This window comes from Aplidium turbinatum, chromosome 7 (assembly GCF_918807975.1).
Source record: "Aplidium turbinatum chromosome 7, kaAplTurb1.1, whole genome shotgun sequence".
Lineage (NCBI taxonomy): Eukaryota > Metazoa > Chordata > Ascidiacea > Aplousobranchia > Polyclinidae > Aplidium > Aplidium turbinatum.
This window is the reverse complement of record NC_137478.1, coordinates 7,153,109-7,297,287: the sequence shown is the minus strand read 5'-3', so window position 1 is coordinate 7,297,287 and position 144,179 is coordinate 7,153,109. Positions and strand designations below refer to the sequence as shown.

The window sequence follows — 144,179 nt, the reverse complement described above, 5'->3', positions numbered from 1 at the left end:
ATCTAAGTAAGAGCTGAGATGAGTAGGCTACTGCTCGCAAGCTAAAGTTGCAGTGGCAATTATAAATTTAAATAAAAATGATTTTCTTTTCCTCAGGACAGAACGCTTTTATAACTCCACTTAACTAGCTAAATCATTCGAAGGAAATGTATTCTACCGTACATTGCAAAGAATTCGATAGTAGTTGGAATTGACAAATGTATCAACAAACTCAAACATATCGTCGATGAGTTTGAAGTTCCATGAAAATCTCATCGTATGTCTGTTGTGCAGTTGCGGGCATGTGGGACAAATTTAAACCATTTGTAGGCTACAACACTGACATTTTGGATGAGTTGGTACTTTTGACAGAAAGCCGCACAGCAAACTTCAGCTGCAAACCAGAACGAACCACCCCATAATCTCTACACAAGGAATCATTGATTGCAACTTTCGAAAGGTTTTTCCAAATAGTTTTGTTATGATTTTTTTTTGTTCCGGTAGCTACCTCCAACGGTTGCGCTTTGAGAACGTGGTTTTAGCAATTACTGAATTTTGTAAAGAATTGTTTGCGCTCCAGTAGGCCTTTGACTCAAAACCGATTGAAAAGCCTAACTATAGGCCTACATGTTGTGCATCAATTCAGACGTCGCAAAATTTTATCATTTGATGCTGTGATCCGTAACTTTGCATTGCAAAATGTCCAGAAAGGGTTGAATTAAATCAGGGATGTCCAAAGTCCGGCCCCCGGGCCAACTCCAGCCCAAGAGACGTTTTTGTATGGCCCGCGCCTGTTTTTGTACAATGTGTTATTTCTGGCCTGCAGACACACAAAAATCATATAAATTCAACTTGCAGTTTTCAGAAAAATTATTGTGGCTGTTGGCCGCGAACACTTATTATCAAATCTTGCTCGCGTGGGAAAAAGTTTGGACACTCCTGAATTAAATGCTTGGTTGAACTATTTTCGTTGCCTGTAAGCCTATTGTGTGTTTACAAAGCTTTCTAGACAAAATAGTTTGCCTCAATGGCATTTTTGCTGCAAGTGTAATCCAGTAAATAATTATTGATGATTTTTACATTGAACGAAGTTCTTTTCATGCTGAGGAAAGTAGGCTAATTTCAGCTTAACACGAACATGCAACGCAAGATACAAATTAGTTGTATATTTGCTAAAAATATTATGGGGCCCATTTTTCGTATTGTTTCCCGACCAGTGCTGATTTCTCTCGGAGGCCCTGACCGCAAGTGACAGTTGTCTATAATAGAGGAAAGACGGTTTTATTGACTCTCACAAAAAAGATGAAAAACCAACTCATTGCTTTTTTAGAGGGAAGACTTTTCATGAATTACGATAGAATTACGATTTTTCGGTGATTTCCACAAGCGTTTGTTTCATAGTGCCTGGTTATTTTCCCTGTTATTAGAGCCTATTTTTCGCTGATATGTTTGCAGGTCACTATTGTTGCCTGTATTGCGATGTGTCAAACATTTCCTTGTTTACTGAAATTGTTAATTGCAAGATATCTTATGTGAAGCGAAGTGACAACATCACTTTTGCTTTGCGATGAATAATCTGATGAAACCGCTCGCCTCGCTATAAGTGCGTAAAACAAGTGACCTCGTTTATTCATCATCATCATCAACAGTATCATAGCCGATGCGGCCTTTGATGAACTAGATGCTCAGTTCGTAAATTTTTCCAGTGTTCCCTTTGTCGCGCAGTGTCCCAAAGTGTTCTTGGTTGGCTGATTGATGTATTGAAATTGGATATAAATGTTGTTCGTTGTCTGCCACGAGCACGTTTCCCGAGAAGGCGGCCGCTTAGACAGAGATTTTCGAAATCTTCTTTTCTGATAATGTGACCGAGAAATTTGAGTTGCCTTTGAGTTATGTTGTTCAATAGTTCCTTGTCTTGATGTACCTGGTTTAAAACTTCTGCATTTGTGATGTGATCAGTATATGAAATCCTGAGCATTCTCCTGTAAAACCACATTTCAGCTGCTTCAATGTTACGCCTATAGTTTCTGTGTTGAAGGTCCATGTTTCACAACCATACTGGAGAACAGACCACACTAACACTTTGAGAAGTCGCACCTTCAGAAGAATAGAAAGCTTGCGATCCAATAGAATAGGTCGTAGTCTATTAAAAGCGTCTTTAGCTAGGCCTATTCTTCTTCGTATCTCTCTCTTACATCGTGCGTCCGCTGTCAAGAGAGAACCAAGGTAGTTGAAAGAAGACACTTGTTCAATTGTGTTGCCTCCCTGGTGAAGTACAAAGTGGGGTTCAGGACTTTGTTTGGAGATAGTCATGCATTTTGTTTTTTTGTCATTAATTTCAATTCCATATTTTGCACTGATGTCTGAAGTTTTGTTAATTAGTGTTTGTAAACCGTCCGGGGATGTCGCTATGAGCACAGTGTCATCAGCATAGCGAATATTGTTTAATGAGATGCCGTTCACTAAAACTCCCTCATCAATACCTTCTATTTCTCTGAGAATTATTTCACTATACAAGTTAAACAGATCTGGTGACATCACACAGCCTTGTCTGACCCCACGTTGAATTTCAAAATATCTAGACAGACCTTCTGGTAGGCGAACTGCAGCTTGTTGTTGGTAATACAACAATGTTAAAAAATGTAACAATGCAATGTTAAAAAAGTCAAAAGTGTTGTAAAAGGAGCTTGGCCTGGCAGTAGCGTTGTTCGATTAATTCTGTTGATGCGGTATTCTAACATAAATATGAACAACATGTAACGCTGGATACTGGGTACGAAATGCGTTCTTTTCTAGCATAAGAGTCACCCTACCTAAAATTTTATTAGTGTGGCCCGCCACAGCTCTCCTTAGTGCCAAAGTGGCCCGCATGCAAAAAAGGTTGGTGACCCCTGAACTACATAGGCTAAATAGCTACAAAAAATTTGCACCACAGAGAACATGATACATTCAGGCCCGGATTTAGGGGAGGACAGAGGATGCAGGTACCCTTGGCCCCCTTTTGAAGGGCCCTTCGACATGGAAAAAATGTGATTTTGTGTTATTATTTTTTTCTTTCAGTTTTTGAAGTTTCTGCAAAATGCTGTGCAATGCTGGATTAATGCTACTGTAGACGTAGAGATGGTTTTTCGCGCCATCGGCGGGAAATTTTTTTTGCAGGGGCCTCCGATCTAAAAGTGCCCCGGGCCCCCCATAAGCTAAATCCGGCCCTGGATAGATTAAGTAAATGTTGAGCATAATGGACGCGCCTCCAGAAAATAATTGTATGTATAAATTTGGGTTGTAGCGTTTGATTAGCAGTGCTTCCTGAACTTTGCTGTCAAATTGGGATTTGCCTTTGCGCAAAATTTTAAATGAGTCAGCAGAGAATTTTCGATCTGTGCAAAAAGAACACTCCATGATATGGTCTTTGGTGGCACTTTTCTTTAACTCCCTAAAGGTCAAATGTTCCCGTACTCTCGTGGTCAAATGTTCCCGTACTCTCGTGGTCAAATGTCTGGTGGACATACCGTATGTCAATGCCGAATCACACGGACATGTAAAACTGTATTCGACATTTGAGTAGAGAGACAATATGGCGTCTGGGACTTTAGTTGAAAATACGAACTACTTTGAATGTTTTGTAAGTAGGAACAATACAATTTTGGTGGAGAGGTGACTTTCTTCAACCATAGACAGATAAAACCAAGCAACCACACGGCATTTAACATCATAGTCTACATTAGAGTGAACATAAACTATAAACTACGAACGTTTTCGGACATACTCAAGTTCGCCCTTCTCAAGTAACAAAAATAGCTGATTTTACATCTACATTTAAAATAAATAACTGATCTACACAATGAATTGAAAAACGAAATGCACAAGAATGAAACGGCAAACCAGAAGAGAAAAGCACATCACATGGCAGTTAATTACGCGAGACAAAAAGCGCATCTTACAACGAATTAAGAAAAAAAGCTTAGGAGATAGGAAGCGCCTGCGGCAAACAACTGCGTATTGAAGCGAGGATTGCACGATTTTATGAGCAAAGCCTCGTGGATTTTCGTATCAAATTCGGTGGAACATAAAATCCTGTGGAACAATATTCATCATTAAAGCCATAGCCTACATAACAGCCAAAATGATCGTGAGTTAGATTAAATCTAAAGATTCAATGCTTGTTCAACGTCGAACTTCATTCACGAGGCAAAAACGAGCTTCGATAATGGCGTGGGCAGGGGTTACGTCCACACTCCACAGGTCTAAAACCCCTTTGATTTTCATTGAGGCTGGTGTCAAGATCAACCAACATGTTTATATGAAAATGTTAAAAGATGAAGTTGTTCCTTGGGTGAGAAAAGTCACTGGAAATGAAGGAATTACATTTTAGCAGGATGGAGTAACTTCTCACACAACCAAGATTGGTCCAGGACTGGTGCAAAGACAATTTCAAGTCGTTTTGGCCCAAAGAACTATCGTCTCCATCGTCTGATTTAAATCCAATGGACTTTGGGATATGGTCTATTTTAAAGCAGAATTCCTGAGCTGTAGCCTATTCTATTCAAGTGTCGAGGTTCTGATTCTAAAACTGAGCAAATCATGGGCAGAAGTGAAAGCTGAAACTGTGTGTGCCACGTGTGATCAGGTGATCTTCTCGTCTCCTCCAGGTTATCAAATTGAAAGGTGGATATGTTGAATAATTATATTGGATGTTATTATTAAAAACATTAGGCTACATTTCTCTTTTATTTGATATATGACTTGTTTTTATCAGCTTGTTTTTATTGAAAAAAAAACTAACTTATATTTGTCCACATTTTGCTGGGCCATCCTGAACAAGGTGTCCTACTTTGATAAAATCCAAAACGAACCAAGCAGATATCAACATAACTGTCAATATCTGGTTGAGATTTCCTCAGGTGGCCTATGCCTAGGCTACTTTACTAGTGCTATTTTAAACCATAGTTATGTTGGTGGAATTGGTGAACGCAATTTCGTCAACTAAAGTTGTGATTTTTCAGGGAGCGATTTGAGCCGAAGTCCTCATGTGACGCTACACTGGAAGTTCATGGAAGCAATTTTCGAATCCACAAAACCATTGTTGCAAAAGCTTCACCTTTTTTCAAAAAGTTATTTACTCGTCAGGTATTGTGTTTATATACTGCATTACTGCAGTAGTTATTAGCCTAGCTAATCTTACATAACCAACTTCGCGTTATCAGACCACACTGCTGAGGCCAAGTCAAATTGCTCTGATTATGCAGCATGCTATCTCATTAGGGATGTAAGCAAGTGACATTGATCTGATGGAGTGCCGGTTCAGTGTGTTAATGATAGGCTAGAACTGCAACTAAATGCTAGAAAATATCTACAAAATGTTGCCTCGTGTGAAAACGCCAAAATAAAATGAAAAAATGAAAACATGCTACAAAATAAACTTTAGCTTACAGCAACAAATATCCTGGGTTTTAGCTTTAGTGATAGGCTATTTTGGAAAAGTTCTGGGCTCCATAAATCATCCTGGGTCGGGCCCAAAAGTACCCGCTTGACTACCTTGTCCACACTACTGGGTATTATCTATTTGCAGGTTATATAGCTTAGGTACGGTATATTAACCTTGTTTCTGTATTGCAGATGAAAGAGAAATATTCAACTTCTGTCATCACAAGCCTGAGTGCCGATATAATGGAATGCATTCTTACATATATCTACACAGGGCTCATTGTAACCAAGGAAACTGAGCTAGAAGATTTATTTTTGATTTCCAATATCCTTGAAATGGATGGTACTAAACCTTAACACTTACGCCACGTGACTTAAAGTTATACTGAATGTATATAATGATAATGTCACATAGCCTAAGCCTGCAGTGAAATATGTCATTTTACATTTTGAAAACTTTCACTTTTTTGCAAATAAAATAAGGTTTATAGTAGGGGGGAGGGGGTAATCAGCTTTTTCTTTCAAATCCAACTTTATCCCTGGTTTGAGCCAGACTTGGACAACTAGATAATTCTAGTTGTCTAATTTCATGAATTAGAGCAAAACGTTAGTAATTCTAATCCAATTTAGTAAAAACTTGTTTACTCTAATTCTAGTTCTAATCTAATCTCCAGTTTTGCTAAAAAATTCTAGTTTTTCCAACAGTGTTTTTTAGCAAATGAAAGGAAAATTCATGCATGGGAAATGCAATAAAACGATCAAGATCAAATTGCCATATAATACTGTTATTTCATCGCTTAAGTAGCGAAGTCATTAAAAACTCGATTAACTCATCAATTCACTTACATCACAGTAATGTCTATTATGACATAAGTGGTTTTGGTGCAGTGATGGGGAATGACACTTTGATCTTAAATTGCCCATGAGTTGCCATATTAGCGTTTTTATTCAAATAGACAAAAGATATGTGGCGACTGCGTCAAACTAATTTTAATGCAGTTTTAATTCTACTCTAGTTTGCGAAAAACTTAGCTAGCTCTAATTTTAAATATAGTCTAATTTGTAAAAACTAGAATAGCTGTAATTCTAATTCTAATCTAATTTCAAAAAGTTAAGAAGATTCTAGTTGTCCAAGTCTAGTTTAAGGATACAGCAGGACATTCTACGACTTCTGAAAAATGATTTGAAATTTCCATCCAAACCCTCTCGGCCCTCTCTTGAAAATTACTTTTCGCGTTTAATTGCCTAACACTGTATAGACGTCACTTTTTGTTTATGGCATTTAAAGTTCAAATATTATTTGCTACTGTACACTGTACTAAAACACATTAAATATGTTGCAAGAATGCCGTAAATATTTTTTTGGTCATGGTTTCTTCGTAAAGCACGGAATGCGGTCATTTCGATTTGTGCGCAAGACTATGCGCATGCGTAGAAGCGTGACATTAATGCAAACGAGTTGAGCTGCCTTAAATTGACCAATACTTATCTCCAAACACTACTTTTCAAAAAATATAGTCGCTTTTAGCTTGTTATGATAACTGATCTGATAAAACGTCCTTGCCTTCTGTCTGCAAAAAGTTACTTTGCATTTTTGATTCAAGCCTTCATTCTGAGATTCTCCGCTCAATCCCTCTACATCTACTGGTCTATGTTATCTTCTGGTTTCAGTTTAATCACGTGGATTGACTTGCCTTTTGTAGGCTATGCTTCTGCTGCAACAACCAACTGAAATCTTCTGGATGACAATTGACAACTGCTGCTCAAGATGCTTCTTAACAGCAAGTTGTTGTAATGGATGTTTGTCAAAGCGAGGTGGTTGTTGATATGCTCTATCAAAAGGACACTACACAATGCGCTGATCCTATAAAGTGAACATTCAGCAAGCCTTTTTGAAATTTTCCTTACAATGCACGACATTGCACTTCAGGCAAGAAAAGGCAACATCAATGAATGAACTGTTTTGTTCTTGAAACCTACCTTGTTCCCCCGATTGTTTTTTGATGAACAAGCCAAATATGGAGAGCTTTGGCACCACGGTTTTGGTTAACATGTGCACTGGTGTAAGCCCAACCAGTTTGATCCTATATCAATAACTTAGCCAGCCATGGATATTGACTACCTTGATCCTATACCCATAGATGCACATTTGACTTGTTTCATAATGACAAGTAGGCGATTGCTACCACTATGTATTCTAACAATAGTAGCAACCATCAACAATTTACATACTGAACTAAACATTAGGCCTACTCCTGGACATGACCGAGGCTACAACGGATCCTGTCATTAAACTTTTCACAGCGTCTAAAAAGTAATTTTTTGATCCAGATAAATATTTCCGTGGAAAATCCGACGTTGTTGTACGAAAAATTATTTCCGGCCCCAAAGTAAGCTATTTCTATTGTTGGAAAAAAGGTTTCATAAGCTAGACCAGTTGTAAACATGTTACCGTCAAGAACTTTAATCTAGAGTAGATTTGGACGAAAATTTCAAATATTTTTTTCTAAAGGTTTTAGAATGTACTGTTGCATCCTAAAATCAGGGCTAAAGTTGAAATTAAAATTACCTCCTTACCCTATTTATAGGCTATAGAGTTAGAGATGCTATTATTACATAATTGATGGAAGTTTAGCAAAACCAATAAATTTTCTAACTTTTTGAAAAAGTATTTAACACAATCTACCTTTGATCGACAGTTGAGCACTTTTTGCTTTTAAAAAAAGTTTAATATACCAATCGACATCCTTAAACCTTCCCAGTTTAAACATATGTCGTCATTTTCCTCTTGTTCTTTAGAGTTAAAGGGTATCTGTGCAAACTTTCTTTGCAAAACACTCACCGAGTCGACCTGTCTGGGCCTCTACTTCACGGCACAAGAAATGAATTGCCTGCTGATTTACAACAAAGCAAAGATCGTCTTGCAAGATAACATTGCTGCAATTATCCGGCTAGACGAGTTCAAGATGCTTCGTTTTGGTGATTTGATGTCTATCCTGCAATCGATAGATCAAAGACCGTCGGTAACGCCAGTTGATGTTCATCATTTTCGATTTCGTTCAAAGGCATAGGCTACAAGGCTTTCACTCTAGCTTATAAAACTCATGTTTGTTAAGTTTAAAGGTACAGTTTTCTTAACTTGTTGCTCTGTATTCATATGACAAGTGAAAAACAATTTCGAGAAAATTTGAGTGTGAAAAGAAACTGCATAATCGAAACAAAAACTCATAATTTAATATTTGAAAACATCATGTTCGGAAAGAATTAATTCTATAAAACATTTTCGTAATGACAACTTATGGTGTGCAAAATAGTTTTGACACAGATGACGTAATTCCAAGCTTTTGGTGGACTTCTAAACCAATTTTATTAATTTTGTCACTAAGTGTATGCGTAAAGAGTAGAGTCATAAAGAGTGGCTAGTCGTCATCCCTTTGTCCTTTGAGATGCATGGTCTATCATTTCACCTTCCCCCCATGTAGAAGCATGACGGTTTGTTTCACTGGTGCCAAATATTCAGGTGTTCAAAGTCAAAGCTGTGTATGACGGAGCAATTACGTGGGTGAAGCATGACCTTCCAACCAGGGAAAAGGATCTTCTAAAGTTAATGAAAATTGTGATGTTTCAACTGTTACCTTATCATTACTTCAGTATCATAAAAACAGATGAATTGTTTGAGAGATCTCCTGAGTGTCAAACAATTTTGAACAATCATATATTTTGGAAGAAGACATGGAATAAGTATAGTAAGTTGCTGTTTTACAGCGTAGTAATTTAATGATTGAATAGCACAAAGAAAATACATCAAACTGATTTGTGCTACAGATGGATTTTTACGACGTATTTTGCATTTTTATTTTTCCTATAAGTTGTTTCATATCTGCAGTTTTTCCATTTAATCATAGCAAAATAACAAAATAATATGGCACCGATGAGTTGATCCTATTCCTCGGTACGCTGTCTATTATTTGTAATTTACAAAAACGAATTAAATGAAGAAAATTTAAAACTCTGTCTGATTGAAAGAAATCCTTTCTACATTTTCATCCAAAAAGCATTGAAAAAAAAATCCAAAAAGCGTTGAATATATATTTTACTACAAAGCAGGATAGGCCAACTAAGTGCTAGATATTCTACAAAAAAACATAACTTGAATTTGTAAAATTAAAATACCTAACATGTGGTTATTTTGTTGCATCAAATAGATTCTACTCCACGAAAACAGTTCATAGTCATCACGAAAACAGAGATTCGGTTGTTTGATGTGCTCAGCCAAGAATGGAAACATCTTCCGGTATGAAAAAAAATCTAGAGCACAAAATAAAGAATGAAATAAAAGTTTTGTTTTTTGTAAGTTTCTAATAAGAAATGTAGTTACAGCTGTAAGGAATATAGCAACCCTTGTTAATCTTAAACAAATAAAAAAAAGAGTCAAAAGTCATGTAAATTTCACTCTGTGTGGAGCTAGCCTACATGCCTACTTGAGAGGTTAACTGTTATTTCTTTATTCACTTGTTGATTTATGCATATCCGTTTGTATCCTCTGTGGATACTTCTCTTGTATCATAGGCCAATCCTATAGATGTTTGCTGGTACACCTCTTCATTTTTTTAATCTTGTTAATTTTGTTGATGATTAGGCAATTATATCAATGCACTAGAGTCCTGTTTATAACTAACATTTATACAAAATTGAAACAATTATTAAGTATAATCTTAAGTTATTTTTGATTAATTGATATGTGTTTTGACTAGTTATCATGTCCTGCTAGACTTAGAGGTAGGCCTACAATGTCCTGTTACTACAAAACTTAGCAGGCTGTAGTCTGTGAAGTTAGTCTTCATCATGAAAGTGGTCGTAAATTTTGTTATACGAAAGTTTTTAAGAATGGTTCTTTATTGAAGTTCTGATTGGTAGGCTGACTCTTGTATTGTTGTGGACGGTTCAGTCGTAACTTAGCCTAATTTTTCTTCAGAACGTTGCTCAAGATGTATCAAGCTCATGTATTGTGACGTACAAAGATCATTTGTACTTGATTGGTGGCAAAGGAGATCCACGATTGATTCAACGTCTAAATTTGGAGGAAGAGGATGCAGAATGGGAAGAAGTTGGTCGGACTTTACATGATCGAATTGATTCTAAAGCAATCTTAAGAGGCGGTAAAGGATTACACTTTGTGACTATTTTTTTTTGCTTTTTTGACTTCCAGTCCACAATGTTGCTTGTAATGACTTCGATATTCCATAATTATTTTGAATACCATCAATGAATACAGTAACCAGGAATTTAAAAAAAGGATAAAGATAAATTAGTGATGTCATACAAAAAAAAATTATGAAGTAGCTGAAAATGGCAAGGATATTACATGTGCTGCTGTAGCATTCTCACAGAAATTATAGTAGGCTACATTCCAAAAAACTTGCTATTTTGATGGGTTAACTGCAGTTTGCCCCCACTTTCCCCTACATTAATTTTAAAGCGGAACGCGAGGCAAAATGGAATTTCTCACGAACTAGTACAAATACCGCTACAATTATTGGTCACGTTTAAGATAATCATGTGACTAGAGATGTAAATGCAAAAAAAACGAACCGTTTTTTTTTAAAAAAAACGTGTTTTTTTTCAAAAAAAACTTGAGCCAAAAAAAACACTCGTTTTTTGGTTTTTTTTGGTTTTTTTCATATTTTTCTGAAAAAGTTGCAATTTTTTTGCAATTTACAGCTTAGTTTCATTATAGTGCTCTTGAAAAACATTAAATTACTAAAAATAGTTTTATTGGTGTACTGAAATTCCTAAGTGTTTGTGTTTGGCAGCATATGTTCTTGCATAGTCCTATGAGGACCTATGTTGTTTCGCTTTCTTCTTCATTCTCTGGCATGTTTTGTGGCAGTAGACCTGACAAACATTGAATTAATGAAATTTGATACATGACATAATGTAGATGAGTTAATTTCTTTTTCCTTTTATGGAAGTTAGCCTATGATGTTAGTATACTGTGGTACTGGTTATTCTTGTACACACTCAATGGGTTGACGAAATTTTGACAAAACAAGGTGGCAGTATTCAGTACACACATATACCTTGTTTGTGGACGTGATAATTTACTAATGCAAGCTATTGCCAATAGCTTGTTTAAACATGTTTTGTAACTGATAGCTTGCCAACGATGTATATGCTTTATAAATGTTGAAACAGAAGTATTCTTTTCGTGTGTTGTAAGATCTTGGATTGGACACTTCGTCATTGATGCTTCTTGCAGATTATTCGGGACATATAATGCAAGAGACCTTATCACTGATATTTTTAGCTGTCAAAAGTTAGTGCATTTGTCAGAAAAGGTTTAGGTTAATGTTCCTTTCAAATGCCCACCACCCATGTTGACTATTGCTAGTAACTACCATTCTACCAACCTTGAATGAAGAAGTTTTTCCTTTAAAGCGGAGTTTTTCAGCACTGCTCAGTGCTCAGTGTTCACATAGTGAATAAATGCTTTATAATGCTTTTCCTGACAAGAATAAAGTTTTACCCATATTCCCACAATGCAGGATAAAGATACAAAACAAACATCAAAGATGAAAACTTATTTTATTTGAGAACTAGGCCTACTGTTTTTTGAGATAAAAAGAAATTGACCTCTTGTCGTTACGCACCAATAAAACCATGATGCAAACTTTAATTTTTTTTATTGGGCAGAGGAAAGATTGACGAAAAGTTAGGCAAAAACAAAAAAAGTGCTAAAGTCTCAAAGTTCTGCAAACTAGTTCAAATTGGATGGATTAAGTGCAACCAATAACCATACTTCTTTTAAACATGTCTATGACAGCACAATGGTGTGATTAAGGGAAAACAAACATGACTATGACGTCACAAAGGATTATTGAATCTCTTCAGGGAAAATAAAAAAACATCAAAACGTTTCCATCTTTCACTACATTTAAATGTGATTTGGGCTAAAAGTTGGGACTTTAGCGCTACACTGTTTTTGCCAAACTTGTCATCAATCTTTCTTCTACCCAATTATTTTTTTTTTTAATTTACGCACCATGGTTTTATTGGTGCGTAACGACAAGAGGTTAATTTCTTTTTAGCTCAAAAAGTAGTAGCCAAAACTTGTTTTAATATTCATAAACAGATAGCCCACCCCATAAAACATGGGGGTAGAGCTAAAACTTATGTAAATATGTTGAGCGGTTCTTGAGATATGGCCGTTTTTCTATTGCTCCTTATCTATAAAGCCACTTAGTGGCTAAGGTTATTTCACTTATAACTCGAGAACCGCTTGTGTGATTTTCATCACGTTTGCACCAAATGCACATCAACTGGAACAATCTCTTGACGTTGTACTGGTAATGGTGTGGTGTGCTGGTGAAAAGTGCTTTTGTGAAGTAGAGAAACAGGACCCTGACCACCTGGTCTTAACGTAACATGCCCATTAACCAAAATCCCAGGTGGCTTCGAAACTGTACACGAGTGTGGTACTGCATTTAACAACTGGCTGAACCAAATTACAGACAATACTGGAGATGTGCCAACCATAGGACACTGTGCTACTATTTGAGACGATGAGAAACCTTTATGGCTCGTGTGTTGAGACTTGAGAGACATATTGTCTCATTTGAAAGATGTTATACGAGTTATGAGACTATTTTTGTTGTTGAAAGAGACGCTATTGCAATGAGTTTACCCTAATTGCTGCATATTGTGACATTTAATAAAAAAATAGGTAAAAAAAACAAAAAAAACAAAAAAAACGAAAAAAAAACAAAAAAAAAACGATAAAAAACAAAAAAAACGAGCTCGTTTTTTTTAAAAACAAAAAAAACGTTTTTTTACATCTCTACATGTGACACATTTCCGCCACCAAAATTTCTTAAGCGGCTGGTTGGGTGTGCTGAGTTCAGTAGAAATTTTAGTTTTGTCTTCTGCTCTCTAAGGAGATCTCTTCGAAAATGCGTCAGTGTGTTTTTAACCGGGTAGTTGAGCTATTAAAACTTGAATTGAATTTGAAGTGATTTTAAGGAGCACCTGAACGCAGATTTGGAACAAGTTTTGTATCTTAAGAATTTGTTTTCACTTTTTTTCAAAATCACACTTTAGGGCAAAACGGAATATTGCTGATAGGGTAAAGAGGAACACTGTTCCGCTATTCCGCGCAGATGGTTTCACTGTAATTAACACCACTTTAATGGAGTAGCACAAAATCGAATCCAATTAAGCAATTTTATGGTGATATTTTCAATAAAAATGACTAGACTTCATTTATGTATGTGTTACTGATAAGCTATACTTCATGATACATTGTAGAAAAATACATAGTTTTATGTTATCAGCGTAAAAATGCAAATGTTAAGTGGTTAGGAAATGAATTGCATGCTGCTATGCAAGCTATAAACTTATAACATGTACTTCTTTCCAGCAGCCGAAGTTTATCCCTTACCGGTACCAGAAACATACGTTCTGCTTTTCCCCAAATTGTGGGCAAAGTAAAACAAAGATTTTGAATTGTGCTGCAAAATTAATTATATGGAAACAAGAAATGTGAGATAATATGTGAAGATACTAGATTTAGAGTGTAACGAACGCCACTTTAAACAATGTCTGCATCATTCATATAGCGAAGTTATATGAGATTTTGAAAAGTTGTTCTGCTTTGACCCTCTTCCCCATAGTTTTACGAACTATCAGGTTATTATTGACCAAAGGTTATCGAAAATGGATGTTAGTGATGGCTATATGGCTATAAACCAATGGCTATAATCAATGGCATCAATGGCTATAAATCACTGGTTTTTCAAAAAAATTTTTAGCGAATGCAAGAAATTGAATTTTGTAGGCACTGGAAAGTGTGTTCGCCTGCAAAGACGTGTTTTAGTAAGAACAAAAATATTCATAACTTTGCTATGTCTAGATGCCAGCTACAAAAGCTCTCACGAGGCATTGATGGTGTCACGTCTTTGTCTTGCAGCTACAACTATTTTCATTAACTTTGTAACCATTTCGAAACTTTCTGTTGCAGACGAAATTGTGATAACTGGTGGGAGAACGGAACAGCTTTTTTCTCCAGCGGTAGAGACGTTTAACATTCAAGTTTGTAAGCAAAGAGATCTTACTCAATTGCTTCATCCCCGTTGTCGTCATTCAATGGTCTTGTTTAATGGTAAGTTGCTTGTGTAACACATTGTCAGTGGCAGTAGCGTTGAGAGGGAGTCCAGGGGGATACTTTAGACCCCGGCCCGGCTATTTTAGACCCCGGCCCGGCCTTTTAGACCCATTTTTGCCCAAATTACCCTGTTAAGCATTGATCATGACAGTGGAACTCTTTGTTTTGACTAAAAACACTTTCATTCAATGCCTTACTGATAACTCACCAGTGAAAATCAACTTTTGGATGTTTGGCATGATTTTGATAAGTGTGGAGGGATTTAGAAAATTGAGAAGCACGTAGCGTCACTAGTGGTGGAAATGTGTTTTGGTTATGTCAGGCAACCTATACACATGCTTTGAAATTTCTCAATGGGTCTAGCCTGACAGAAAGAGACCTCAAATTAATTTCTGACAATGATGTCAATATGACGTCATAACAATCATGATGACGTCATCCATATTGACGTCATTGTCAGAAATAAATCTAAAGTCTCTTTCTGTCAGACTAGACCCATTGAGAAATTTCAAAACATGTGTATAGGTTGCCTAAAATAAGCAAAATGAATTTTCATCACTAGTGGAGCTAAGTGCTGCTTAATCTTCTAAATCCCTCCACACTTATCAAAATCATGCCAAACACCCAAAAGTGGATTTTCACTTGTGAGCTCGTCGTCGTCGTGTGAGCTTCTGGGGCCGAGGGTCTCTCCTTTTACCACTCCAGATTCACGATGTTCCCGGACTACACTGGAAGGCTACTAGAGAGCAGTCAGTCTTTGGTTTCATCATCCATCCATCCATGACACGCAGAACTTTCACTCCGTTAGGTGGCTTGAAGATGGTACAGTCATTGATGATGTGGTCTGCGGTCTGTTCCTCGGCACCACATTCACAGGAGGAGGAAGAGGCCATTCTCCACTGGTGCATGGTTGAGCAGAAAAGCCCGACCTCTGTATAGAGACGGTTGAGGCGCACCTATGCCTGTCTTAGTAGTGTCAGGCCAATGGGGCATGTGTCGGCGTCGGGAATGAACGAATAGAGTCTGGTGGCGGTTGAATTCCATTCAGAACTCCATTTATGGTCCGCCCAAGCAGCCGCAGAGATGTTTTGTACATCAGCTTCGTTGATCAGAAGTTGAGCGGCTGGCACGAAAAGGTGTCTTTATTTCAGTCGACGAGGGTGCTCGTTTGGGAAAGCAGAGATCTTGTGGTGGAGAAGGTGGTTAGGCTCCAGTGCCCGTCGACCGAGGGACAGAGTGGCTTCTTCGCAACGAAGCTCAGCGTGTTGGATGCCAGCGAGAATGGGGATATTGTCCAATGGTGTGGGACTCAGGTATCCGGTCACTGCGCTCAGGGCGCTGTTGATAGCATATCAATGTTATGACAATGAGCACTGCGGCATCAAACAAGTGTAGCCTACAGCACTCTGCTGAAGAGTAGATAAGGGCTAAGGCTGCTATACGCAAAGTATCAGCCCTCACCCCCCAGCTAGAGCCTGCCAGGCGCTTGAGTAGCGCAGCGCGGGATAGATGTCAGTTTCTTGCGCAGTGACACCAAATGGTGGCTATATGTGAGTGATGATCTGTCCAGTGTCACCCTAAGATACCTTGGTTCGGGCAGAACGACAGAGATTTTTCGTTGTTCTGGACGTGTAGCTCATGATCAGCTTCCGATTGTGGAGGTGGAAAGCTGCTGCCACAGTTTTGGTTTCACTAAGTTTCAGTCGCCAGTTATGAAAATAAGCTGAGAGAGTTTTCATTTCCTGGCTAGATTCATCGAAGATGATGGTTTTTTATAGTTACCTCACGGTTCATCATGAAACTTGCAGCAAAGTGACTGATGTAGGCTACTACATAACAATTTAGATCATGAGCTATACTTGTTTCGTGGCATGTCGGAAACCGGGAAGACTCTCTTGCCGGAGATATTAAACATGGACGACCAATCAAAAGTTGCATTTGATGAAGACAATGAAGATCAGAGATGTTTTCTCACAACTGCTGTTGCAACCAGTGCAGGAATATATATTTTTGGTAAGTTATGCACATATTTCAAAATTTTAATAGGCTACAAGCATTATATAATACATTAGCCTAAACGTCAGTCAAGGTTGTCGTCTGCTAAAAAGGATTTACAGCTTTAGTAAAGAAGTGATTTTCTTGGACCTAACAACCACATGGTATTTAATATGCTATAATAAAGTGAAAATAAACTAAATTACAAAGCCACTCCCATCATCGTCAGCAAACATTAAAACAACCTAGTTCACATTGTAATCTTGTATTGTTTTTTCCACATGTGCTGTTGATGCAAATAAAAGAACTTCTCTCTCTCTACCATACACAATACACATGTTACTATTTATCAAGTAACAAAAGGTCTTGTCTTATACTTAAATTCATATGATACTTTTAAACAATAAATGCTATTAATGCTGCAAAAAGTGCTCAATGCCAAGCGAAAAGCCAGGCAGAGCGATTTACATCAAAATTAGTTATGGTTCAGTAAAAACCCAGCCTGTTTTACCTTAGTAGGATTATCAGAAGGAGCTTATTCAAATGGATTCTATTTGAATAAGCTCCTTCTGATGATCCTATTAAAATGAAACGGGCTGTTAAGGTTTTTATTAAATTAATAACTAAGTTTGATATACTAGTCATTTTAACGGATAACAGGTGCATGGCCGAAAAAGTTCATAATTTGTAGTTTATTTTCACTATCGTTTATGTAAATAGCATGTGGTTGCTAGGTTTTATTTCTCTAAAATAGATTTTAACGTGAGCTATCATGCTCTGTCTTGAAGAGTTTACGTACGTAACACATTAAGAAGAAAAGTAATTTATTAACTTAGCAATGTAAGATGGACTAGAGCAGGGATGTCCAACCTTTTATTACTGTATAGTGGGCCGCATTGTCACTTGAAATAAATCAATGGGCCGCAGGACCTATTAAACTTCAAGAAAACTAGGTACATAAAGAAACAATTAAAAACCATTAATTTCATCTTTGAAAATAGGAACAAATAACACACACATAGGCTACTGTAGAAAGAAACAAAAATTTCTTTCTACAATACAAAGTCAATGAGATTTTTGACATTGTTTTCCAGCTAAGAGGTTATCAACATTTGCGTTAAAGGACGTTGTGTTGATTCTTAGGATGTTTGCTAAGTGTTTGTCGGTCAGTCTGTTTCTTTCTGCAGTTTTGATGTTTTTCATGGATAAAAGTAACTGCTCGCAACAATATGTGCTGCCCCACATAAACAATAATTTTCTGGACAAATTAACTAATTTAATAAATTCATTACATGAATGTAACTCTTTATAAAATACTGTAAAGGAAGAGTGTGTTCTCTGTGGAAAGTTTTCAAACTTTCTCGACTTTACAGTTCAATCAGTTCAAGTTGGAATTCGGGTGGGGCTTTATCACACTGAAATGAAATTGGGTCACTGAATAATTTTAATTCAATTTCAATCTTTTTGAAGTCAGAAAATCTGACTGTAAATTCTTCAAGCAAATCTTCACATAACTTAGCATACTTTCCATAGTTTACAGACCTGTCTTGAGCTCTTTCAGATAGACCACGAAAATATACAATTTCTCCAGCTTTCAATTGTGCTATGAAAAGTTTTAATTTCCTGGTAAAACTGCTTATTCGCTCGAACATTGAACTTCACAACTGACCTTTCCCTTGTAAATGCAAATTGAGCTCAGCTAACATTTCTATGATGTCAACTAAGAACGACAAATCATTCAACCATTCTTCATTTTCTATAAATTTCAATTTTTCTTTTTCTTCATGAAGTTCAAAATACTACTTGGAGTGAAAATGACTAGCGGGCCGCACAAAAATCTTAGTTGGGCCGCAGTGCGGGCCGCAGGTTGGACATCCCTGGACTAGAGTGTAAATCTACTTGGATATTGTTGCAAAAAATTGAATTAACTTGTTTGTAACTGTTGCAACACACTGTACTTTTGAAGTTTTAGCACGAACCAATCGTAAAGCTCTGAAAGGATTTATCAGTAATCGTAATTTCCATTTCTTGTGATATAGGCTGTAGGTCTATAAAGCGTTAAAGACAAATTTTTGATTGTTTAGATAGCGGTTTTGGAAACTGGGATTTGTAAAACACTCCAGTATCGTGTGCAATGATAAAACGTTCCTATTGCGTAATGCTGCAGTAAAACAGTTAACCTTCAACAAAAAATCGCAGTACGAGAGATCATAAAGATCAGATGCAGTTGGTACAAAGGAGTACCTTCACTGAGTAGCTATTGGGGACTTGGGGAGAGCACAATCGTTTCACGTTGAACCGTTAGTCAAACAAACAAACAGTCAAACACAAAAAGTGAACTCCAGAATCAATCAATCATTTTAATTTTCATCATTAACGCGTTAAGAACAAAAAAGATGCTACTAGCTACAATTATCGTTTCTGGCACTAGTTGCTACGTTCATCCAGGGGCGCCGGAAGCGGGGGGCAGGGGGGGCGGATGCCCCCCTGCCCTCAATTTTTCTGCAGATGGAGGGCAGGGGGGGCAATGGTGCCCTTTTAAAGTCATGTAAGCTACTGCACATTTTACAATATAACAATTTCTGCTATTCGCTTTTAGCCTAATTATAATCTTTCATTTTTGCTTCAAAATAATATTTACGACACAAAATTTTGCAACACAGTACAGGCCTTACAACTCTTTTTTTTTCGGCAGCCCTCGTGGCCTACCGGGAGCTCCTTCTCGGCGGCTAAATCTGCGTGCTTGGAGGCCAAAATACAAAATAAAAATAACGATAGCACAAGTAAATAGAATTAAACTCGCAACAATGCTAAAATGATCACTTAGCGTTGTTGAAGTCTGGGCCTGGGCGACGTCCTACGATAGAATCGTTGCACCACGCAATAACTGCTTTATCGGGGTTGTAATCCAGTTGCTACTGCGGGACCATCTAACGACACTCGCACGAGTATCTCCAATGTGGCTGATTTTAAAGAAGTTCGCCACTCCCCTAGAATTCTTTTTAGCAACGAAAAACAACGTTCGACATGTGTTGACGATGACGGCAAGGTAATAAAATAAGTATTTCAATAATGTGAAGAACATTACTAAAAGAAGCATGATTTTTTGCAAAATATGATCAAAAAATGTTTTCCCCTCGGATGTCAACTAACCTAGTTCTCCTTTTTAACAACGATTTAATGTCCGACAACATCGAATCGACATAAAAACGACAATATTGCCAGCCGATGTAAATTAGCACTTCGGATTAAGACTCTGTTAAAATAAACGTCGGGAATTACAAACAAGACTTACAGCGCTGGTGATCGCAGATGGATATATTCCATCAATAACAATTATTCCTGCATAATGCAACAGTGGCGATTATGACGCGCTGACCTAATTTTGGGTCACTCTTTATTGATACTAGCCTACATATTTTCGACAGTTAATCCACGATCATTCTATTGCGAAATTAAATAATTGGCTAGAAGAGACCGGCGGCCAAACTTGGCCGATTGAGGAGGTAGCACCGGCGGTCATTCAAGCACTACTTAGCGGCCATGGCCGCAGGTTGCTTTAAGGCTTGACAGTAGGTTACATCATTATAACCATGATCAGGGCCCACAAGAGGGGGGGACAACCGGTGCATTGCACCGGGGCCCGGTGAGTTCAAGGGGGCCCGACAAAATGTCTAAATTCACGCGTTAAAGTTGATTTGAACGATTTTGCATAAAATATTGTTTTTATATTAGTTCCGTATGTTGATTGGGCCCCTCATGGGTATGCCCTTTTTTAAAACTACAGAATTCTTAATGTTTTGAGTTCAGGGGGCCCGACAAAATGTTAAAACTTGCAGGCTCAGGTTGATTTTGCATAATATATTGTTTTTTATGTTAGTTTCGTATTTCGATTGGGCCCCCCTGATGGGTAGCATATGTCCTTTTTCAAAACTACAAAATTTTCAATTTTTTTAGTTCATGGGGCCCGACAAAATGTTTAAATTTGCATGCTCAGGTTGATTTTGCATAAAAGATTGTTTTTTATGTTAGTTTTGTATTTCGATTGGGCCCCCCTCATGGGTAGCATATGTCCTTTTTCAAAACTACAAAATTTTCAATTTTTTGAGTTCATGGGGCCCGATAAAATGTTTAAATTTGCATGCTCAGGTCGATTTTGCATAAAATAATGTTTTTTTTATATTAGTTTTGTGTTTCGTTTGGGCCCCTCATGGGTATGCCCTTTTTCAAAACTACAGAATTTTCAATTTTTTTGAGTTCACAGGGCCCGACAAAATGTTTAAATTTGCGTGCTCAGGTCAATTTTGCATAAATTATTGTTTTTTATATTACCGGTTGTAGTTTCATATTTTAATTGGGCCCCCCCTCATGGGTATGCCCATTTTCAAAACTACAGAATTTTCAATTTTCTTAGTTCAGAGGGCCCAACAAAATGTTTAAATTTGCGTGCTCAGGTCAATTTTGCATAAAATATTGTTTTTTATATTACCGGTAGTTTCATATTTCAATTGGGCCCCTCATGGGTATGCCCTTTTTCAAATCTACAAAATTTTCAATTTTTTTAGTTTAAAGGGCTCGACAAAATGTTTAAATTTGCATGCTTAGGTCGATTTTGCATAATCTTTGTTTTTTATATTACCGGTAGTTTCATATTTCGATTGGACTTTGGGCCCCCTCATGGGTATGCCCATTTTCAAAACTACAGAATTTTCAATTTTTTTAGTTCAAGGGGCCCGACAAAATGTTAAATTTTGCGTGCTCAGGTCGATAATATATTGTTTTTACTGTATATAGGCCTACATTATATTAGTTTCGTATTTTGATTGATCCCCCTCATGGGTATGCTCTTTTTTATGACTACAGAATTTTCAATTTTTTACTTTCAGGGGGGCCTGACAAAATGTTTAAATTTGCGTGCTAAGGTCGATTTTGCATGAAATATTATTTTTTATGTTAGTTTCGTATTTCAATTGGGCCCACCATGGGCATTCTTTTTTAAAAAACTACAGAAAACACATATTGCAGTGTGAATGAATATTTCAGTTTATTTCAATGTTTTAATTTCAGTGTTGGTCTGGGTGTTTTAATGTGAATATTTGGGTGTGTACGGTATGTTTTAATAAACAATTGATTGATCAGGTTAGGTTACAGTCATTACACAGAAGGTATTTCATGCATTTTTCTGACATCTTGTCAATTTATGACACAAGCAAGCAGTGACAGTTATGTGTAATCATGTCGAACTGGTACAATTTTAGTTGTATAGGTATAATCTTGTTTAGTGTGATATTTTAAGAGTTCAGAAAATAGTAAAAAGTATTGAAATATTGTTAGAATTGCTTAGCAAGAAGTCGTTATTGTCACTTTTTCAGTACAAAAATGCTCAAGTGTTTTTTGTTTTGGATATGATACTAATTAGTAATTACTAATTACATGTACTGAAATCATGGAACTTCTCTAATATAGCCTGAGACAGTTACAGTATTTTTGATTTTTTAGGACTTGTTGAATGATTTTGCTGTATTGGAATGCAAGCAAGTTTCGTGGAAGCAGTGCTGGAAAATAATTTTGTCCTTGTAGCAGGGCCAAATGTCATAACAGTCTGACAAAATTCGAAAAAAAGTTAAAAGATTAGTGAAAGTATGATTTTCTGAGTAAAAATCATAGATCTTTACTTCTGTTGAAGTACAGTTTCTTTCAACTACAGACAGAATCAGAAGTGTCCTAATTGCAATGCAACTTCCTTTTTCAGCACTGCAGAAAGGTGTTGATTTTCAAAAATATGCTTAGTATATAAACAAATATTTGTTTTGTTGAAGTTTTCGTTTTCGTTTGTTTTCTCTATTTATTTTTTAGCAGTCTTCTCCAGCCAGGCCAATCCAATCTTACTCTTGAATTTCAGGAACAGTGTAAATATTGGCTCAAAACAGCCATTCTGTCGTTATGCAGGGTATTTGTAAAGGTATCGATACATAGTATAGTGATAGATGTAGGTAGGTGCATTTACATTGATAGGACTTGAAAATATAAATACATTCAACTTTGGTTTCTACTGACCACTTGCTGTAGAAATGAAGAGAAAGTGACCCTCAATCGTGCGTGAATGCAGTTTCACTCAAACAAGCAAAGAAAACTAAAGGAGTAAAAATAAGAAGCTGCCTATTGATCCTGAAATAAAGTTGGTTTTTCTTAATGTCATGAACAATAGCAATGCATTCATCCAAGTTTAGTCTCCTAGTCTCTGCTGATTTTAAGGTCAGAAATGATATTGTAGGGTATGTTAATGTAAAGCTGTATGCAGTATGCACAGTTGCACACATATGTATGTCAGCCATGCCGGATAGTGTTGCCATTTTTATCTTCAAAGTGGCTATTTTTACCCACTTTTTGCCATTGTTACAATCAGGTGTTGCCAGAGTTAGGATTAAAGTTAGGAAGGGGTAAGGGTTAGAGTTAGGAATAAGGTCAGGGTTTTGATCTTTGCAAATGACTAAAAAAAAATTCCAAAATACAAGTTTTTGTTTTCAACAGCTATAAACTTTTCCTCAAATTAGAGCAGAATTCCTTATCTGGCAACGCTATTGAGGTTATATTTACACTACATAGTGTAACTATAGCCACAGCCTTTTATCTTTGTGTATAACTAGTGTGTATCTGTGAATTTAAAGTCATAAACACCACTACAATACTGCATTCTTTGTGAAATAGTGGAGTGTTAATACTTTAACCTAATGTATTCTTTGTATTATTATTTAAATAGATCTGGTTTTAAAATAAAAACACTGTGCGGAACACCATGTATGCATTGGCCTTGTGGATTAACACGCACCGCAAATTTTGCTTGTGATTTGTGAGATATCACGCGACATGTCGCGCTGGGGGGCCCGGCAGCAACATCTGCACCGGGGCCCGGCAGGGCTCTTGGAGGCCCTGACCATGATTATAACGTAGCATGATGCCCTTCCTGTATACCGGACATTTGTAGGCTATCATTACTCAATACATAGTGAGCTGATAGATTAGCATTATCGCTATATCTTATCTTAAAACTTTAAAAAAAATTGGCCTTTTAGAAACAAAAGTGCCCTTTTTTCGTAATCTTGTCCCCCCAGTCAAAAATCGTTCCAGCGTCCCTGCGTTCATCTGATGAAATTGAAAGCAAAATTAACAACAAACAAGATGGTTTATTGCTTCACTGACGTTTCGCGCATCATGACAATGCGCATCCTCAGAGCGAATAACATACAAAATAAAATTTCACCAGGTTATATAATTGTCATGATGTCATGTCATTGTTATGTCATTGTCATGTCATGTTATGTCATTGTCATGATGCGCGAAACGTCAGTGAAGCAATAAACCATCTTGTTTTTTGTTAATTTTACTTTCAATTTCATCAGATGGACGTAGCAACTAGTGCTAGAAACGATAATTGTCCTGATGAACACCCAAACTTTTCAGTATTCACTAGCTACAATTGTCAAAATACCAGCACGAAAATCTATGAACAGGAAGAGGTGGCAAAACGTTTAAAACATGCCTAAATAGTAGTTTGTTAGTAGGTTGACTATGTACAGCTAACACGGCCACAAACCCACCCCCCTCCAAAAAAAAAATGCAAAATATATAACGAAAAAATAAACGAAGCACGAACAGGTTTCACATTACGCAATGTTAAACAACAGCCCAATGGAAAGCGTTATAGATTGCATTTGTCAGTTTTGCCAATTTGACAGAAAGATACAATTTTAACACAAAAGTATTTTCATATAAGTTTTCAACTCTTTCAGGAATTGTATTAAAACCCTAAAGCCTTAGAGCATTGGTTCTTAACCTTTTTTCCGCAACCCAAAATCTTATCTGTGGCAGTGGTGACCTTAAGTAGAGGATCTAAAACAAATGTTGGAGGGCTCCAAAGTTTCAACGAAATAACATTTCAAAATAGGCAAAAAATTAGCAAATTTAAAATGTGGAAATATCCACTTTCAGTGCCATAGCCAGGACCCAGTCGCGACCCATTATCGAAGTCTTCGCGACCCATGTTTGGGTCACAACCCAGGAGTTAAGAATCACTGCCTTAGAGTCTTAAACAAAACTGTAACTTTGCAGAATGATTAGGGATTTCTTGCTGGATTTGACGTTGCTTCTCTTTTTAAATACAGAATACAGGGGAAAAAATGTACTCTTCTGCAATGGGCGTGCAAAAGAGATAGTGAGAACTACAATGAAGGTTGATTCAATCTACGACGTGAACTCTTTTGACGCCATTTCACTTGGAGGAACGATTTATACCTTTGGCAGGTTTGTTCTTAAATGTAGGCTATAGACAATTTCGATGACTATGACACTTCAAATGTGCACTGGATGCCGAAAGTTCACTTATCCAAAGAAGTCATCTTTCATTTATCGATGAGTATAAGTAAAAATCTTTAATATAAATAGCAACTTATTTCTAGATCTCAGTTATGTTCAGAAATAGGCACGATCACCAGTTTTGGTCGATCTTGAATATTAAGAAGATCACTTTCAAGACCACGTTTTCTAAACTTGAAAAAATTAAGTTTTTGATCAATGAAGTTGCAACAAAAAAGCAAGTTTTACTACAAGCAACCTGGTTAAAGGTAGTTGGTATTAGCTTGTTGCTTTTAGCCTAACTACTCGATCGCTGGCCTAAGAATAATAAGTTAGTGACTGTTGCTATTAGGCCTATCAATCGTTGTCGTAGTTTGCGTAGAATCGCAACGTCTCACCCAAAGCCGAGGATATTTAAAGTAGGTTACTGTTATATAATAACAAAATGTGCAATTAGTTTTATGCTTTTTGTTTTAAAAAAACGCCTTTGAACTGCATCATTTTTAACCAAATTTTTGTCTGATTCAATATGGAACACTTTTAATCGTGTTACTGAGTATTTTCAGCTTTCACTGGATCATATCAATGTGGATTGCACCATCTACCCATCTGGCAACCTTGATATTGTTGTCTGCTGTCAAAGAAGTTTAGAAGTTTGCGTTCAGATAAACCGCTTCAAACAAAAATACAAAAGCTATACAAAAAAGCGGCAGCATATGTTTTCATATTCAATACATTTGTTTACATACAGACCCTAAACAATTATTGGTTAGGTTCAGGGGTGTACAACCTTTTAGATGTCGTCGGCCCCAATGTATTAATTTCTTAAGTAAAGTCGCCAGTGACTTTTTGTTTTTTTTATAAGTTTACGTTCGTAAACTTTGTTTAGTTTTGTTGGTGTCAAATTTGCATGTTTACTTTGCCGTTCTGTACATGGTGGCGCCAACAGCAAAAATGAAATTGAATTTAATTAAATTGAAGTACAGTATAAGAGGTCAAACTGAAACATCATTGTACATCGAGGGCTGTATCAGCTATATGATACTTACAGAGAGAGATAGGAGAAGGATTTATTCAACTAATGACTCTCTTAGTCTTGCATGTTAGCAGATAAACTTGCAAATTTAGGTATCTCGCTAGATACTATCAGTCTTAGTTGAGACTCCAGATTGCCGTCTAACAATCTAGTTCACTACTGGTTGTTAAGGTTACCGGTACTTGATTTTTGAAATCGCTGCTTCATACACGTGAGAGCTTCCAAAAATAACGAGAGTTTTTCTTGCCAGTTCTTTTTGTATGGGATATATACTCGATTGCACGTTTCCGTGTGTCAAGCAGACCTTCTTCGTCTTTGAACCGCTTCACTAACTGCTCGTTATCTTTCAACTCCACCAGTTCCATTTGAATATTAAATCGACAACTCTCTATACTTTTATCGACCAACATTTTGGCCAATTTAATTGTTCTACACAAGTTGCAATCATCTTCATGCGATTAAATGAAACCATAACTCGAGAGTTTTGGCAGCATACACATTTCCAGAATGCTAAGTTAGTGTTTAGGGTTAACGTACTTTCATCAGTTAATTCGCATAATAACCCAACAAACCAGGCCACTGTGGGATTGCAGTAGTAGCCTAACTGCTGTTGGCAGAGACGTTCAGTGAAAGCGTCTTGTCTGTTGGGAGTGAAAAGTTAACGCGGCCTGATCTATGGAGTCGTATAGTCTTCGGAGTGTTAGTTGAATTTATGGGACAAAATGCCAAGCACCATAACTTTTTGATCTAATAATATATTAGGTAATACACTTACTGTATTTACCTGAGCTTACTTGCTTTTGTTGTGTGCAGGAAACGGGATGAAAAGTGCTACACTCTAATGGAGTACGACATGGCGTCTTGTTTGAGTAGGAGTATTTGGGCTGACAATGTGGATTTCAAATCATCGGTTATCGCAGCCATTTGAAATGAATGTGTGCATAACATTTTTAGTGGTTAAGAAATAAGGTAATTCAGTTTCAGCATCGTTATCTATTTCATTATATGTCAATGTAGCCTACGATTTTTTTCTATGATGCAAGCACGAAGCTCATGATCAATCGCCATCTTTGCTTGCAGCAGGTTGAGCATTTCGACTCAGATTTAGTAATTTTGTATTGAGTGGGTGAGGATCCCTATTCTAATTTTATGGTTAGATTTGATTGCTTGTTTAGTTTGTTGCGACATCCAGTTTGGTAGATCTTGTTGCTTTGTTCTTGGAAAAACGGCTTCTGACACCGCCCCTAATCCTGCGGATATACCTTCTTGTATTGATTCTGGGTCTGTTATTTTCTGTAAAGTGACATTTGTTTTTTAATTTGCTTGGAAGTGTTCAACGACTTGTTTTCATTGATTAGGTGAGGTGTCGGAACTGGTTTCCGCTTCTGAGGCCATGAGAAGCTTATTCTGAATTTTGTACGTATCATTCTGTGGTCTGATATGTCGGGAATGTTCAAGTTAAAGTTGTCCAAGGCGTTTATTCTGGAGGGCGAGATCCGGGATAAGACAAAGGCTATCTGGTTTTTTGTCTTACCGTCAGGAGAAGTCCAAGTAAAAGGCATTTTATACTTCTTTTGGAACCACGTGTTGATAACTTGGAGATTATTTTTTACGCAGAACTGGTCTGGTAATTCGGCTCTGGTATTTCTGGTTGCTAGAGTGTATTTCATTTGATGACGGGAATATGTTATGTAGTTGACCTAGTTTGCAGTTGAAGTCTCATTAAAAGGTGATCTCTTTTTGGTCCATTGTCAATGATAGCTTGGATTTTGTCATAGTTCTTGGACTTCCTCATAGCGGTGGGATGAGGCAGGGAAATAGCACTGTATGAGAACCAGTTTTGAGTATTTTCCTTGAAGACGTAGTACAGCAAGTCTGTCAGATATAGGTTGGTATCCTTTTACTAAGGGAACATAGGATTTGTGTATCAGGAAGCCGACTCCATTAGATCGAGGGGGTTCGTTGCTTGATAGGTACAGTTTGTGATTATAGGTGCCACGAATTGTAATTTGGCTTTTCATCACTTTGATTTCGGCTAGACCGACCACATCCCAATTCACATTTTCGAATTCATGAATCATTGTTTTAAGTCAGTAATTGTCCTTGGATTGTATGTGCATATGTTGAAGATTTGTTTATTTTTCTTATTACCTCTGTTCATTTGTCTCACATTAGTCCGAGGCTGCTGATGTAAACCCCTGGTCGTACTGTCACGTCAGACCGGGGCTGCTAATGTAAACCCCTGGTCGTACTGTCACGTCAGTCCGAGGCTGCTAATGTGTCTTTCTGGTCAAGGTACGCGGATCCGGAGGTAGCCTCCTCTTTGCAGCGATGTTGTTAGTTGACATATTGATACCATGAGATTTCATAAGCACATCACGTTGATAACATTGTATCCGGCTGAATATCAATTGGCCATAGATACCAGTTAATATGCAGGCATCATTTCATCGTTAATGTGCCAACTAACAACAATTAGTTTGTAAGTTGATTTGGATCTTTATTTTTCAGGATTTCTGTTTGCTGCTGTGACGTCTTGATGGAAATCAAAGGCATCTTTTCTGTGTTTATATTTTGTTTGAGTAAATGTTTTCGGAGTGTTGCAATTCCAAACTAATCAGTCCATAGAATGTTGCGTTGTGATTTTTCGTTACAATTCTAATTTATTGCAAACACCCGGAGTAAATGTTTTTTGTGCTTTTTGTATTCATTCTTCTTCTTCTTGCTTATGAGGCTGCAATTCAGGTAACATCTCCCAATTGTTGCAACCAGAGCAGTGTCTTCATATCAGGGTCTATGAGATTCACATGTTCTTTGTTCATGTTCATTACATGTACATGTTCATTTTGCCAAACACTTACTACGGTGTCACAGAAATACAATATACAGTGCAATAGACAACTAAGTTCCATGATAGTTCTTTCAGACAGTCCATCTTTACAAATTTAACGTGTGAAGCATTTTCTGTTACTGTTGTATCATGCGTTTCAACATAGGCTACAACAAAGCAACCTTAACAGTGTTTCAATATGTTTCAATAAGTTCTTACAATATGAAAAGACTGATTAGCTGACAGGAATACGGCAGTCTTCAATCTTTATGCACACAGAAGCTTGGTGTTCAATTAAAGTTTCACACGCACTTTTATCTAAAATCTTGCGTAAACGAAAGCACCGTAATCTAACATGTTAAGTTCAAGTGACTATTTTATGTTTCAAACACATTCTTAATTTGCACAGTGACTATGGTTGGTTGGTTTTGAATCTTTGTCCTCGGACTGACAAAGCCTTGATAGGTTATTCCTGGTAGTTTCGCATACTTGTAGAGGCTCTTGAGAGTCGTGACGCAGGGCTGGTTACCGAGATTGGCAGAGTGAAGTTTTCCAATTGTTGAAGTGTTGTTGCCGGGGAATTATTCCATTCACTAGGTGCCGCTGAATGGAGAGCAATCTTGAAATGCGTTGCTGAAGGGCACACTCCGAGAGTCGAACCAGCGCCGCGTGATCTTGAGCCGGGCGAGTAACCACTATTTATATCGCGCGACTATTTATATCACCACATTTGATCAGCTCCAGCTGAAAATTATCAAGGGGCGGTGGCTGCGTCAATTGCCATACCTGTTGTAAATATTTTTATCAGAAGCAGGAAAGAATTGGTACTGTTAATGGACTTCAGTGAAAACAACGATATTTTCTTGGTGTAAATGCCTTGGTGCCACATCACATGGGTAAAATTATCCTCTTCATGTCTTCTGTGAACGAGTCCATGAAGACCTTGATCCTTCCTTAACGTGGAAGGACACTCGTCTATTGCAACTGAAGACAAATTTGACCGCTCAAAATATGCTTCTGGAAAACTTGAACGACATTTACAAAACATATATACTTTATATAGGCGTAAGGGAAAGTTAGTTTTTGCGGGTGCAAAAAATTTTTGCCGGAATATAATTAAATGCGCCTAAATGTTTTTTTTGCGACAGAGCATCGACCAACTGATTAAAAATTCCACACTGCTCCCAGTAGTCTGGTATGTACTGTAAATTTAATTTGTCAACTACCAGTAATCGCCCAAATTGATGATGATCGCCCAAACAATGCGAAAGCACCATGACGATACAAATAACTCAATACGGTACAGAAAAAACACTTCACATCAATAAGATAATAATCGGCCTTCATCTAATTCAAATTGTCATAATGAACTAAAATCTTAAGTTAAAAGTTATTTCTAAAATTTTATGAATTAAATTTGTAGACTACATTTTCAGCTAAGCATTTTGATATTGTAAGTTACGTGTTGAAAGCATCACTTTCAAAGTCAATATTATTTTTCATAAAATTTGCAAGCATCTGGATATTTTCAGATGTTGAAAATAAGTGGAAAGTTATTTCAAATCTTATGAACTAAACTTACAAGCTACAATTTCAGCTGAGCATGTTGATATTATAAGTTATACGTTTGAAGCATTACTTTCAATATTGGAGCACATTGGATTGGAATATACTTTTCATAAAATTTGTAAACATCTGGATATTTTCTGCTCTAATTTTTCGAACTCTCAATAAATTACACATTTATTTCTAAACTCTCACAACTTCAGTCATGCTCAATTTCAGTGGATTTCTAAAATTTTACATGTATTAAATCAAACATAAAAATATAATTTTAAATACTTGAGAAAAAAATTAAAAGTAAGTTTTATCTGAATAAAATTTTTGAAACATGCTGAGTTTTCTGTTCTTGTTCGAGCTGTTACTTTACATAAAATAAAGCAATTTTATAACTTTACATATAAGTTGTGTTCACGTCAAATAATTTTTATAAAAGTTAATAAGTCGATGTTTTTATTGCATAAATATCTTATTATTCAGGAGCAAAATGGTTGGAACGCCTGGTTAATCTAATCAAAAAATAAAGAGCCCAAAATGTAGATACCAAACTCATGTTCAGCAAACAAACGTTTCGAAAACTATACTGTCTTCATCTTCAGTGGTATATACTGACTTCAGAGTTATTCATACCACTGAAGATGAAGACAGTATAGTTTTCGAAGCGTTTGTTTGCTGAACATGAGTTTGGTATCTACATTTTGGGCTCTTTATTTTTTGATTATCATATTATTCTTTTATTATTTTCTTACATTTTTTTTCTGTTTGAATTAACATGTACTCTAAAAGGTCGTCGTTAATATTATAGTATTCATATTTTCTCAAATATCTTACATTGAACTCTTTGTTGTTGATGGACCTACTGTGCGTGTTAATGTCATCGCAATCCACTAGTCTACCGAGGCATATCGTGTTTGTTGGATGATCTTAATGGCTGGAGTGGAGGCTACATCGGTAGCGTAAACCTAACCCTCTTGGCCTCTCTGGCGACGTCGAAACGTAGATTTAATTTCCTTTCTAAAGTGTATGACTCGCATGACTGCAATCAGCTAATTTATAATCTTGCCTTCTGATTAGTTAATAAATCTCATCTGCTGCAGTGATCTGCTGATTACAAATACGCACACCTGTATGGTGTGTGAAACGCAGTGCAAGTATGAGTACTCGGCTTTATGCTGGGACCTGTAACGTTTATTTGAGATTAAATTTGGGATTGAATCCAGTAAATCTATATTTTGGTAGTCTTGTGTTTGTTCTAATGCTTTAAAATAGAGTAGACAATAGCCTACTTGTTTTTTTGCAAGCTTTCGAATCGCAACATAGCGTATTTACCAGAAAGCTAGCTTTGTTGTGCCATGACGACACATATCCAAAGCAAATTATTCCTTTTTCATATTTATTCAACGTGTGTAAAAGTTGAATCATCCTGACTTGCTGGCTAGGAAAACATTAAAATGTTGCAACATGCAACTTCAAGAATAGGTTCTGTTTTATTTATAACTTTCTATGGTATGCTGATACCTGACAGAATGGAAATAAAAAATATTTACAGGGGATACTCAATTTTACTGTAACTTATAAATCGATTACATTATATTTTGGTAATTAAGTTTTTAGCAGAATAAATCTATACAACAGAAGCACATTAGTCCTACTTGCTATAACATAAAGTCTTATCAAAAAAGGCGTTTGTTTTAGATTTCACAATAGGCTGCAATAAATCAAAATGTAACACTCTATTAATCAGTTGGCAATTGCAAAACTAAAAAGCATTTACTTAAGCAAAAAACTTCACAAAAAAACAAAACTAATTTTAAACGAAAAGACGCCTTTTGATTTCTATACTGATGTCGCAGCAGCAGAAAGCAGAACTCCTGTAAAATAAAGCTCCAATTTAATTTTCAACTCTGTTTAGTGAAACAAGTGAAGTTGAAATTATCTCGTGGGAATTGTGTATTCTCAACAAAATTGAATGAAGTTGGGAACACAACTTCGTCACAATTTTGTTAATGATTTCTAGCATCAATTTTACCATATAAAAACTTAAATTAGTTCAAGTTGGGCTTGCCAACATCCAAGTGTGAATTCACTGTAGGAGCCTGTTTATATTTACTTTATTTGCTCTTAATTGTACTGTATTGCTTGCGTGACACAATCTTTTATAAAATTCAAGTGATAAAAACAACTCTTCAAATTTATTGATAAAGAATCTAATCGTGACTTCACAAAGTATTTTAATTTTTTTTTCTTGAAACTAAATTGAGCGTAATGTTGATAGATTACATTTGACATATAATTTTGCAAACTATAAACATCGCATAAAAATAATTGAATGCGTGAATATGTGAATTTAAGAAGGGCCCAATTTCCACAAAGTTGTTTAAGTTTTATAAATGCGTTTTAAATATGTGGTAATTTACTTTTGTGGTATAGGACTTCGATAATGATTATATGCTGAGATATAGGCTACTGATAAGTAGCCTATTATGCCTGAAATTTCACTCGGTGATGATTCTGCGGAAAAACTATAGGGAAGTTAATCCCTCAAAATTGGACCCTTTTACAACTCAGCGGGAATACATGTGCTGCAAAATTTTTGCATCTGATTTTAATATTGAGAAAATAGCCACAGCTTCATAATTTGTAAAATTTGGCTATGCAAAAAATAAATTGATGAATATTGCTTTGTTTCACAAAGCTTAAAACCTTTTTCTTTATTGTTCTGCAAATAGAAGAGAATGTTGATTAAAACGAAAATTGATGTAAAGTCTTCCAAAAACTGATTTAGTACAAAACCTAAATCTTTAATCACCGTCCGAAATCTTGAATACGACATCGGCATGTAAAATGGTTTTGGTCACTTATTAATTATTTCAATAAATTTCTTGTGTTTGTGTCACTTGAAAATTCTTTCTACTGATAAACCTCTGTGAAAGATGAGTGTGAAAGATGTAAGAAAATTAAAGAATGGTTGGTCTTGTCGAAAGCTGAATGACGACGTTAAATCGGTGAGTGCCTTTTGTTATCTATTCTAGAAGATCATTTGGATGCCAGTGATAGTTGTGAAGCGGCAATGGCTGTAAGAGTAAGATTCGTTGAGTCAAATTCAGGAAGTGTCGAGTTGTTGTGTGGTAGAGAATTTTCGTTAAAAACGAGAATTTACACTACTTGCGTGAGATCTACAATGCTGTACGGAAGTGAGACATGGTGTTTACTGGAAAACAAATTGGTGATTTTAAGAACTAAGCGAGCGATTGCTGCTTACATGATAGGCTATTTGATAAATCCTTAGTAGCTTATAATTTCATGCTAGGAGCGATGTACATCGACATATAACGGGAAATATAGCAAAACCTCATCACCTTTATCTTTAATCATGAAAATAAACAAATTCAAATAGCTGTGATGAGCGATGATCGGAATTCATAGTTGAAAGAACAAATCTGCTTCCAAGAGCAAGACGCCATGTCGTACTCCACTAGACTGTAGCGTTTATCACCCTTTTTCCTGCACACAACGAAAGCAGAAAAGTTTACATAAGACTGCACTACTTGATGATAATGTTTTGAAACAAACAAAAAGCTAAAAATTTTGATGTTTGGCATTTGTTTTAACTTTTAAGGTTGTTGATGTAGCTTATGTCTCCGGGAATCAGGCTCAAACACGAACTTGTGAGTACTTATACAAGTACCTTTAATTCAGTGTCGCTACGAGCGGCAATTGCTATCAAAATCCCACAGTAGATTGTTGTTTTGTGAGAAAATCAACTAGTGTAAGTAGGCTATTTCAACCCTTAACTCCATCGCAGCAATCTGGAAAAGTGCGTCTAGTACTAACACTTTCCACTAAGATAGGATTCAACAGAAAAAAATCTTAGCGTTACTTCAGCAGATGCCGCGCATATTGTATGTTGGGTTAAGGTTACAGAAGTGTTAATTTGGATGATTGCGTCTTGTGTAGAACAAGTAGCTTGGGCAAGGTGTTGGTAGGCTAAACAAAAGTAGCCTACAGAGCAGCTTCCTCATGAAAAAGCTTTATGGTTGGAAACAAGCAAGAAAAGAATGAGGTACGGTATCCAATGGTATGACATTTAGGTTCTCGGTCATGGCCACGGTTCCAAAACCTTCTTGATGGCACTACCAGCATTACGATTGTTAGCACTAAGAGACTATCACTAAACAAATGCATAGCAATAGAAGACATAAAACTGGATAGTCCACAGTGTCAACGAATTTTAGTTAAGCTAAAAGTTAATAGACTACTTCCTAACATGATACAAATTCGAGCCTGTTTTTGGCCGGTCGGCAAAGGTCGAGCTTGCTTTTGTTTGAGCTTCACCAGATATGTTAGTCAGGTGTACGTCGGAAGGCGTACACCGATGCATAGCGCTCAAGTCCGCTTTCTCGCAATGCAGGATAAAAATATGAAAAACAAACAAACAAACATGTGGCATCCAGCGCACATTTGGAGTAGGCCTACAATAGTCATCGAAATCAAATATAGCCTACAGTAGACATTTCAGCACAAACCTGCCAAAGGTACAAATCGTTCTTCCAGTTGAAATGACGTCAAAACAGTTCAATTCGTAGATTGACTCTACCTTCATTGTGGTTTTCACTATCTCATTGGTTCTTGTATTGCAAAATGACACGTGTTCTCCTGTATATTCTGCATTCAAAAAAACAAGCACTGCCAATTCTGGAAAACCAGCTTTTATCATTTGCAAAGTTTCAATTTTTCAATAAGATTTAGGTCTGACAATTTTAAGAGGCCTACAGTTTCTGAAAAAGTTGGAGTTTTATGATAATGACATTCTTCTGAAGTAGATTTTTTGTGTTCGATTAAAATTTGTTTCATTGCGTGAAGGTAGTCTTTTGTTCTTCTTCAGCTCTTATTTTTGTGACCTTTCATAGAACGGTCATTTTCTGCTTCGACAGTCAGACATTTTACTACAGCATGACACAATAGCTAAATTATCCATGCACACCGCATCTTTAAGAGTTTTATGAAACCCGGTATGGAGAACCACTAACCAAAAAAGTAAAAACTAGTCTTTGACGCTTTGTAGATCTATATCACAAAAACAATCATAAATCATATGACCATCTTTCCTAGTAAACTGGTAAGTTTAATAATTGGTTTGTTATAATACTTCAAAAGTACCTTATATTGCAATGGTTAATCACATACAATTAAGTTCAATTTTTCACAGTAATGCAAGCAAGAAGGTCTCCACCTTACAACTATTACAAAAGTAATTCGCTTCTTTATCTTTTACACACGCAAGCACTTTGAAAACACATTTACAACTTTTACTTAAAATTTATAATTTATAATTGCACTTTTATAACTCATCTCTTAAAGTCTATTAATTCCTTGTAGGCTGCAATTTCGAGGCAGAAATTTAATGCACATGTATGTGAAACCTTGAAGCTTGAGCATAACTTACCAAAAACAAATATTCCTGCATTTGTTGCAACAGAAGCAGTGAGAAAAGATTTATCAGTTTTGTTGTTACCGAATTCAACTCTTGCTTGGCTGTCTATGTTTAATATCTCTGGTAAGCGAAGTAGTCCGTCTTCAGGGCGTTCTACAGAAAGGCCACCGAACAAGTATAGCTCATAACCTGAATTTGTGAATTATGACGTCATAGCACATAATATAATCAATCACTTTGTTTACATTTACAATAGTGGTGTAACGTGACGGCTGTAGAAAAGCAGAACAATGTGACGACTTATATCATTTAATATTGCAAGTCACATAGTAGGCTATTGTAGATACCCCACTTCTACATGAATTAACCTAGAGTAGGCTAACATAGGCCTATTTCACTCGTGAATAACATTTAGTGTAAAGATGGCGTTTATCGCTACTTCTAGTGGCACATTTCGGTAGTTGTCATGGATTTTTAAACTCTGGGTCTCGGGAACTCTGGTCTCTGGTCTTGATCACACACCAAGCTAACAAGTGCTTCCACGTCTCACCTCACGGGCAACAGCTTCGAGTGGCTGGCTAAAACTTGTTAGACATCCTACTGCTTGCAGGAAATACCCAATATATTTACTACCGTGGTTGATGTTGTGACTGAAGGCGTAAAGGAGGGGTTTCAGAGCGAAATTTTGTATGCGGATGACCTGGTCTTGACCAGTGATAGCATGGAGGGACTAGACAAAAAGTTTGCAAAATAGAAAGAATCATTTGGGACAAAGTTTATGAAAGTAAGTCTAGAAAAAACGAAAGTGATGGTGAGTGGAGTAGAAGTTAGTTTTACAGAGCATAGTCGACCCATGCCTCAATGTGTGGAAAGAGAGTGATGAGAAATTCGAGTGGGTACATGCAATACGGTATGTATCAATACGAGGAGCTACAGCAAGACTGGCAAATTGCTTCATTTGTGGGAAATGTGATAAAGGACAAGATTTAGTAGAAGATTGCAAAAAAAGTTTTATTTTAGAATTGAAACAGTGAGTAACTTCTGTTATTTGAGTAATCAAATAAATGGAAGTGATGGATGCGAAGCAGCTGTGACAAAAGCAAGACTGGGTTGGGAAAAGTTCAGGGAATGTAGGGAAATGTTGTATTGAAAAAGTTTTCGTTAAAAATGAAAGAGAAAGTCTATCAGAGTTGTGTGAGAAAAACTCATGACAAAATTTGAGGTTCGTAACAACTTGTCTTTAGCCTTTTCATGGGGCTCAAACATCAAAAAATGGGGTCAAAAACGCAATTTTACCAAAAATATTTTTAGTTTGGGTAGATACAATATTGTTTAGATATATCTAATTAACCTAAAAAAAATTGAAGTCATTTGAACTATTCCTTCAGCTTCCTCATAGCTTCTGAAACTTTCCATTTTGCTGAAAATTTCGCATTTTTGTTTGTGGTTGCATAACCACAAACTTCGTCAGTGACGTAAATTCAAATAAAAGACGTTACTTTTTCCTACCAAATTAACCCAATTACATTAAAAAATGACGCAACAGCTCAGGGAAGGTCTATAAAGAGAAATGCAATGACGTTTTATAGTTGGCAAAATGTCTAACGCAATTATGTATTATGTAACCACACAAAAATGCAAAATTTTCAGCAAAATGGAAATTTTCAGAAGCTGTGAGGAAGCTGAAGGAATAGTTCAGGTGTGCGGCCCGCGAAGAAAAATTGTACGGCCCGCGAAGATGTGCCAATTTTGAATTGTGTGCGGCCCGCGAAACGTGTTTATAATTTATTTTTGTCTGGTACGTGTGAACAATTTATTGTGGAGTGGATTATTGTAGACTTCGCACCTTCTGTTAACCATTTTAGAAATCTCCCACCGGCCACCGCTAATCCATTGAATTTAATTATTTAGAACGTAAAATTGTATGGTCACATAAAAGGCATTATGAACAGATTACGACTTTGGAAAGCTCCCGTACAGACAGGGGTCAAAAACGTCTTTTCACTTTCCAACTTTGAGAGACTATGGAATGCATCCTGAGAAGAAAACTGAATTTGCAGACCAACTTGAAAAATTGTTGTATGAATCTTTGGCTCATTTCAAAGACTTCAAATCATATGAACATTTGTTTGGTATATTCGCTTCGCCATTCAACACAGACATTGACAAAGCACCAGCAGATATCATTGGAACTGATTGATCTTCAAGAGAAAACGGATTTGAAATCAAATTATTTAGAAATGAATCTTAGCGATTTTTATCGAAAACATCTTAACCAAGATGACTTTCCACATTTGAAAAAATCCATGGCTTTAAAAGTGGCTCTTTTTGGCTCAACGTATTTGTGCGAACAATTTTTTTCTAAAAGGGCGTCATGAAATCTCACTATGGATTGGTTCTGACAGACGAACACTTGGAAAATAGACTTCGAATTGCGAGCACTTCCATTAAAGTAAATTTGGAAAAAGTCGTAGGGAAAAGAAGCCAGCTGCAAACTTCTCACTGAACTCGTTTAAAGTCGGTGTGACAATAAATTTGAATAGCAGTTTTCTTCAGAAATTTATGCGTCTCAACTTATTATTTCTGCAAGGAGATAGCCCCTAATAATGCCATAAGAATAACATGAATAACAAAAAAAAAAAAAATTTTCGTACCTGCAACTACTAGAAATCATATGTTAAGCGGCCCGCGGTTTCACCAAGTTATTTATATCTGGCCCTCCTGTAATAAAGGTTGTACACCCCTGGTTTAAATGACTCCAATTTTTTTTTCTTAGGTTAATTAGAAATATCTAAACAATATTGTATCTACCCAAACTGAAAATATTTTTGGAAAAAATTGCGTTTTTGACCCCATTTTTCGATTTTTGAGCCCCATGAGGAGGCTTAAGACAATTTGTTACGAATCTCAAATTTTGTCATGAGTTTTTTCTCACTCATTGGCACCATTTCCCCACTACCCGGAGAGAATTTTAAAATAAAGTTCAAAAACGAGCTACCCTACTATGCAGCATCACAGTGCACCGACACGTTGAACATGTCTAGAAGATGTTATCGGGGAAAATATGCTGGTTTGAAACATATTGTATAACGCAGTCTACGACGACGTCGTTTGCTGAAAGGCAGCATGAATTGCGCGAGCAACTTACCTTCAAACAAAGCCATTGAATGGAAACAACGAGGATGCTGCATTGGAGCAAGATCTTTTTGTTCAGACACACGAACGTTAAACGTTTCCACTGCTGTAGAAGAACAAATTTCCGTTTCGCCCCCAGTTATCACAATTTCCTCTGCATACAACATAAAGTTTCATCATGCATAATATTACTATCCAGTAAAAATGTTTACAATCGAATTAAACTAAAATTGAGGCAAGGTGTTGACAAGCTGACAAGAGTGGTTTGGAAAAGAGGACAAAATATCAAGTATTTTTGTATCTGCAGTAGCCTACGTTGCAAACAGTGTACTTTTGGAACCACAACATCCGCACAGCTTCATCCTTTTGTTTTTTTACGCATGATAGGATTTGCAGGACAAACTGCTGAGGCATGGCTACTATAGCAACATTGTTATAAAAACCATGGGTGTTGTAAATGGATCAAATATCACTGCGTCATGTTCAATATTAAATTATTATATATATATATCACTATTATACTGTGCTGCTCTAGTATTTTCTTATGCAAAATCAAAAAAGACTTCATGTTTTGACAATTTTTGATGAAAGGGCATATTACCAAGTACGTGCTCCCTTCGACGATTTACTGCTGGTCACTACAAGCAAGATTGTGCAGCGAAAGTTGGAACAGCTGAGAGAAAACAATCACATCAAATTATTATTCTTTACCATCTACCAGGATTGCTGTAGAATAGATCCGATCGTGCAAAGTCCGACCAACATCTATCCATTTTGCATCCTCTTCCTCCAAATCAAGACGTTGAATCAATCGTGGATGTTTTGCGCCACCAATCAAGTACAAATAATCTTTGAAGGCCACAATACATGATCCTGATACATCTTGAGCAACGTTCTGAAGAAAAGTTAGATGAATTATTCACAGCTGAACGTTTAAAGCGTCCAAAACAATACAAAAGTCACCTTCTCAATCACAAGAGCTCTATTTAAAAAAACGAAATATTCTAAAAATATTAAGCCTATCCCTGCGTTAAGAGCCTCTACAAGAATGCGAAACTACCAGGAATAACCTATCAAGGCTTTGTCAGTCTGAGGATAAAGATTCAAAACCAACCAACCTTCACATTGAAGACCATGAAACGTTTGAAACATGGCTCATGATAGAGAAAAATCATGGTCTTTTTGGTCTCTTTAGAAGATTACTTGAAGAAAATAATCTTACCCTTGTGATGTGGTAGGCCTACCATTACATTTTACACCAAGAAAATGTTGTTGTTGTCAATGAAGATACATAATGAGGTAGAAACCATTTCAGAGAAAATTGTTTTAAAATGAAAGATATGGAATCTTAGGTAAAAACAAAATATTTTGAAATTTAAAACACTTTTCAAAATATGTTTGCTTCAAAACAGCCCCATAATATTTTCGAAAAAATATAAAAAATTCTCATACCGGAAGTTGTTTCCATGTCAGGCTGAGCACATCAAACAATCTAATCTCTCTTTTGTTGATGGCTACGAACTGTATTCGTGATGTGGAGTCTATTCAATAAAACAAAGGAACCACATGTTAGGTATTTTAATTTCATAACTTCAAGTTAGTCTTTTGAAGAAAATCAATTGCTAATCACTTACTATAACTATTCCATGTCTTCTTCCAAAATGTATGGTTGTTTAAAATTGATTGAAACTTGGGAGATCTTTCAAACAATTCATCTGTTTTTAAGATGCTGAAGTAATGATAAGGTAATAGTTGAAGCCTCACAATTTTCATTAACAGCGGAAGAACCTTTTCCCTGGCTGGAAGGAAATGCTTCACCCACGTAACTGCTCCGTCATACACAGCTTTGACTTTGAACACCTGAATATTTGGCACCAGTGAAAACAGACCGTCATGCTTCTACAATTTCAATCTTTTCAGCCAAAGCTGCAACAAATAATGCGCTATTTCGCCAACTTAGTATAAAAAATTTGTAGTCTCAAACTGATCTAGATTTAAAAATACTATCTGAAATAAAACACAATTTTTTTATTTGAAAAATACGTAAGTGCTAAATAAAGTGTGAAATTGAACACTGAGCAATAAGTAAAGATAACTTTACTTTTTCATTGAGATCTGCAGAGGTGGGCATCGGCTTTGAAAGTAGCGTGCTAACGTTCGGCTACAATTTGCCAAAAAAAGCAGCGCTCCCGCTACCAGTCGATGAAAAGTAACGCGCTACTGCTACCGCTCCCGCTACTCAAATGAAAAGTAGGCACGCTTTTGCTACTTTTGTCTTAAGCTGCCACTGGAAAACTATTCAAGTACCTTGTGAAGTCAAAATAATCTTAGAAACGAATGGTATCACATTTTTCAGTACCACATTCGCTTACTACACTGCCATTTCAACGTAGTTACGGAAACACGTTTTAGGTAAAACTTTATTGTTATGTAGGTCTATGTGTTTCTACTAATATCTCAAGACAATTTTTTTCCACATTAAATTGGAAGTAGCAGGTAGCGGAAGTACGACTAAAGTAAATGTAGCGCCTATACGCTACATTGGAAAAAAAAGTAGTGTCGCTACTGACATGACCAGTGGCGTAGCCAGCACAATTTTTTGTGGGGAGTCAAATAAGTATTTTTGTACATGTGAGTGAGCCCGGCAACGAGTCACGGAAGGCGGAACATCCACAAGAGGTCTGGGAGGCGTCCACCAAAAAATTTAAAAATATTTTAAATTTGCGCATTCTCAGAGTACTTTCAGCCTAAACCAATAGTAAAACTTAGTCAAATGATGCAGTAACAGAGAGTAATATTTCGGGAGATAGGCAGTTGCCCCCCTTTTCTCCCCTGGACATGACCTACATTATAATTGTATTAACCAATAAGCTCATTCACTTAGCGTAGGCTTTATTGAACTTAGAATGTTATTGCCTCGCTAATTGCAAAACAAGGTATGAAGAATATTAACAAAAAATAATCAATAACAAAACAAACAATACGTTATTATCACGTTAGCTACCCATTGTACTGCAACACCAAACACTAAAATATCAAATAAACCAATTAGAAACAAACACTTATCAAGCAAACTCAAAGCAATCGGCAAACCCACACTGTGCTGTCGGCAACAAAGATGGTGATGCGTGACACGCTACAACACAGCTAACATAGCCGCTGCTCCACCAAAAAGTAGCGCTCCTCCCTTTTGGTGGAGCAGCGCTACAAAGTAGTAGAGATACAAAGTAGCAGCACTAGAAAAGGTAGAGGAGCTACAAAAGTAGCGCACTGCCGCCCATCTCTGCAAATCTGTTTTTGAATCTTCGAACTAAATCAAAAATTGTTTTGTCAGACATTACCGAATGTCTTTGATCAATCGATTGGAGGATTTCCTGCACATTATCAAAAGAAAGCATCTTGAATTCATGTCTCTGAATTACTTTAGCAATGTTATTTTGCACCACGATCGTTGCCTTGCTGGAAATCAGCTGACAATTCATTTCTTTTGCCGAAGTGTAGAAGTCCAAACAGGTTGACACAGCGAGTCCTTTGCAGAGATAGTTTGCACAAACTCCTTTCAACTCTAATAACAATAAGTGAAATGATGACTCATGATTGAAATTAGAAAGTTTTTATTACGGTCGAGATTGTGTTGTCCATTGGTATACCAAGATTTTTAAAAGCAAAAGGTGCGCAATTGTCGGTGAAGACCGGTGTGTTTGTATGTTAACAGATGTGATGTCACCCATTCATCAAACTACCAACCTAAAACCTGAAAGTGATGATAAACCAAGGATTACTCGTTAAAACTGGTCCCGAAACATTCTGAAAGTTGCACAACACAAAATCAATCCAAAACTACTTGTCAAATCCTTAAAGCAACGGGTGCTTACAAATTGATGTAGCTACTTAACTTAAAACTAGAATACATCAAAAATATAAAGAGCCCACAATTTAGATACTAAACTCATGTTCAGCAAACGTTTCGAAAACTAAACCGTCTTCCTCTTCAGTAGCTATGTGTGCGTTTAGGCTGTACAGTAGGCTATATATAATATTGTGCTATACACTTATAGCACTGAAGATGAAGATAGTTTAGTTTTCGAAACGTTTGTTGAACATGAGTTCAATATTTACACTTTGATCTCTTTATTTTTGATTAGATTAACCAGACGTTCCGAACATTTTGCGCCAAAGAAATACAAGTTTGTAGAGATCCATCCTGATAAGTCAAACGAGTTTTCCCGTAAGTTAAACCTTCTAACTCACCAACCAAATCGATTGATAGGCTACACCAAACCTGCTCAGAAAATAAATAGAAAAAGGGAGCAAACCATAAAAAAGTTCGCATTTGGCTTTTGGAAAAAAAATAGATCGTACATTTGTGGATAACACTTTAGGCAACTTCTAAAATGTATCAATTTGAAATACTGTTTTACTATTCTGTAATGTTTAAATTCATTTCGTTATATTTACAAAAATATGAACACTTTTTGATAAACTAAAAAATATATTTAGAACAACCATAAGGTAACCCATATTCTCCTGAATCCGAGTTTTTTATTTATTTGTTCAAGGTAGCTTTAGATAGGTGTAAACTTATAGGAAACGAATGTGTTTTTTTTTTCGAGAAAAGTTATTTTTGTTTTGAAGTATGGACTGTCAGTTTAAACTGACGCTATAGGAGCAGGAGGGTACAGTTAAAGCAATGTTAGATCGCTTTACTTTAATTGCTTTATGTTCAAATACAAACTCTTTTTTGCAACAAATAAGCCAACAAACAGAAATATCACTAGTTTAGATTCAAATAAGCAAACAAAGCTATCATCAACAAAAAAGTGACGTTAGTTCAACATTTACACCAAAAGATTATTTAAATATTAGCCTAAGCCTAGCCTATATAACTAAAGAAAATTCATGTCAAACTAAGTAACTTTGTCGATTGCAAATGATAACTGTATTTGAAATTAGCAATATTTTTCTTAGATGTATTTTAAAGTTCTTCTAAATTCCTTCACTAGCAAGCACTTAGTGAGGATGTGCGGTCAGAGAAAGCAATTAAAGAATATCATTACCATCTAAAATCTGGTGCAACAAAACAGTGATAATCATTACATTTTTGTAACAAAGTAGTAAAATCATGCACTTTGTTTTATTTTAATCAGTTACATAGTTATCTCTTATTACGCTTTAACATTACTTTACAGGCAAGAAGGTGTAAAGTTTCAAAATTTGAATTAACATATTTTTCTATATGTCTGTATTAAATCCCATAATTATAAACAATTAAATTCAGTAAGATTTGTTAGTATAATTTGAAAGTGGATAGCGCATGTGTTAAGGTTAAATTTCAGTACCATCCATTTCAAAGATATATGAGATCATAAACAAATCTTCCAGGAGACTTTCCTCGGTTAATATAAGACCTGTGTAGATGTATGTAAGAATGCATTCCATCAAATCGGCACTCAGGTTACCAATGCCAGGCAAAGGATATTTTTCTTTCACCTGCGATACAAAAGCAATGTTAGAATACTTAAGTTATATCGCTTTACCAAATAAATAAACGTACGCAGCAGCTACGTACGTGTAGTAGGCTACGCGAGTCTGGTGGGTACCTTTTGGACCTTTACCGGAAATGATTTTAGGCGCCAACAACTTTTCCAAAGGGCCAAAAAAGTTTAGAAAAACGCAGCATAGTTTTGCTACATAGTTTACGTTTACAGTTTCTTGTTTTTAGGGTCCGAGAATGTCAATGCAGACTCATATTAGCCTTTTAACCACCCTAAACGTAACTTAGTAAAAAAGCTACTGCACAAGTTAAAAACAAAAATGCTTAATGCCCGCAGCTCTATTCATCTATCTAATAGATTCTGGCTGTCCCTTTATGAACCTCCAGTTAGGCAAATTAGAGCCAGTGACTCTTTGTAACGTTCTTCTCCCCAACCGCAAAATCTCAACAGGTGAGTTAGTAACCTACCCCCAAAGGGATAACAACACATTTTTCAAAAAGTAAATTATAGTATCATTTATTTTGTTGCATTAAAATATTTTCAATATTTTTAGTTAAAATGCAGACAAGATTTTCGTGTACGTTTATAATATGTTGTTTCGTTTCACTTAATACCATTCCATCTGGGCTGAATTCTTTGACATCTACAAAGCACTAAATAAAATGCATGGCATAACTAAACCGCCTTGACCTGGCTTTCCGCCATCTGCCCTAAAATGTGAACAATCTGTTTGGTATCTTTGAGTCTTCTTTATGGTGAATTATAATCTTGGACCAGTACTGCAATTTTGCTATGCTGCTACATTCGAATGAGATCGCTATCAAAGCAAAAAATTATGACAGAGAGTAATAAGTCAGCATGAAATTATTTTAAATCAGGAACATGTTTACAAGTAATTTAGATTTTAATCACTTATGCTTCTAACTTTGCCCTTTTGAATTGACACTCTGTACTTGAATAAGTTTTTTGACGATTCTTTTTAGTGCTTTTTATTTCCAGAGCAGGCTGCTTGATAAAGACGCCTTCACGGCGGCGAAAGCTTTACAAACAATGTTTATTTCGTTACCAAACCTAATTGTTTATCTTTACTGATTTTATTCGTTTGGTTGTATTCTTATACATTCAGCGGTTTTCAACCTTTTTTGTACCGCGACCCTTAGGAGCAATCAATGCAGCTTCGCGACCCCCCAAACCTTCAATAAAAGCAATTAAGCGTAAATTTAACCAAATTAGATTTATGCCGAATCCAGTCTATGTTGTGTTTTGCTGTTGTAATGTAAACTTCTAACAGCAAAAAAGTATTTTCTCGATGTTGTTACTGCTTGTATTACTTTTTTCCCAAGTAGTTCCATTTCCTATTGTGTTTGCCTGGATTATAGAACATAGGCTAAAATAATGCACAAAACATTTACTGGTTGAATTTATAGAAATCTTTTATGCAGTTATGGGTTTATTGAAATCAGTTTCAGCGAGGGGGTGGATGTTGAATCTTTTTTACAAGCTTGTCAATGCGTGAAACTGTTACTGAAACAACTTTTAAACAAAGTAGGCCTACTCATCAAGGTTTTTCGATGCCATTGTAAACAAAGCTGACAAATCTATAGTTGATACAAAATTTCAAACAACCTTGCTTTTTTGCCATAGCGTGGTCGCTAGTTAAGCTTGATCTGCACAAAGCAACGTATAGTCTATACCAGAACTAGGTGAAAAATATCGAAAGCTTTCCTATTGCTAAAGCCTTCGCGATGTCTGGAAGAAAAATAGAGTAGGCTACCCCAAGCCAAGGAATGATCAATTACGAAAAAATACAGTTTTTATTCTTTTCTTGAAAAAAGGATGGAAACAAATACGCTGGATTTTCACATGTCTTGCGACCCCCAAGAGGTCAAGACCCCCAGTAAAATACCGCTGTTATACATGGATCTTACTAAGATGTATGATTTTTAATTCGAACATCGAAAAGCCAGAAAGGAAGTTAAGAAACAACAGAATCATTTCATTACAGTTACATTTATTTAGAAGACTCGGTAGAAGACTTACTAATATTACTATACCTGACATTTAAATAACCTTTTGAAGAAACGTGAAGCTTTTCCAACAATGGTTTTGTGAATTCGAAAATCGTTTCCATCAACTTGTAGTGTTGCATCACATGAGGATTCCGACTGTAATCGCTCTCTGGAAAATCACAACTTCATTTGACTAAATAGTATCCACCAATGTCACCAACACAAGCATGCTTTAAAATAGCACAAGTAGGGCATACCTAGGCTACCTTTAGCCAATCTCAACCAGATACTGTTAGTTGCGTTGACACCTAAGCTATTTAGCTTGTTTTGGACTGTATAAAAATAGGACACCTTGTATCAGTCATTTGTTGAGTTTGACGTTGTTCATCCTCCCAGAGTTGTGCTTGTCATATTCAATTTTATTCTATAAAGTAAGTTAGGTGTGCAGCAGTGTCTTGCCATTGCAACACGCACGGTTTGTAAGAGTGACGTACAGTCGATGTAAAAGGAAGTAGTGTGGGATGTCATGGCTTTCATACTGCTCGCCCAAAAACGTAACCAGACGATTCGTGCAAACAACATAAAATAACGCGTCAAAAATAACCAGGGAAGAATGTGCATAGACTAATTGACACTGTAATCGACTGATTGGCAAAAAAGACGGAGGTTATTGGTTTGTGGCGGGCTACCACATGCTGGAAATGATAATGATGGTGTTACATCAAAGAGCACTATAATTATTATTATTTATCACACTTATATAAGCTACGGTAACAGAAGTTTTTGAAAATTTCATATATCCTAAAATAAGTGCTAAAGTTGAAGTTAAAATTAACACCCTTTTTGCAACATCATTGATCAAAAACTGCAATTTTTCAAGTAACCTACATAAAGAGCGATCTTGATCTTCAAAACAAGATCACATTTGTTTGGTAATCTGATTTTGAAGATTACCAAAACTGGTAGCCTACTTGCGGTAATCTCGATTTTCAAGTTCACCAAAACTGGTAATCTTGCCCATCTTTGTGTAGAATATAGGTGTTAGTGTCAATAAATTCATTGTTTCTTCTTGTGCTTGACAATTTTCTAACAATTATTATTATTTTCGTTAGGTGTGCCGCCGTGTCTTGCCATTACAACACGCACGGTTTGTAAGGGTGACGTACAGTCCATGTAAGAGGAAGTAGTGTGGGATGTCATGGCTTCAAATTGTTTATTTGACAAGCTAGGCTACTTCTATCTACATACTTGCTATATTTTGAATTGGAACAAGTAAATGAAACGTAGTTTCATTTCAATGTTTTGTAAAGTTAGCGTTGCTTTCACTGCAATGCTTTTTTTTAAATATCTATACTTATAAATATCCATATTTTATGCAATATTATTTGGTAAATACAAGGGGGGGAACAAGAAATCCATTTCTGGTTTTTGTGATGGGTGGTAGCCTAAGCCTTCTGAAATAATTTTGATTGTTTGACTTGTAGAATTTCTAGGTAATGCAAGTATAGTAGACTATACAGGTCGCAAAAGTCTAGTTACCCAGTGGACTTACCTGTTTAGGTCAGACACGAGTTGCTCTGCATAGTCTTCAATCTTCACACAAAAAGCAAGTTCCATTACAAATTTTTGTATCTTCGTCCAAACACTGAAACAGCCAACTTGACATGAGCTGAAAAACTGTTACATCAGTAGACGACCTGCCAGAGCCATTGCAATTGTTTGCATCGCAGTTACGTTGATCCATTGCACAACCAGGCAAGTACTTATTATTGGCTGCGAATTCTCAAGGCACAAGCTTTTGTTCTTTTCTTATCCTGAAAAGGTGAAGGTGAAATGCTGAAGGATAACTTGTTTTTACGCAAAGAATTTCGAAAGTGCCTGTGAGCATTTAACTCGTTGCGATTTTACATAACGTGGCCTATTCAATTCAGTGACGAAGTAATTACGGGACCAACTCGGTGGCCGAGTAGTTTTGTCTTCGGCTCTGATGCTGGTAGATGTTAGATCGATTCCAGGTCGGGTCAAGCCGAAGATTTTAAAAAAGGTACAGATTGTGTTATTTTTTGCATAACACAGTGAGAATAAGTCGGGTAGCCTAATAATATAATGACATCGTAAACCTTATATAAAAAAATGAATTAAGCCCTTCGCTAAAAGACTTTTGCTCGTGTATTGTAGAGCGACAATAAATAAACCATAACATTATTAGCAGCTACAGTGCCTTCACCTCATTTAGGCTACTGATAGGCTTGGTTCGATTCCAGGTAGACGCGTAGCTAAGGGGAGGGAAAAGGAGACATCTATCCCCAGATTCAGCAGTCTATCGTTGGAAACCAAATTTATTGCACAACAAGGCTGTTTAAAAGAACGCATTTCGTTTACAAGTGAAAATGCTTGTTTAACTTTTGTTGCGAAATAAGTTTTATATTGATAACATTTGTTCCGTTTTTTGTTTGAAACGAACACTCTTCTCAATTTTATCGTACGGAAAGCTATGAAACTAAGCAAAGACCACTACGTCCGCAGCATATCGTCAGCAAAAACACCAGTGACTGTACACCAGCGTTTCTTAACCGGGGGTGCTGGAATAGACTGTAGGAGATGGTAAATGCATGCAGTATATCAAAAAAATGCCATTTTACTTTTTTTGCATTTTTTCGTTTTTCTGCCAGTGTCAGCAGTTGTCATATCAATGATTGCTGTTTCGAAGTAGCCTACATGGTTTGTTGTTATTGTAGTCATCTCTCAGGCCAGTAGGCTACGCAAATTAACCTGAGTAGTTTGTGCGAACTTGCTGGTGGGTGCTTTTTTGTAATATTGTTGCTCTCCTCTCGCTTCTAAAAACCACAATGGCAAAATACTTTCCCACGAATCACTCCTATCCAGAGTGGATAACAACAGCTCTTCTTGGCAGACATCTGAGACATGAGTGATGATAATAGACTAAAGGAGGAGCTGATTGATAGGCTATGCAAGTGAATCCAAGTTGTCAGAAAAAATTTCGTCAACTTCCGCTTGCTGATTTCTGGTGTAAACAGTTGACAGCATATGCTGCGGCAGCATTGGCACAGCATATTGGCACGGCAGCATTGGAATTGATCGGTCCATTTCCGACAAATCAAAACAATAGGCCGAAACCGCCTTCAACATGGGTTGCTCCACGATATGAGAGTGGCTTTGACTAACACGAAGCCTCAAATTGAGAAATTGGTCACCCATAGGCCTTAAGCAACAATAAAAATCACATTGATACATGTGTAACTAGTTACCCAGCTGGGTAGCGGGTATGCTTAAGTTTGTCCATGTTCTTTCACTATTGTCGGGTTTTCCTATTTCTTTTATCACCAATGATGACAGTAGTTTTAAAGAATACGTAAACAAAAAGATCAATTTTTACATCGTTTTCCTTCAATAGTGCAGGCCAAATTTTAATGGCGGGGTCCGAAATTTTTACATGCTTTGTGATCGCTGGCGGTATATTATGTGGTGAAATTTCTTGTCGCCTGACACATTGTGGTGTTGTTTTAAGAGAGTTGATTCACTTACATGGTTACAATTGAATTTCTGTTGGTGAGTAAAAGTCAAACACCAAATCCTGAATCAACTTCGTTAAAACAACTGCATAGTTTGTTAGACAATTTCGACTCTACTAAACTCTTGGTCGGCACTGTAGTAGCCGTACGTCAACGATACCTGTTTACAGGGGTGCTAGAGTCAGAAAAGGTTAAGAAACGCTGCTGTACACACAATCGTTTTCAGTCAGCAGTGTAGCTGAATGATAATTGGCAATAGTTAGCCTTTTTCGAAACATGCAGTGAAGTTACGTCACGATAAGTTAAAGAAAGAACTTGTTAAACTAAAGTAGCCTGCACTTCAGTAGCCTACTAATTTTATGAAAGTTCTCTTAAAGGAGGCTGCTTTTTGCAAGGGTAAGAGTAAGGGGCAAATGCCTCCCCCGAAACATATTTGTAGGTATGCAACCGACTAACAGGCTTGTAAGCTATTGAAATGCTGTAGGAGAGTTTATCAAAAGAAGAAATATAGGCTATTTCCTTGATCAAATTTATGCGACATTTAGCCATGCAAGTTTCTCTGCAAACAGTAGGCTAGTCAGAGATATGCAATTTTGTTGTTTAACGCTTTCTTACCGGTAGCCTACTGTAATTTCAAATATTTGTTTCGACGTAAGGAGTAGGCTAAGCTACACACCTCATGTCTAATAAGATTAATATGAACATTAGATAAGTGTGAAGAAGGGCGCCAATGGGCTGCCAAGAAACATTAGATAAGTAGCCTAACTGTGTTGTATTTTGTGCGAAAGGTGTTTTCCAAACAGAATCCGTCATTTTTACTTTGTCACGTTGAATCATGTAAAAAGGACGGATTTTGCTGTATGGGCAATTGACAAAGTGATAGTCCAGTCGTTGAAGGGTTTTACCTTGACTTAATTGGTGTAAAGCTGAAATTTTGCACATTGGTTCTGTTCATTATGTACAATGACCAAAAAAAAATCCCCGTCAAAATTTTTTGGTGAAAAAAAGTTATCCGCTATTTTCGAAATTCCGCCATTTTTTTCAAAATGGCGGATATACAATTACTGAATCATTCAATTTTTATGAAATTATAGTTAGTGTTGGTGCTCATTTAAAAGTAAATTTTATACTGCAATTATTTCACACTGGCAAAGTTTTGGTCCACCGTGATTGCCGGAGGAAGTTTACGGATACACGGAAAAAGAGTTCAGAAAAAATGCCTGCAAAGAAATTACCGTCTGTGACAAGGAAATTCAAGCTTCTGGAGCCTCCAGTAGGCTATACTGCGTCAAAAAGGTGCTGATAGAATTAATGCTGCTAGTACTAATAGAGGGGACAATACTGTTGCGACAGCTGGTCGAAAAGTACACATAGACTGTCGTAAACGTTATACCAACCCAATCGATATACACTGCAGCTTAAGACGAACAGAGAGGAAAGTGGGTCCTGCCTCACGGGGAAACAAAGTGTTCGAATTTTTGATGGCAATTTCCACAGTAAGACTCATTGTTTGTTTTGTGGGACTGGAGTTCTCACGGACAGACCTGGCTTTAGTTTTGTTAAAACAGATGTTTTTGCAAGGACTATATTAGAGTGTTGTGAGAGACGTTCTGACAATTGGTCATGCGCCATGAAAGGTCGTATTGAATATTACGGTAGCGATTTGCATGCTGCAGACTGTTTATACCATCATTCTTGTAGTGTTAATTTTATATGTGGATTTAACGTACCCTTGCAATGCGGCAGAGTACCTGAGGCAAAACGTCTAAAATCTGGGCGACCTAAGGATGAGGAACAGGACCAGGCATTTCTAAAGATGTGTTCCCATCTTGAACGGAATGATGAAGAACAGTTAACGATATCAGACCTCAGATCTAAAATGAAGGAGTTTTTAGCAAATGATGATTGCCTTCCTTAAGGATCAAAATATCTGAAGACCCAATTATAGAAACAGTGTGGTGAATCTATTTATATAGCTGAAGGTCAGGGCCTTCATTGCATTGTCACTATGAGAGAGAAGACATCCGAAATCCTCCGATCTCATTACCTAAAAACAAGACATGAGGATGATGAAAAGTCACAAAAGAGAGAAATAGTTAAAACTGCGGCAAGGCTCATCAATAATGGTGTTCCAACTGTTAATGATCACTATCCAAGCACAGACGCACTCCTAAATAATAATAATAATCGTGTTTCATTTGCGCCCAAGGCGATACATAACATACAATGACACTGCGATCACAGATGTGATAGCCTACAACAGACGACAGGAGGCAGCGAAGTGACATATAGGCTTAGTCTTCGAGTCAGCTTCTCTCCTTATTTTGGGTTGCCATTAAGTGTCTGTGTCTAGACACAGTCGCGTGCTCTGGAGCGGTGTCGAACCCACATCCTTTCGAACGTCGCGCATACGTTCTCACCACTTCGCTACGCAACCGACACTCAATCTCGGTCCTGAAGACGCAGAAGACATCCTGAAGCGCAGAAGGCATCCTGAAGCGCAGAATACATCACTGGCTGGTTATGTACCTTTTTCTCAGGATCAAACCCTGAGGAATATTGTGAATGGTGTTGTGGCCGAGAATGACGTTAATGTAGGCATAAACAAACGAAAAATGATCGACTTGATCAGTAAAACACTTCGGGGTAGTCAAAAGGCTGCAAAGTGATCAATGTCCCAGGGGATGCTGATGTTCCGATTGTGAAGGCTACTGTTGTTAATGTAATGTCATACTCGACAACGTTGATTGAAGAAGACACAGATCTGTTGGTCCTGCTTCTTCATTATGCGCAACAAGCAAACAAAGATCTATATTTCCGTTCCGACAAGGAAAATGCTGACAAAGTGTATCAAATAAACGAACTGAAAATGGTGATGGGTGAAGAATTATGTTCCCAATTACTTTTTCTACATGCCTACACTGGATGTGACACAGCATCAAGAATCTTTGGTGTTGATAAGCAATTTGTCTTTCACAAGCTGGTAAAGGGTGCTGCTACTCTGAAAGACTGTGCCAATTACTTCCTTCTTCCAAAGCAGACAGCAGCATCCATTGTGAACAAAGATTGTCAAGCAATGGTTGTGATTTTTGGGGGCACGCGGACGGATTCCCTCTCGTCATTGCTACAGATTACTAATAAAAAAGTAGTCTCTTCCCAATCATTTGTGACGCCTACCAGAACGCCCAGAACGCCTACCACCTACTGAGTTATCGACAAAATTTCACTGTCTAAGGGTTTACTACCAAATAATGGTCTGGCTAGGACAGGAGGTGATATGGAAACTTACGGGTGGGGTTGGAAACTGGAAGGCAGTCAGTTTGTGACAACAGAGTCGGACATGGATGCTGACCCAGATTCCCTCTTATAGAACCTACAGCAACTGTACAACTGGCTGTAGCACTGCCAGGTGGAGCTGTAGGCAGAATAATCTACCCTGTACCGCATCATGTGGACAGTGCAACTTGATGCCTGTAACAATACGTACAATCAGTCATTACTGGATGAAGATGATGACCAGGACTAATTGATGGAGGTTTTTACGTAATTTAACGTGGAAAGTAACCGCTCACACATCATTGGCCAGTTGTTCAATTTTAAGTTATCTGTTATTTTTTCTTGCCTTCAACCGCACTACAGTATATAACCTTGTGAAGTTTTATTTTGAATGTTATTCGCTCTGAGGATGCGCGTTCTCATGGTGCGCGAAACGTCAGTAAAGCAATAAACCATCCTGTTTGTTGTAGCTTTTACTTTCAATTTCATCAGATGAACGTTGCAACTAGTACTAGAAGCGATAATTGTCCTAATGAACACCCAAACTTTTCAGTATTCAACTGAATGTAAATAACTTAATAAGTGGTCTGCCATTCCTGTACAGCCAATGTTTCACGTTATTGGTTTTGTTTCATATAAGTCTTTCCATTAAACTAATGAGTTAATTTCATTTTCAATTGTTTTAATGAATTCTTTACCACCTTAAGCTTAGGGATAGACGCCGGAATTAAAGCTCTAGCATGAATATTAAGTGAATTATTGTCATTACACTGTTTTGTCGGCCATCTTGAAAATGACAACTTTCCGGTGCTCTGATTCTCCTAGATTTTTAATATATTATTCTTGATGATAGCCTAAATAGGCCTACTAGAAAAAACCTTTTGGAAAACCTTTTGTAGAAAATTTTTTTTGTTTTTAAATTTTTGTTTGAAAAGTTTGTTTATCCGCCAGTTTGAGAAAAAAATTGGCGGATTTTCAAAAAAAGCGGATAACTTTTTTTTACCAAAAGATTTTCACGGGGATTTTTTTTTGGTCAATGTACATAATCAACAGAAGCAATGTGCAAAGTTTCAGCTTTACACCAATTAAGTCAAGGTTCGACCCTTTTTTTCGCTTCAACGACTGGACTATGAAGCCTACCATTGAACCAATTGTAGCGGACGTTGTATAAAATGAGCAATGCAATTTAAATGCGTCTGGTATAGGCTATCACCCAACAGTGCATCGAACCCAAGCCTACCGATTCAGAGACAGACACATTAACCCGGATAGTAAGTTTAATCTGATAGAAATTTCGGCATCAGATTCTTCAAGTCCCTTTCGTTTATCAAAGCTAACTAGGTTAGAAAATACCATAGCGGCTTACCGCCCTACATACACAATTAAGCTTTGCTAACATGCCAACCTATAATAATAACTGGAGACTAACATGATTTAGATTTCGAACTCCAGGCTAAAGTTTTTTGGAATGATGGTTATAAAAAACTAAATTGGGAAAAGTGTGATCGCTAAATCTCAAATCACTGCAAAACTCCTAGTTTGGCTTTTAAAAAAATTATACAAACGTTTCATCTTATCAAATTCTGCACAAGTGCCAAAATCCAGTTCAATACTTACATGGTAACAGTTGCACAAAACTAGGCCAAAATCGTACAAAAATACGACATAGGATAGCCTATATTTTTCAACTAGCCTACTAGACTGGAAACTGAATGGCTATTATCGATTTTGACAGCTATCAAATGGAGCAGATTAGCTTCAAGTTAAATATTATGAAACTTACACGTTGGCATGGCCTGTGTTAGTGTGTATATAAGTCTCCATGAAAAACATAAGCTGACAATCTGCCTTGCAAAACATAACCGACACAAGTGTTTTGTGTACAAAAGATATTAGATAAACCCTGGAAAGCTGCCACCGCACAAAGATCAACATTTATTGTTTGATAACGTTAAATTTTACTGGTTGGTTGCTTGAACAAATTGAACTTGTAATATCACTTCAAATACTTTTGAGCCGCTGCTGATTGTATACAACTGCAGGCTATGTCTTTTATTTTTTGTTATTCAAATATGGACATTCTTGTTTGATGCGAACAACCTAATATTTCGATAACAGATAAAATGAAACCTGTTGGTAAAAAGAAAATTTTCGCTCTCTTTTTCGCTTGAGTTTCATTTCTACTATGAGGTTTCAAGTGCTTGACAATATTATACCTACATAATGACAGCACAGTTCAAATGTTAAAACTTCATTGGAAAAATGCAGCCAAGCATTCAAACCATTTTCACAATGACTTTTCATTGTAGCGTAACCACGAAAGAGTTCCGTTGCACAAGTTTTACATGAGATTTTCAATTCAGTTTACTTTTTATTACCACCGTAGCCTTCAACGCAAATACTATCCACATGATGTAGCATTTAAACAGGTGAAATATGAAATTAACCAAATAAAAAAATTCAACAGAATGACTTAACACGAGATTATTAGGGGTGCGTAAGTTCCACGAATATAAAACAAACTTGACAACCGGTAGGCCTACTAAGCTATTTCAGTGGCATGCGATAAAAGCAATTAGGCTACACACAACAAGGAAAATGATAAGCTACACAGGATAAAAAATATTTACAAAATTTGAGCACAAAATCAAATTTTGTTGGTAGTCACACCACAACAAAAAGAAAAGATTACTCGACCAACACATGTAAGTAATCGGATGCTTTCTGCATATAAGTGAAATAAAAAGACGTTAATTTCTAAAATTGTAAATGAACCACAATCACAAAAGGAAATAAGAGAATATATGGTAAAGAGCACAACCTTCTTTTCAAAATATTTGAGTCAAAACCGCAACACAAAACGAAATTCAATGACACAAACACTTTTCAGTAAAGAAATAGGCCTACTAGCGGACTATATGAAATAACATAAAGAGAATTGGAATTGTTAAAAAAATAAAACATCAAATTTTTTTTTAATGGAATTGTTTTGACACATAAGAAAAATGAAATGAAAGCAAACTACAAAAATATTTGTTAATAAACATTAGAACATAATATGCGGCTATCTAGAGTTAAGCAACGTTTGCAAAATACTTCGTGGTTAAAATGTAAAGAAAATACAGTAAAATTCAAAAGACAAGACCTCTGCTTGTACATTGTCTGCAGGCAGAACAAGCATAGTATTGTAAACTAATGTTATTGAAGTCATAACTTCTGTTGTGATCTACTATGATCCACGTTGAGTGTTGCATCCAACTCAAATAGCTGTGATAACAGACGATTGGAATTCACAATCATCCGTCCAAATTTGTTTTTGAGAGCCAGACGACATATCATATTCTATAAGGCTGTAACAATTTTTTTTTGATTTCCTAAAATAATACGAAGTGGTATCAACCGAAAAATGATGTCTGAGTATAATATAATGACTAAATTGTCTAAGTAGTAATATATAATGTGCACCATACGTACACGCCGCTTGCAAGTGGATCAAATCAAGTCGCTTGCAACAGCGTTTAAATTTAGTTTTAAAAAAGGAGATTTCTAATCAATTAGTATAAAATTTGTTACAAACCAAAAAGTGCCATTCAATTGGTTGGTTTTAGATCTTTATTCTCGGACTGACAAAGCCTTGATAGGTTATTCCTGGTAGTTTCGCTGCAAAACTTTTGCATACTTGTAGAGGCTCTTGACACAGGGGCGGTTACCGTGATTGGCAGAGTGAAGTTTTCCGATTGTTGAAGTGTTGTTGCCGGTGAATTATTCCATTCACTAGGTGCCGCTGAATGGAGAGCAGTCCTGAAATGCGTTGCTCAAGCGCACACCCCGAGAGTCGAACCAGCGCCGCGTGATCTTGAGCCGGACGCGTAACCACTGAGCTAACTGTTCATGACGTCGTATCATTGTGCAACACAGTACCTGTCCAGAGAGCGGATTGCCAAGCCGGCACGCTTTCAGTACGGCTACCATTTCTTATTAAAGTACAGTTGTATTCCAGAATACCGGATTTGTTCTAAAAGTCACACGCATTTATCAACAACAAAATACAAATTTCAGTACAGACCAGCCAAAAGTAAAAATCTTTTCTTCAATTGAAATGGCATCAAAAGAGTTGTTTACGTAGTAGGAATCAACATTTACACCAGTTCTTTGGAGCTGTTCAGCACGAACGTTGTAGAACAGTATTTCCTGGTTCTGGCATTCTGCGTTTACAAAAAGAAACATCACAAACACACATTTACATTTTTGTTGCATGACATTTTGAACTGATTCATGAGAGTTTTGGTGCAACTTCAAACTACGAATTCAGTTTTTGCCTGCATGCCCTAGTTGTCATGTCATTGTAAGTCTTATTTTTGTACACCCCAACACGGCTACACGTAATTAGCGTAACCGTGTTCTCGAAATTACGAGTACCACGGGGTGCCATCTCACAGTCACAAACGCTCAACTAATTTATGTCTTCTTTATAAATTTGCAAGATCTTAGATACGATTACGTTAACATGCAACTGTTGCGAGCGTACGTCATTAAAAATTGTCATGGCTTTGCAAGAATCCCTACATCGAATTGGTGACTGCCGCAGTAGCGCACCCAGAAAAAAAAATTAGGGGGGGGGGCTAATTCAGAAATGTCGGCCGAGTGATTTGTGACAATAGTGACAGTGACAATAGGCCTATGCCCATTACTTTAATTAATATCTAAAGGCACTCACGGCCCTCAACCAGACTTGGACAACTAGAATTTTTGTACTTTTTCGAAATTAGATTAGAATTATAATTTAAGCTTTTACAAATTAGAGTAGGATTAGAATTAGAGCTACCCAAGTTTTCACAAATTAGAGTAGAATTTAAACCAGATTAAAATTAGTTGGACGCAGTTGTCATATATCTATTTTTAGCTGGATAAAAAGCCCAATATGGCAACTCGGGATCAAAGTGTCATTCCACCATCAGTGGCCGAGTGGTTAGCGCGTTGGGCTCGCAGTCGAGAGCCTGCATGTTCGACTCCAGCCACCCGCACTTGCTGTTGTTTCTCTGGGTAAGAAACTTTACGATAATTGCCTCTACCCAGTGATCGATTTCGAGTAATGGGTAGTACCAAATTTAAGTCATAACTAGAGTAGACAACCGGAAACAGACATTGCCGTCGGCTGCAGCGTGGGTCAGATGTACGTCGGAAGGCGTACACCGATGCATAGCGCTCAAGTCCGCTTTCTCGCAATGCAGGATAAAGATATAACAAACAAACAAACAAACTTACGTCATAAATAATTAATATACATTGTAACGTCAGTGAATTGATGAATTAATCGAATTTTTCATGACTTTGCTGCTCAAGAGATGGAATGACACTTTGATCTTGATCGTTTTATTGCATTTTCTTTGCATAACGTTGATAAAAGCGCAGTATCCTTCCATTTGCCAAAAACTACTGTTGTATAAACTTAAATTTTTAGCAAAACTGGAGATTGGATAAGAACTACAATTAGAGCAAACAATTTTTACCGAATTAGATTAGAATTACCGACATTTCGCTCTAATTTATCGAATTAGACAACTAAAATTATCTAGTTGTCCAAGTCTGCCTCAACCCACCGGTTGCCGATACATGTGCCAGAGTTCCAGCGGAGCGTTCAAGCTCCCTTGGAAAAATATTTGATTTTAGCAATGAAAATACACCCTTCAGGCTCCTAATAAGGGCCGATACACATTACTTTGCTAAATTGCGCGTTTTCATTCTCCTGAATTTCTAATGGAATAAACCAAAACTTTTTATCCATTATATGCTTTTTATCCCCCATCATTATATTATACATTTATACAATGCCTTGTGTAAACATTAAATTAGGTGTAAAAATGCAAAATCAAAAAAAGTTTTTAGTCAAAGAAGGTTCTTAAACAGAGGAAAAGAAACAGGTTGTAACGTAACTCCAGAACGAAAACAAAATTCACCAGCCAACGAGCTACAATTTGATGTCAAGCCGTCTTTGATGTTTCTGAAGTTCATTTAAAATTTCTGTTGGTGAAATTGGAATTTCCCAATGAATGTTCAACATTGCCAATCCATTTAGCCTTTCTACTCCCATGCTACTTCGCAGATAGCTTTTGATCCTCTTCAGTGTTGAAAACGAGCGTTCGCTTGTACAATTAGTGGTAACTGGCAAGGTTACAAGTATTTTTAACAATTTGTAAATATTGCAATAGGTTTCTGAATCGCATAGCAATATTGCTTCAATTGCCCAATGTCGGTGGAGGCACGTCATTAGCATTACTGCAAAACGGTTCGTTCCAAACCGTCAATTCATTTAGCAACAAAGAATCAAAATCCAACTCCAAATCTTCGCAGTAAAATTCACACAAATTTGAGAAAAGTTGCCTATCTAGGTTTGTCAACTGACATCCAGTGGGAAGTAACAGAAAAAACGCCTCAAGTATGTTGCCATGCTTTAAAAAACGGGTGTAAGTTGGGAGATGAAATCGTCGATGAATGGAATGAATAATAATTGAATATAGATCTTCGGTAACAATCTTCAGGCGTTTCTGCAACAAAATTGCTCCGATGAATTTGATGTTCAGCAATTCTTCTCAGTGCAACGCTGTCTTGAAACAAATCAGAAATAATTTTGCACCTTTCGTGTAAATTGCGTTGAACTTTTCGACAGTATCCAGCCTCACGTCATAACTTTCTCAAGGGCTTTCTCGTGTGTAATTGCACTTGCCAATGTCCAATTGTTTACTTTGTAGTTGCTTACTAAGTGGCAAGCTGAACGAAAATATTTCGTTCGATATCAGGAGAGAAAATACGAAGTCCGGTTTAGATATTCTGCAGAACATACAAAAACTTTATTTTTGGTGGCGGGTTTGGGGGGGGGGCTCGAGGCCCCTTAGCCCCATGCTGGGTGCGTTACAGACTGGCTTTTTGCAGAGTCCATCAGGAGTTGCCAAAAAATCGATAAGAAATTTTCTAATCGGTGTCTTGATTATTTCGGAACAAATATTTCAGAGAGGCAAAAGTGCATATTTTGTTCTAGCATTTAAATTTTAAACAGCCAGGTGCGAAATAGCAAACTGAATCGGCGCGGGAATTTAGAAACAAAAGCGGCTCACTTTCACCAAACCAAAGTTTGTAGCCTATACATATACAAGCTACAAAGCTCATTTCACAATTTTTAGAAGCCTACAGGTTAATCATCATTGATGATGATGGCGTATCAGCGATCTTCCAGGCTAGATTGGAGGGCAGGAAATCTTCAGCCACTCAGCAGTCTCGTCGTCCAGGACCCTCAGACCATGCGCACCGTGTGGAGGCCGGTGGGTTAGGCAGTGGTGGATGACATGGTCTGCGGTCTGTTCAGTGGCACCACACTCGCATTCTGATGAAGGAGCCAGGTCCCACTTGTGCATGTCCGAACGAAAGCGGCCGACGCCAGTTCGCAGGAGGTTAAGCCTGACCCACGCAAGCCTTGCGAGGGACATCCCTGGTGGATGGGGATCGGCGTCGGGTATGAAGTCACGGAGCGTGGAGGTGTGACTTTGCCACTCCGTGTTCCACATATGGTTCGTCCAGTGTGCCGCACTTAAACCAAGTTCTTCTGCGTTCTTTAGTAGTTGTTGTGCGGCAGGCACAAAGGGGCGTCTTGATTTCAGCCGCTGCTTTATAGGTGGTGGTCTCTTGAATGTTGCATGGAGGAGATGGTCGGGGTCCAAAGCGCGGCGAGCGAGAGAAATCGTAGCTCCTTTACGGCGTAGCTCAGCGGGTTGGATGCCTGCTAGGATGGGTAGGCAGTCCGTTGGAGTGGGACGCAGGCATCCAGTCACAGTACGCAGTGCGTCGTTGATGGCATTATCAATCTGGTGGGTGTGAGAACTACGACACCAGACCGGCGCGCAGTACTCAGCGGTGGAATGAACAAGGGCTAGGGTAGCTGTGCGAAGAGTTTTAGTACCAGCTCCCCAGCCGGAACCCGCCAATCGCCTCAAAAGTGCGACGCGTGTAGATAGTTTTTTGCGCAGTGACTTCAAGTGCCGGCGGTACGTGAGTGACCTGTCCAGGGTTATGCCGAGGTATGTTGGTTCGGCACAGTAGGGCAGGCGTTCCCCATCAATGTTGATGTTTATCTCACGCTGTGCCTCCCGATTGTTAAGGTGGAAGGCCGCCGACACTGTCTTTAACTTGCTGAGCTGTAGCTTCCATTTCTGGAGGTATGCTGATAGTGTTTGCATGTCTTGGCTGAGGTTCCTCTCCACTGGCTGCCAGTTTCCTGCTGAGTGCAGGAGTGCCAGGTCGTCTGCGTAAGCATATTTCCTGGAGATGGTGGGGGGCAAGTCGTAGGTGTATATGTTGAACAGGAGAGGAGCCAAGACTGAGCCCTGTGGGACGCCGTTTTTAAGTCGGCGTAGTCTGCTTTGATGACCGCTACCGGTTGTGAGGGTAAAACTGCGGTTTTGCACAAGTTCCATCATCATATGGACCATGTGTCTGTCAGGGAGCAGACGGAATAACTTGCAGGTAAGGCCGCTATGCCATACGGTATCATTTAGGCAGCCGTGAGATCAACAAACACGGCGCCAGCCTTCTTCTTAGCCGAGAAGCTGTCCTCAATGTCTTGGGTCATAAGTGTGACCTGATCTACGGTTGATCGTCCGTGTCGGAAACCAGCTTGTTCACAGGGGAGCTGCGGATCTATTATTGGTTCGACACGGGCGTAGATGAGTCTCTCGAGGATCTTGAAGGGGATGCAGAGCAGTGAGATTGGACGGTAGCTCTTCGGGTCCCCTGGGGGCTTATTCGGCTTAGAAACTGCAACCACAAGGGCTCTTCTCCAGATTCTGGGAATTCTCAGGTGGCGCAAACAGCAGGAAAGGAAGTCTTTTAACCAGGACTTTACCTTAACATGCAACTGTTGCGAGCGTACGCCATTAAAAATTGTCATGGCTTTGCAAGAATCCCTACATCGAATTGGTGACTGCCGCAGTAGCGCACCCAGAAAAAAAAATTAGGGGGGGAGGGCTAATTCAGAAATGTCGGCCGAGTGATTTGTGACAATAAGGGCTAGAGCATTGATAAAGAGGCAGCAGCATGGAGTATCAGCTCCGGGCAAAGGTGGTCAGGGCCCGGGGCTTTACCTGGCTATATGTGCTAGAGGGCGGCGGAAAATTCTTCCGGGGTGAACTCACCCGAGGTGTTGTCCCCGTCTGGGGTTGTTACCCTCCAGAGGTCCGTCATTTCTTGCAAGACGGATCTATCTGATTCACGGTCTCTCGATTTGTATTTCCCGTTCTCCACAAGTTGTGAGGCGATGGAATTTGCTGAAACGGGACATTGTTGACGAGAGGCACGTGATCTGCCAGTTAGGTTGTTCAGTGTACTCCATGCTATGCGGCTGGAGTGCGTGAAGTCGATTGATTCAACGGCTTCTGTCCAGCGCTCCTTCCTCTTTGAGTCCAGCCTTGCCAGCAGAGCTGTGGCTGAGCTGTTGGTGTCATTGCCCTGAGGGGCGTGGAGGAAGTCGGAGTAGAGGCTTTCGCACTCCTTATCCCAGCACGGTATGTAGGTCTTTCGTCGGCCGCGGGGGATGGATTGTTTTGCCGCTGATGTTATTGCATCACAAAAGTCGTGGTAGGCTTTTTCCACGTTGTTGGTGTGAGGGGATGGGAGATACTGTGTGGCTTCATTTGTGAGGAGGCTATAGCACTCCCAGTTAGCCATTCTGAAGTTCCATCGCTTAACAGGCTTGCTCGGGACAGGCATTATGAGCGTTGGAGCCGTGATAATCGAGGGTCGATGTTGGGACCTGGGGAACTTCTCTAGCACACGTCTGTCCGGTTGGCAATTATCGGGGTCATCACTTGCGAAAGCCAGATCGGGGTTTGTACCAGTGTTCCAGCGTCCGGAGAAGAAGCTCGCTGCACCCTTGGGATCGTGCAGTAGGGTGAGGTTATTATTGGCTGACCATGAGGCCAGGCTTTCTCCGTCGATGTTGGTGGTGTTGTAGCCCCAGTCAACGTGGTGGCAATTAAAATCACCAGCATAGAGGCTGGGTTGGGGGAACACTGGGATGGCTGTTGGTGTTAAGCGTGAGGGTGGTGGCTTATAGACATTGATGATGTGATAGCCTGATATGTCTATGCTCCGATTGGGCACTGGACCGGTCTATTGGCGTCTAGCTCAGTTGCTCATGGACAAACGTGGCGAGGCCGTGTTTCCTGCTGATGGTTGCGCCTGCGAGTGTGAAGTTGGGTAATACTAACTTATCCACAGATATGCAGTGGGTCTCCTGGAGGAGAATGACGAGGGCCTGATGTTTTGTGGCCAGATACTCGATGATGCTGAGCTTGCTGGCCGTAATGCCCTCGGTGTTCAGCTGCAGTACGGTGGGTCGTCGGTACTTTTCGACAGAGGAGCTGCCGCGCCCTGAGAAGGGTGTTTCCCTATCCACCCTGCGCTGAACCTGAGCCTAGTTTGCTCGAGTATGACAAGCTTCGCTTCGCATATCTTTTTTTCTTGAAGATATGGTACTGACGGGAGGGACCACGAGAAGGTGCTTGTTCTTCCCCCTTTCCCAATCATCATTGTGTTCCTTCCTCGTACTGAGAGGGTTGGAGGCAATTTTCTCTTGTTCAAGAGCATGAGCTTTTCGTACCGCACTTTCATAATTTAATTTCGTTTATTTAGAGATGTTTGCTGTCCAAATCATTCTTGGTGTGCTTTTGTTTCTTGTCCCTTCTATTAATGATCTTCGTAAAGAGTTTTGCCGTAGTGTGTGTCCTAAATATTTCAATTTTATTCTCTAATTTTCCAAAAAAAATTCTGTCAGATCCCAGGTTTTCAGCCAATCTTTGTGTCCACCTTCAGATATGCCTTTAAGTGTCTTACCAAAAACACAACCACCTGCTCTTGAGCGGTGTCGCACTAGTGCCCAGGGCTGCAATTTTAGCTTTTTTTTGCGGCAATGCCGCTCGACACGCGCCGTCACTATTCGACAAACGCCGTGCCTTACGAATAAAAAATTTAAAAAAAGGAAAATAAAACTGCGAAAGGACGTCAAGTCAAGTCTAGGAACAATCGGGGGGATTGGAGCATCACGTGATGCAAATATAAGAGAGCCGACTTACGTAAATTTTCTTCCGCCAGGTACTTCAAGGCAAGGGCTAAAAGCGACGCTTCACGCGAGAAATTCCCAAGGCGTCCGTGCCACCATTTTGAATACTGTGGGAAAGTGCTTTGACCGAAGTTCTAACGCCTGATGGCATCAAACATTTCGCCACACACGTTTCGTACTATTCGACACAACGGGTTTCTTTTTTAGATGAAATAACCATAGAGAAATAGATGAAATAACCTAGGCTACTTTTAGTTGTAACGTCTATGCTAGTTTGTATGAGTCAATTAACAATATTGCACTGTTAAAATGACTCTGTTGGATACTTGTTATGAAAGTTTTTCACATCGGGAAAACAGCCTAGTTTCCGACCAAATGTTCACAAACACAGATGAAAAAGCCGCTATTTTTATGGAATGAAGTTCTCTTCCAGAAGAACATTTTGAACACTGCGGAAAAATGATCGAAGTTCTAACGCCTGGCATCAAACATTTAGAAACTCGCATATTTCGCTCCTAACTGTGTTTGCGTGCGGGTACGTGCATACTGCATACCTCTAGGTGAAGTGGACTACTTTTCCTACCTTGGTAGCATACTTTCAACAGCACCAACATGTGCAAAGGATATTGAATATCGTACAAAAGCAGCACATTGTGCCTATGGAAGACTTAACCACCGTGTTTTCAACAACCATGCTTTTATCTATCCGCGCAAAAATTATGGTCTTCCGGGCAGTCGTTCTATCCACCATTCTCTATGCTTGTGAAACCTGGACATTATACCGCCGTGACATCAAACGGCTTGAAAATTTCCAGCAGAGGAAACTGATGCAAATTCTAGGCACTCGTTGGGAGGATTGTCTCACCAACGATGCAATCCTTGATCGCGCCAGGTTGCCCAGTTTAGAAACCACTATATTGCAACATCGCTTTCGCTAGACAGGACATGTTGTGCGAATGGACCCAACGAGGCTTCCTCGAATAACGCTTTATGGTGAACTAGAGACAGGGAAAAGACCCCCGGAAGACCAAAACTGAAATACAAAGATCAGCTGAAAGTCTCCCTCAACCATGCAAACATTGATCTGGATTCATGAGAACAACTTGCTAGTGACAGATCACTCTGGAGAAAAAGAACTAGGGAAGGCAAAGAAATTTAAAAAAAACAAAACAGAATACAAAAGCCCAAGAAAAACGAAACACTAGAAAAGAAAAGCTAAAACTACCACGCCCCCACCCTCCATACAATGTGACTTTTGCCCACGTCTTTTCCATCATAGACTGGGCCTCCAAAGCCCTATACGACATCACCATCCAAAGCCAAACTCGATTTGAAGATGAAACCAATGCTCAGACATGAGCTGGAGCCGACGACGACTACGATAGCCTAAGGGCATTTTTCTTTTGCGATCCTCAGTTTCGCGTTTACAACAGTTCTCTTCCTGGAGTAAAACAAATAATATACACGTCCGCGTCGTCCGGTAGGTACACAACTTAGCGCTTGATACTCCTTTGCAATCACTCAACTAGTGTGCAATTAAAAACTTAAGGAAATGATTCTGACGTACATCCACACAACTTGTGCGATAATTCGCGGCCAAACGCATTATCAGACTCTTGTGACGTCATATTACTATTCGACAAACAAACGCAGAATTTTTGGTCGTTCGACAAGAAAGAAAAAATTGCAGCCCTGCTAGTGCCCTTTCAAACGTCGACCCAGGGCTCTTAGCCTCTCACCACTCAGTTATGCACTGTATAAAAGGGTTGACCAGATATAGCATTTTTAATATCTATAATGCATATATTGATTTCCATTAAGGATAGGCTAGGGGATCTCCTGACTAAGAAGCAGCAGGCCAGCGATTCTCCATCAAGTATCAATTAATCATTTTTTATTACAAAAATACATGGAAAATCAGCAGAGCCCTATTGGCATATGCATTTCGCTCTAACTATAGAGCATCATTAGTGCCTTATTCAAATAGAATAAGGCACTAATGATGGCACTGGATTCTATTTGAATAAGGCATCATTAGTGCCTTATTCAAATCATAGAGCATCATTAGTCATAGAGCATCATTAGTGCCTTATTCAAATAGAATCCAGTGCCATCATTAGTGCCTTATTCTATTTGAATAAGGCACTAATGATGCTCTATAGTTAGAGCGAAATGCATATGCCAATAGGGCTCTGCTGATTTTCCATGTATTTTTGTAATAAAGAATGACATTTTTAATATCCTTTGACGAATTGATAAATTTTAATTGATTTTTACTTTTCATATTCTCAAATGCAGTTCTTGCAATTTCTATCCGCGTTAGAATTTCATAGCCACACCTTTAATCTTCAGTTATTGAATGCACAAGATAGGAATTTTTTTACATTTTCAGTACCAGTTATAGTTAGGAGTAACCTACTCGACAGGAGTGTCTGATGAGCTTGTGATTATAAATAATTTGGTTTCTTTGGCTTTAATTTTCATATTAAATTCTTTACCAACTGAATTAACATTAGCCACTATATTTTGAAGACCTTCTTGCGATTCAGTCAAAGATTTAAAATTTACTCACCATGTCTCCAGGTTCACCTAACAGAACAGTCAGCGTAATCGCGTAATCAACATCACCAACATCGCGTAACTTTTTTAAATTTAAACCGCCAACTTTTATCCTTGACATATTATCAATCAGTAGCGTAGCGTCTAAGGAGCACGAGGGGCACGTGTCCCCCAATCATTTTGAAGTTGCAGTGAAATTTATTATCATCATTTGAAAAAAAAAATTGTACCTGTGGTTTGAAAATTTCCTAAATTATGAAGCATATGGGAGATATTGTATGCGGATGTACTGCTGTGAACGGTAGTTTCGCAGCCAACTGCTGACAAGCTTACAATTGGTGATGCAGAATTTGATGTCGTGCCTATCTTTCATTATCTTGGTGACATAATTGGGAAATCGGGAGGCTATATGAATGCCACTGCAATGAGGGTGCAATTGACCTGGAAAACGGAAAAGCAATTGACCATTACTGTCGAAGAGCAAAATCGGCTATGTCGCCACGACAATGCCATGGAACGGTGGATCTGTTCCAAGTGCCTTTCTGACCGAGTGAGGATGGTAGAGCTGAGATCCAGGCTTGGCATCCATCAGCTTAAAGATATCATGAAATGGAGAAGGCTGCGTTGGTACATACACGTGCAGTCGTGCAACGTATGGAAGAAATTACGTGGCCGAAGAAAATCCAGTCCTTCGACGTCTATGGGAATAACCCTCAAGGACCTCCGATGAGGCGTTGGCTCGACAACATTCGGGAAGATCCGCGACTGCACATTTTGTTTCAGTCGACCCTCAGGACCACGTGGCACAGAGAAGTGCCATCAGATAAAATGGAAATTTGTTGGCCAGCCCTAGCAATACGGGAAACAAGAGACGTTAAATCGTATAGATAGATAAACAGACCGACCGACCGACAGACAAACAGACAGACAGACACCGACCGACAGACAGATACATGGATAGGATTAGATTGATAAAAAAAATTTGAATGCAAGTTAAACAACAGTAACATTTCAAAAATACGTCACTAAGTTAGTGTTTTTAAAAGCATTGTTACAAATAAAGTATTTATACCAGCGGTTCTTAACCTGTAAGTAATTACCCCAGTTGAGGTAATTTGGAGTTTTCCAGGGGATAGTGAGCAGGACAGGGCAAAACTTAATTGTTATCAATTTTTAATCAAAACTAATTGATGGTTGGTTTTGATGTTCCATTTAATTGATTGCAGAACATCAATTAGTACGGTACAAACAGAATTATTTTTATGCTGCTGTTATTACCCGTGTGCTGAAACTTGGGAGAGAGATCGCTCTCTCTCTGGAAAGGGGTTGTAATGGAAAGCAGAGCCGTCCCCACGAGAAGATGCAGGATTAAAATGTTCTTGACGAAGGTTGCCTATTTGTGTGACTTTTTCTCTTACGTAAACGCCTTGGACGTTCGCCTGCAGGGCAATCAGTCTCTCATGCTGATCGCCATAGACAAGGTTCCAGGATTCAAGAGAACGCTGGAGTTGTACACAAGGCGGGCAATGATGGCGATACGTCCGTTTTTCGGGAGTTAACTGAGTTACTGGGAGCTGTTCCGAATACCCAGTGTTCCTTTCGAGATGAGATCTCAGCACACCTTGTCGCTGTGATGCAAACGATTGAACAGTATTTCCCAGGCCTGACAAAACGGGAAAGTGATGCCTATGGATCATGCGACCATTTATAGCGACCGAAAAAACAATTCCTGATACCCTCGTTCAGATGAAATTCCTGAGGCTGAGAGAGAACAACCGTTTGAGGACCGATTTACAAGATGGTGGAAGCGTGGTCTCCTTCTGCGGGTAACCCAAAGAGAGGAATATCCTCAGTTAGTGAAGGAAGCCCTTACAGTTCTTGTCCAGACCGCATCAACGTATCGCTATGTAGCAGGGTTTTCAATCGTACTAGCCATGAAGATGCAGACTCGAAACTAGCTTGTTATTGATGGCAACTTGAGGTGTCGCCTCACTTCTGATGTCCCATGGTTCAACCGTTTGATGGCAGCGAAGCAATTTCAGGTCTCTCATTAATCACGTTTCTTGGGATTTGATATTAACATCATCATCATCATAATCCATCGTCGGTTTGTTCCTCACTAGTGGGGGTGGCCGATTGTTTCCGCGCAGCAATTGTTTTAATCCCTTTTCTCCATTTCCGGCATTGCGTTTTCTGTTTATTGCCCTGTTCGTGTTTTGGCTGCTCGTTTATTGGTGACTCAGCAAACTCTATTGTTGCTCTATTCTTTTCGGACAAGGGTGGGGTAGAGGAGATGCCCAGGGTACTCAAGTGAGGTAGCGAGACAGAAAAGGTTAAGAGCCGCTGCTATACAAACGAATTTCTGATATCATCATCGTCTTTCGGTCAGGGCTGCGGAGTAGGGAAAAAAGTGTACGACTCCGACTCCTTGGTTCATAAAGGCCGACAGTCTTGCCAGATTTTTTCAATTTTGTTCTTTTTCAGTATCTTTAAATTTAACTTCACTTTAAGTTGTGATTAAAATGGCGATTTTCATAAAAACTAACAAGCACAAGCTTGGGGAACAAGCTTAACAATGCCAGATTTAGTGGCATATAGCAGACCGCATCGAGCCTTAGAACGACACTAGAAAGGGCGTTGGTTCGACACCGCTTCTATTTTCTGGGGAAGCTGTAGAGCTCAATACGGAGAGCAAGAAACAATGTTTTAAAGAACGATTTCGAACAAAATTTTATTGTTTTGTATCAAGCTGGAGTCGGCCTTTTTTTTTAACGGCTCCGATTCCGGACAAGCCAAAACCTTCCGACTCCACCACCACAAGCCCTGCTTTCAGTCACATCAAAGCTGTTTGTTTTTTAGTGGTTAGCAGAAGTCAATACATTGTCTACTCTTCAGCAGAATACTGTGCACCTGTCTGGTGCCGCAGTGCTCACTGCCATAACATCGACACTGCCATAAACAGCGCCCTGCACACAGTGACCGGATGCCTGCGTTCCACATCATCAGACAATCTCCCCATTCTCGCTGGCATCCAACCTGTTGAGCTTCGTCGCAAAGAAGTCACTATTTCCTTCGGTCGACGGGCACTGGAACGCAACCATCTTCTCCACCACAAAATCACTGCTATCTCAAACGACCACTCCCGTCGACTTAAATCAAGACGCATTCGTGCCAGCCGCTCAGCTTCTAGTCAACGAAGCTGATAAACAAGACATCTCTGCGGCTACTTGGGCGGACTATAAATGGAATTCTGAATGGAAGTCAAGTACCACCAGACTCTATTCGTTCATCTCCGACGCCGACACACGCCCATCGGCCTAACACTACAAAGACATGCATGGGTGCGCCTCAACCGTCTACGTATGGGCGTCGGGCTTTTCCGCTCAACCATGCACCAATGAGGTATGGCCTCTTCCTCCTCCTGTGAATGTCGTGCCGAGGAACAGACCGCAGACCACATCATCAATGACTGTACCATTTTCAAGCCACCTAACGGAGTGGAAGGTCTGCGCGTCATGGATGATGAAATCAAAAATTGGCTGCTCTTTAGTAGCCTTCCAGTGTAGTTCGGGAACATTGTGAATCTGGGGTGGTAAAAGGATAGACCCCAGAGGCTCACACGACAACGAATACGTTGAAAATTAGTGAAGTAAAGGTTTGCTGATTTACGACGTGCAGACTTTAATAATTTTAAAGATAAAAGTATTTTATGAGTTTCTGCATTAATACAATCTTTATCCTCGTTTGTTTTAGAATCAACCTAACCCATTAAGCGCAATATTTGAAGTTTTTTATTGCTTTATGGCTTACTTCATTATCATCAATCGCTATCTCCGCTTGAGGAGATCGCACATCAACATGGGTTAATTGTTTCCAAGAGTGGCGATTTTGAGGTAACTCGCCCAGTGTCGCCAAATTGAGACCGGTCCATGTCTAAATGTTGTCTTACCATCGTTTTGGTTGTCTACTGCGTTTTGTTTTGTTATTTTTTTTCTTTTCACTTTACCTTCTGTGCAAACTTTGCTTGTTCGATATTTTGATCTTTTGGCGTGGCCAAACAAAAATAAGATTAAAGTGGCAAATCTTAAAACTGGTACATGACTTACGGAAAACGTGTATTCCTGCACTTGTTGCAACAGCAGCACAGCAGTGACTACTAAATGTGTTTTGTGGGTTTTTCAATTCCCATGCTTGCTTGTTGATGCTCAATACCTCCGCTGGAGAACCCCAACAGCCACCGAAACTGCACAGCAAATGACCTAAGTAATCAAGATTGCAAAATATTTAAAATACTGTGCAGCCAGCTTAATTTTACAAAAGAGAAACGCCGACGAACTGCCAGCCCAGGTTAAACAACCAAAACAGTACAAAATGCACAACACAATCAAACAGTTACTAGTGTTGTAACTGACTGATTGTGGGAATCGTTATTCTCGGACTGAGAAGCTTTCTTAGGAAGCTTAAATTCTGGAAGTTTCGCCTACTTGTAGAGGCTTTGAACGACCGACGAAGGCTTCTCAGTCAAAAAATGCAGAGGATTTCCTGGACTGACAGAAAAAGCAACCAAACTGTTTTTAATCAAGTCAAACAAACAAAGAATCTACTAAAAAATAAAAGAAAATCAACTTCAATTTTTAGGACACGTGCTGCGAAAAGGAAAATTAGAACATCTCTCTCTCACAGACAAAATTGAAGGGAAGCGTGCCCAAGGCAAAGATTAACCTAATTAAACCAACAAACCGACAACACCAACATACACACAGCAAACAACAGAGAATCTTGGAAACTTTTTATGTAAGAGGCAGTCAATGCTTGGAACCAAGTGCGACAATAAAAGAAGATAAAACTTATAATTATTATTACCGGCTCGGTGGCTCAGTGCGTTCGTTTCTGAATTGGTAGGCATGGGTTCGATACCCTGTCGGGTCATACCAAAGACTTTTTAAACATGGTACTGAATTTAATTCCTGCTGAGCACTAAGCAATGGAATGGATTTAGGTAATAATGTACTCAGTCGCGCCTCTATACGGCTGCATTGACACTGTCTGCTTTGTAAAAGGGCTGAGGAGCAACGCATTCTGCGATGGATACAGCGCTATATAAAAATAACCACTATTATTATTATGATCCCGAAAAAAATTACAGACTTTAGCCCTTGATACGTGATATCGTATTCCCTTGGTTACCGGATTTCGAGCTTTCCTAAATTTTTGACAAATAAAACCTAACAACCAGACGACATTTAGTATAATAACATGAAAATAAACTAAAAATTACAAACGTTTTCGGCCATACTCATGTTAGCCCTTTTCAAGTAACCAACTTACTGATGTTTGTTAAAATTGATGTAACTGTTCAAAACATTATTCGTAACTTGAGTTGTAGATTCTGCGTAAATAGGCCTAGCCCTGGTTGTGGGCTAGCTTGAGGACTGCATGCTAGTAGATCAATATTGAAAAAGTAAAACTAATCGAATCAATCGAAAGCTGATTAAAAGAATCAAACGGCAACGATAATTTCGTCAATTTTTGCACGGAAGTGAAGCTATTTTGGAAGGACTGTGTAGGCATGTCTACTTAGGGAGCTTCTTTAATGACAGGACCTACAGCTGGGTTTCATGCAGAAGTGCGCTTTGCGAGTGATAGGCCTACACCATTATTGCATTTACACACTATAGGCTATGATACATTGCAAGACTTTAATACCTAAAAAGAACATATCCTCATCGAAATGCTATTGTGCAAGATGCTGTGAAAATATTAACTTTATTAAGAGTCGCGCACTCAATACCCGTATTTTTGCAAGTACAGTATATATGGTGAAATGTAATGAGAGTTCAGCTTAAATCCCTTTTGCTGCATTGTGAAGTAAGATGGCTCTCAAAAACAAAACTTTAAAAATGCTATTAACGTTAAAAAATAATGTCGTGGTTTTTCCAACGGAAAAAAAAAAATCAAACTTGGTCTATCATTTCTGCAACGACATCTGACTTTCAAAATTATGCTATTTGTGAGATTTGCTTGACAAATGGAAAGAACTTAATTTATCCATCTAAGGCAGCGTTTCTTAACCGGGGGTGCTAGCACCCCTTGGGGGTGCTGGAATAGACTGTAGGGGGTGCTAAATGCATGCAGTATAATACCAAAAAATGCCATTTTACTTTTCTGCATTTTTTCATTTTTCTGCCAGTATCATCAGTTGTCATATCAATGATTGCTGTTTCGAAGTAGCCTACATGATTTGCTGTTATTGTAGTCATCTCCCAGTCAAGCACGCAAATTGATCCTGAGTAGATTGTGCGAACTTACCTGGTGGGTGCTTTGTTGTAATATTGTTGCTCACCTCTCGCTTCTAGAAACCACCATGGCAAAATACATTCCCACAAATCACTCGTATCCAGAGTGGATACAGCAGCCCTTCTTGGCAAGCATGAGTGATGATAATAGACTAAAGGAGGAGCTGATTGACATGCAGGTGAATCAGAGTTGTTGGAAAAAATTTCGTCCTTCCGCTTGCTGATTTCTGGTGTGATCAGTTGACAGCATATCCTGCATTGGCACGAGCAACACTGAAATTGGTCATTCCATTTCCGACTACCTACCTGTGTGAAAAGGCGTTTTCCACCATGCTCCAAATAAAAACAAAGGAGTCGCCTTCAACATGGGTTGCTCCACGATATGAGAGTGGCTTTGACCAACACGAAGCCTCGAATAGAGAAATTGGTCACACATAAGAAACAACAGAAATCCCAGTGATACATGTGCAACTAGTTACCCAGCTGGGTAACTTAAGTATGCTTAAGTTATGCTTATCACCAATGACGACAGTAGTTTTGAAGAACAAAATGATCAATTTGTACATCGCTTTCCTTTCAATAATGCAGCTCAAGGTTTAATGGCGGCGCCGAAATTTTGACATGCTTTTTGATCGTTGGAGGTATATTTTGTATTTTTTTGTCGCCTAACAAACTGTGCTGTTGTTTTAAGAGAGTTGATTCACTTGCATATGATTATAATTGAATTTCTGTTGGTGAATGAAAGTCAAATACCAAATCCTGAATCAACTTCGTTAAAACAACAGCACAATTTGTTAAACAACAAGAGTCTTCATTACAAAATATATCGCCAGCAATCTGAAGGCATGCCAAAATTTCGGCCTCTACTAAACTTTTGGTCGGCACTGTAGTAGTCGTATGTCAACAATAGTTAGGGGGTGCTAGAGTGATCAGGCCTGTTTACAGGGGTGCTAGAGCCAGAAAAGGTTAAGAAACGCTGATCTAAGGAAAAAAAACAAAGTTTTTACATTGAAATAAAAAACTTGAAGAGTTCGTTAAAAATTTAAACATCTAGAAAGAAGAAGTTGAAAATGGTTCATTTGAACGAAATTATTAGAGTTTTTGACTAACAGTGATGTGGAACCAAATGTTTAAGCCTGTGGTTATCGACCACTTGTCAAATCTGTTGAAACAATTTTAAAAGTATTTTCTTCCAGAATTAAACAATGCCAAACTAGATTGGATCCAAAACCTATTTGCAATACAAAAACAAAATACCAAGCACCTCTCTTCCAAATCTCAGAAATAACATGCTGAATTATTTTGTGACTCTACGTTGCGGCTTGAATTTCTGGAAAAAGTTTCACACTTTTTGGCTGGTTAAAACGGAATATCTATAGGCCTAATTATCTCACTCAGCAGTGACTGCACTCTTGCCGTTTGTGTTCACGCGTCTGTGCGAGTCAACGTTGTCAAAGTTGACGACAATCGCAAAAAAATACCGTTCGAAACTAAGCAACATTGAAACCGCCTTGAGACCAGCAGTAACAAACATTGTACAACGACAGGATTTGCTTTGCAGCAGAAAGCAGTCGCACTCATCACACTAAATAAATGTGTTTTCGGTTGTATTTTGTTTCCAATGGGTTACGTGTAAAGTAGCAGGTTTCGAGTATCGGTAGCTTGATGCTACTCTAGTTTCTTTCGAATTATGCCTTTTAATAAATATCACAAATGTATATTTTGCACTGTTTATCATGTCAACTGTAAAGGGTCGCGGAAAATTTTAGAAGATTAAAAGGGGTCGCGAGCAAAAAAGTTTGGGAAGTCCTGCTGTAGCTCACAATCAGCTTTCCGATTGTGTAGGTGGAAAGCTCCTGCCACAGTTTTGGTTTCGTTGAGTTTTAGTTGCCAATTCCGGAAATAAGCTGAGAGGGTTTTTATGTCCTAGCTCAAGGTGTCATCTAGGTTTTCCCACAACTTTGTGGAGTGAAAAATTGCCAGGTCGTTCGCGTCCGCATATGCGTAAGACCGTGGTTGGCAGGTCGTGGGTGTAGATGTTGAAAAGAGGTGGAGCCAGGACCGACACCTGTGGTACACCATTTTTCAGGCGTCTTATAGTCTGCTATGCCGATAGTTGCCGGTGGTGAGAGTGAAGCTTCGATTTCTGACAACTTCCATAATTCTATTATGATCCATATGTCGGTCTGGAAGCAGGCGAAGCAGCTTGCAAGTAAGGCTGCAGTGCCATACGGTGTCATAAGCAGCTGTAAGATCTAGAAAGACAGCGCCAGCCTTTTTTTGCCTCAAAGCCGTCCTCAATGTCTTGGGTCAAAAGTGTATCCTGATGTATGGTGGATTTTCCGCGCCGGAACCCAGCTTGCTCTTTTGGAAAGAGCGGGTCAATTATTGCGTTGACGCGGGCATAGATCAGCCTTTTGAGGATTTGAAAGGAACACAAACCTTGGAGGGATATCGGACAATAACTACTTGGGTTCTCTGGTGGCTTTTGAGCCTAAAGGATTGCAATTACTAAAACTCTTCTCCAAATTTTTGGGATTGTGAGGTGGTGTAAGCAGGAAGAAAGGAATCTATGTAACCAGAACTTGAGGGCAGGTCCAGCATGGAGCACAAGCTCAGGACAGATCTTATCCGGCCCTGGAAACTTGAGTGGTTTCACTAGGTGGAGGGCGGTGGTGAACTGCTCTGGAGTGAAATCTCCAGAGATTGTTTCTTCTTGTGGTGTTTCCACCCGCCACAGGGCAGATACTTCCTTGGCAACAAGGCGGGATGCCTTGCGGTCCTTTGTCTTGTAAACCCCATTCTGCACTAGCTGGGAAGCGATGGCATTAGCAGAAACGGGCCACTGGCGAGGAGAATTTGCTGAGCGCCCAGTAAGGTTGTTGATCATGCTCCATGCTTTGCTGCTTGAGTGTGACAAGTCAATGTCTTGGACGGCTTCATTCCATCGCTCAAGCTGCTTTGCGTCCAGCCGCTCAAGTAGTCTGGTGGCGGCGGTGTTAGAAGCAGTACCAGGTGTGGCGTTTAGGTAGGAGTGATAGGAGGTCTCACATTCAAAGTCCCAGCATGGCATATAGCTGGTTCAACCGCCACGTGGTATTTTGGCCGTTGCCGCAATTATTATGGCATCACAGAAGTCCTGGTATGTCTACATTGTACGTTTCAGGTGATGGTAACTTTGCAGTAAACTCATTAGTCAAGAGGCTGTATTGGTTCCAATCGGGTGTTTGAAGTTTCATCGCTTCACCGAGGAACTCGGGACAGGAGCCACAAATTTTGGGGCGTTGATGACGAATGGCCGACGTTGGGAGCCCGGCAGCTTCTCAAGCACACGCCTGCTTGGAAGAAAGCAGTCGACACTCGCGAAGGCCAAGTCAGGTTTTGTCCTTGTTCCTCAACGACCGGAGTGGAAACTGGCTGGTTCCTTTGTGTTGTATAGGAAGACAAGATCATTGGTAGACTAGAGCCACAGTCAGCAAACAATTCTCCGTCGCTGATTGTGTTTTTGTAGCCCTAGTCGATGTGCTGGTAGTTGAAATCGCCAGCGTAGATACTAGGTGAAGGAAACATTTGAAGGGATGATGGCAACATTCGCAAAGGTGGGGGGCTTGTAGATATTGACGATGTTTTAGTCTGAGATACATAATGCATACCCACTCAATCTCGGCATTGGTTGGAGAATGGAGGTTGATCGACAAAGGTCCACTTCAGGCTCTCATGCCCAAACGTGGCAATGCCGTACTTCATGCTTAGCTTGGACCAGGCTAGTATGTAGCTGGGAACAGCTAGCCTATCTGCAGAAGGTTTCTTGGAGGAGGATAACGAGTGCTCGGTTGATATGGGCAAGCTGCTCCACAGCTTTGATCTTGCTAGTTGTGTAGCCTTCTATGTTGAGCTGCAGGATGGTGGGGCGTCTGAACTTGTCAATTATCCCCTGCTGCTGCAGCTGTGCCGCCAGGGTGGAGGCTCTTAGCAGATGGGTTTCGTTTCTGATCTGCTTGGATGCAGATGTTACTCACAGGATGGGCACAGAGAGCCCATGTCGTCCATCCCAACGTAACCGATACCTCTGAACACCCTAACTTCAATGTCTGAGGTCATTCGAGTTGAAACCATTTCGCCACTGCGACATCCTTATGGTAAAGTTTAATAAACTTAAGGATCTGGACCTGACTATGCCCAGGAAAATCAAGAGCGTACCAGAAAGCGCAACTTGTGCCATTTTGCTTCTGAGAGTAGGATGCATTATGCAAACGTGTTATCAGACTTGCTAGACATTATGCAATCGGTCCCAACATCGACCCTCACTGATTGTCCCTTCTAACCCAATTCGGCCAGTACCAACTAAAAACATCCCAAGATGGAACTTCCGGAAAGCGGACTGGGAAAAGTACAACGACCTTGTAGAGCAGCAATGTAACCAGATTCCTGAAGCAAACACCGTAGGAGTGGACGCAGCATACAAAAAATTCTGCCAACACCTTATCAAGGCAGCCAAATTATCCATCCCAAGGAGCTGCAGGAGAAATTTTATACCAACCTGGGATAACGAATGTCAGCAAAAATATGATATTTTTATGTCATCCGAACCTGGCTTGACAGCTGCGGCAGCCGCTACAGACTTAACAGACTGCATCAACAGGAAAAAGAGAGATAGATGGGAGGAATCCGTCGCTGGAATAGACTTCACCCACTCAAGTCGTAAAGCCTGGTCAACGCTCAACCGCCTCACAGGCAGGACCACGAAACCAAAGCCATGCCCTATAACGGCCAACTCCATAGCGAAACAACTTCTCGCAAATGGCCAATATCAAGGAGCTGATAAAGCGCATGCCAGAGCAGTGAAAAATGAAATCAACCAACTATGGAAGGTACCCAGTTCAAGCTGTTTCCTATCTACCGTACCTCTTTTAACATCTCTGAGTTGGACGCAGCCATCAAACACCTAAAAACTGGCAAATCACAAGGCCCAGACAAGATCCCACCAGAGCTAATTAAACATATTGGACCACTCGCAAGAGAGTGGCTGCGACAGTTCATGTCATTCTGCCTAAAGAAGTTGCTCCTCCCAAAGATCTGGAGGAAAGCTAACATCATAGCCATTAGAAAACCCAACAAGCCAGCTGATAACCCTAAAAGTTACAGGCCCATTTCCTTGCTCTGTGTACCATACAAGTTACTTGAGCGTCTCTTATTGAGCAGACTCGAACCAATCGTTGATCCAAAACTGCCAAAAGAACAGGCTGGATTCCGACGCGGCCGATGTACAACTGACCAGGTTGTCAAGCTTACGGATGACATCGAAAGTGGTTTTGAAGCCCGTGAGAAGGTGGGTGTTGTCCTAGTGGATCTTACAGCAGCCTATGACACTGTGTGGCACCGCGGTCTTACTATGAAACTATTACAACTCATTCCTGACCGACACATGGTTAAGTTTCTGGTAGAGACCATCTCGAACCGTACCTTCATACTGCATACCAACGAGGGAAAACCCAGCAGACCACGCCGCCTGAAAAATGGCGTCCCCCAAGGGTCAACACTATCGCCACTCTTATTTAATATCTATATAAGTGACCTCCCATGCACTACATCGCAACAGTATGGCTATGCGGATGATCTAGCTCTTCTATACGCTCACAGGAACTGGCACGAGGTGGTAAGAAAACTTGAAATTGACCTGAAACTGGTGGCTGACTATCTGGACAAGTGGAGGCTCAAACTGAATGCGTCTAAAACAACAATCTCCGCTTTCCATCTAAATAATCGGGAATCCCAGCGTCAACTGTCTGTCTCGCTAAAAGGAAATTCTTTACCATATACTCCAAACCCAACTTACCTTGGAGTAAAACTTGACCGACAGTTGACCTACAGACCCCACATCGAGTCACTCCGTGCCTAAGTTACCTCGAGAAATAACCTCTTGAGAAGCCTTGCAGGAACAGGATGGGGAGCCCGAGCATCAACCTTGCGTACAAGTGCACTAGCCTTGGTCTACAGCTCAGCCGAATATGCCACAGCTGTGTGGAACCGTAGCAGACACACAAAAAAGATGGATGTATGCATTAACGACACCTTGCGCATCATCACTGGCTGTCTCCGCCCCACACCTACTGCTTATCTGCCAACTTTGGCTGGCATTGCTCCTGCTCATGTCCGTAGGGAAGAAGCCTCTCACAAACTGGCTTTGCATGCAAGACTCGATCCTCAACACCTTCTCCACAGTCACTCCCAAAGATATGGACCAGTCAGACCCCAACGCCTGTCATCAAGGCGCCCATTTCATCGATATGCTACACAGCTTGTGGATAAAAACTTCAGCTGCATGGAGACATGGGCCCAGGAATGGAACGAGCTGCCACATATCCCTCCCCAGTTTTCAGTTATACCAGCACTCTCCATCCCTCCTGGAGCAGACCTCTCAAGAAAGGCATGGGTCACATTGAACAGGATCAGATGTGACGTTGGCTGCACTGGAGCTAATCTATTTAGGTGGGGGTTGCATAATACGCCGATATGTGTCTGCGGAGCGGTAGAACAAACAATGCAACACATACTCCACGAATGCCCCATCTTACGGCCCCCAAGTGGAATCATTGGTATTCGAAAACTGGACCCAACTACCGTATCATGGCTGCACGATAAGGCATTGCCAATCTAAGCTACTACAAGTCAAACGAGAGAAGAAGAAGAATCAGACTTGCTGTAAATTTTTAGACAAAATGTTGTTTTTAATCACGTTGCTCAAATATAAATTAATGCTTTTCAGTTAAACCTAGCCGAAAATTTGGAAACACTGCAAGCATGAATCCAAAGTGATCTCTTATCAACTCATCAGCCAGGTGTAAGCGTAGATACGACAAAATAAATTGGACTATTCAGCCCTGTAGAAAATACTAGTTGAAACTAAATTTCAAATTTAATGAAAACCACACTAAAAACTTGACTGATGCACTGATGCTCCCCTTAAAAAAATTTAATTTTGCGTAACAGCTGCTGAATAGTTTAAAATTAGTCAGGCTGTAACCTAATTGCTTTCCCGGCATACATTTCCAAACATCGCTGCATTGAAAGAAAATAATTTAAAGTGGTGGGATTTTGCATACTGCATAGTTTTGGACAGCTTTATTGAACAACCATTGGTTTATTTCTAAGCTGGTTAAAAATAGCATTTTGGATTAAGCAACACCTGACAACTTCTTATTTAACGTAGTTTCGAAGGTAGTTTGGCATCTTGTACTTTTAGAAATCCTTGACTAAATCAAAAAACACACAACGCAAAAGAAGGAGAAAGGTCTACGCAGCACAATCAAAAATAATAACTTCAGAAAGCTATTGGAAGCAAAAAATGCACAATGCACATTGTACAAACTACCTACCTTTATAAATAACCATTGCATGACTACACCGAGCTTTTACCATCGGAGCAAGACATTTTTGAGAGGGAAAGCAAACATTAAAGGTTTCCACTGTATCGATAAACCTGTTTTCATCCTTTCCTCCGCTTATCACAAACTCATCTAAAACACAAAAATACAGTACCGGTATATATAAAGTTTTGAAGGTCGCAATAAAGCAATCACTGCCAGTAATAGAGCCTAAAGAGACAAATGAAATAGCCAGAGTAAATGTAACGATCTCACATTTTCAAAAGAAATGATTTTGCGCTTCCTCAGCTTGTACACCGGTGAGAAACTTTTAGTATATTTGTTATGTGACAATGCAATTGATTTTGAACACAACGGAGACTTAAAGAAACTTTTGAAAGGGATCTCAACTAGAAGTAGCTTTTGAAATAAATTAGCGACATCTAAAAGTTGCAAAATATAAGCCCTTGTTAACTCTAGGGTACAAGAAACTCGACAGAACACAAAACAAAAACCTTGCAAAAGCAAATGAACTATTATATCTTGCTTTGCAATATACAACAAAAAGATTGAAGCTATTAGCTTTATAAGCTATAATAATCCTTTGGTATACTGTATAGGCTATAGCTTTCTTATCTTCTTTACAACTAACTATGCTATACTGACCAACTACATCAGTGGTTCCCAAACTTTTCTAAGCGCGACCCAAATCTGAGTTTGGTGAACATCACGCCACCCAAGACACAGACAACCTGTACATGCAATTTCAGTACTCTACTACTTTTTCAATGTATGGTTGTTATGAATAGCGGAGAAACGTGAAGTGTGAAAGCAAATGCCACCCAACCCTCCGTTTGGAGACGACACATGATGGAGCCTGCTATACACAAGAAACAATCAACCAGTTGTAGGGTGGTCTACTAAAGCTTGACTTGCTTAGAGGTAAAGTAAAAGCACTGGGTTCGTTGCTGAGTCAAACCAGTTTCACTTCAATGCCGCTTCTTGGTGCTTAAATAATACGCTTGTTTTTCGCATGCTTAGAGTGCTTCGTCTTCAGATGTCTCTGACTTCGTTCGACAACATTTTATAGTAGCCTACATCCCACATTGCGGCTTCACAGCACCAGGATCGTGGATAAAAATGAACTTCACATTTAAAAAAATAGTTGCACAGAAATTTAATATAACTGCACAGTGCACATGAGACTTTATCAAGGCTTCCTGAAATTTAATTCACGATGAAGTATTAAAATGAAACAATTTTTTGTCTGCATTATCAATAAGGATGGTTGATGAGACACTAGGGTGCAATTATGTATAATTTTGGAAAAATTATCATTATTTAAAATAATCTTTTTACTTGCAACTTTTGATTTAGAGTCCTGCGACTGCTGTGATTCCTACAATCTGGCTAGGAGCAATATATAATATATAGCGAAATAACTTTATTTATTGTAAGATTCTATAATAGTAGGCTACATAATAAGCTTCATTCATTCATTACGTGCCGTCTCCGAGCCGAAGGTTGGCTGCTAATTGCTTCCACACGTCACGTTCCTCAGCTTTTATTTTTTTCTTCTCTGATGCTTGACAAGTCAACTCACTGTTTTACATCATCTCTCCAAGTTTGTCTCTTTCTTCCACTGCACTTTTTTCCTTCCATCATACATTAAACAGTCAACACCCAATAATGTATCTGGCCTGCAGATCTTCTCAAAATATGTCTTGCAAGCGTACATCACAAATATAGAAAAACGCTTAAATACGATCAGTGTTAAATAATTCAATGTGATTAACTACGAATGACTGTTTGGTCATCTAGTCCAGGAGTCACCAAACTACGGCCCGCGAAATGATTTCACCCGGCCCGCCACGTGCTGCGGAAAGAACTGCTGCACTACAACTTTTAGGGAAAAAGGTTACCAAACTTTTTGTAAAGGACTGATGTTGCTGTTTATCATTAGGCCACCACAAATGGGGACAGCTTAGGCCAAATTTGGAAAAATGTAATGTTTTTTCAAGAGCATTTGCATCCGGCCAGCAGCTGTTAATCTCGCAGCAATCCGGCCCTCCGAGAAAAAAGTTTGGTGACCCCTGATCTAGTCAGATGCTTCTATAGTAGGTGGCTGTTTATTACATTTTTTCTGCTTATATTGATGCTCAGGAAAAGATGTAGCCAACTAAACAGCCACCTACTAAAAAAGCGACGACTCTTCTGCTGTCAACAAAAATCTCATGACAAAGTGAGAACAACAAACAAACTTTTGCGAAACCCAAAAAAAATGTTTGAGGATTTCTTACAATCCCAACAAAAGAATTTTTTCTGCATTTTACACAATAAAAAAATAGTAGGCTGTAAGTTACTTACCATCTCTTAAAACTGCTTTAGAATTAACCCTATTATGCAAAGTCCGGCCAACTTCTTCCCATTCTGCATCCTCTTCCTCCAAATCAAGACGTTGAATCAATCGTGGATCTCCTTTGCCACCAATCAAGTACAAATGATCTTTGTACGCCACAATACATGAATCTGATACATCTTGATCAACGTCCTGAAGAAAAGCAAAAGCAGTGCATTAACAGTCAAACACAAAAATTGATTCAGCTTGTCAATCACAAAAATTTTTTGTACAAAAATAAACCGTTTTCCAAGACTGTTTTACAATATTTTAACATTAAAGGTTTTGAAATAATGCTGTTCGTCTGCACTATGCAATAGTCAAAAACTTCATGATATGATAAGGCTACTTTACATCTTCCGTTTTCTGCTTATAGCCTATACGTATTTTAAAGCAGCATATTACATGATTGGCTTTACACGTGTTCTCACCTCACTCCACATGCACTTTCTTTTTATGAAAGAGTAACATGTGGCTTAACAAATATTTTCATTCTCATACCGGAAGTTGTTTCCAGGTCAGGCTGAGCACATCAAACAATCTAATCTCTGTTTCAGCGATGACTACAAATTGGTGTCGTGAAGATGTAGAATCTTTAAACAAAACAGATGACTACAGTTTAAATTGTCACAAATCCAAACTTTAGATTTTTGTTAAAATAAAATTGGGGAGGGGGAATCGGCGTTTTTTAATCAAGCCCTGGTTTTAGGATACAGTACATCCTAAAACTTGTGGTAAATTTTTTTTTAATTTTTTTCCAAACATAACATTAATGGATGAACTGTTTTTTTTTTTAAGCCTACCGTATTCCTCCAATATATGGAGGGCTTTAGCTCCACGGCTTTTGGTTAACCTGTACAGGTGAAAGACCAGCCAGCTTGACCCTATATCTGTAACTCAGCCAGCCATGGATATTGGCTACCTTGATCCTAATACGCATAGATGCACATTTGACTTGTTTCATAATTACAAGTAGGGGATTGCCATCACTAACTGTTCTAGCAACATCAGCAACCATCACTGATTTGTGTATGGTATATTAGTTAGACTTATACCTGGACATAACCTATAACGGATCTTGTCATTATACTTTTCACAGTGTCTAAACAGTAATTTTATGATACAACATGGTTTAACAGCTGTAATTTTTTAAAAATATTTCCATGGAAAATCCGACATTGTTGTACGGAAAATCATTCAATTAAAAAAATTTCCAAAAGTAGGCTATTTCTAACGTGAGAGAAAAGGCTGCATAGTGCACACGCTAGAGACCTATTATAAACACATTACCGTCAGAGACTTTAATCTGTAGTAAATTTTTACATGTATTCGTACAAAATATTTAGAGAAACATTCACGCACTTCACTAAACGAGAGCAAAAGTCAGTGAAAGTTTCGAAATACATTTTAAGTGGATACTATATTTATTTTATTTGTTTAGCCAGCTAATAAAAAGGTTTTGAACGGAAATTAAAAATATATATATACCAGAGGTTTAATAACATACTGTTGTATAGCCTACTAAAACCGGGTCTGCTGCTATTCGGTGAGTCCGATTCGGTGAGTTCCTAACCTCTAACCCCAAACCCTAAAACGGCAATGATAATTAGGCTACGCTACCTGGTAATTTAAAAAAAAAATTGAAAAAATCCCCCGTTAAGGGATCGGACTCACCGAATCGGACTCACCGAAACGGGCCATTCCGACTAAAACCATAGCTGAAGTTGAAATCACCCCATCCACCCCCGAATTAAACAAGAACTCGACACCCTCTAATTCTCATTAATTAATTAACATTTCAAATTGATTGGTTGAGAACAACATTTAAAAACACTTCCATTCACAATGTGATGCCACCTTTCATAAAAAATGTTATGATACACAAGCGCGTTTTCCCTATAAAAAAGTTCTATATTCCAACTAAATTTGGAAAGCAATTTCAATGCTCAATTCTGGCTACTGCAGTAGTGAGTAGTCAATAGTGGAATGAAAAGCTCCATAAACTTATGAAATGTGTTCAACTTAGAAACAAGGACTCATATAAAAAATACTGGTAAAAAGCTGTATTAAGTACAAAGGATTATGAAGGTTGAGTTATTTTCTAGTTGTGGTATCGAGTAATACTAACAGATATATATAACAGAACATATTACTGTACTGATTCGATGTTCTTTTCCAAAATAAATGGTTGTTCAAGACAGACTGGTACTTGGCAGATCTCTCAACCAATTCATCTTCTTTTATCATGTTAAAGTAGAAAGAAGGCAAACGTTGAAACATCACAACTTCCATCAAATCAGTAAGAAATTCTTCCCTATTCTGAAGGTTATGCTTCACCCAGGTAATTACTCCTTCATAAACAGCTTTGACTTTATACACCTAAACATTTCGTTAATTTTAAGTTACGTAAATGGGTCTGCTACTATTCGGTGAGTCCGATTCGGTGAGTCCAATTCGGTGAGTTCCTAACCTCTAACCCTAACCCGTAACCCCTAACCCTAAAACGGCAATGATAATTAGGTTACGGTACCCGATAATTTAAAAAAAATAATTGAAAAAATCACCGAATAGGGATCGGATTCACCGAATCGGACTCACCGAATCAGACTCACCGAATCGGACTCACCGAAACGGGCCATTCCGACGTAAATAGTCACCATTTGCTAACTTCGTTGCTCTACTTTTAACGTTTTGTTTCGAAATCATCATCAGGCGCCGTTTCCACTTGCAGCAGATTGCAAATCAGCATGTTTATTTGCGAATCAGCATATTTGTTTGCAAATAAGAATGCTTATTTGAGAATCAGCATGTTTGTTTGCGAATCAGCATGTTTGTTTGCAAATACGAATGTTTATTGGCGAATCAGCATGTTTGTTTGCGAATCAGAATGTTTATTTGTTTATTTCTAAGAGTGGAGAGAACTCGCCCACTGTCATCAAATTGAGTTTGGTCCATGCCTGGATGTTGTCTTGCCATCGTTTTTGGTTCTCTGACAGGTTTGATAAAAATAGTGAAATTATGCTTGAACTATGAAATGATGTAGTCTATACTAAATAATTAATTAAGGGTAATCTATTTGTTAGTGTGCATGATGCTTTAAGTCGCAAAAATCTTTAATAAAATTATGCATTTTTGTAGCCTTCTGATCACATTAGCCATTGTAAAACATTACCGAACGTGTTTGATCAATCGATTGCAAAACAGCCATGACATCAGCAAAACATAAGCCCTTGAATTCATCTTCCTGAATAATTTCAGCGATGTGATCGTGCATCATGATCTTTGCTTTGCTGTAAATTAACTGGCAATCCAAACGTTTTCCCAAACTGCAGAGTCCAAGACAGGTGGACACAGTTAGTATTTTGACAAAGTAATTTCCACAAAAACCTTTCAGTTCTGAAAACAAGTAAATATGTAATATAACAGCTACATTTAAAAATTTTGGTCGTCATTGAAAAATTGCAATTTATCCAAGAATTCTAAAAAAACATGTTTCATAAATAACTTGGTTTTAAAAGTAGCATTTCTGCTTTCTAATTTTAAACCAGGTAACATGAAAATTTAGAAGACCTTTAGATGCTTTTGGATTCCCTTCACCACAATCGTGCAAACTCAAAAGATTTCAGCCAAAATGTGACAGTGTAAAATGTATGTTGGGTTTCCAAAAACGTCCATTTTAGTATTAAATTAGGAGCATTCATCAAAACTCAATGCATAAAATTACTGATTTTTGAAATGTCTAAGTATGCATCTCACCTCATCAATGTGCGTTGAATTAGGTGACTTTTCAGTCATCGTAAATTGTTTTATGTCATTGCAAACGACGAGTACAGTGATACACGACATCCTTTCGCGGTTAACCTGTCGCTGGACAACAAACCATGACCGACCTGTCACAAGGACTAGGGGTAGGGGGTAAAAGGTCAAATTCTTGAAACCAGCTTGCCTATTCCTAATTAGGACCAAAATAACCTAAATAAACAATAAAAATTTTTTTGCTCAAAATAGGTCATCTGCACCCCTAAAAACCCGCCGAAAGCCCCGATTTTACTTAAATCAGCATAACTTTCTCATTTTAAGGGTTATTTTGGTCAATAAAGACTCTATTTCAGTTAGAATTTCCTCTAGAAACTGATAAAAAGACTTAAACTAAGCATTTTCAAAGAAATGACTCCTAAAAATTAAGAAAACACTTAATTTTCAATTTTTCGATGCAAAATTTTCTAACTTTTTGCTAATTTCTTTGGCTATACTGCTCCAAAATTAGTGAATGACCCCAGAAATCCAAGCTAATGTTAAGAAGACATCATTCCATGCACATTTGTTGTGGTTTCCCACGACTAAAGCTCTTAAAATTAAGGAATTAGCTCAAATTTTTATTTCCGAAAATGTTTGTACATTAGCTAATGATTTTTATTTTATTTCCTAGGTTTATGAATAGTGTATAGTGTATGACAATGTCTAGCTATCAATTTATGCTTAATGATAAATTGCCTTGGATCAGTGATGTTGCTATATCCATATTTTCCCATGCATCAAATCTTGGATCCAAGAAGATAAAGGAGGTAATCACTGCTTACTCCAAAAGTCTGGTGGTAATTTGGCAAAAGTCCTTTTCATCTGAGAATATTATCAGCAGAAGCCACATTGAAAAAAAACTTGTTGCTCTTGTTAAAGACTTCTACAACAAAGTGTACATGAGAGTTCATCGAAAATCTGCAAAGAAGAAAGGAACAGAACCTAAAAATGTTTCCATGCGAGTTGCCATAGCTGAATGGAGAAGAGAAAGCGATAAATTGTTTGATATTGGAAGAAGGATGGAAACGGTTACAGGAAGGGAGAAGGTATTTTATCTTGATCAACAAACTAATCGTGAATGTCGCCTCAGTGAAGAAGTGGATGATATATTTGAAATGAATCAGGAAATCAACAGATTGGAGGCTGCTGAAAACAAAGAACGACAGATGGTAGAGGAGTTGTGTGCAATGGGCTGTCCTGAAGAGTATTCACAAATGTTTGATGGCGCTGAATCCTCTGTAGTTGGTCAAGAAACTGTGAGTCTGAACAGATCTGGTCTGGCTCGCCATACTTTACCATCAGTAGAAATTGGTGTTCAAACAGACTTGAGCTGCCCGGATAGGCCAAAGCTTAGAGTTGTTAAAAAACAAGCAACTCAAGAAATAAAATCAACTTGTGCAACGGTCTCTGCTGTCTGTGGTTTATCTACAGAAAATTCAAGAAAGTGTGTAAAAATTGTTGCAAAGAATCTGTATGGTCATGACTTTTACCTTACACCAGCAGCACAGCTAGAAGGTGAATGTGGAATAATAGATGATACTCCCAGAAATCATGTACCAGTAAAAGCAGCTGACTATGAGAACTACACTTACGTCTTACCATCATCCAGAACAATATCTGATTTTAAACAACTTCAAGCTTCAGAAGTTGAGAGGGCTGCAGCCATGGCCCTTTACCATAAACAGCCTGGATCAAAGGCTACATGGCACTATGATACAACAAGCAGGAGCTCAATTGATGGAGACTGGCCAAGTCTTATCATAAGAATCTCTAACTGTGACAAACCTGTTGAATTTAGACTCCGACCAATATATTTTGCATTTGAAAATAGGGAACAAATCATCGACCTTTTTGTCGAGTCCCTAACTCGCTTATCTGTAATAGCAAGTATTGTAGAGGGAAAGGATATCACCCCAAGTTGCATTTGGGAAACAATTGATGCTGTTATGACTGACGCTGTTTCAAAAAATCTAGAAATAGAAAACAGTATTCCTCTGAAGATCAGTTCTGATCATCATCCCTTCCACCTTCTTTGTAAGAGTCACACTGTAGAAGCTCTGGATCGATCAAACCTCAAAGTAGTGTCAATGATTGAAAAGAAGGTTAATCAAGGAGCTATCTTTGAAAGTATCAATCCAGCACTGATAATTGTCATTGTCATTCTTGTCATTCTTGTATTTGAAAGTATCAATCAGCACTGATAATTGTCATTCTTCCGTGGTAAAACTGCTATCGTTGAGGCTGGAATTGAAGCGATTCTTAACCTTGTTACTCATGACAAGTCAGCAAAGTCATCCTCAAAAGCAGATATATTTGATCACATATGTGAACGAGAGAATGTAGTGAAACGCATGTTTTTATACCAGCAAAGAAGATTTGCAAAAGTTGGTAAAGCTGCTGCGTCCATTATCAATGCAAAAGACATTCTGTTGATGCTTTTGGATGAAGTAGACAATACAAATCAGTTGGTTGAGGCCTGTAAGGTCTATATGGCAAGCGACCTTTTCATGACTGAACTAGAGGTCTTGGCTTTTTTCAACTACCATGTTACCTTCCCATTTCTCAACTGCATTGAATGTAGCTCACAGAGTGAACTTCTCCAAATCCTTCCAAGCCTATGCAATCACCTTTTAGAGAAGCGTACCGACACGTTGAGCAAATTTGAGGTGCAAATCCATGGTGTTCCGCCTCCAATGATGACAACAGATCTGGCAAAAGAAATTTGTGGAATGATGTGTTTATCTGCAGCTGAAGCAATTAAACTGCAATGTGGAAGAGAGTATGGCTTTGCTGATGAAGGTGAAAAGTTGAGAGCAACGGATCTTTCTCAACTTGAAAGCCATGAGCTTGAAGGCCTTCCTAATGAAAATCTTGTCACTGAGAGAGATTTTTCTCACTTTGATAGAGAAGCAAGAGTTGCACATTGCAGAAACCGCAAATTCAAAGCGAAGAATATCAGAAATAACATGATTCTCTACAAATCCGAAACCCAAGGAACTGTGGATAAGGTGTCTCGCAAAATTTGTGGTACCCTTGCAGTGCGTGAAGAGGCTTGGACAGATGCTCAAATAGTGAGATTTAAGGAGAGAATTGAGATGAAGCTGGCAATTGCTAAAAAATCTCAAAATTATACGAACAAACTTTTGAACCACTGCAAATCATGGGGCGGGTCATGTACTTCTGTTGATGAGCTCCATGATGTCCTTCAAAAAAAGCCAGAAATCCAAAAGGATGTCATCAAACACGAACTTGCCTATTATGTCTATACTCACAAATTTGATAAAGCAGCAAAATCAGATTTGTTTCGGCTCAACAAAATTACTCATGAAGAAAAGTTGGAAAATTTCACCATTTTGTTGGCAGGAGATGATACCAACACATCAAGCAGTACTATTTGTGATTTGCCATCAAATGATGATGTTTTAGATGCTATGAAAGACACTGAAATAATATACACTTCAAAGAATAGACAGACATATAATCTTCAAGTTAATGAACTTTGTGTTAGCGCATGGCAGAACAATATTTATCAATTTGTTTGGTACATTGGCTATGTCAAAAAGATTGAGAATGACAACTATTTGATTGATTATTTGCATCGCTCAGCAAATTCTGATCTGAAGTGGAAATATCCAGAACATGAGGATGTTGAACTCACAGAAGACTGTCAAATAGTTCCTTGCTCTGTAAAGGGTAGTTGGGACACTTCTCCTGATGCAAGAAACAGGTCATTCACATTAAAAAATGTGAAGGAAATTCGCAGTGCATTCCAAAAGCACATTCAATAACAACGAAACCGCCAGTCTATGATATATATATAAATGTATACTTATGAATGTGAGTTCCAATAATCAACTGATGACTTTATGTTTATATATATTCAGTAGTAGTTTGTAGCTGCATTTAGCATGCTGGCCGCAAAGTGTGTATGCATACGAGTAATGGATTAAAAAATGTTTAAAGCACTGTATTTACAAAAAACATCATTCAAAAACTTTAAAAATAGGAAAATTATTCATAAAAATTCATTAACAGTTACATTATTCATTCAATGGGAGAGCAAATGTGAAAACAAACTTCTAAAAAAAATTTTTGACTTTTTTTCAATTTTTTTTTGTAAATTTATGAAAAAATTGTTTTTTTTTTTCTAGCGAAAATTGAAAAATAAGGTATTTTTTTAGTTTTTTGGTCTAAAACATTAAATTGTGCTAATTTAGAGTTTTTGAATGGCTTCTCTGACTAATTCTAATAAGAATAGACACCTCATAGACCAATATAGCTCTAACATTAAAGAAAATAAGCGCGATTTCATAAAATTGTCAGTTTTTGGGGTTTTTGGGGGTGCAGACGCTGAATTTTGGCCGAAAAAATTTACAATATTTTTTTTCTGATTATTTGACATATTTTGGTTCCAATAAGCGATAGGCAAATGGGTTTTGAGATGGTACCCATAAAAAGGGTCTCTACCCCCTACCCCTACAAGGACATCTCACGACAAGACGACTTGACGCAAATTCCTTACCAAACCAATTGAAGCTTCTTCATCATAGCATGTCCGCAGCATGAGAAATAAAAACTTTATAACAAACGGTTAAAAACTGTGGAAAAACGAACAAAAGTTGCAACCGCAAGTCTATATCAGGCCGGAATGGCCCGTTTCGGCGAGTCCGATTCGGCGAGTCCGATTCGACTAGTCCGATTCGGCGAGTTCCCTATTCGGCGAGAGCCTTTTTCGGCGAGTGCCCTATTCGACGAGTTTTTGAAATTTTTAAAAGGAAATTATCGGGTACCGTAGCCTAATTACAATTGCCGTTTTTACATCGTTTTAACGTCGCTAAACGTTGAAATCGTGCAGAAAGGAATAAAAAGAAAATGTTTGAACTATTAAATTAAAATTCGTCATGTCAGTTCAGTTGTTTTTATTTTTGACCATCATATCAAAAACAATACACGTCAACATAGCAAAGGTAGAAGCGACAAAACGCGAGCGTTAAAACGTGCTTGAATTCGTCATGTCAGTTCAGTTATTTTTATTTTTGACCATCATATCAAAAACAATACACGTCAACATAGCAAAGGTGTAGAAAAAGGTAGAAGCGACAAAACGCGAACGTTAAAACGTGCTTGTGACCGAAGTAAGTTACTGAGTTGAAAGAAATTTGGCAAGGTTGCATCACCTTCAGAAAAATTTAAGATATGAAGGAAAAATAAAACGAAGAAAATGTTACAAAAAAAATAATGTTTATGTCTATAAGTTAGTACTTTTGAATAGTTAAAATCATAGGCGCCTAACTATTTTTTTGGCCGTGGGGGCGAAAGCGTGTTTCATCAGCAGCAAGGTAATTTCAGCGAAATGTCACGCAGATGGATGACGTAATTATGTCGTCACACTAGGATTGCTTTTATTGCCACACTCGGAGTTATCGCTACGTTCGACCTACCGTTAATCATTATAAACAAAGCTCGACCAAAACACATGCTATGCGTCTGCGTTGGCTAGCGGTTGATGGACTGCGACTCTTTAAGCTAAGCACAACATAAAGTTTAGCAACGAACTAGATTTATTAGCATGAAACAAGAGACGAAAAGGTTTACTAAAAGGTATACTGTAAATGGAATGAAAATACTAACTTGATCATATGCTTGAAAATATACCTGTTGAAAGCAAAATCATTCATGTTTACATCAATTCAACAGCACGTCACCTTTAATAAATTTAAAAGTTGCTGACATCCGTAAACAGCCCTTGAAAAATAGTTACAGAGAGACGTTTGATTAAGTTTTCGACTTGACATTGCTCCCTTTTCACTACAATATCGCAACTTATGGCTGACCAGCTTTCAAGTTTCAATTCGCTGTAATACGCCCGTTTTCGTGTTGCAGATGAAACAAAAGATGCGCATATTCCCCGCCTTTGATTGGGTTTCTATGGCAACGGTCGTGTGTGCGCCATGCAGTTTGCGCGAGTCCGTTGTTGTGTTGATTATGCCGCTTGGGCGACTGTGGGCAGTAAGGCTTGTACCAGCCCTTGTTACGTTGGTTAGTGGTAACCTCGGGCCGAGACTTCAAGTTCATTTTCACAGCAACCGATTCACTGCCGCGACAATTCTCTGCAGAGGTTTCGACTTTCGAAAGCGACAGCGAGGCTGTTTGCAAGCGCATTAAGTTAAACGCACGCTGCGTCAACGTAGCAAATTATGTTGTTTTTGGGTGCATTCAACATCTGATGACATTGAATCAACGCAAAATGGTAGATTTTTGCTATGTCACAGGCAGCAAAATCTGTCATTTTTACATTGATTTAACGTCTGCAGACGTTAAATCAATGTAAAAATGACAGATTTTTTTGTCTGGGGTGGGATTGTAGCATCGCTACTCGTTCTAGTGATTATTTACTGCGAAGCTGTTGCGGTTTGCATTTAAAAATGTTTTTCTGCTGCCGATCGCTAGTTCATCTATTGTTTTATGTATCAATGCCGCATAAAAAGTTGCTCCCACGCGGAAATATGCGTGGGGGCCTGGCCCCCACGGCTTAGGCGCCTATGGTTAAAATGATTAGTTTGGATCAACAAATGTGTGACCTACACTCCTACAGCTTAGATTGAAAGGAAATTATCGGGTAGGCTACCGTAGCCTAGTTATCCCGACCAGCAAAAATTTGTTCCAAGAACCCAGTTAGCCTAACAGTTCATTTTTACATTGTAGTAACAGAATGAAAAGGCTAACCAAATGTGTGGCCTATCGTTTTAACGTCGCTAAACGTTGAAATCGTGTAGAAAAGGGTGCTTTTGCTGACTAGGATACGTTGAAACTGAGAAACATTCACAGAAGCCCTACGATACGTTGCATTTTTAAGATAATGTATTCAGACGTTGAATCAATGTACAAATGAAATGTTATGCTAAATGGGTTCTTGGAACAAATCGTAGGGCTTCTGTGAATGTTTCTCAGTTTCAAAGTATCCTAGTCAGCAAAAGCTCCCTTTTCTACACGATTTCAACGTTTAGCGACGTTAACACGATAGGCCACACATTTGTTTAGCCTTTTCATTCTGTTACTACAATGTAAAAATGAACTGTGTTCTTGGAACAAATTTTTGCTGGTCGGGATAACTAGGCTACGGTACCCGATAATTTCCTTTCAATCCAAGCTGTAGGCCACACATTTGTTGGTCCAAACTAATCATTTTAACTATTCAAAAGTACTAACTTATAGACATAAACATGATCTATTTTTTTTTTTTTTGGAACATTTTCTTTGTTTTATTTTTCCTTCATATCTTAAATTTTTCTGAAAGTGTTGCGACCGTGCCAAATTTCTTTCAACTCAATAACTTACTTCGGTCACAAGCACGTTTTAACGTTCGCGTTTTGTCGCTTCTACCTTTTTCTACACCTTTGCTATGTTGACGTGTATTGTTTTTGATATCATGATCAGAAAGAAAAACAACTGAACTGACATGACGAATTCAAGCACGTTTTAACGTTCGCGTTTTGTCGCTTCTACCTTTGCTATGTTGACGTGTATTGTTTTTCATATGATGGTCAGAAATAAAAACAACTGAACTGACATGACGAATTTTAATTTAATAATTCAAAAATTTTCTTTTTATTCCTTTCTCCACGATTTCAACGTTTAGCGACGTTAAAACGATGTAAAAACGGCAATTATAATTAAGCTACGGTACCCGATAATTTCCTTTCAAAAATTTCAAAAACTCGCCGAATAGGGCACTCGCCGAAAAGGGCTCTCGCCGAATAGGGAACTCGCCGAATCGGACTAGTCGAATCGGACTCGCCGAATCGGACTCGCCGAATAGTAGCAGACCCATATCAGGCATGCAAATTTTTTTTACAGGCGGACCAACTGTAAAATAGTACATTTTCGAATCCCTAGATAATGCTTTGATTTTCGCTACAGTGAAATCATGATCTATAATAATTAACAACTGGTTATATCCGGTTCAAGGTGTTATGACAGGTTTGAGTAGCCTATATCGCAAAGAGTTACACAATGTACCAAGAACCTCAATCCCGCTCGAGCATGGTTGAAGCGCTACGCCCACGCCTGTACAATTCGCTGTAAAATTTACATTCGCTGTGACGTGCACTGAATGAAAGACTGGGATACCGGTATTGCAGTGAATGTCATCACAATAAAATAAATGGTTAATATAGAAATCAAAAGTTATTGCGCGTTTAGAAGTGACGTCACAATTTTTAATATGATGCTTGAAAGCACAGGTATTATGATATCAAATTGAAACCTTTCGAAACTTGTTAAAACTGTGCAACAATAATTCAAATTGGCCGCAAATTTTAAACCAAAATAAAAACTGGTGATGGATGTGAATAGTGTTTAAAGAAGCAAAGAAAAATTGAAACAAGTATTTGTTAAAAATCCATCATTACATCAATTTATTTTCAAAGAATACTTTCATGATCTGTAGTGACATTGGTAAGAATTCGAACCTTGCACTTGTCACTACCTCTTTTGTCACGTCAAAACTTTTTTGTCTTATCTGCACTGAACCTACCACACGTACACTATATGTGTACCCAGGTTTACAAAGCTTTTCTCAACCTCGTTACGACATGACTTTTTGTTTTGGTCGTAGTTCGTGCAGTTGTGACATTAACTGAACTTTATATCACACTGTCAAGTGTCAACCCCTTCGATTCTAACTCACCATTAAATGACTGTAACTGGTTTGTACATTTAATTAAATGTTAATGACGATTGGCTATAGCAACGTTAAGATGACCCCACAGCTTCTCACACTTAATTGTTCCAAAACACTAGGATACTGGATCCTTCTATAATAGAAATTTCATTTTAAAATATTTTTAGTTCCGTGATGTGTAAATGCTACAGTGCAGTCAACATTATAGCTACTAATTAAGCTCAGAACATTGATTACGCAAAATCATTTGGACTTTCTGAACAACAAAAAGCTAAGTAAAGCATGTTAGCTAGTATTGATGGCTTATTTACAATACATTTTAGTTTGATTCAATTGATTGTATTATTATTGGGCTTCTGAATGATATTGTTTGCCTAATTTATTTTGTGTACGGTTCGTCGTCGTGTGAGCCTCTGGGGCCGAGGGTCTATCCTTTTACCACCCCAGATTTGCGATGTTCCCGGACTACACTGGAAGGCTACTAGAGAACAGCCAGTCTTTGGTTTCATCATCCATGACACGCAGAACTTCCACTCCGTTGGGTGGCTTGAAGATGGTGCAATCGTTGATGATGTGGTCTGCAGTCTGTTCCTCGGCACCACATTCACAGGAGGAGGGAGAGACCATTCCCCATTGGTGCATGGTTGAGCGGAAAAGCCTGACGCCCGTACGGAGACGATTGAGGCGCACCCATGCCTGTCTTGATGGGTCTGCTACTATTTGGTGAGTCCGATTCGGTGAGTCTGATTCGGTGAGTTCCTAACCTCTAACCCCTAAAACGGCAATGATAATTAGGCTATGGTAGCCAATAATTTAAAAAAAAATTTGAAAAAATCCCCCGTTAAGGGATCAGACTCACCGAATCGGACTCACCAAATCGGACTCACCGAAACGGGCCATTCTGGTCGTGATAGTGCTAGGATAATGGGGCGTGTGTTGTGTACGGTTGATTGAAATTTAATTAGTCATAAACACACAGTTTTTGTATTAAACTAGAACTACTAATTGTTTTTTGAAAGATTGCAATGGGTTGCTGGGTATAAAACAAATACAGTCTATGGCTACCAAAACTTACCATATGTGGTAAATATAACACCTGAGTAGAAACAAATTTATGCCAAAAAGCAGATTTAACTTAACAGGTAAAAATGTGACAGATTTTTTAGATAACTTACTTACTTACATGCAAACCTACAAAGAGTACCGATAAACAGAAACTTTGAGAATCAAAGGTTTAAGCTAAACAAAAAGAAATGTTTGCATAAATGAGACAACACAACTGTCTCAGTTTGGTCAAAATGTAAAACATATCAACTTTAAAATTCTTCTTGAGGTTAGCGAACACAGATTCTAGCTTGCGATCTATTGCATCTGTAATTTCGTATTCCTTAATCTGTTTCCAAGTAAACTTCTGTTTTCTTTAGGTAAGCTGCTGCTTTGGTATCTGTTATCCTAGTTTGATGTGATGTCCTAAGCAATTAAAAACTTAACATCCTTCAAAAATCTACTCTTAGCATAGAAATACTACTGTAGAAGCAAAACTCAAGCCAACATGCCTGCTCAATAACTGTTGTCAACTTGTCATTGTCAATAACACAGAGCACAGCACAAAACAAACTCCCGCCCTAACTTGTCCACTCGCGATAAAAACCGAGCAGTGTTTCCAGTCCATCTCTATGAAGCAGTTCATGGTACAATATTAAAAACATCAACAATCAACCGGTACTGGAGTAGTTTTGACATTACTCTGTTGCTGTTTCCTAAAATAGGTCAACAGATGACCAAGGTTTGAGTTAAACCAGCAACAGGCATGCTATGATAAGGAAGTGTTAATCAGTTTAGTCAGGAAAGGGCGCCAAGTCGTCTAGTGGTGCGATATACCATGAGATGAAATGTCCTTGCAACAGGTCAGCCGTGGTCAGTTGTCCAGTGACAGGTCGGCCGCAACAGGATGTCCTGTTGCCACAAATGACATGGTAAACTAATGCATGGGTGAGAAGATTGAAACAAATGCACATATGAAGATGTAAAATTAGCAAAATCCAGACACAGAAAGCAAAAGACATGAGCACCAATGCATAAAGTTAAAAACTGAACCAATTCAAAGTCAAACAGTGGAGATAGAAATCTAAAAAGTAGTGTAAAACCGAAATAAGTATACAATTTTCAGTACCATCCATTTAAAGAAAATTAGAAGCAAGGAATAAATCTTCCAAGTAATCTTCTTCAATTTTAATAGCCCCTGTGTAGATGTATGTAAGAATGCATTCCATCACACCGGCATTCATGTTTTTGATGTCAGCAAATGAATCATATTTTTCTTTCATCTACAAATCAAACTCAATGTCATGTCACTTATCACAAGAGAGTCAGAACTAATCCAATCAATTAAAATTTATACTATTCATGATTTCATGCTCATTTTAATTGAATATAATTAATATGTTAAAAGGTTATGTATAATTTCTCTTCTCAAATTCTTATAATTTTATCTATTTAGGCAAATTGATTGACAATGCCATGATACCTCAACTTCAAACAACTTCCTGAAGAAAGGTGATGCTTTTCCAACAATTGTTTTGTGAACTCGAAAATCTTTTCCATCAACATGAAGTATTGCATCACATGAGGATCCCGATTCAAATCGCTCTCTAAATAATCGAAACTTCATTAGGTTGCATTGTTTTTTTACAACCAAAGTTTTTATCTTTTGATGTTTTGTGTGCCAGTTACATTACAACAGAATTCGCCTAACTTAAGATGTGGCTAGTGGCTAGCAATATGACTTAGAACCTAAGGCTACAGTACATTACGTCTCTTGAGCATGAAGTCATGTGCTCAAGAGCATATTTTGGCATAAAAGAACTTCATCCGTACATAAAAATACACAAATTTGATACCAATAAAAAAATAGAAAAATTTAAAAGCTAAAGATATTGATTGATGAAATGCTTTCTTTAAAAATCAGCATTGTTAATTTGTTTGGCATCAAACTTACTCATTAACAGTGAAAAATCAGGTGCAACTCCAGACTAGACCAGTAAAGATTATGACAAGTCAATACTGAAACAAAATTTAACTGAGTAAATTCATGCAAACAATTGTGCAACAAAGATCACATACAGTTTTGTTCAACAAATGTCACTGCATCTTTTTTTTATGAAATCAAATTTACCAAGGGAAACTATTACATTCCAACACAATTGAAAAATAAAAATGATTGACCTTTTTTACTCACAAGTAAAAACAATGGAAAACAAACCACATTAAAAAAATGTAGAATGAGATAATAATGTTTATAGCTGGTGCTTTCGTTGGGAAAACATAACGCAATTTTAAAAAAGTGACACAAAAGAGAGCTGAAAGCAGTGGAAAAATAAAATCTTCAAATGGGCTGTTTCGAATATGAATGAAGTTTGTCAAAAAAAAGTGCTTCTGAACTGTGTCGAACTGAGGTCCTATGAAACCTCACTCACACACTCTGGATAATAGTAAAAGTATATATATGTTTATAAAAACAATATATATATGAATAAATAGTGTAAAAGTTGGCTTACCGATTCAGGTCAGACATAAAGTTTTTTGCATAGTTTTTAATCTCTTCACAAATTTGAGTGGCCATTGCAAGTCTCAAAACTTTTATTAGTGGACAATTAACAAGCTAGATATAATGAGTCAAGTCAAGTTATTTTGTTTCAACAGCACAACAAAACAAACAAGCAGAGTAAACAAAATTGTCAAAACAATGCATTGTACAATTGTAGGAGAGATTATGGCGCAACCAGGATGATAGTGAAAGACCATAAGTGGTCATCTAGTGAGTCACCACCCCATAACAATAAATCTAACTACACATTAATATAGGCTACACAATTGTGCACTGTGCAGAGGCAGGCACACTACTTTAATAAATAAAAAGAACAATATTGGAATATAACAACATCATCTGGTGGCCAAATTTCAAATATCAAATTATTAAAGTAGAAGCAGTTCAACAAAGAGCCACAAAACTTGTGTTTGGATTTCGAGAACTAACTTATCCAGAAAGGCTGCAAAAACTTGGTCTGCCCACTACAGAACACAGAAAACTCCGAGGTGATTTCATTGAAACATTTAAATACATGCATGGCTTGTATGATGTCAATGTCAACAATCTATTCACACTGAACCTGAAAAACATTGCTACAAGAGGACACAGCCTTAAGCTGGAAAAGCCAAGGCCCAAGACCAGAAAATTTGGTAACTTTTTTACTTGCCGTGTGATCAATGAGTGGAACAGTCTCCCTGAGCATGTGGTTGCTTCGCCAATGTGTAAATTCGTTTAAAGCTTCATTAGATAAATTTTTCCAAAACCGGGATACTGTGTACACCCCACAATGTTTCTAATTTTTATGTTGTGTTTGTGTAAGCTTACCACAATAAGTTTTGTTTCCAAAATTTTTAACGTTACTTTCTATTTATACTGTTGTTGCCAATATCTAATACTGTAGTCTGTAGTGTACTATTTATTGTTGTGATTGTGTAGCCTACTGTTATTACTGTACCAACACTAGTGTTCAATTACACTGTTAACATTAGGCATTCCAGCAGTCACTGCCTAATTGATGCATACCAATATTGCTTTAGTGCAATAACAAAAACTTTGGTATTTTTTTGGTGTGTCTTTTTACCTAGTCACATTGATATTACATAGCTGTTTACTTTTGCGTGTGTATCACTGTTGATACCTCTGTTAATCTTAATATTGTTATTATCTTAATTAGTTGTTTACTGTACGTGATTAAAAGATGAATAAGCACTCTGCTTTACAACATCTCATATATTATTATTATTATATTTAGTTACTGACATTAAGAAAAAACTGCTGCTGCTTTGAATCTTCATTCTCTGGCTGAGAAAGCCAAAGATAAAGATTAAAAGCAGCAACCAGTACCGGTATGTGTTAAAAAAGTGATGTGTTAAAATACAGCGTTTGCCAAAGTTTCACTGAAATAATGGGGAAAAAACGTAAAGGCCACCACCACAATGTAACAACCATAATGCTAAACAGAACACCATGTTAAAATGCATATTGCCTATGTTATTGTTTTGTTACATTCAAGCAATCTTGAACCATAAACTAGGCCAGTGGTTCCCAACGTTTTTTTGAAGCGACCCAAATATTCTACAAAATAAAGTTTAAAAAATTTTGCCACCCAAGCATAACCTGATATTTTACTTTGAAGGCATTCAAAAACAAATATGATGCCTACATTATGTGTTGATAGCGTTTTAGGTTGGCCAAAACTTCCCAAAACCAACATGAAGTAAGAATGAAAGGAGGTAGCCTACATGCAAAATGGTCGATAAACACAGTTTCACTTGCAAGATTTTGCTTTATTGCAATATATCATACAAACAGCTACTTTACTAAAGATTTTACCTGTTTGAAAAAAAAAACAAGCAACCCACTAACTTTAAGTGACCACTAACTTTAAGTGACCACTAAGCACAAGAACTTAACTAACAAGTGTCACTTTGGGTCAAGTGACCAATAACCACAAGAACTTTGAACAGCTTCAAAGCAAGACTGGATCACCACTGGAGATATAGAGAAGTTAAATTTGACCCACTTGGATACTAATATTTTGCAAGTAGCCTACTGGCCGCTTCCACTAACGTTGATATTCACTGCATCTTGTAACTTGTACAGTATATACTGTTTGTAACCCACTACGTATGATTTATATATTGTATACCTATCTCTACTGACAGTTATGCTATCTTATATGGTGTCTTCAGCCCCAGGTGTTTTTGTTTGATTTTCAGTGTTATACTGTGCCTTTATATGATGTGTATGCTCTAGGTCAGTGGTTCTCAACCGGGGGTCCGCGGACCCCAAGGGGTCCGTGAAGCAATTTCCGGGGGTCCGCGAAAGTTTCCGAGTTTTCAACATGACGGATAAATTAAAAAATTTAAAAATTGTTTGTGCTTTGTTTATGTATTAGCCTACAGTGATTCTTAAACTGTAAGTCGCAACGCACTGGTGCGTCGTTTGAAATTGCAAAGGACATTGCACAAAGGTTTGGTTTCTTAACTAAAATATCATATAAATTACTTAAACCTTTTAATAAGGCTATGTTCAACTAAATTCTTTTAAGACAACAGATTGTTGATCAATGATTAATTTAGAAATACAAACGTTAGTCAGCAGTCTATCACCACTCACAGTTTTGCAATGACAAAGATTATATGTAACGAATTAATATTGATTTCAAATGAAAAAAGGGAGAAATTCTTTGTAACAGTCGCAAGTATTCTATTAACTTTTGATAAAAGTTATACAAAAACATCAAATGAGCATATAGCTTACCGATGTTTGATCCTGTGTGCCAACATATAGCTCATAAGTCATAACATAATTTTGTCAATCCCATCAATCGTCAAGTGCGTTGCGAATTCAGCAAATTTTTTTAAGTGTGTTGCTTTGAAACTTATGTAACATATGATTCCATAAGGAAACGCGATATACCAAAATTTCAAATTGAAATTTTTAGGGGTCTGCGACCGCTTCGAAGACACCAAAAGGGGTCCACCATGACAAAAAGGTTGAGAACCACTGCTCTAGGTAGTATTGACTCGTTTTCTTGGTGTTTTTTCTTGTTTATGACTTCCTTGTTGGTATTCTATTTTGTTTTTTTTTCTTAATATTGCTACGTAAGTTATCATGAAGGTGAAAAAGCACTACTGTGCTTGTAACACCATTGTTATTATTATTATAAGACCATGACCCATAGGTTGGGAACCACTGAACTAAGCTATAGCACATGAAAATGAATGAACATGAAAGTTTAAGGTTGAAGAATTTAGACCTAGTTGCTTTTTCGTTAGCCTATGCTGCTTCTAATTGACATATTTCTGCCCAGTAGGCCTATCCCTGATTTCTATAAACGTTTTCACCTGTAGAGGTAGGCTACAGTAGATATTGTAGCTTGCATCTACACAATTGCGGAAAGCTACGATAAGGCAGTTACAGATCAAAGTGGTCCTCAATTGAATAGCCTATACAATTTTAACTTCTGTAGTGTAATGCTGGAAAGGGTAGGCTAAGACTAGCAACTTTCTATTGTCTTTTCTAGAATGTCACCTTGCTAAACAAAGGGCAAATTCGAAAAAAGTCCCGATAACAAAACAAAAGTATCCATCAGACAGGGGCAATACGCATTACACACAGGAGGCAGTAGAGATTCCGTGCAATTTGTTTTTATTTCTAGAGGAAACGATGCATGCTGGATCTAAAAAATGCAAACCGAAGAAGTGTTTGAAATCGAAATAAGATACCGTAATCTTAATAGGCTACCCACTACGGAAAGACAACATAATGTAGCCCACCACCAAGAAGTCACGAACTGTGAATCTGTGATTACAAGATCATATGCAAGAAATGCAGGGAAAGCTACATTGGCAGCACGATCTGCCCACTCCATTCCCGCCTGAACGACCACGTTAGCTTAGATAAAAACTCAGTCTTTGATTATCAACAACATTGGCTCGCCGACTTTGAATTTACAACCACTGCCAGAGAAAACGACGCGGTACAAATACGCTTCAAAGAGGCTATTTTCATAAGTAAACAGAATCCAAAAATCAACAAACGTGCCGAAAGGGAAGAACTACGTCATCTAATCCATTAATCCACTGATTCAACAAAATTTCACAGAATAAAGCCTAACAACAACACAAAAACTCAACAGACAGCAGCCTCAAGCAAGAAGAGCCGCATTAAAGAACGACTCACTGACTTCAACACCATTCGTCATCGCAATGCGACTGTGCCATATTTTAAACTGATTGTTCTGCTTTGGTATACATCGTCATTATAACGTCCGCGTTTTGTCGCCTCTACCTTTTTCTAGAACTCTGCCATGTTTGCCATACCGGTATATTGTTTTTTTCGTTGTGATGGTCAAAAATGAAAAAAAGCTGAACTAAACATGACTAGGGAACTGTGTTACGAAAGCTGCTGCAATTCGCTATTACCGCTGCGAACTCGCAGCATCAGGCTGAAAGGCTAAGCAACAATCATGTCGCTAAAAGCGAAACTCAATCGATTGTATGATAATAATTAATATTAATATCCATACATTGAACAAATCGCAAGGTTGCAACATTTTTAAAATCAGGGCTGAAAAATGATAATTATTTCAGTGTGATTGGAAAAAAAGAGAATCCCAAATTAGCTTGGCATGAAACATTTTGTGTAGGCTACTTTGGTGAATATTTTCCCCGGTGTCAACGATTAGATCTTTCAGCAAAAGCCTATGTTTAAGATCATCATTTCAAACGAATCAACAGGCTTTGGTCCAGTGAAATCTTTGCTGTCTCATCTCATGTAGGCTACAATATTACACAAAGACAAATTATTTACAGCAGTTATTATTTGCGGCGAATTTCGTTTTTCTCAAATTCTTAGTTGTTCATGAATCATGCCACTCTGTGGCGCTTTTATTTCTGACCATCACAGCAAATTCATATTTTGTTTATTCTCAAATTAATGTTGATTTGGACAGTTTCATAGAAGGATTCGTAGAATTTCATAGAAGATGATGATGATAGAAGGATTACTCAGATATAAGTGATTTCATATTTGTTGGTGCCCAAATTAACATGTTATTTGGAACAATTTCATAGAAGCATTAATCAGATTCAGGTAACTTTATACTTTGTTAATGCCCAAATTAACACATGTTGATTTGAACAGTTGAATTGATGGATCTGTTAGATTCAGATAAATTCATATTTTGTTGGTGCCCAAATTAAGATGTTAATTTGAACAGTTTTATAGATAGATTAAACAGATTCAGGTAGTTTCATAATTTGTTTTTAGCTATTTAAATTAACATGTTGATTGGGACAGTTTCATTATATATGTAGAAAGACTAATCAGATTCAAGTAATTTAATATTTTGTTGGTGCCAAAATTAACACTGGTTTGACTAGTTTTATGAAAGGATTAAGGAAACAGTTCAGTTCATGGTTTTATAATTATGTAATATAGTTTTTCTAATTATTTGTACCCAAATATACGCATTTTTTAATGTACGGCTGTGGGTGTGTTCGATTCCCAGTTCCCACTACTGCCAAAACTCTTTTTTCTTCTGTAATTACCAAACAGAGTTCAAGCATTCGGTACAAAAAGTCTGATTGTATGTACCTAGTGAGCAAAAGCAAAGTGAGGTGGGCAGTAGCGCGCTACTTTTTTAATAAAAGTAGCATAGCGACGCTACTTTTTAGTTGGAGTAGCGGCTGCAGTAGCGGCGCTATTTTTATTCCAAAGTAGCGGGAGAGGCGCTACTTTTTTTCAGTCGCACTCCCGCTACCCGCTACTTTTTAATTTATTTTGAAAAAAATGCTTGTTTTTTTGCAATACTGGCGTGGTCAAGCAGCTATATAATCGGCTTGGTTGCAAAGTTTCGGTCTTTTCTAGCTGACGTCAACTTCTTCGGCGAATATCTCCGTGTGATGAAGCCTATCTGCCAGGCTTTAGACATTCTCCAGGGCGAGTCCAAGGCATATTACGGAGTCTTGCTTCCAACCATCACAATTAGCGGGAAGAAGTTGACCGAGATCAGTGATCTTGTGACCTGTGAGGAGTTGAAAGTAAAAGTCCTTGAAGGGGTGAAGAAACGATTCAACAAGTGCTTCAACAACATGAAATGCGTTATGGCATCATGTCTTCATCCCTCCTTCAAGACGTCGTGGCTACAATTCTGCACTCCGTTTCCACAGATGATGCTGATGCACTGCGAGAAAAAGTCAAGACAAATGTAATTCGACTGTTGCGGGAGACATCAAGCCAGGTTGATACCGAGAAGAGTGACACCAACACCAGTCATGACTCCGAGGATGTATTTTTTGGAGTGTTTGCGCCATCCCATGAAACGTCGGTGCAGAAGGAAGCAATAATTGTGGATGCCTTTTTTTCGGACAAGAGCAAGTCCTTGAGCTTTTCGAATACCGAGTTAAAACATCTGTTCATTAAATACAACACCCCCATTCCTTCCAGTGCTGCGGTGGAGAGACTTTTCTCTGTTGGAAAAGATGTGCTTATGCGAAAGCGGGCAGGACTTAGTTACTCTCATTTTGAAATGCTCGTGTTTTTGAAAGATGCGTAACAATAAATTTCCCTTAGAATGTGTTTTCTATAACGACGTTAAAATGACAGCGTAAACAAATGATAACATTCGTTTTCAAGGTCATTTTTGCGTCACTAGGGACTTGAGTGTTTCCTAGTGTCATTTTAGACAAAAGTAGCGAATGAAGTAGCGGTAGCGCGCGCTACTTTGGCCCGAGTAGCGGTAGCGGGTAGCGCGTTACTTTTGTAAATTGGTAGCGGTAGCGCGCGCTACTTTGGCCCAAGTAGCGATAGCGGGTAGCGTGCTACTTTAAAAGTAGCGGGTGCCCACCTCTGGATGTGTGTGAAAAGATAAGGGAAGGTCTTAGTTAAGCTGCCAGTCTGAGAGATGAGTTCTGACCTCAATCCCATTGTAAAATAACACAATTGAAAAGTACAGCCTAAATAATTAATGGGTCAAAAATAAATTTGTTACTAAAATGACCTCCTCCCACCTTAAATAGGCACTAAAATGGACTGGTCTAATATCATAAGTGGTGTCCTCCAAAGCAGTATCTTGGGTCGTGCGCGGACATTTTGCCGAAAGACATTTTGCCGAAACCCATTTTGCCGAAAGGACATTATGCCGAAGGACATTTTGCCGAATGGACAAATTGCCGAATGGACTAATTGACGAAAGAACTAATTGCCGAATGGACAAATTGCCGAAACAATTTGGAAAAAAATTACTTTGAAGTGACACAAGTCTCGTTACTATGCAAGCAGTGCTTTTGAAATAGAATTACTTTGCTTCTGTTGTTTGCTTAAAAATTACTTTGAAGCAACACCAAGTCTCGTTACTATGCAAGCAGTGCCTTTGAGCTGGTAATTATTTTGAAGTGACACCAAGTCGCAAGTCTCATTGCTATGCAAGCAGTGCCTTTAAACTGGTAATTATTTTGAAGTGACACCAAGTCTCGTTACCATGCAAGCAGTGGCTTTGAAGTAGTAATTACTTTGCTACTGTTGTTTGCCTAAAAATTGCTTTATATACAGTCTCCACAGTTTTGGAAATCAGTATTAGTTTAAGTGACACCAAGTCCCATCTATAAGTATATATGCAGTCTCCACTGGTTTTGGAGATCAGTATTAGACGTTTGCTTATATATATAACATTTCTGTCGGATACTTACGCGCTGTCGCACATAATTTGTGAGTGAAATCTGTTTGTGAATGACATTTATGTGTTATTAGGTTATGATAATACATTATAATGCATTTGTATAATTTCGGCAATTTGTCCATTCGGCATTTAGTCCTTTCGGCAATTAGTCCTTTCGGCAAAATGAGTTTCGGCAAAATGTCCATTCGGCAAAATGTCTTTCGGCAAAATGGGTTTCGGCAAAATGTCTTTCGGCAAAATGTCCGGGTACCATCTTGGGTCCATTGCTGTTCATAATCTACATTAATGATTTGCCTTTTGGTTTAAAGAATCCGATTAAACTGTTTGCTGATCATACTGAGATGTGCAATAGAATTTAAGACTATTCTGATTTGAAAGTCTTACAAACGGACTTCTGACTGATCCTCTCACAAAATGGTCAAAATGATGGAAACAAAAGTTTCATCCCGACAAGTGCTTCTTTCTCAGAGTTGGAAAAGAGCATCAACACAAGCAATTACACTACTGTATGGTTACAGAAAGTGGAGAAAAAGTTATTTTAAAAAGTGTGAGTGAGGAAAAGGATCTTGGTGTGATATTTGATAACAATGTATCCTTCTCATATTGACAAGATAGTATGTATCATATATGTCAAATCGTATCATTGGTATCATAAAGAAAATCTTCACTCTTTTTTAACCTATCCAGAATAGGCTGCAAAAACTTGGTCTGTTCAGTACAGTTTATTGTTTTGCTGGCGATAAACAAACAAAAAGTACATACAAATTGAGTGTCTATCAGCACAACAGGATGGCAACGAAAGACCTGTAAGGTCATCTAAGTCAGCTGCCACCCTAGCCTCTGCTTACCATTGAATACAGAAAATTCTGATGTGACCTTTTTAAAACATTCAAATAATTGTAGGCATGGGTTGTATGATGTCGATGTCAAGAATTTATTCTCACTGGATCTGAAAAACATCGCTACAAGAGCCTTAAGGCCTTAAGCTGGAAAAGCCAAGGTTCAAGTCAAGAAAATTTGGTAATTTTTTATACTTACCAGGTAATTAATGAAAGGAACAGTCTCCCTGAATGTGTAGTAGCTTCACCAAGTGTATAATATGTTTGTTTAAGGCTTCGTTCGATACATTTTTACAAAAACGAGATATTGTGTACACCCACAATGTTTCTAATTTTCATGTTGTGTTTTGTGTAAGCTTATCACAGTAAGTTTTGTTTCCAATAATTTTAACGTTATTTTCTATGGGTGTCCGACGTTTTCTTCGTAAACAGTTCTTTATAAAACAATTCTTTGTAAGCAATTCTTCGTAAACAATTCTTTGTAAAACAATTCTTCCCAAAGCATTTCTTCGTGCATGCAATTGAGATTTGATGTATATATATGAAGACATGCTTTACGAAGCATTGTTTTACGGATTTCATTTCACCAACAACTGTTTACGAACAATTGTTTTACGAACAACTGTTTACGAACAATTTGCCTATAACCTTTTCTATGTATACTGTTCATTGTCGCCAATATCTAATAATGTACTATTTATTGTTGTTATTGTGTACTGTGTAGCCTACTGTTATTGTTACTGACACTAGTGTTCAATTACACTGTTAACATTAGGCATACCAGCAGTCACTGCCTGGTTGATGCATAGGTACCAATCCAATATTGTTTTAGTTCGATAACAAATTTTTGGTAGCCTATTGTTGTGTGTCTTTTTACCTTCTCACACTGATATTACATAGCTGTTTACTTTTGCGTCACTGTTGATATTGCTGTTAACTTCAATATTGTTATTATCCTATCTTCATTAGTTTGTTTACTGTATGGGATTGAGAGATGAATAGGCACCCTGCTTTGCAACATTGCATATATTATTATTGTTTTTAAAATATTCTGTTTATCTAAACAAAATCTGATTTAAATTAAAAAAGCATGATTGTTTTCCAACCTGCTTGTACATTTGTTCTTTTGCATGAAAGAGGGAAACATTGCAACAGACCACCGGAAATTTTGTAAAAAAGAAGTCTTGAATAGGTTTGAGGTTATGAGGAGTCTTGAGTAGGTTAGAGGAATGCAGCACTTTATCGATATCAATTAAAGGCTTGTTGTTTATAAATACCAAAACTAAAATGTTAACACAATTGCAATTAATGTAGCAGGAATAATAGAGTTAGTACTGCAAGTTTGAATTGTTTCCTGTTGAAGTATTTTTTTAAGTATATATCCTATGTGCAGTCAAAACAGTGGCTTATACCTAAATGTTTATGAAGACATCGTTCGATTGCACATAGCTGTATCTTGGTAAGACACCCAAAGGCATGCCAAAAATGAAACAGCTAACGCGATGACTGTGTTCAGTGTGTTGTCTTTTCCTGCTTCAAGGTGTATGCTGTTTTGAATTCTCAATTATGTACAGTACCGTAGTGTAAATTGTGTGTTATCACAACTGTCACAAAAGGAAATGATTAGTGTTATTTAAACTCAGTTAGAAGACCCGTGTTTCAATTGAAAAAGTGACTCTGTGTAAATGCAATGGAATTATAAAGCACTGCACCATAAAAAAGGAAAGAAGAAAAAGATGGGTATGTGCTGCGTATAACACAATTTTACTAACTTGATTTTTCAGATGATATCATTGGGATAGAACAGCCTATTTGGCAACACTGTGCCACTTTAACTTTCTCTCTGATATCAACTGCAAAGTGAAACACCACGTTCCATTGTTGGAGTTGCAAAACACTTTTGCATAAAACTGCTATATGGATGGCACAACAGATATAGATACTTCCTAAGTTAAAAGCTATGTTGCAAATTGCTGTGAATACAAAGTAAGAACTGTTGACTTGAAGATAGCTCCTAGCATTGACTGGAAGAAATTATTTTATGTTTTGTGCATATGATGTCCCAGTTTATTTATAAAACTAGTGCATTTCATAAGGTCAATTGTGTTTCATCTGTTTTGTTACACTGTAAGTACAAGTACCATTAGCCAGCCACCTGATCAATGGTCATGATTTGGCCAGCTAGCTGTAGTTTGATAGGCTAACCTTTGCTCCAGAGTGTTTGGTGACACTAAAAAAGTTTAGTCCTGAGAAATAAAGCAAACTCAAGAGGTTTCCTTCCACAGATTTCCACTCGCACGATGGATATATTAACTAAACATTTGCTTTTAGATGATCCAGTTCAACTCAAGGAAGAGCTTGTCCAGGATGGGAGCACAAGTTATGTCCCTTCGCATGTTGCCACCATCAGTGTTATTGAAGATTCAGATGATCTTCATCTTGGTGCTGAAGGTATGTTGTTTTACCAAATTCAGGTTATCACCACATTTAGGTAATTTCATTTTTTCGACATCTTAAATAGCTTTCCTTTTAATTTTTGTTGACGCAGTTCCCATTATCTTTGTTCTTTGCAGGCACTACCAACAATGAACCATACATCTTTGTATCTATGCATATGTTTCTACAGACAACTTTCTCTCGTACCTCTTTAATCTTTAGTAGTTTTTTTTACTCACTACAGTTGCCACATTTTCTGTCCTCTCATCACTTAATAATTGAATATAACCTGTGTACAGAACACCAATGCCATCTTCACCACATTCCATTTTTGTGATTTTCACTTCACCTTGTTTCTGCATTATACAACAGCATCAGTCTTGCTGCTACACCATAAATCTTCGTTTTCTGCATAGAACATGTTTCTAATTTTCTTCAAAAATAGGATAAATCACCTCTACAATACATCCAATTTTCCACATCTTCCTTGTTCCATAAATTTCATGCATTTTCACGATATGCTTAGTTTAATTTTGGTCCTGAAACTTGATTTGTTTGTGAAATCTTTCAAATCCTTTTTTTTGACTATTGAAATCATGTAATCATGTTGACTTGGGTTTTATTTGTGTGTTACAATTACTGATCTATAGGCTACCGGTACTCTACTTAGTTAGAAGTGATTTAAATAAGTCTATGTTAATATAAATACCATGTTTTTGTTTTGAGTAGGTTTTATTTGGCCTCTTTCTGCTTGCACTTTATCTCCATCTATTGTATTTTGCAAGTTTAAGTGTGCAGTGATGGGACTTGAAGGATAGAATTTGAAATGAAGTATTCGAGAGATGATGACAGTAGAAAGCATCAATGAGTTTGTTAGAAGCCACTGTTTGCGATGGTATGGGCATGTGGAACGTATGTCAGTTCAGTTGTTTTTATTTGGCAAATAAGGCGCCAGTGATGACAAATAAGATTTCTGTCCGGTGAAAGAAAGCGGGAAGACCGAAAAAGAAGATGGCTAGAGTTGGTGAGACTGAGACATCAGTGCAAGGAACCTAAACAGAATCAACCTAACAACAGAGAAGCATGGCGAAAGGGCTGCAAAGAATGGCGAACCCCGACGAGCGGGGATAAACGCCAGGTCTCATTTACTGAAGAAGGGACAAACGGATGATGATGAGTGGTGTGACTATAAATATTTTAGACCAGTGATTTTCAACCTTTTGGTGGAACGGAACACAATGAAACATTCCAAAAGCTCGAGGAATCCTGTTCAATAATTTAATTGCCTTATGCAAAAAACATCGTTTGATTAATAAAATTAAATTACAATACTCATTACTCATGTTCAGATTTATTTATGTACAATAAAAGTACAAACTGTAAAATATTACATTTTATTCTCAAAAAAAAATTCAGTGAGAAACTTGAGCCTGGTGTTTCTTGCACAAGTCTTTAATATTGGGTCGTGTGTTTGACAGACACACACGAAGTTCATCTTCCACAGACAGCAATGGTGCTCGCCTCTTTAATTATATTTAAACGATATGCATATAATAATAAAATAGACTCTCGGATTTGAATGTAAACTTGCGGAACCCCTAGACTTACTGGCGGAACCCTGGTTGAAAACCACTGGTTTAGACAGTTGATGTGTAAACTTTTTGTGCCAATAACTTCTCAAGAATTTAAGTTTTTCTTTACGTTACAGCTACTTCATTTGATTGTGCAAACTCGAATCAAGCAACATTATCTCAGCTGCAAATTCCAATCACTGTCAACTCTGAAAAGTAAGCATCAGTTTGAAAGTTGTTTAATGTAATATACCTTGATACCACAACAGTATTTTGTCTAACTAGAAACAACATAGTTTGTAAATTTTTATTCTCTCATGGTAACTTTGCATTCGGTGGTTGATTTTTTATTTGCCATTACTTTTCACCATAGATACATTGGCATCTTTTAACCTCAGCCAATAATTTGATGCCCAATTTGACGAATTATAAATGATAGACATGCATAGGCCAAACAAAATTTCCAAAAATGCAAGCAAATGTCTTTGTTTTACGTTTGACACAAGCTGTAATGTCTTCACTTCTAGAACCATAATGCAAATGTTCAATAAAAGGGATCAATAGTCATAGAAACGTTCAATGTTTTGTGGTAGTTATGACTTTTAAAAACGTAAATACCGCTGTGGTATAACACTAAATAAACACGGAAATATTGCAAGAGGAAGCGAAACATCGTTTGTTTCGCTAAGCTAAACTACTCTATGATTGGTCAGTGGTCACCTGCAATGTCACTTGTAACTCATGGCCAATGAGAAAGAACATAATAACACATGACAACGTGCGGTTACGTAAGAACAAACTGTTATCTAACCTTTATCTTATACAATCAAACTTGGGCTATTTTTGACTAAAGCTGAGAATCAACGGACGGAAGGGTTTAAAAAAATTCTTTCTGAAAGTTGAATATCAAAGTATCACGGACGTTGCAATATCAGATTGTTTATAATGGCATCTTTTTGAATCGAAAGTCATTTTTAAGAAAAATACTCCAATCGCATTCAGTTGAACTTAAATTGGCACTTTTGCCACAATATACAAGTATGTGATGTTTATTGACATGTGTTCCTTTATCTTCATCTTTGAATTCTATGTTCGCGTCAAAGTTTATTGATCTTTATGGCTGGGTACTTTCTGTCGCATGCAATTTCACCTCGCTTGACTAACAAGAGAAAAAATGGTCAACAACTGTGAGCCAAATTTTGGAGACATTAAGAACCACACAGAGTTCGAACAAAATTTGATGTTTCAAAACGTGCCCTTGTTGAGCAAATGAACAAAAATTAAATGTTGAGCAAATGTTTTAAGCGTGTTCTTGCAGTTGCAATCGCTGCACTGTCGAGCACCAACGGTTGAGTTCTTTGCGCTGTTGTGAATGTGTGGTTAGATAATTGACTTTTTGAATCGACGACGCATTGCAAAATATCTTTTTAGAGATGTGTACAATTGCTTTGTATCTTTGTTCAAAATTTTTTAAGTGCTTATGCTTTTAACATTCAACACAGTTTCATTAGATTGTTTGCAAGATATCGCTTATTCGGTTATCGCATTGGTGCTGTTGCGAAACTAATGTGATTTGTTTTCTTGTTGCATATCTCGACATATTGCTGCACTGGTAATCGCAGAGCTTGAAAGTGTTAATTAAACAAACTCGTAGTCCTGAGGTCCTTTGCGGCTAAATTAAACTTTTTGCAGCCCAACGAAGAAAGGTAACACGGAGTTTACACCAATGTGAAACAATGCTACGCTAAAACTACATAAAATGCCGTAGTATTATTGTAATAATATCACAGTTTCCGATTTTGTAAATTCGTAGAGAACTTAAATGAATTTAGTAAAGGCAGATATAATCTCAAACAAGTATGGAATTCTGACTTGGTTTTGCATTTTATTGCACTATAACTAGATATGTAATTTCGTTTCTCGCTCAGAAGCCTTATTGTCTGGCACTCAATAGAAAATGCAAGCTATTTTTTCATTGGTAGCACGCGTGTATCACGCGGCTATGCATAATCTACACTGTTTTTAAGCTTTGTTGAATTTAATGACAAAAAATGACAGACAGATATTGCCAGACTACTCAAGCGCAATATTATTGTATGTGTTCAAATGCTTCGGACGTAGTATAGACATCAAATATCTTTTATTTCTATTTATTTAGTTCTCGAGGTTGCCTGGTAGAAGACAACCTTTATTATCGTTACAGAGTTCACACATTTACTTTAAATGAATATTAAATATTATACAAACGAATTTATTTTCACACGAATCAGTCCAATCGTAAACAGCTAAAAATCGATTTCTAGCAGCTAGATCATCTTCAGTTAAGCCGAGTCGTTCATATCAAGCATTGTTGTTGGTTTGACACCTGTTAGAAGATATTTCATTTTATTGATTACTTTAAATGATTCTTCTTTTATTGGGTCTAAGAGAAGTTTTAGTAAAATTTCCAGGTACTGCTTTGAAGTAGCCTGCCGAAGATCGCTATGTGAATGTTTTTGGTATAATCTCTAATTCTATTCAAGTCAAGCTTATTAATAGTAGTTCCGCATATAATAGTAAATGTATGACAATAATGTAATTTCAGCTGCGGTTCAAAACGGCGAAAGTTTTCAAGCCGTGGACTTATTGTGATGAAAGAAATCAATTCCTCATTTGAGTCCACTGACACGAACAGAACGTATTCTTCAATATCCAGGTGACCTGACAGATTCTCACAGCAAGTTTAAGCTTAAGACTTTCCTTAACATCTAGCTGTTGTTCTCCAGTACGTTTTGACTCGCAAAACTATAGCTGTAAAGCTGTTAACAAACCAAATGCACATTTGTGACACGACCTTGCAACTTTTTTGTTGCGCTTATAAAATTTGCAATGTCTGTTGCAGAATACAGAGTGCATTTATTCTTAAATAAATAATTACCCATACTCACATTCTGAATATCGATATTCTGCGCAATTTGCTGCGTGCAGTACGTGGACAAACTTATTGTATGTCAAATGGTTTGTTATTATTTGTATGTCTTAGTGTGGTGGACTTGCTCCAAGCAAGGGAGTGTGATGCGGACGACATGTTAACTGGTTTGGGCTTTGATTTCGCTTCGGAATGTCTTGACAGGAGAGATGTAAGTTTTCATTACATTTTGTAACAGGGCAATTCTGTTTCTCCATTTATAATTAGCTCCGATTTGTCCTTACTTAACACAAAGGCCATGCTTGACATCACTGCTTGAAAACATTACTTGGTTTCTTTTTAGATATTATCTCGATTTGAACCGTCCCCGATGCCCACCGATGAACCCAACACAGCTGCGGACGGATATTTCCTAGAAAATGGTAACAGTCCAGATTTCTACAACCGTGATGTTCTAGAGTAGATGGAATGTCACAACTAGGCCTGTTTAAAACGACTTTTATCATATTCGAAAATAATGTATCATAGCGATCATCTATATGCTCATGCCTCGCCAATGTAATTTCGATTTTGAACTGTAGGTTAAATTTACTTTACATCTCTTTGATATGATAGTTTTGAGAATCCAAATTGCCAAACTGTGATTACTGAATTTCAAATCACTGCTAAACTCCTAATTTTACCTTAAAAAATGACTTGTCCTTATTACCAGTGTGGCCAGACGCTTTTCGGATTTTCAGCACAAGTGCCAAAATCTAGTCTATTAGTTGTATGGTAACAATACCACAATGGTGGCTCAAAACCACACTAAATATACAGAAAAACTATATTAACTACAGTTCTACTCAAACTATCAACGTATACCAACGATTCTGGCTACTGATAGATAGGTAGATCGGCCTCCAGCCAAATTTGAAGCTGCACGTTGGCATGGCCTGTGTAGTGTGTATAAAGGTTGCCAGTTGCCACGCTATATAACTGTTCCATTGCAGCAAATTTGTTCTGTCGCTTCTATCATTCTGAGGTTTGTATATCATGTAATAACGTTTTCGCTATAGCTAATTGCAGTGACTAGATCTGTTCCTCTTCTCATTGGTGAACATTTTTATTAAACAGATGAAATTCCACGTCACCCCACCCAACCTGAATACCACCTGAGCATTTCTAAAGCCAAGGAATGGCTGGACCTGCATCACACTGAAGACCATGCAGCTAAAAGCGATAGCAGCTTGCCCAGCAAGGTAGGGCATTAAAAGTAGCACGGTGTAGCATTTGGTTTAAATAGTATCGTGAAGTGATATAATAGTTTTATCAAAAAAAAATTTGCAAAACTAATTTTGTTGTTGACATGGCTTCATTACAGGAGTGAGTGTGTTCAGGCTTCCAAATTTTCATGTTATATTTTAAATCAAGATATTAATATTTTTTGATTTATTTGCTTTAAGTATTGCTTGTTGAAGCACTTGGTTTTGTTAGAGTTCCATTGGAGCCCTACTGCGTTTTGACTGCACGCGTAGGGGGTTTATTTGCCTCATTGTTTTCATGGTAAAATGAAACCAATCTATTTTTACTTACCTCTTCATTTTGTGTTATTGCCGCAGCATCGAGTAACGATAACGGACCAACCTACCCCTGTACCGGTGAAACGTCATCCTCTACTCAGAACCAAGTCGCACAAAAAGTTCCCAAAGTCTCGGCCATCATCTTTCGAGCTTTTGCTTCCAAGCCTTGAAGAGGAAGATGGCAACCTAGAAGGTTAATTTCTTTATTTTTTACAATCACTGAAAAGAGATATATATGTAAAGCTCTGGCCACTACTTCGGCTTGCTTTGCTTTTATCACCTGGCTCAAGCCAAAGTTATCATGCACAAGTATATTTCTAGACATTGACAATTGACATATTAATATATAAATGTTTGTTGACGTTGGAAAACAGATATTTGTTTATCTTTGACATTAAAGATGTCTTTTGACGCAGTAAAGTAATGTCTTGATTAATGTAGCTTTTCTACGGGTTGGGTGCTGTTTCAAGAAGGCGGTAGCGTTTGCTACTTCGTACTTTTTTTCAAAAGCTAATTCAAAGGGGTTTTCCATTATTTTACCTTTTTCGGTACCGTACTAATCATTTTAACAGGTTTTTGATAAAACAACCCAAAAGTGCTTTCAAAAATACTGTAGTCTACAGCATTTTGTATTTATAAGTAACTTGGTACACTCACAGCAGCCTACTTTTGAAGTGTTTTTAATTTTTTATTGCATCCTAGTCTTATCAACATGTCTGTTTGTAGCTAAAATTACTTGTATCAAAGAAATAGCAGAGAATATCACACTAAATTGATACAGTTAACTTTGCAGTAAAGTTTAACTACACAAGAGCGGCTTTATGTGTATTCAGTGCGTTTGTCTTTTTCAATAACATTTTTTTCTTGGATGTATTTGTCTCTGAAAGTAAAAGCTTTTTACGCTTATTTTTTATAACGTGAAATCAATGTATTCTTTGAGCTGCGTGTTACTAAAAATATATGTGAAACACATAGCCCACATCTTGTTTTGTATGGGACTGTAATTTAGTTGTTGTCTAACTTTTCTCAGCACCACAGGGGAAATGACTATGTGTTATCACTAATGTTACCGGAGTATGCACATTTTGCTTATGATGGCAACTCTGTCAAAACAAAACATATTTATTATTATTTATGTCTATTGGCTTTTGGCTTCATACAACCACCAGCAGTTACTTGAACATAACTCGACACCCGTTGATCAGATTGGAATGTTGTTGGTGAAAAACTTTTGAAACGCTTGAGCGCCTTTATCTTGAGCTACGTCATCTAATTTGTGTTTGCCACCACGTGCTATTGGTGCTATGTCAGGGTTTGTGGAAGTTGTTCTTGGGTCTGTGGACAAACTGTGGTGGTTGCTGTTTCAGAAGCGCCAGCAATTAAGAAAATAAAAACTAAATAACGTAGGGTCGTAGATGAAGAACAGTTTCACGCTTCGACACTGTACTTTCTCGTGGATCTTTTTTTCGGGTGCAGTAATTTTAGTGCAAACGGTAATTTAATTTTCTAGGTGGAATGTTTCCTCGAAGCAAAAGCTGCGATGCAACAACAGAACCGTGCTCATCCATCCGTGAAAGTTCATTGGATCGTACAACCGTGGTTGCGCAATCTCCAGAGGAAAATCCCATCTCTGCGACTGACGATGTCAAACAGCAGGTGATAAGTCAGCTTGATGACATGATAATGTTCAATTCTCTTGTGTCATCACCATTTTTATTCACAATGGATCAGGTATCCTCATGGCCTTCAATCCAAACGGCTAACGACGAAATATGCTCATGCAATATACCTGCTTCACTTTCGCTTGTTCAATTCACTTTAAAAATCCATTACGCTTATCGCAGGCGCCTAACCTAGAGTATTTTTCTAAACCTTATTCTTTCCCAATGGATCTGGATGAAAAAATCAAGGTAAAAAACGAAAATTTTGTAAGTAGCCCAGACGATGTGTGTGCAAAAAGCAAGATGGCTACTCTAGTGCACCGATAGAGCTTATCAGTTTTTCATTACCAATGCTGCAACAGCATCACAAGCGACGCAGGGGTAACTAATTTGTGAGATCTTTGGGAGGGAGACATATTTCAGTTTTCTAGGTGATGACAACGAAAGTTGTGGGTTTAAACACACAGGAGTTGCTGTTCAAGCTTCTATATACATTCATACAAGTTGCAAGATTTTTTTAGCGCACATACTGTATTTAGTGATATCCATACCTGTAACAGGAATTATCTTACAGTTTTTTTTTCTCCCCGGAATGATCATCATAGTTATACGGCTGATTGAACACTATAATGAGTCTGCTTTGAAATTGACACCAACCAAAAGTTTAAAATCTTACAGGACTGATTGAACCAGTATATCACATACATACTTTACAGTCCATGTGTTTCTTTCCAACTAAAAGTTGTTATTACTTTTCATACGTTGATAATACGTTGCTGACATCATACGAACATTGAATTATTTTTCGGTTTTAAAACACAAAGTAGATGGGTCCCACTTTTTATTCATGTAGCTAGTATTTTTGCATAAAACTTTGACAAAATTCTTGATCTATGACAGTGGTTCTTAACCGGGGGGGCGCGAGCTCTACAACAATTTCAATTTTTTTTAATTACTTTAATGTCGTAGGACCTATGCTGTTTGTCATATTTTGTATTTTATTGTATTTATTTGTATTTATCTGCGAAGCATTGAATACTCTCAACTTTTAGTTTCAAGGGAAAAACATCAACATCATTCAGCATCATGACATCATTCGAACTTTTATAGCTAAACTTCACCTCTGGAAGAGTCGAATTGAACAAGGAAATCCAGCGAGCTTCAGTAACTTGGATTCTGCTCTCAAAGATGGTAACTTTGAGTCTGAGTTGAAGAAGCAAATAGAAATCCACCTTAATGAATTGAAAGCGGAGTTCATCAAATACTTTCCAGATCTGGATGAGAAGCGTGAAACCTGGAAGTTCATCAGAAACCCGTTTCAATGCAAAGTAGTTGATATTTTCGAAGAAGGACAAGAGGAGTTTCTTGAGATGAAGTTCAACTCCACAGCTAAAGAAGACTTCAAAGAACTGGAACTTGAGACGTTCTGGGCCAATTACCTTCCTGTTTACCCTCTTATCGCAACTCGGGCTCTTCCAATTCTAACAATGTTTGTTTGTTTATCTTGATCCTGCATTGCGGGAAAGCGGACTTGAGCGCTATGCATCGGTGGACGCCTTCCGACGTACACCTGACCCACGCTGCAGCCGACGGCAATGTCTGTTTCCGGTTGTCTACTTTACTTATGACTTAAATTTGGTACTACCCATTACTCGAAATCGATCACTGAGTATAGGCAATTATCGTAAAGTTTCTTGTCCAGAGAAACAACAGCAAGTGCGGGTGGCTGGAGTCGAACGTTTTGCAGGCTCTCGACTGTGAGCCCAACGCGCTAACCACTCGGCCACTGCTGCCACGTATCTTTGTGAAGCTGCATTTTCTGCTCTCGTTGCTATCAAGACCAAGTACAGAAACAGGTTGAGAGCTGAAGGAGACTTACGTTGTTCACTCTTTGGAGTTAAATTTCGCATTAAAAATCTAGTCGCTAAGAAGCAGTGTCAAGTATCTCACTGAGTGATGTGTACGATAAACAGACAAAAATGGAATTTTTTTGGTATGATACTTATTTAAAATTTAGGGGGGCGCGAGGCTCATGACCATTATAGAAGGGGGGCTTGATAGAAAAAAGGTTAAGAACCACTGATCTATGAGATCCAACCACATTTTACGCCTTTGGACTCAACCCCAGTCAGATCTATCAATTACATAATGTGCAAAACCATCAGTGGTCTTCTTAATCCAACCAACTTGTTTTTGTGAAATGACGTTGTATCAGCGAGGTTGTGTGATTGCCATCGGAATTGAAAGCGTTAAACGCATCAGAGGAATCTGCTTTAACAAATGCTATCATGAGTGTGAGGTACTGGAAGTCCGATTTATAACGCAGTTCAGTTCAACGTACTTTATCGTCGCTGTAAAAGAAGAATACTGAACACTGTTAGGCTTCTTTTTCTAAAAGTGGACAATACGTCAATGCAATGGCATACTGGTCTTGTTACCAGTTAACGAACTACCAACCCAAGCAGCAAATCAGTCGCTTTTACGTCTATCGCTTTTACGTCTAACGTCTATCGACGTTAAATCAATGTAAAAAACGACTGATTTGCAGTCTGGGACACTTCACATGGAGTCATTTACGTAGAAATATTATGCTCATTTGGCATGATGTACTCAGCAAGCAAATCAAACCGTTTTAACGTCTACAAACGATGAATCAGCAAAAAACAACTGACTTGCTGCATTAGCAAGGGTTCTTTCATTATCTTCTTGGGAACAAGACGTAAACTACAATTTCAATGAAAAATTACTTGTACTTCATATAGCACTCATTGTGAGTGAAAGAAAATTTCATGACTGTTCACGATAGAGATATCAGATATATACTTTGATGAAAACCTCAGAATGTTGCAATAATGTCAAATATAGTGGTCAGTTTAAACTTGCATGGGATTCGAAAAGCTTGCTTACTTTGTTTTCAAAAAGTATTTGCAAAGTTGGGATTGGTCAGCGGGCGATAATATCATCTTCGAAAAACTTTCATCAATTATTGAAATCTTGAGAACATTGTGTGGTGTTTTACTGTTTACATACGTAGGGACTAAAACTTTCGTCGATAATTGCATTTTCATCCGAATATATGCCATTCCGACACTGGGTACATTGCTTTACGTTGTTTTTACGTGATTATTCATTGAAATGTTATAAAGTCGTTGTCACTATCTTACGCTGAAGATGTTGCTATCAACACTCAGAGCACATGAATATTCTATTTCCAAACAGGATAAGCTTCGGATAGATGGATCGAATTTTCTTGATCCTTTCGTCTCATCGTCGCTGGTTAAAAATCAAGTGGAGTCTTTCGAGCTGGAAGAAATTAACAGGTAAAAGTGAAAAAAGTTATTTGTTTGCGGTGACATCATTGTTGATGACCGATTTCAAATCCCAAGAAAGGGAATATGATGAAATGCCTATCCCTACGGTTTTCAATCATTTAAAAATGAACTGTGGTTTGATGCGTCCTCAATAACGAACGAAATAAAACAGTTGCAATGAAGCTGGTTGCTAGTGCTACGCTTATTCTAACTGTATGCCTTGCGATGTACAAAGCAGTGATCAACTTTGGCTCCTGCGTTTCTAGTTTTGTAAAGTAAGTTTCCTTAATTGATGAAATGTCGGAATTAACCGAAACAAAGAACGACGTGTCGAAATGTGTGGTGAGTTGATTTAACAGATATTTTATGAAACAGCTTTGTCGGTGTCTTGGGCTATTTGGTTCAAGAATAATGCGTTGTGTTCCGATCCGCTCTTTGTTCATGATTTTCGCCTAGCCTGTGCCCACTACTGATCACAATGTTCAATTCTGTTCATGTTTTGATGTTGTTTTAATTAAACAGACGAAGTTTGGTGTTCCTTATTTTGATCTAAGCTGAACAACAATTTTTTTGCTTGTGTTTTGGTTTTTTCATGCGACATTCTTGAGGAGTCAGCCGTGTCAAATTGCGAAACTTTGTAGGGGAAGCATGCTATCAAATGTCAACATTGCTGGTCGGATTTGTTTATATTAGACCAATGCAATGGTTTTCGCATCAGACATTGTGTTGACAGTTTTTGTGGTGTGACTTCTTCTTTCACTACAATTAAAAAATTCCACGTGAATTTGGCCATTTTCGGTTGAACGTAGTTGGTTGCGGCTTCAGTGCAATTTTTGTTGGCATTGCTTGGCTATTTGTGCAAGGAAAGCAGACTTTGGTGAATTTAAAACTTGTCTAAAAACTTTCTTTTTTACTGGGTCATTATTAGTGATTTGACAAATAACTTTTGTTTCCTGTTGTTATATACAAAGCCTGGGAACAAGGTTTTTACTCTGAATGCGGCGCTATTCGCTGTTATTATATGTGACTGAAGTGTCAGTAGCATACATATGTGAATGACTCCTTCCACTTCAGACTTCAAAAAATTGTAGGAAATCTGTTTTGTACATTGGTCCATAAGTAGCATGTTGCCTTTTCATGGTAATTTTTGACTAAAGATTTTGCAGCTTATGCTCGAATACGTGCAGTATTTTTACGCATAAGTTAAACCTTTTCGTTTTACCCTACACTTGAGCAGCTGCACAATTTGCCTGTCTGTTATTAAGGAACAAGTCATGCAAAACCAAAAAAAAATGAAATAATTACTTTTCACATACATATAGGCTACACAAGTTAAAATTAAAGAGTCGTTGCACTTTTCCTTAATCAGGATTGCGTCAGATTTCATTTATTCTTACTCGTCATATCTCAAGTAGTTGTAGGTTTAAATACAGTAGACGGGTAGGCAAAAGAGCCAATCTTCCTGCCCACTCACCTCACACGCAATTAGTGTCTTACTAATACGCAGACGCAATCAACCACTAGGTGTTGAACCAGGGTCATTTTGAGTGGCAAACGGACCCACCATTCGCCTCGCAGTCGACTTAAAATTACTTTATTTACGCTGTTGAGCGAAGTAAAAACATTTACATAGCAACAGCATTAGTGGGGGAAAACCACCGGTAAAAAAAAAACGACATGTTGGATTGTTGGTATCCCCACATGACTTGTAAAATGCATCCATTGTAATTGGTTACGAGAAATGCTTATCTTTTGAAATGGTGTGTGCGTGAGAAATGGTAGGTATCAATAAAGTTGCGAATGTTTCTAAATTGCTTGGGATTAGGAATGTTTTTTTTTTCACGTTATTGCAGTCTTTATATTTCATCAGCAACAACGGAGATGGACTTGACCTCTCAGTGGTTCTGACACCAGAGAGTCCCAAAACTGAGCAACCTCGGTCGCTTGATCGACGTTTGCCGGGAAATCAAGCCTCGGAACACGGTAGCGACGATAATGAATCTTCCAGTGGCTTTGAAGAGGAGGATACTAGCAACATGGTGCCAGTGCCTAACATTGAAAAGATTGTGAATACGGACGAGAAAGTAAAAACCCAGCCATCTACAAAGTGTTTTCAGGTTTGTTTTTCTTAATCTGGACTGTTATACTGCCACAACTATGCTGAGAGGTCAAAAAACATTTTTTTGCAAATGTTGCTATATCTGCTACCTGGCAATTTTTTATATTCATCACTCTGCTCGAAAAAATGTGCATGCTCATTCTGAAAATATCTACTTTTGAAGTTTAATCCTGATTTTTTCTCACTGTTTGATGCTTTAAATCAGCGTTTCTCAAAGTGGGCGAAATCGCCCCCCTGGGGGCGATTTCGAGAGCCAGGGGGGCGAAAAAATCAAAGGGGGCGATCGGGGGGCGAAAACACTTGAAGGGGGCGAATTTAGCAAACCACCAATAACAGTCCAACGCACAAACCATTTACTGCAAATAGATGAATCCAACTTGGCCGACAATGTATCGCTGCTGTTGCTTGGATATGTGCATTTTGTTCATAATATGAAAACAAGAAGAAATGATTTTTGCGCTCAGTCTTACAGATATTCGGGCATCAAGCATCTTTAATGCAGTGAAAAACTTCTACGAAGAGAAAAGGGATTACACTGAAGAATATTCTACAATGCTCAACTGATGGTGCTCCGGCAATGGTTGGAAAGCATCGAGGGTTCATTGTACTGATGAAAAGAGCAATTCCTGGACTTATTGCAATGCATTGTGCAATGCAAACTTCGCTTTGCAGATCTCGTGGACATGTCCTACATGTTCCAAACTGGGTGGTACAACCATTTTTGACCGAATCTACAGGCATAGCCTACTGTAGAAGTGGAACTTCAAGAGCAGTTCATTGATTTGCAAACAGATGATGAGTCAAGAGTGATATTCAGAAATGATCGATACGATTTGTTTTGGTGCCAGGTTGCTGGCAAATATGAGCTTCTCTGGAAACAAGCTAGAATGTGGATTTTGTCGTTTCCTACTTCACATATGGTTGAAAAGGGATTTTCGGCTGTGACATTGATGCTTTCAAAGCAAAGAAATCGCTTGTTAGTTTATAAACGGGATGATCTTTGACTCTATCTTACGAAGATGTCGCCAAACATTTCAATACTTTGTAAAAGTCGCCAAGCTCATCCATCCCATTGACAGTGGCGCCGGCAGGGGGGGGGCAGGCGGGGCAGCTGCCCCCCCAATGTTTTGGGCATTATCTTTTTTTTTTTTTTTTATTAATATGATACATATTAATATTATTTTTTTAATATTTGGATCCCAACCTCAAGTAAGTCAACTCAAGTTGCAAGGGGGGGGGGGGGGGGGGAGGGGGGAGGTAAAAGCTCTCTCTTAAAAGAAAGTATGGAAAACCTTGATGACTAAATTGTACAGTAGATAAAAAGATTTTCTACAGAAGCAAAGATATAGACTTTTTAAAGTTTTAACTAACGTCACATTGATGTAGAAAAATAACAACCTGTTAAATTTTTGATACATCACACTCCCATGACTTCTTCCGCGCGCATTTTAGCATTGGTTGCTTGCAGTGATTCTTTCACTTAAACAAAACGTTTTGTTTCAGCAGTTTTGAGTTGTTCGATTCTTAAGTTGTAAAGGAGACTCAATTTCTCCAATATTTATCATTTATGTTTCTTCTTTAATCTCAGCAGAGTATAAAACTTGTAAAAGTTTTTCATCCATACGACGTCATGAATGAAATTATATCTCAAATCGGCGTAATGACGTAACATCATCTAAACATTTTACCGAATAATAAATTAACAAATTCGATCGTCAAAAGTGGTTTGGTGGTGGTAAATATTACGTAATGAAAAAAATGTGATAAGGTTGGAAGACATTACGTCATGTATTTTCAATACAAATATGAAGTTTAAAATTTATTCTTTTGTTCATAGTCGTAATTCACCTTCAAAGCGGTACTACAAAGAACAATTATCGATAAGGGGGGCATCAAGAATATGTCGACATAACTTTTAAGGTTTACGTCAGCTTCGTAGATCAGTAAAATATAAGGTTCTCATTATCGTGATTGTAAGCCGCGGTTTTTCTCTAAAAAATAGATTCCCGGGAAGCTAAACATTTTTTCCAGCCCTGGTCGAAAACAAGAGAAATTAAATAATATACCATTGTCTTGCACCAGTGGCGTAGCCAAGGGAGGGGGTTCGGGGGTTTCAACCCTTCAAATTGAATTTACGGATGTTAATACATTGTTTACAAGAAAAGTTTTAGCCTATGATGTAATTTGTCGTCAAACTGTGCAAGGATGCAAGCCATCTGCAACTGCTGAGATCGCTTGTTCGATCTAGATTAACATCTAAACAGCTATTCGTTATACAAAACTTGAATATATCAGAAATAACCTAAAGTAACTTCATTGTCTCAAAGCTTTTTGTTTGACACTCATCAAGATGTATGATCTCTATGACGTTACGTTTTCTAAACTTTGGGTTGACTTCAGAGCATAAAAGTTAGTGACTTACCGGAATAAGATCGTTTTTTGAATCAACCAAAGAGAAAATTGATAAATAAAAAAACTGTAATAATCTCGCAAAAAAAAAGCAATCAATCTATGTCTCTAAAACAAAGTTTGCCTAATTTTAAACCAAACTGTATTAAAAGAGCGAGTTTTGCCAATACCAAACATTCAAATATCTCAGTCTTGAATTAGCAACAAGAAAACATAGAGACTTAGCTTTATTTCCGAAAAATGCCGAAGATCCTTTTGCTATGCCACTGGACAGCACCATTTTACAGAAATATTCATACCCACAATTTTGTTGAAAATGCTCTCAGAATGCACCAAACGGAAAGTAATTTTTCAAAAATTTCTGGGGGAGGCCCCCCAGACCCCCCGCCGCTAAGTGTCGCCTTCGGCGAACACGCCATCGGGCTTCGCCCGCCGGCTGTCAACACCCCCCCTTTCAAAATTTTGGACTATGCTACTGTCTTGCACTGTCAATATTTTGCCCCCCCAATGTTGAAGGTCTGGCGGCGCCACTGCCCATTGAACATTATCATGTTACTGTCAGTTTCGTTGATTAAATTCCCAAAACTAAACTTCTCTATCACTCTATTATCAATGTTTATTTTATTTGACAGAATTAGGGGGGGGGCGAAATTTTATTTCAATAACGAAAAGGGGGCGATGGAGTAAAAAAGTTTGAGAAACACTGCTTTAAATAAACGGTTGACAGTTTGGCGTTTCCGCTTCTATTTGAAAGTAAATCTGAAATTATTTGTAATTTGTAAACTTGTCCATCCGCTGGGTGGCGCTGAATAGTGAGCTGATCTTGAATTGCGTCGATGAATATGTCGTCAAAACTTGTTTCATGGTCTCGCTTTTTTACTTCTAAAGCCAGTTGTTAGTCGACTTAACAACTTGAGCTGGACATCATTGCTAGGTAGTTTACTTATTGATTGCGAGATTTTAGTATTACCGTACAGTTTCTTCTAATTTCAGATGAAGTGTTCTTGTGGAAATACTGTCACTATTCCAAAATCCACCACAGATCTTATTTCACAAAGCAAAACGCTTTGCAGCTTTTCAGAGTGCAATAAACTCGACAAGGCGCGTCTTAGTCTTAATGAAGAATCAATTTCAGACGGTCGTTTTGAAGCATGGAATGCTTTTTCAACAAACTATATTCCAATCCGATGTCTTCGTCCGTCCCAAAGTTCTCACAAGACGCTTCACAAATGTATTATTACCACTCTGCCTATGAGCTGTGATAAACATAACGAGCTTGGAAAATGTCGTCGCCGATTTTTGGAGGAACCACGCAACAGAAAAGAATTGTCCAAGCGATGTGCCGTGTCTGGTGATACTACACGTGACTTTTGTGCTTCGTCATTGCAACTGATGCGTCACCGTGACGGATTTGCGTTACGTAAACGTAGGTCAGGCCAGTTTTACTATTGTGGGAGCTTGAGCGGTGCTGCAGAAAGTCAAACGGAATTTTTCGCTGAATTCCTCGGCGATCAATGCAAGGGTGAATCTCTTTCGCGTCAACAAAACTTCGACGGGAACTGTGAGAACTCGTCAAAGCGGACTGGTGACAAACGGATTTTTAAATCATTCTCGATCAGCGCCTTGCCCCCTATTTCCGAGACCCACTCCGATGTTCAAACCCCGAACGATACTAACACCTCACCCTTGCCGGAAAAACACAAATGTAATGAGGCGCAATGTACAACTTGTCACCGAACAAATGTTCAAGATGGCCGCCTGTTACGTCTTAAATTTGCTTCGAATCGTAATAAAAGCAACAGTGATACTGGCAAATCAGCAAGTTGGTATGCACAGTCACGATAACGGTGGCACAGTCACAATAATCTTTGAAAAATCCCCTAGAATTGAGACATGTGTCCTTTTCACGCTTGCTTTGAGCATAGCTATGATTGAAACTCTATATGCACTTATTGTTATTCAGAAAATCTTTTTTCAACGTTTGCAAACGTTAAATCATTGTGAAAAAATGGCTGATTTTCTTACTGTTACAAGCGTTTTGTCAAACTATTTTTTTCAAGTCACTTGCAACAACAACGTTATTTCATTTAATGACCAAACAGCGGTCAATTTAAGTGCTGCAAGTATTTATTACAAGTTATCTAAATGTACTACTACTGAATATTAGGATACATATTGCTATATTATTATAATGCTAAAGCTTTGGTAGAGAGTTTGCTTTGTTGAACCATAGAGAAATAAAACAAAGTAACTTCAGCGGGTTTAACATGATGTATTACATACACAAATATAACATAATTAAAATAAACTCAAACGTTTTCGACACGTACATGTGTCCTCATCAGGAAAGTGTCCTCATTCCTGATGAGGACACATGTACGTGTCGAAAACGTTTGAGTTTATTTTAATTATGTTATATTTGTGTATGTAATACATCATGTTAAACCCGCTGAAGTTACTTTGTTTTTGTTGTATTTCCAGACGTTTAATATAAAATAAACAATAATAATTGTAGCGATAGCCAATCAAGTGAGAAAACCATTTACCTCTTGTTACTTACTGACTTATGTGCACAAAAACAACTCAATATATATCAAGAAAGAAACGCAAAACAATCAACTAAGGAACGTGGTACAGAACGCTCAATTGATTACACGCGCAGTGCGGTGGTAATCAATTCCAACGTCTGTACCAGAAAACGCTGAACTGTGATTATGTAGTGACGCTGGTCACGAGTTACATATATTCAACGTAAATAAAATGACGACTATAACAGTTTTATTTCTCTATTACAATGCTGTAGTTTAAAACTACGTTTTGTTTATAACATGCAATGTTTAAAAATAGGCTAAACAATAAACATCTTTTTAAAATAATGGCTAAGTTGAAAAGCTTTTCATATGCTTGTACAATGTACATTATGTATGGGTCTTCTTCTTTTATTGTCGCACTTGATTCCAAGCATTGACTGCCTCTTGCATAAAAAGTTTCCAAGATTCTTTGTTGTTTGCTGTGTGTATTAGGTGTAGGTGTTGTTTTTTTGTTTTGTTTTTGGTTTAAGTAGTTTAATGGGTGTAATTTTCAAAAATAAGTTTCTGTGGTTTGGTACGTTTACTATTTAGCTCGTCAGTCAATTTCGTGGTGGAAAAAAATTGCAGCGTCTAGGAAAGACCATCACCTCAGTTAGTTGAGCTATTTTGGTTTGAGTTGCTTCGTTTGGTCATAGTAGGGTTAACCAGACAGCAAAACATTGAATCCATGGATAAATGACGAACTTTGCTGCCTGGGTAGTGTACAAAATACGAAAAAAAATCAAGAGCGCCCAAACAATACTTGCAATAGCAAATTAAACTTGGAAGAGTGTTGGACGTATTCCTCCTTATAGTCTTGTTAGTCTTTTTGTAGCTGTGTTTGCATATAATTTAGATTCATAAAAAATAACTTTGTTCGTACAAATGTTACCTATATTGAAGCACAATATATTGCAGCCTCTTACTTTACCTACGCTATTGATGCTTGTTTTTTGTTTATTTTCTCTGTAGATGCTTTTATTTACTGTTGCAAGATATCAGTTGTTGTAATACCCACCACTTGTGCTGTTTAGCTTCGTAATACACCCTTCATTGTGCTGTTTCCTCTTATTATATTTTCGTACTTTTCTATCTTAGTGCTGATGTAATGGAAAGATGTACTTACGTGCTCCTATTGCTTCAACTCACTTAAGGGCTGTCCAAATATCCCATAACGCCGTTTCCTTACTTAACTCACCAACCCAACATTACGGTTCTGTCAACTTCCTCCCTTTAGGTTGTTATGTGATACTTGAATAGTTTTTCATTCCACGTCAAAATGACGAAATAATAATATGGTGTTATTGCTTCAAAGCCGCACTTGCCTTGTATTGGTAGCATTATTGTATTGATCTGAACTTTATTTATTTTACAGCAGTGTAAATCGCGTTGTTGAAAACTAACGTTGCATTTTGACTGGAGTTAATGCCTATTGTAATGCCGTGTCTTCGCTGTGAGATCTTATTGAGAAGTTAACAAGAAAATTGGGTATATGCGTTTTATATGTTGAAATTGCTGCATTTCATTGATTTGTTTACATATATTTTTGTACGGTTATACAATATACATCGCTTAATAATATTTATGTTTTTCTACCTATTTGCTTTGAATATAAACCATCTTGTTATTGAATAAATTGCAACGGTTTTTACTTGGAGAAATGTAAAAGGATAAAATTTTACCCCCGACTGACAATTATAAAAGTATCTAATTTCCTATCATTTGGAACTGCGTTTCACCAAATAAAGGTTTTGTTTCAATCAAAGAAAAAATTGTTTGAAACGTAGCCTATTCAAAACAAATCTTCTCTGATCGAATCAAAAGTTAATTCTGTGAAACTGAGTTGCTAGCTTCGTCGAAGTAGCCAATTTGACCACAATTTAGAGCTGTTTCTACTTTTTGAGCGAGTAAAAAACTGGGGCTATTACAAAATTGTTTGGCTACTAGCCTACCATCCAACGTTAGTTAAAGGCATACTAAATGAAATTTTCAAATTGGAATTAAGCATTAAAATGCGTAAACTGAACATTCAAGAATACATTTCAAAAAAAAATTACCGAAAAAATTTGTTTTCGATGGCACTGGCAAGGCCCAAAGTCCAATGTTTCATTTATTTTTAATTTTTTCAAAATGACCAAAAAGTGGAAAGACTGCTCGAGAATACGTCACTATCGACAGCAGAAACAAAAGCCACGTTACCACATCTGATGTTTTGAGCAAACTGTTTGATGTTTTGATGTTGAAATCTGATGTTTTGATGTACATACATACATAGGCCTAGCCTACCGTTAAATCGCCCGCAGTAGGCCTAACAACTATTGCTCGATCAGCTGATTGCTGGTCCATAGTGACGTAGACTGTACAGTCGCACGCTTCGTTGCTCATTCCCGTTTTGAAAGCTCTGACAAAAGCACGCGCGGAATGCTGATCAGACCGCAATGGGGCAAAATTTTACTGAAAATCGGTTTATGGTAGCATGTTAAACACAAAGAATGTGTACGTTGTACAATCGCCAAGTCAGGTTTTTCCTTTAGTATCCCTTTAAGAAGAATCGTCTATGGCTTGCAGTTATATCTCGCAAAAAAAAAAACGATAATCATGAGAAATAAGAAAACTTGTTTATGCTTACACTTTGTTAAAAAAAAAAAAGTATTAGTAGGCTGCATGTAGTTTTTGTTATCGGGGTAGTGCAAAACAGACGCTTACAATGAAACTACAAAACATAGAAGACGGATTGCTATGGTTCTTTTTCTCTCGTGTTGTCGCTAGGCTATGTCAGGGCATCCGCTGGTTAGCCACTGCCTGGTGTCGTCATCGATAGAAACTAGGCCTTCCATACCATGAGGTGGTCTGTATAGTAGGGTGGCTCGTTTTTGAACTTTTTTTTTTTAATTCTTTCGGGGTAGTGGGGAAATGGTGCCAATGAGTGAGAAAACGCTCATGACAAAATTTGAGATTTATAAAAAATTGTCTTCAGCCTCCTCATGGGGCCCAAAAATCGAAAAATGGGGTCAAAAACGCAATTTTTTTTTTAAATATTTTTAGTTTGGGTAGATACAATATTGTTTAGATATATCTAATTAGCCTAAGAAAAAAAATTGGCGTCATTTGAACTATTCCTTCAGCTTCCTCACAGCTTCTGAAAATTTCCATTTTGCTGAAAATTTCGCATTTTTGTGGGTGGTTACATGATACATAATTGCGTTAGACATTTTGTCAGCTATAAAACGTCATTGTATTTCTCTTTATAGACCTGCCCTGAGCTGTTGCGTCATTTTTTAATGAAATTGGGTTAACTTGGTAGGAAAAAGTGACGTCTTTTATTTGAATTTACGTCACTGACGAAGTTTGTAGTTATGTAACCACAAACAAAAATGCTAAATCCGGCCCTGCCCATACTGCAAGATGCAACTCAAATTGAAAGGTAACGCAATGCTGACTGGGATGGCGCAAATCAAACGAACAAAAAATGAAACATTTTGGCAACATCCAAAGCCTCTGATAGCTGATTTATGGCAGTTTTACAGGCTTTGAACCACTGACGCACGGCCGGTTACCGAGATGGACTTTAAAGTTGTCTGTGAATTATTCTCTCCACCAGGTGCCGTTAAATAAAGAGCAGTCCTGAAATGCGTTGTTCAAACGCACATCTCGAAAGCTGAACCAGCGTCCCTTGATCTTGAGTCGAGCGCCACTGAGCTAGCGGACCGACAGGCAGATAGTGATTGATTGGTTTTGAATTTTTATCCTCAGGCTGAAAAAGCCTCTGAAAAGTTATTCCAGGCAGTTTGCGTACTTGTTGTAGCCGTTTTGTAATGTAAAGATTTTGAAATTGCTAGCACCAGCCCGATAACCGATGTTGGCAGTGTGAAGTTTCTAACTGTTGAAAACAATGAAACCAGAACAGAAGTTGTTACGGCCAATCTCTGTACAAATCAAACGTCATATAAAACCGTTCAAGTCTACTGAATATTACGTCATGGAAGTTGCTAGAAAATGTGCCAAAATTGCACCAGCGTTCATAAGAATTGTGTCAAACCTGTTTGGGCCTGTTTAAACAGGAAATATTACATCAGCTTTAAACACCTGTTGGAATGACTTCATAATTGTCTTTCATTATTGCGTCACAGTACTGCATACGTGAATTTGAGATATTGCTATCTATTCTGGTCATTCGTAAAATGATTGTTTGAAAGTTGGCCGCACATTTAACTGTTGGCTTAGTGCTTGCTAGCTGGACAAAGGTTCCGTCTTTTATCCAAGTAATTTGTATTGTAGTGACAGTTTTTAGGTCTACGGCGTTGCACCAGTCATTTCGATAGCCTCGGGCTAATTTTACTGGAATACACTTTTGAATAGACGTTTCGAAAGTGTGTTTATTTTTGGGTCATTGCATGCAGACGAACGGATTTGGGAATCTTACGTTACAATTTTCCCACGAAGAGATTATGGTTTACCGCTGTGACCATAAAAAATAAAAGACGAAGTTAGTTAGTTGGTAGGCCAAGAAGCACTTAGAAGCAAAGAAATAATAAAAGAAGATCTTATTGGTTGGTAGTCTAAAGAAGTAAAGAAAAGTAAAGACATTTCTTCTCAGTTTGGTACAGAAGAAAAATAACTTTGACATTTATTGGCAAGAAAGAAGATTAAAGGCAATCCATCTGTGCTTGAAGATTCAAGTGGAAGAATCCAAGCAAGTTTTGTGGACGTTTGGACTTCACATACTCGTACAGCTACGGTATCGTGCATTTAAATTCTTTTTTGTATTTTTACGGTCTTTGCAGTTAAGTTTTTTATAACTACTGTAATTTGTGTGTTTGTAATTTGTGTGTAGCCCTAACATTTAATATGTCTACACTCGGTGGTGACAGGGACTCGACCGCCGTCGACTCGACTGAGTTTAAGCCTGATAATGTTCTTTGCGGTCGGGCAGGCCATTCTGGGGAGGGACCCATTAACGATGAGGCTAAGTCAGTTCGAGAGGCCCGGCATCTTAGACGGGATATTTTGACTCAAATTGGGAAACTTTCTGTGGCCCTAGGTTCTTTGAGTGATAAGCAGGAACTGTTAATTTTTCGGTCTAACTTATCTACTTTAGAAGAGGAATTACGGCATTTCCATGCTCTTTTGAGTAAAATTGTTAACTCTGCAATCTTGGCAGAACTTCGTGATAGGGTAGATCCCGAATTTAACTCGTTAAAAAATAACTTCGAACAAAAAGAAAGTGAGTTGTCAGATAGGTTGGATGCTGACATACATCCTGAGGATAGCGCCTCAAATGTAAGCACTAGGATGTCTGAGAGCTCGTCACGGATAGTTGCACAAATTAACCTACAGTTAAGACGAGAGGAGCTCCAGATCCAAGCTGAGGCCGAAGCGAGAGCTGCTGAGGCCGCCGCGAGAGCTGAGGCCGAAGCAAGAGCTGCTGAGGCCGCCGCGAGACCTGAGGCCATACGAGCTGAGGCCATCGCGAGAGCTGAGGCCGAAGCGAGAGCTGCTGAGTTCGCACTCAAAGACGCTCAGTTGAGGGCCGAACAACGTAAAGAGGTAGTTTTAGCTGAATATCGTTCTGAGTTGGGCTCCCGGCGTAGCTCTAGGAAGGGCTCTTCTAGGCATTCCAGAAGTGAACATCAATCACAGTTTAATTTACCTAACCTTTTCCACACGCCTGTTCAGTGTTCAATCCGTAAGTGGACCTGTACAATCCACATGTTTTCCAGCTGTTTCAGGAGGTCTCGGGGCCGCGGCTAAGGGTCTTCCGAAGGCTGTAGAGCCAAGGTCTGCAAATTACAACCGAACTCCTCCCCCAGAGCGTACAGGTCACGGGGCCGCCATTAGCAGTAATGCTTTGCCCCCTTCACAGTTTTCAGCGCCGCTAGTTTTTGATCGCCCAGCTACACGTAATTTGGGTGGTTGTGAGAGGCGTATCGCGTCTCCTGATTTTAACGTGTGTGAGGATCGTGATCGGGCTGTGCATGTGACTGAGCCCACTCAGCCCCTTAAGGGATATAGCTTGTCTTCTCCCGCTAAATCGAGTTCTCAACAGCAGGATTGCTTTTTTGAATACCAAAATAGTAGGACGTTCTTCGATAAGGCGGCCTTGATTGGTTACGATGGTAATAATATGCCATTTGTCTTCTTTAAAAATCGTGTTATGGCCTTGATGGCAGCTTCGCCCTTTAAGGGAACTCGTTTGACTTTGTTGCAAGCAGCTTGTGTTAGAACAGCTGCACAAACGATTGCTAATTTGGTTTCTGACACTCCTGGCTTGTCAGAAGAAGACAGGATAGAAATGTCGTTAGCTCGCTTGTCCCAACGTTTTGGAGTTCGTGGAGGTCTTTTCGCAGAACCAGAAATTAGAAAGTATCGCTATGGTAGCAAATTGACTTCTATCTCTTCCAGTGATTTGAAAGAGTTTAAAGATGAATTGTCGCAGTGTTTGCTTTACGCGAAAGCTTATGGTCAGCGTGATAAATTAGAAGGACGTTTTGTTTTGGATTTGGCTAAGCGACTCCCGTTTGACGCTAAGCAGCGTTATCTTGACTTTTTAGGTGATCAGTATGGTAGCACTGAGGAACCTACCTTTCAGAGTTTGTTCGACTTTGTAGTACGAGAGGAAACGCGCAAGTCGACTGATTTTAGCATTATGCTAATGGGCGATTCTGGTGAGTCGCAGCAATTTAAAAAGTTTGGCAAAGGAAAATTGCCTTCATGTCCGGTTAGGCAGACGTCGGTAAAACCCCATGATAATGTGATTTCAGGGAGTTCGCAGTACTCGACTGCTGTTGGCGCACCGCGCGGCGGTGTGGCCAGACGTAGTGACATACCGGCATGTTTTTGTTGTTCATCACGTGGTCAAGTTGAATATCATTTTTTGTCTAATTGTAAAGAATTTTTGCGCTTGACACCTAAAGGTCGGAGAGATGTCATTGTGAAAGCTGGCAAATGCTTGAACTGTTTGCGCCAGCATATGGTTAAGGACTGTAATCATGCAAACAACTGTCGTCAGTGTGGGCCTAACAACGATAGGAAACACTATTTTCTTCTGCATGATTTTTATGTGACGTCACGTGATTCTCTGGATTCGGTCGGTAAAGATGATGCTGGTGCCAGAGTTCCTGTGCGTAATGTTAAGATTGGAAATGTTAAAGCAGCCTTTAACCGCGTTACTGCTGCTCGTGTTTTGAATCCAATGACTGGCAAATCGAAGTTGGTGTATTGTCAGCATGATCCTGGTTCGCAGTTGACCTTTGTTTCGAGTGACTTGGTGTGCGAACTTGGTCTTAAACCGTATGATAAAGCGTCGTTTAAAATGGATACTCTGGCTGGTCAGAAACCTACTTGTGCTGAACTTGTTAAACTCAACATTCAGTCGTTAGAGACGAATGAACTGTTTTGTGATATAACTTCGGTGGTTAACCCAGCTTGGGCTGACGATGTTAAGACTTTACCACATAAGCAGGATTTAAGTAGTTTCCGTCATTTTCATGACGTGAATATGTTTCATTTGAATGATTGTAGTACTGTAGATGTACTGATTGGAAACGACAACGCTTATTTGATGTGGGCAAAAGAAGAACGTGTTGGTGAAAATCGCAGTGAACCGCATGCTTTACTCACTCCTCTCGGTTGGTTGGCTTGTGGTGGTAAGTCACCCTTAGTTGAAAGCGTTGCTAAAGTGTGCAGAGTGCAGACGTCTTCAGAGTCGGATGTCATCTCTGGCTTTCAGCGTAAAATTGAGTCTCGTGATATGGAAATAGCAGACCTGAATAAAGTCATTCAGGATTTGACTTTGCAAAATGAAACCTGTGAATTGTCTCGCAATGATATTTTGGCTAGAGAACTTGTCGAACCGAATATTGAGTTGAAAGATGGTCGATTTGAGATACCTGTTCCGTTGAAGGAAGATATTGATCTACCTAACAATTTTGTGTTGGCGTCAGATAGAGCTGCTGCTTTAAGAAAGAAGGCTTTAAAACAACCTGAACTTCGTGATTTCCTTATTGACACCATGAAAGATCTTAAATCTAATGGCTATATTGAGCGTGCTGGTGAAGCAGGAAATGTCAAGGGATTTGAATGGTATTTACCATACTTTGTGACGTCACAATTAAAAAAGCGCATTGTTTACGATGGCAAGTCTGAATTTCGAGGAACTTGTGTTAATGATGTAATGTTTTCGGGTCCTGACTTGTTAAACCCTCTGGTAGATGTCTTGGCTAGATTTCGGCTTGGTAGATTTGGTCTCATGGCTGATATGACTAAATGCTTCTTTCAAATAATGTTACCTGAGTCGCAAAGGGATTTGTTTCGTATATTGTGGTTTGAAGATGATGACCTTGAAAGTGGAAAGATTGTACCATTTCGTTTTTGTGTACACCCTTGGGGAATAAAGAGTAGCCCATATATCGCTTGCTTGGCTATAAAGAAAATGGTCGAGCAGAACCCCAGCGGTGCTGGGGAACTAACTCTCTGCAATATTGCAGATAATATGTACATGGATGATTTTATATTTTCGGCTGATAGCTTAGAGGAAGCTCAGCAAATCACTCATGAATCAATTGCTTTGTTTGATAGCCGTGGGTTTAAACTTGTTAAGTGGAGTGCTAACAAGGAGGCTATGATTGTCTTGTCAAATTTGGATAATGAGATGCTTTCACCTTTGATTCGTGACATTGACTTTCAGACTGAAAATATGACTTTGCCATCAGCGAAGACATTGGGTTGTGTGTGGCAAACCGAGTCTGACGAGATGCGTATCGCATGTTCCTTAAAGCCCTTAGCTAAACACACGCGCCGAAGTATGCTCAGTCAGCTTGGACAAAATTTTGATCCGCTAGGCTTTGGAGCGCCATTTTTTCTAAAAGCACGCCTTATACTTCAGCAATTGGCGATAGACAAGTTTGATTGGGACACCGAGGTCCCTGATAGCTTTGTTAAAGAATGGGAGTCGTGGCTTCGCTCTTTGGACCTGCTTAAAGGCATACTAAAGGAAAATTTCAAACCGGAATTAAGCATTAAAATGAGTAAACTGAACATTCAAGAATACATTTCAAAAACAATTACCCAAAAAAATTTGTTTTCAATGGCGCTGGCAAGGCCCAAAGTCCAGTGTTTCATTTATTTTCATTTTTTTCAAAATGACCAAAACGTGCAAACACAGCTCAAGAATACGTCATAAAGTCCAGCAATAACAAAAACCACGTTACCAATCTGATGTTTTGAGCAAACTGTCTGCTGTTTTGATGTTAAAATGTGCTGTTTTGATGTAAATACATACATAGCCTACAGTCAAATCGCCCGCAGTAACAATTATTGCGTGATCGGTTGATTGCTAGACTTTATGACGTAGACTTTATGACGTTCTTTACAGTCGCACGCTTCGTTGCTCAGGCCAATCTCATTTTGAAAGCTCTGACAAAAGCACGCGCACAATGGTGATCAGACCGCAATGGGGCAAAATTTTATTGAAAATCGTTTTATGGTAGCATGTTAAACACAAAGAACGTGGAAAATCGCCAAGTCAGGTTTTTCCTTTAATACCCCTTTAAGGATTTTTCGTTACCGAGATGGTATTTTGCAAATAGTCTGGGAGCCTACGACAGAAGATTTCACCCCATAAGGTACAAAAGGTTTGACCCCTTGAAGTTACTGGGGTCAACCATGTCACTCACAAAAAGTATGGAAGATTGACCGCACCGGGTGGATCTGGACCCTAGAGCCCCCTAAAAAGCCCAAAAAGGGGGTTAATTTCACCCCATAAGGTACATGGACCAAACTTGGTGAAAACGAAGTTCTATGTCAGGACATCACAAAAATATCAAATCTAACAATATTTTCGAGTGGAAAGGTGATGTAAGACTCCCCCCAAAGTGACCCCCCAGGGGGTTAATTTCACCCCATAAGGTACATGGACCAAAGTTGGTCAAAACGAAGTCTTATGTCAGGACATCACAAAAATATCAAATCTAACAATATTTTCGGGTGGAAAGGTGATGTAAGATGCCTTCAAAGTGACTTCCCTTAATGTGACCCCCTCGGAAGGTTTATTCCACCCCATAAGGTACATGGACCAAACTTGGTCAAAATGAAGTCTTATGTCAGGACATCACAAAAATATCAAATCTAACAATATTTTCGGGTGGAAAGGTGGTGTAAGATGACTTCAAAGTGACTTTCCTTAATGTGACCCCCTCGGAAGGTGTATTTCACCCCATAAAGTACATGGACCAAACTTGGTCAAAACGAAGTCTTATGTCAGGACATCACAAAAATATCAAATCTAACAATATTTTCGGGTGGAAAGGTGATGTAAGATGTCATCAAAGTGACCCCCAGAGGGTTTATTTCACCATAGAGTACATGGACCAAACGTGGTCAAAACGAAATCTTCTAGGGCACCACAAAATATCAAATCTAACAATACTCTCAGTTGGAAAGGTGATAAAAGACCTACCCAAAAGTGAATCTCCTCCTATAGTTTAATTTACTTCATCCCTTTCTCGAACCAACCTTGGTGTAACGAAAGTGCTATGCCAGGACAGTACGAATGGATTAAATTTAAAAATATTTTTATATAGGTTTTGATGAAATACATTCACAAGCTGTCCCATGATGCATGAAATGGAACTATAGCCTACTTTACAAAAAGTTTTTGTATAAATCATATTAAGTCAATCGAAAAAAGGCAACAGGACATGACAATACATGGCTTTGTAACACCAAAAACAGAAAGTACACAAGAAGCATATAGGCTACAGTAGCCAGAAAATTGATCCAAGATCTTGATACCACCACTAAATGTGGACTTAATCGAACAACTGACTATCCAAATCAAAACGTTTCGAAATGAATCATTTGGAACGTTAATTTAGGCAGTAATGAACATTTTCCAGCTGCTACAATAAATAACCTAATAAACCCAATGCAGTAAATTTTTATTTAATGCCATTTGCTTCATGTCTCCAATCAGTTATCGTAACTGTTCATTCATAAACAGAGATTGTTTGTGTAAATGTAAACGGTCGTTTCTTTATTCTTCATTGTCACTGCTGTCGCTTTCACTTTCTTCATCTTATTCTTCAGATTCATACAATTCTCCTGTTATATACAGAGATAAAGCAAGCTGTCTGCGATGTACCAGCCCCAAGCAATGTGGTTATCCGCACGTCTGACACTGACTGTCTTGTAATTGGCTTAGGTTGCTATGGAACTTTTGATCCTTCATTAAAGATATGGATAGAAGCTGGCTTGCAAAGCAATAACACGCAGCGGTACATCAACATCAACCAGCTGCATAGGCCTACCGCACTTGGAGTGACGATTTGCAAGTGTTTACCTGCATATCATGCCTTTACAGATTCTGATTACACCTCGTCATTTAGCAGGAAAGGGAAAGTGCGGCCGCTGAAATTACTCCAAGGAAACCACGAAGCGCAGGCAGCTTTTAGCCAACTCGGACACGACAAAGAAATTAGTGAAGACACTATCATCGCCATAGAGAACTTTGTGTGTAACATGTACAAAAACAAGAAAATTAATTATGTCAACGAAGTCCGTTTACAAATGTTTTTAGACGGCTACAAACCCAAAAAAGAAAATGAAAGGATATCATGCATACCAGAAGCTACTGTAGATAGTAGTACTCTACCACTTTGTTTACGAGTACTTCTCCAGAAGACAAGGCGCACACATCTCATCACAAGATGGTGGTTATCTTCAACTAGAAGTGAACAAGCAGCAACGTTGCTGCTAGAGTATGGCTGGAAAGAAGAAGGAGGTTCTTATAAAGTGGTGTGGTTTGAAGGTAAAGGTATAAAGCATCTTTAGATGTCTCTGCGTGGAATCTGATCTCATCCAGGAAAGTCAAGAAGAAGGTAAACAGCATTGGATGTCGCTTGGGTTACCCTTTATAAATATAAAACTTTCTCCTGGTCTATCAGTCGTTTACTTTCTTACTGTAAACATTAGCCAATAACTGGCTGTAAAGTTTCGTTTTAGGAACCTATAACCAATAGTTTCTGCAATCTTGAGAAAAATGCCTGGGTGCACTAAATAACAAATAAATGTTGAACTTTTTCCAGTTAATAGTAAGTTGCAATGTTGCATTATTCGAAGAAAAATAGACGTCTGTAAAAGATAATAAAATTACTATTGTATGTTACGCATATCTGTAGTGCATAATAGCAATTGTTTCGTACAGTCTTTATTTCTCTGTATATAACAGGAGAATTGTATGAATCTGAAGAATAAGACGAAGAAAGTAAAAGCGACACCAGTGATTGATTGATTGATTGAATCTTTATCCTCGGACTGGGAAAGCTTCTTGCAGAGCTTAATCCTGGCAGTTTCGCATACTTGTAGAGGCTTTGAATCACTGGCGCAGGCCCGGTCACCGAGATTGACAGAGTGAAGTTTCCGATTGTTGAAGGCTTGTTGTCGGGGAATTATTCCATCCATTAGATGCCGCTGAATGGAGAGCAGCCCTTAACGTGCGTTGCTCAAGCGCACACCCCGAGAGTCGAACCAGCGCCGCTATTGATCTTGAAGCTTCTTCGTTCCAGAAGTGACGCGCTAACCAATTGAGTTACCGTTTACATTTACACAAACAATCTCTGTTTATGAATGAACAGTTACAATAACTGATTGGAGACATGAAGCAAATGGCATTAAACAAAAATTTACTACATTGGGTTTATTGGGTTATTTATTGTAGCAGCTGGAAAATGTTCATTACTGCCTAAATTAACGTTCCAAATGATTCATTTCGAAACGTTTTGATTTGGATAGTCAGTTGTTCGATTAAGTCCACATTTAGTGGTGGTATCAAGATCTTGGATCAATTTTCTGGCTACTGTAGCCTATATGCTTCTTACGTACTTTCTGTTTTTGGTGTTACAAAGCCATGTATTGTCATGTCCTGTTGCCTTTTTTCGATTGACTTAATATGATTTATACAAAAACTTTTTGTAAAGTAGGCTATAGTTCCATTTCATGCATCATGGGACAGCTTGTGAATGTATTTCATCAAAACCTATATAAAAATATTTTTAAATTTAATCCATTCGTACTGTCCTGGCATAGCACTTTCGTTACACCAAGGTTGGTTCGAGAAAGGGATGAAGTAAATTAAACTATAGGAGGAGATTCACTTTTGGGTAGGTCTTTTATCACCTTTCCAACTGAGAGTATTGTTAGATTTGATATTTTGTGGTGCCCTAGAAGACTTCGTTTTGACCACGTTTGGTCCATGTACTCTATGGTGAAATAAACCCTCTGGGGGTCACTTTGATGACATCTTACATCACCTTTCCACCCGAAAATATTGTTAGATTTGATATTTTTGTGATGTCCTGACATAAGACTTCGTTTTGACCAAGTTTGGTCCATGTACTTTACGGGGTGAAATACACCTTCCGAGGGGGTCACATTAAGGAAAGTCACTTTGAAGTCATCTTACACCACCTTTCCACCCGAAAATATTGTTAGATTTGATATTTTTGTGATGTCCTGACATAAGACTTCATTTTGACCAAGTTTGGTCCATGTACCTTATGGGGTGGAATAAACCTTCCGAGGGGGTCACATTAAGGGAAGTCACTTTGAAGGCATCTTACATCACCTTTCCACCCGAAAATATTGTTAGATTTGATATTTTTGTGATGTCCTGACATAAGACTTCATTTTGACCAAGTTTGGTCCATGTACCTTATGGGGTGGAATAAACCTTCCGAGGGGGTCACATTAAGGGAAGTCACTTTGAAGGCATCTTACATCACCTTTCCACCCGAAAATATTGTTAGATTTGATATTTTTGTGATGTCCTGACATAAGACTTCGTTTTGACCAACTTTGGTCCATGTACCTTATGGGGTGAAATTAACCCCCTGGGGGGTCACTTTGGGGGGAGTCTTACATCACCTTTCCACTCGAAAATATTGTTAGATTTGATATTTTTGTGATGTCCTGACATAGAACTTCGTTTTCACCAAGTTTGGTCCATGTACCTTATGGGGTGAAATTAACCCCCTTATTGGGCTTTTTAGGGGGCTCTAGGGTCCAGATCCACCCGGTGCGGTCAATCTTCCATACTTTTTGTGAGTGACATGGTTGACCCCAGTAACTTCAAGGGCTCAAACCTTTTGTACCTTATGGGGTGAAATCTTCTGTCGTAGGCTCTCGGTCTAATTGTCACTGCTGTCGCTTTCACTTTCTTCATCTTATTCTTCAGATTCATACAATTCTCCTGTTATATACAGAGATAAAGCAAGCTGTCTGCGATGTACCAGCCCCAAGCAATGTGGTTATCCGCACGTCTGACACTGACTGTCTTGTAATTGGCTTAGGTTGCTATGGAACTTTTGATCCTTCATTAAAGATATGGATAGAAGCTGGCTTGCAAAGCAATAACACGCAGCGGTACATCAACATCAACCAGCTGCATAGGCCTACCGCACTTGGAGTGACGATTTGCAAGTGTTTACCTGCATATCATGCCTTTACAGATTCTGATTACACCTCGTCATTTAGCAGGAAAGGGAAAGTGCGGCCGCTGAAATTACTCCAAGGAAACCACGAAGCGCAGGCAGCTTTTAGCCAACTCGGACACGACAAAGAAATTAGTGAAGACACTATCATCGCCATAGAGAACTTTGTGTGTAACATGTACAAAAACAAGAAAATTAATTATGTCAACGAAGTCCGTTTACAAATGTTTTTAGACGGCTACAAACCCAAAAAAGAAAATGAAAGGATATCATGCATACCAGAAGCTACTGTAGATAGTAGTACTCTACCACTTTGTTTACGAGTACTTCTCCAGAAGACAAGGCGCACACATCTCATCACAAGATGGTGGTTATCTTCAACTAGAAGTGAACAAGCAGCAACGTTGCTGCTAGAGTATGGCTGGAAAGAAGAAGGAGGTTCTTATAAAGTGGTGTGGTTTGAAGGTAAAGGTATAAAGCATCTTTAGATGTCTCTGCGTGGAATCTGATCTCATCCAGGAAAGTCAAGAAGAAGGTAAACAGCATTGGATGTCGCTTGGGTTACCCTTTATAAATATAAAACTTTCTCCTGGTCTATCAGTCGTTTACTTTCTTACTGTAAACATTAGCCAATAACTGGCTGTAAAGTTTCGTTTTAGGAACCTATAACCAATAGTTTCTGCAATCTTGAGAAAAATGCCTGGGTGCACTAAATAACAAATAAATGTTGAACTTTTTCCAGTTAATAGTAAGTTGCAATGTTGCATTATTCGAAGAAAAATAGACGTCTGTAAAAGATAATAAAATTACTATTGTATGTTACGCATATCTGTAGTGCATAATAGCAATTGTTTCGTACAGTCTTTATTTCTCTGTATATAACAGGAGAATTGTATGAATCTGAAGAATAAGACGAAGAAAGTAAAAGCGACACCAGTGATTGATTGATTGATTGAATCTTTATCCTCGGACTGGGAAAGCTTCTTGCAGAGCTTAATCCTGGCAGTTTCGCATACTTGTAGAGGCTTTGAATCACTGGCGCAGGCCCGGTCACCGAGATTGACAGAGTGAAGTTTCCGATTGTTGAAGGCTTGTTGTCGGGGAATTATTCCATCCATTAGATGCCGCTGAATGGAGAGCAGCCCTTAACGTGCGTTGCTCAAGCGCACACCCCGAGAGTCGAACCAGCGCCGCTATTGATCTTGAAGCTTCTTCGTTCCAGAAGTGACGCGCTAACCAATTGAGTTACCGTTTACATTTACACAAACAATCTCTGTTTATGAATGAACAGTTACAATAACTGATTGGAGACATGAAGCAAATGGCATTAAACAAAAATTTACTACATTGGGTTTATTGGGTTATTTATTGTAGCAGCTGGAAAATGTTCATTACTGCCTAAATTAACGTTCCAAATGATTCATTTCGAAACGTTTTGATTTGGATAGTCAGTTGTTCGATTAAGTCCACATTTAGTGGTGGTATCAAGATCTTGGATCAATTTTCTGGCTACTGTAGCCTATATGCTTCTTACGTACTTTCTGTTTTTGGTGTTACAAAGCCATGTATTGTCATGTCCTGTTGCCTTTTTTCGATTGACTTAATATG

The 144,179-nt window shown here is 38.2% G+C and overlaps 5 protein-coding genes across 7 annotated transcripts; 1 reads left to right on the top strand and 4 right to left on the bottom strand.

Moving 5' to 3' along the window:
- Nucleotides 1-27,718: 27,718 nt before the first annotated feature.
- LOC145773703 (uncharacterized) lies at nucleotides 27,719-28,027 on the bottom strand. Its single transcript, XM_082584838.1, has one exon. The coding sequence runs from the start codon at nucleotides 28,025-28,027 to the stop codon at nucleotides 27,719-27,721; it is 309 nt and encodes a 102-aa protein (XP_082440964.1).
- A 4,132-nt stretch (nucleotides 28,028-32,159) lies between these two features.
- LOC145773702 (kelch-like protein diablo) lies at nucleotides 32,160-48,026 on the bottom strand. The gene is made up of 10 exons (XM_082584837.1): nucleotides 47,962-48,026; nucleotides 46,455-46,578; nucleotides 44,245-44,395; nucleotides 42,247-42,470; nucleotides 39,617-39,800; nucleotides 38,919-39,059; nucleotides 35,783-35,959; nucleotides 34,863-35,001; nucleotides 33,696-33,840; nucleotides 32,160-32,207 (listed from the first exon to the last, which is right to left on the bottom strand). Exons 1-9 carry the CDS (start codon nucleotides 48,024-48,026, stop codon nucleotides 33,726-33,728), a joined length of 1,320 nt encoding a protein of 439 aa, XP_082440963.1. The 3' UTR covers nucleotides 32,160-32,207; nucleotides 33,696-33,725.
- A 7,245-nt stretch (nucleotides 48,027-55,271) lies between these two features.
- LOC145774649 (uncharacterized) lies at nucleotides 55,272-83,297 on the bottom strand. 2 transcript variants are annotated; one of them, XM_082585942.1, is made up of 5 exons: nucleotides 82,912-83,297; nucleotides 80,557-80,697; nucleotides 70,991-71,143; nucleotides 57,285-57,423; nucleotides 55,272-56,592 (listed from the first exon to the last, which is right to left on the bottom strand). In XM_082585942.1, exons 2-5 carry the CDS (start codon nucleotides 80,597-80,599, stop codon nucleotides 56,478-56,480), a joined length of 450 nt encoding a protein of 149 aa, XP_082442068.1. In that variant the 5' UTR covers nucleotides 80,600-80,697; nucleotides 82,912-83,297; the 3' UTR covers nucleotides 55,272-56,477. The 2 variants fall into 2 exon arrangements, with proteins under 2 accessions (XP_082442068.1, XP_082442069.1); XM_082585943.1 differs by lacking the exon at nucleotides 82,912-83,297 and having other exon boundaries at nucleotides 80,557-80,880.
- Nucleotides 83,002-99,086, bottom strand: LOC145774648 (kelch-like protein 38). 2 transcript variants are annotated; one of them, XM_082585940.1, is made up of 7 exons: nucleotides 98,981-99,086; nucleotides 97,951-98,074; nucleotides 97,597-97,750; nucleotides 86,115-86,338; nucleotides 85,101-85,321; nucleotides 83,444-83,535; nucleotides 83,002-83,095 (listed from the first exon to the last, which is right to left on the bottom strand). In XM_082585940.1, exons 3-6 carry the CDS (start codon nucleotides 97,601-97,603, stop codon nucleotides 83,496-83,498), a joined length of 492 nt encoding a protein of 163 aa, XP_082442066.1. In that variant the 5' UTR covers nucleotides 97,604-97,750; nucleotides 97,951-98,074; nucleotides 98,981-99,086; the 3' UTR covers nucleotides 83,002-83,095; nucleotides 83,444-83,495. The 2 variants fall into 2 exon arrangements, with proteins under 2 accessions (XP_082442066.1, XP_082442067.1); XM_082585941.1 differs by having other exon boundaries at nucleotides 97,597-97,762; nucleotides 97,964-98,074.
- Nucleotides 99,087-107,018: 7,932 nt separating this feature from the next.
- On the top strand, nucleotides 107,019-127,768 carry LOC145774602 (uncharacterized). The gene is made up of 12 exons (XM_082585874.1): nucleotides 107,019-109,278; nucleotides 109,870-109,989; nucleotides 111,683-111,761; nucleotides 114,130-114,240; nucleotides 114,568-114,664; nucleotides 114,797-114,875; nucleotides 115,570-115,694; nucleotides 116,055-116,208; nucleotides 117,526-117,671; nucleotides 120,896-120,996; nucleotides 122,858-123,104; nucleotides 126,509-127,768. Exons 1-12 carry the CDS (start codon nucleotides 109,224-109,226, stop codon nucleotides 127,358-127,360), a joined length of 2,166 nt encoding a protein of 721 aa, XP_082442000.1. The 5' UTR covers nucleotides 107,019-109,223; the 3' UTR covers nucleotides 127,361-127,768.
- The last annotated feature ends 16,411 nt before the right edge of the window (nucleotides 127,769-144,179 follow it).

Coding starts and splice junctions, on each gene's coding strand:
- LOC145773703 (XM_082584838.1), bottom strand. CDS start 28,027: ATGATTCATGAATTCGAAAATGTGAATTGGGATGTGGTCGGTCTAGCC.
- LOC145774602 (XM_082585874.1), top strand. CDS start 109,224: ATGCAATGGAATTATAAAGCACTGCACCATAAAAAAGGAAAGAAGAAA. Junction 114,665..114,796: donor AATGTCTTGACAGGAGAGAT/GTAAGTTTTCAT, acceptor GTTTCTTTTTAG/ATATTATCTCGATTTGAACC. Junction 120,997..122,857: donor GAGCTGGAAGAAATTAACAG/GTAAAAGTGAAA, acceptor ATATTTCATCAG/CAACAACGGAGATGGACTTG.
- LOC145773702 (XM_082584837.1), bottom strand. CDS start 48,026: ATGGAACTTGCTTTTTGTGTGAAGATTGAAGACTATGCAGAGCAACTC. Junction 42,471..44,244: donor ATATATCTTTGAAATGGATG/GTACTGAAATTT, acceptor TATTGTTATTAG/AGTTGAAAGGAGTTTGTGCA. Junction 33,841..34,862: donor ACGATTTGTACCTTTGGCAG/GTTTGTGCTGAA, acceptor CGTTGTGTGCAG/GAAAAAGGGTGATAAACGCT.
- LOC145774648 (XM_082585940.1), bottom strand. Junction 85,322..86,114: donor CGATTGATCAAACACGTTCG/GTAATGTTTTAC, acceptor CGAAATGTTTAG/GTGTATAAAGTCAAAGCTGT. Junction 83,536..85,100: donor TGGAAAAGAACATCGAATCA/GTACAGTAATAT, acceptor TTTTGTTTAAAG/ATTCTACATCTTCACGACAC.
- LOC145774649 (XM_082585942.1), bottom strand. CDS start 80,599: ATGGTAAAAGCTCGGTGTAGTCATGCAATGGTTATTTATAAAG. Junction 71,144..80,556: donor TGCAATGGTTATTTATAAAG/GTAGGTAGTTTG, acceptor TTGATTACTTAG/GTCATTTGCTGTGCAGTTTC. Junction 57,424..70,990: donor TGCAGGAATACACGTTTTCC/GTAAGTCATGTA, acceptor TTGTAAACGCAG/AATGCCAGAACCAGGAAATA.